The 143,525-nt window shown below is 38.3% G+C and overlaps 8 protein-coding genes and 1 pseudogene across 20 annotated transcripts in view; 4 read left to right on the top strand and 5 right to left on the bottom strand.

Annotated features, from left to right (window-relative positions):
* The window catches only part of RAD52-2 (cobalt ion-binding protein), a 21,512-nt gene extending 14,333 nt beyond the window's left edge, over positions 1–7,179 (bottom strand). The window contains exons 1-3 of one of the 2 annotated variants that reach the window (XM_089147815.1): positions 6,672–7,179; positions 6,174–6,211; positions 5,222–5,313 (exon numbers count right to left, since the gene is read on the bottom strand). In XM_089147815.1, coding sequence (XP_089003941.1) covers positions 5,222–5,313; positions 6,174–6,211; positions 6,672–7,030 — 489 coding nt within the window. In that variant the 5' untranslated portion in view covers positions 7,031–7,179. The remainder of the gene's footprint in view (positions 1–5,221; positions 5,314–6,173; positions 6,212–6,671) is intronic. The other variant, XM_089147816.1, reaches the window with a different exon arrangement.
* A 6,324-nt stretch (positions 7,180–13,503) lies between these two features.
* CXIP1 (CAX interacting protein 1) lies at positions 13,504–41,950 on the bottom strand. Its single transcript, XM_089147814.1, has 3 exons — positions 41,700–41,950; positions 32,483–32,752; positions 13,504–13,856 (listed from the first exon to the last, which is right to left on the bottom strand). Exons 1-3 carry the CDS (start codon positions 41,899–41,901, stop codon positions 13,801–13,803), a joined length of 528 nt encoding a protein of 175 aa, XP_089003940.1. The 5' UTR covers positions 41,902–41,950; the 3' UTR covers positions 13,504–13,800.
* A 4,474-nt stretch (positions 41,951–46,424) lies between these two features.
* Positions 46,425–57,532, bottom strand: LOC149019833 (uncharacterized). Of its 5 annotated transcripts, none has more exons than XM_089147812.1 (4): positions 57,290–57,532; positions 57,136–57,218; positions 52,430–52,520; positions 46,425–46,677 (listed from the first exon to the last, which is right to left on the bottom strand). In XM_089147812.1, exons 1-3 carry the CDS (start codon positions 57,404–57,406, stop codon positions 52,439–52,441), a joined length of 282 nt encoding a protein of 93 aa, XP_089003938.1. In that variant the 5' UTR covers positions 57,407–57,532; the 3' UTR covers positions 46,425–46,677; positions 52,430–52,438. The 5 variants fall into 5 exon arrangements, 3 of the variants coding, with proteins under 3 accessions (XP_089003938.1, XP_089003937.1, XP_089003936.1); XM_089147811.1 differs by lacking the exon at positions 46,425–46,677 and adding an exon at positions 50,381–51,770; XR_016172111.1 differs by lacking the exon at positions 46,425–46,677 and having other exon boundaries at positions 50,381–52,592.
* On the top strand, positions 48,442–49,643 carry LOC149019834 (uncharacterized). The gene is given in 3 exon segments (XM_089150970.1): positions 48,442–48,872; positions 48,916–49,140; positions 49,514–49,643. Coding segments are annotated over 3 exon segments (786 nt in total).
* Positions 57,533–61,344: 3,812 nt separating the features above from the next.
* On the top strand, positions 61,345–78,112 carry LOC149019832 (SNARE associated Golgi protein family). Its single transcript, XM_089147809.1, has 2 exons — positions 61,345–61,786; positions 76,913–78,112. Exons 1-2 carry the CDS (start codon positions 61,347–61,349, stop codon positions 77,403–77,405), a joined length of 933 nt encoding a protein of 310 aa, XP_089003935.1. The 5' UTR covers positions 61,345–61,346; the 3' UTR covers positions 77,406–78,112.
* Positions 78,113–79,163: 1,051 nt separating this feature from the next.
* Positions 79,164–96,191, top strand: LOC149019831 (uncharacterized). Of its 4 annotated transcripts, none has more exons than XM_089147806.1 (12): positions 79,164–79,396; positions 79,503–79,616; positions 79,912–80,029; positions 81,718–81,848; positions 81,953–82,097; positions 83,459–83,631; positions 87,886–88,126; positions 88,927–89,022; positions 90,902–91,047; positions 91,215–91,322; positions 93,970–94,058; positions 95,215–96,191. In XM_089147806.1, the coding sequence occupies exons 1-12, from the start codon at positions 79,328–79,330 to the stop codon at positions 95,717–95,719; spliced, it is 1,935 nt and encodes a 644-aa protein (XP_089003932.1). In that variant the 5' UTR covers positions 79,164–79,327; the 3' UTR covers positions 95,720–96,191. The 4 variants fall into 4 exon arrangements, with proteins under 4 accessions (XP_089003932.1, XP_089003931.1, XP_089003933.1 ...); XM_089147805.1 differs by having other exon boundaries at positions 79,491–79,616; XM_089147807.1 differs by lacking the exon at positions 88,927–89,022 and having other exon boundaries at positions 79,491–79,616; positions 95,215–96,190.
* A 702-nt stretch (positions 96,192–96,893) lies between these two features.
* LOC149019830 (respiratory burst oxidase homolog protein C-like) lies at positions 96,894–104,710 on the bottom strand (annotated as a pseudogene). Its single transcript, XR_016172512.1, has 13 exons — positions 104,694–104,710; positions 103,741–103,892; positions 103,556–103,683; positions 102,596–102,903; positions 101,834–101,996; positions 101,350–101,473; positions 100,338–101,175; positions 99,886–100,105; positions 99,398–99,500; positions 99,185–99,253; positions 98,206–98,341; positions 97,665–98,091; positions 96,894–97,382 (listed from the first exon to the last, which is right to left on the bottom strand). The product of XR_016172512.1 is annotated as a respiratory burst oxidase homolog protein C-like (transcript).
* Positions 104,711–110,661: 5,951 nt separating this feature from the next.
* On the top strand, positions 110,662–140,104 carry LOC149019829 (Cysteine proteinases superfamily protein). 3 transcript variants are annotated; one of them, XM_089147802.1, is made up of 10 exons: positions 110,662–110,806; positions 111,764–111,936; positions 117,925–117,998; positions 122,511–122,565; positions 122,658–122,732; positions 124,362–124,435; positions 124,579–124,627; positions 138,136–138,220; positions 139,415–139,471; positions 139,557–140,104. In XM_089147802.1, exons 1-10 carry the CDS (start codon positions 110,776–110,778, stop codon positions 139,601–139,603), a joined length of 720 nt encoding a protein of 239 aa, XP_089003928.1. In that variant the 5' UTR covers positions 110,662–110,775; the 3' UTR covers positions 139,604–140,104. The 3 variants fall into 3 exon arrangements, with proteins under 3 accessions (XP_089003928.1, XP_089003930.1, XP_089003929.1); XM_089147804.1 differs by lacking the exon at positions 110,662–110,806 and adding an exon at positions 110,823–111,160; XM_089147803.1 differs by lacking the exon at positions 110,662–110,806 and adding an exon at positions 110,823–111,356.
* On the bottom strand, positions 139,929–142,456 carry LOC149019828 (glyceraldehyde-3-phosphate dehydrogenase A, chloroplastic). 2 transcript variants are annotated; one of them, XM_089147799.1, is made up of 3 exons: positions 142,207–142,456; positions 141,796–141,912; positions 139,929–141,284 (listed from the first exon to the last, which is right to left on the bottom strand). In XM_089147799.1, exons 1-3 carry the CDS (start codon positions 142,249–142,251, stop codon positions 140,235–140,237), a joined length of 1,212 nt encoding a protein of 403 aa, XP_089003925.1. In that variant the 5' UTR covers positions 142,252–142,456; the 3' UTR covers positions 139,929–140,234. The 2 variants fall into 2 exon arrangements, with proteins under 2 accessions (XP_089003925.1, XP_089003927.1); XM_089147801.1 differs by having other exon boundaries at positions 142,210–142,455.
* Positions 142,457–143,525: the final 1,069 nt, after the last annotated feature.

Genomic DNA, 143,525 nt, shown 5'->3' with positions numbered 1-143,525 from the left:
TTCCATTTCAATTTCAGGTCTGCACTTCTCTCTTTTTTCGATTTGGAGGAGAACCCAAAAGATAGAATCCTAGGTTTACTTTCCACCAGAAAGCTGCTCAGCTTGGCTCAAAATTCAGGTTTTGTATTGGATGCATGAAGCGTTATTGGGTTTTACGATAAAGCTTCGTGTATTTGAGCTTTTATGAAGCTTTGATTTGTTCTCTTTCTTTTACCACAAACTTCTTTTATGCTGAAACAATTTTCCATCTCTTTTGCATCCAATTGTTTGTGCAGAAGGTATAGAGCGAGAGGTTTTATTCAGACTTTCGAATAAGAAGGGAGAATTGCAGATTCGGTGAAGGCAATGGCACTTGAAAGTGGGTTTTACTTTTGCAGTTTTTAGTTTTCTATTTTTTCTGTATCGATCAAGGACTATGTTGAGTAGAAATTGTTCAAGTTCAAGCTTCTTCTTCTCTCCATTCCAGCAGTCTACCAGCAATCATCAAGCAGCAAACAATCATTCACAGTTGCCTACAAGTAACACCCCCAGCCCCATTCCCCTCTTTCTCTCACTCACGCAAACCCTTATCCACCCTCCTCTACCTTGCATAGCCCCACCTCCCCACCCCCATCGCACCCTCTCTCTTTCCCTTCCCCTCTGTTCCAGCAAGCCCCCACCCATCCTCCTTGCATCCGTATGCCCCTCCCCTCCCCTTTCTTCCCTGTGATAGCAGCAGACCTCACCCCCTGTTAACCCCTCTTCCCCAACCCATTTAGCCCTCTTTTCCCTTCACCTAGGATCGCACCTAGCCCTAGGTTTTAGTTCCATTGTTATTTCCCCAATTCAGCCTAGTTTCCTTGGACTAGAGAAAATTATGCTTATCTTCTTCTTCTCTAGAAAAATTCTGGTCATATCCTATAGTCATGGTTTTCAAAGCATCCACCTAGGCGGTAAGGCGGTTTTTCAACCGTTTATTTTCCACCAGCCCACCGCTTTGTTGACATGCAATTTTTCAGCCGCTTTTTCACTTAATCACTACCACTTGGTCACCTTGTGCGTCTTATTGCCGCCTAGACGTAAAAATTGTCGCATTTTTTACATTTTGTACATAATAATATTTTTTCTTATTTTTTAAATCAAATTTTATTCTACAAAACCGTATACGAATTTAATAGTTAGTCATCTCGGAATCGAGAATCAATGGATCATAAGGCGACAGATCCGAGATTCAACCGGACGATCCGATTATACCCGTTGGTTGTAAAATCAGATTCAGACGAGATTCACCTAACACAAACGGACGAGATGGGTAAGGGGTGAATCCGAGTTTCAAAAAGCTTTCATTTCACATTTACAAACCGCGATCAAATAATTTTTATGTGAATTCGATTTCTTCCACACCAACCCAATTTTATAAATTATAACTCTAGATTTGAATCTATAGTTTCAAATCTTTAGATATTTGAAATCTCCAGACTCATGTAACCGCCCTAAATGGATAAGGCACTTACTTGGCATCACACTATCATAGAGGTAAGTAAAAATGTAAAAGTGTAAAACTACAACTTTCATTTTCATACTTATAATTTGATATAGTTCATAGTCATAGTTTATGATACTTGATGAGATGGACTTATGTTTGTGTTCTTTTTGGATAATCTTTCACAATTATAATTCTTGAATGCCCTTTTTTTTTTTTTTTGGGTGGGGCGAGATGAATGTGATTCTTAAATGTTTGTTTAGCTTAAATAGAAAATTATCAATTTAAAAGTAGTTTTATTGAGAAAATTTGACCCAACCGCTTTGGTAGCCTTATTGCCGCCTAGGCCCGCTTTGTCGCCTAATCGCCTAGGCAGGCCCCAACAGCTTTGGTTGCCTTGACAACCATGCATATAGTCCAGATCAATAACACCAATTCTGAAGTTGCAGATTAGCAAGAAAACCAGTTCTGAAACTGCAGAACAGCAAGACAGTTTCCCTTTCCTACCCTAGCTGAAATTCCCTCCAAACCCTAGTTTTAAATTTTAGTAAAGTTCAGATGCTGAATTTCTGTTACAGCAGGGTTTCTCAGAGCTTTAGAATACCCTAAACACCCTAAATCATCCCTCCTCTTTGCTAGAATTCCTAGGCAGCCATTAGGTTTATGGAAATACCCTTGGCACAAAATCTGAGTTTACATCAAGATATCACCAAGTTGTTATGTAGCAAGTATAAAAGGAGCCCTAACATTATTTTTGAGAACAAAATCCCTAAGAAAATGACAATCAACCTCAATGTGCTTAGTGCGCTCATGGAAGACAAGCTTACTAGCAATGTAGATCGCTGATTGATTATCACAAAACATCTTCATGGGTTCAGTAACTGGCAACCCAAACTCAAGAAGAAACGACTATACCGAAAAAAGTTCAATAGTAGTTTGAACCACAGCTTTTGCACTTGACAGGGGAACAGTTGACCACTAATTCCTTCACCAAGTGACGAGAATTCCATCTATAACGTGCAATATCCAGTAGTAGATTGTCGAAAAACCAATTTATCAACATTATGACGAGGACAATAGATAAGCCCCTTTCCTAAACCTCCTGGAAGGTATCATAAATACGAGATGCAGCTTCCCAATGTACTTTGTAGGGGAACACATAAACTGAATCGCAGGACCAACAGCCATGGTTCAACACTTGTGAGATCTCATAAGATATCTCAGTATTTTGAGCTCTCATGTAAAACCCATAGAATACTTTATCTTGGATGAGATCTTGGTACAACCGAGATTTTAGTCAACCCACAATTATAAATATACACTATCTCGGTCAAGATCGATGACTCATTCGACCTCGATAGATCTTGCAGTCTTCTTCTCCCATACTAATTTTGCTTATTTTGCCAGATTTTTACTCGAATCCTGGTTGGAAGACCGCCTAACCTGCATCAATGATGTGTTTAGAGCACCTAGCCACCTACACCAAATATTCAAGCGATCCTGAAACAAGGTGAGACTTCAGCCCAAACTTCTTCTTTTTCGTTTTAAACTATGTTCCATACTACTTGTTTGAACGTGGACTAAATATATGTTGAACAACTTAGTTTGATCTACACTTTCATGGAAACAAAAAAAAAATTCTTCTGAATTCAAACTATATTCTTTAATTAAAATTAAAATTAAAATCAAGGTTGTCAAAGCAACCAAAGCGATGGAGGGCTTAAAATCAAGGTTGTCAAAGCAACCAAAGCGATGGAGGGCTTCCCACTAAAGCGATAAAGCGCCAATAAAGTGACGACTATTGGGTCAAAGCATTCTATTGTTATTTTTTTATATTTGATCCGAATATCAAAAGTACATAAAATTCCTAGCATTTATGTATGAAACATTTTGCAAACTTAATGAAAAGTTCATTTGTATAATCAGTATATAAGATTGGAAAATGTAACATAGGCATTAACTTCAAATATAACAACATCAAAGTCACAAATCAAACTTCAAAGATTAACAACCAAATTATCAAAACAACTAAACAACCCTACTCGGAGACAAAAAGTAACTCAAACATCAGTTGAATAAATAACTTAGGCATTATGCATTCACTTCCAGTTGATAACCAGGAAAAGTAACAAAAAAAAAAAAAAAACCAATATCAAAATCTTTGAGAAGAAATGCTATTTTAGAATCACAGAGATGTGATATTGGGTGTATTGTTGGTAACCAAAGATGCGATATACTGATATTGGGTTTACCATAGAAGTATTATTTCAGAATCTCAAAAAAGAAAACAGGAAGGGAAAAAAAGGAAATAAAGCTAAAGCGGTGGCTGGGCAACCAAAGCGCCCACTCGAACGCTTAAGCGACCACTCTATTGACTTCAAAAAAAGCGACACTCGCCTTGACAACTATGATTAAAATATTTTTCAATATTAATGTTTTCAAAATGGTTGTAATAGATGTTGGACTCCATTTGAAGGACTACAACCTCATGGAGTCACATATTCCCCCATCAATGTTAGTATTTTTATTTAATTTTAATTTTAAATCTAATAAATTAATTTGATATGATTACGAAAAAAAATTAATCATAGAACTTATTAGTTTCTTTTAAATGATTATTATGTTATGTTTATTAAATATACAATCATGTTAAAATAAGCATGCTATGCTTGTGTTTATACAACAAAGTTTGTATGTTATATATCTAAGTATGGAGGTATTAGAATCACACGAAAAGAAGAGAAACTCTAAAGCTACTTTTGCTGCAAGTAGGTAGTCTTCGCATTTTGATAATACGAGGCAATACGAAGTTCTTGAACATGCAAGAGAAGCAAGTAGATCTTACTCAGCCGCATCTGCATTTGAGCAAGAGGTGCAAGGAGAAAGTGTAAACATGGGGAGGACCCAAGTCACCCAACACACACGAGAGTGCCATTCCCAGATCCTGTACTTCAACAAGACCCCACTACCTTCAAGGCTTCAAGCAACAAGACTACTACCAACAAACCATCCCTTAAATGTGGTATTAGACAAGATCAACCAAGGGATGCCATCAGCAAACTTTTGTTCTAAAACAAAATCCCCTTAGTGTATCGCAGAGGACATATACCAGATGATGCTTGATGCAGCTAGGAGGGCATGTCCAGGAAGGAAAGGATCCACACTGTGAAATTTGAGGAATGAGTACTTGAATTATTTTTATGAAATGGGCAATTGTCCTAAGGTCTGACGCAACAGTGCTTCATGCACATCTTCAAAATGTAAAATGCGTAAGTACATTTTTATGCAATTACAAGATGCCATGTGTTTAAGGCTAAGTGCAAGGTCTAAACTTCTTGTATTTTCTCCAACTTTACGCTCTTGAAGTATGTCCTCTTGTGTGAAAGCATCTTGAGTAAATTCTCTAGGCTTGATGTCTTCTTTTGGCCTTGAGTGTCATTGGGACAGGTTCAGTTTATTGTGTGCTTTTAGGATGGTTTCGCCTGTATATGGTTGAGTGTGTCAAAGGCTTCTTGTCTTTCATATGAGTAGATTGTTAGTGCATTTGTTTATGCGTTCAATCATCAAAATAAATGAGTGATAAAAGGGTCATTTTCCAACACTAGGGACACTAACTCATATCTTAAAAGTACTCATCTCTTGTTGTTATGAAATTGGCCTGAACAACACATTCAACAAATGTTTATCTCAAGCAGACAGGTCATTTCAATTCTAAATTCCTTGAGGGTGAGAATGTAAATGCACAAAAAGAAAGCTCACCTCTCCATCAGATCCATGAACAGTGACACGGTATACCACAGTCACACCTCCATTGTCTGCAAATATTACATCACGTATTTCTCCACACCAACCTAGAAAATTAAAAATCAACTAAGAATGATGCCAGCATGTTTCATCACTTACACCCCAAAAGGGGAAAAAAATTATAAGTTTCTTAAGTATGAAGACATCCTCCAAACCCAAAAATAATTAGTAATAAAATGAAAAATTGCTCAACCAAAGCTAATAATAATAAACCTAAGCTGATGGCTATTTAACTGTCCCATAAAGATCTAAGTAGCCAAACATACTAGAGAACATGGAAAGTCACATAAATGGTTCACATGCTTCTGTAGGTAAACCTCATTCCTTAAGACAGATGGTTACAATGCTGCACACATAGCAAATCTGCATTTCCTTGCACAAATGATAGGTAACTCCCAAAAGAATTCGGGGCATTGTATCCATTTGATTCATAGGAAAGGATAATGATCAAGTCACCCTCAAGCAAAAGGAAAATATCCATCTACCAGAACTTAAACTAGAACAGACTTACGAGGCACCAGATCAAGCAAAATCACATGCCTAAACCAGAGAGCCCTTAATCATATAATAAGTCTGGTTACTCCACATAAATGTGTCCCCCCAACCCCAAACTTCACCTTCCCCCCAACCCCCAGGAAAAAAATAATAAAGTAACCGCTCAAACACACACAACAGCAGCGGCAACAACAACAAGAACAAACACACACAACACAAAACAAGAGAACGCGAAGGTCCGATTTTGAAGAAAAAAAATGAAATCTCCCAAATAAAACCAGTAAACAGGTGTGACAACGACCAGGATTATTTGGTGGCAGGTAACCTCTCCTAATTAAATTCAAAGGTCGGAACATGATAGAATAAAACATGGAAAAAGAAAATGATCCCCCGAGAGCTAAAAAAGGTCCACCTGGAGCATAGAAGCTCAACATTCGGTTGGCATGGTACCTGTAGAAATATGCAAGTAACAGGAATTCAGTTAGATCACCCATATTCTATAACCAAACGAGAAGGAATGTGCTAGAGGAAGAAAAACATGATACAGGTAGTGTTGATCCAATATACAGTCATGATCAAATAGACTAGTAGATATGGAGAATCTAAAGACAAACTCACATTGAGATAAATATCCCGCAAATATCGATACCAGATCATTTCTTGTCCAACCTTACCAGCAAATCACAAAGCAATACTGATTTGAATAGAGATATACAGAAACCCCATGTAGTTGTTTGAACTTACGGTTACACTACCACTATGGTTGTTTTCATTTAAAGCGTCACACTAGTTTCCCCTTAGTTCCTTCTTTTCTGGTAACACTAGTTTCCCCTTAGTTCCTTCTTTTCTCGTAACCAAACCAAAAGGCAAAAACCCAAAGTTGCGGTAAGCTTGCCGACATTGTTCTTACCATGGGATATAGTTCGAATCGGGTTTGATAATCATATCGGGAACCCTTTTGTTGAGGTCTCTGAGGATCTCAGCAAGGGGGCGCATAATGCACGACGACTTGTCCAGAGGCACCACATAATTCGAATTGGGCACTGCTGACTTCTTGGCGGCGTTGCTGCTGCTCCCGCAGCCGCCACTGCTCTTCTCCAGAGCCCAAACGACGGGGGACCATGACGACCTTCTCCTACCTCTGCGTCCAGAGCTTAGAAATTCGTCGGAAGTACAGGAAAGACATAGTGGTGAAGAGATCGCCATAACATGACCCTCCGTCACCGGAAAGACAGGCTTACTGAGAAAGATCCCATTCTGTAAGGCCATCGGATAAGGAAAACCAAGACAAGATCGACGGGAAAAGAAAGACAGAACCCAGGGGTTGGATTCTTTATTTATTAATATCCAGACGGGAAGAGAAGGACCTTTTTCTTTTTCTTTTTCTTTTTCCCTTTTTTCCCTTTTTTCCCCCAGAAAAATGAGTTTATTCAGGACTGTACCTCCCACTCACATCACATGTCTGCGCGGAGGATTTTTGCAATTGTCAGGCTTTTCATCAGACTAGTTCAATTTGTAAAACTTAAACTCCCTTAAGTTTAAGTTTTACAAATTTTTATAACGGCCAATGTGGTAAAACTAACGCTGAGAATTTTTAAGAATTTTAAATTGTTTGGTATTTATTACCATTTTTATTTTTATTTTTATTTAACCTACAATCGCTTGCGGTAGAGTTCTAACCTGCAACTGAATCTCAAGGTGTACAAGAATGAAACCCTTGCCCTATAACAAAGCACAACTTGAAGTCCTCAGGTTTGTTTTTTTCTATCTTTTTGCCCGAAATCCCCCATATAGGGTTCTTGATTCATCGTCGTTTTCAGGTAAATTCAGAGTTTTCGTCTCTTTTTTTTTTTTTTAGGTAAATAAACTGTAAACGAGTGTGATTTTCATTCTGTTGTTTGAAAACTCTATAATCTTTGTGTCGTCTTTCATGTTGTTATTTGTCAACCCATTTGTTTTTCTAGTACTAGTGGGTCATTAATTTGCATGCAAATGTAAAGGAATTCATAGGTTTTGTGTGTCAAATTAGTTGTGTTTCACATGAGTGGTTCCTTTCTTTCCAGTTTCCAACTCACAATTAACAATTCACAAATCGAAAACCATATAGGATGGTTGCTGAACTCCCCCAAATTAGAGCATGTTTTTTCCTTCTTTCTTCTTAGTATTGAAACTGCCAAACACAATGACATCCCAGGGAGCAAGGAAAGAGACAAAGAAACAAAGCTTCTTTGATATTTGTGACTGGCTTCAAGTTTTCAATTCTTTATTGCTTAAAATAGCCAATCCCTCCACCTGATTCTGTTGGTATTCACAGAAAACGAGATTTCCAATTTTTCTCAATTCTTCACAATAAAAATCAGAAGCTGAAACTTATGTAGTAGAAATCAAATACCCTCTTTTTTATTTCCTTACTAGTTTCGGTATCATACCAGTGTTACTAACCAGTAATTTCTAACTCAATTAACAATGTTAGGTTTGTTTGAGAACTACCCACTTCCATGTCTAAGGCCATCAATCCAAATCAAAATAAAAAAAACAAGCCCCACAATAGGATAAATTTAATGGGATTTTAAAGAAGTCAGTAATTCACTTGGAAGGTTTGTGATTATATCAAAAAATCGGATTCTGAACTTTACAAAGCTTTCTTGCAACAAACAATCTTAAAGGAAACACCAAAATCCGAAGGAGGGTTTCCTAGTTAATGTGGAAAACTCTCATCCTCTGTAGTTCACTAGCCTACCTATTTGGTATTGGTGCTTATCAAATCCTCCTTGAAGAAACCAGCTGTGAGTGCTAGGTTGAACAAGTGAAGACACTTTTCTTTTTATTCACTTATTTCTTCTGTTTATTGGATGATTTTTTTTTAGCATAAATTTCTCTAACATTCAAAACAAGGGCCTTAATGCATTGATACCCCTTTCTATGTTTCATAAGCATAAACATCCTAAAGTTGGACTTACATTAGACACATTAGTGCGGATGATATCATTCATTGTTGTTATCCCATAAATGTCTGAACATATTAACTAATGATCACCAAACCATTTTTTCATTTGAAGAAGACAATCTTATTTTGTGGTTTTCAAATAAAATGTTAGATGTCCTTTACAGGCATGTTGCTATTTTGGCTTTGGGTGACGATTCACTAAATGTATTGGATCCATCGATTCTAAAAAGATATGTTGATCTATCTGAAGGGGTAGTGAGGTAGAAAACCCATCTGGTTATTGTTGCCCTTGTACCTTGGTCTTCCCTTTATCTTGAGATTTTGGCTAGTTGCATCATTATTGATTGTTTAAATCTTCATGATGTTGTCTGAAGTGTGAGATTCTTGCATGTATGTTAACGTTTTTGTATGCATATTATTGCTAATCCAAGCATTGGCATGAACTGTTTCAGAAATCCTATATTTTTTTAGTGATTGATTTTTCCATTTGGCCAACTTTATGAGTGTCTTACACTTGACACTAGATAGACAACCAACTAAGCTTAGTAAAACTACCAATATCTTTTGTCATATTCTTACCTCAACTAAGCATGAAGAAAGCAGAGTTGGGAGTTGTGGCTGGAATCTTCGGATTGATCTTGAGAGATATCATTGACTTATATGCTGCCAAGCTTGAGATCCTGATTTCATTTTTTGACTTGGTATTCTTTCCATGAATGACACCTTTGTGTTTGTGGTTTGGGTTTAATTTTTGGATGCTCTTTACTTTTGTTCTAGACATAATTTATACGTATGTCAATATATGTATTTAAAGCCATAATTAATCTAGAGTTGCATACAAAGTAAAGTTCAACTCAAGAATATCATTGGCTTGTTGCTCGTCTTCATTGTAAAGTGTTCACAACATTGTCTTCCTTTGTGAAAATGTGATTATTTTTATTTTCAAACCATTTTACACTTAATTATTTATATTTAAGTTATTTCATATCCATGCCCTTTGGTGGCAAAAAAAGACATTCTTGTAGTCTTATTATGTCTTACTTGATTACTTTAACTTAGGTTACCAAAAAAAAAAAAAGATTACTTTAACTTATTGATCTTTAGCTCAATTGGTAGAGCACTTGGAACATGAGCATGTTTCAAAAGGATGGTGGTTCAAATCCACCAAGATTCTTTTGTTTCAATTGCGAACATAGATTGTACATGACAAAGATTAGATTGTTTATTACAAATACATTTTATGTTTTTTAATATGAACCTAGGTATTTATTAAAAAAGGGGAAAAAACGTCTCTTTTTCATGCGAACCGTATAATTTTTCATATCTTTTTCCGTAACAGGAACATTCTTTTTTCCATGTAACCATACTTGATTTTAGCACTTAGGATAGGAAATTCTTACCTAGAAACAAGAAAACGAAAAGGAAACGTTACCGTCTAACCTCTTATTTTTCTTACAAATATTTGGTGTAATTTAATTTTAGAAGACACAACACTGGAGTTATAGTGAGTGTTTATGCTTTCCTACAAGGCTCATATTTTGTATGAAAACCATTCATCTGATATTTTGTGTGATGCAATCTTCTTAATTAATTAATTATTATATTTTGATTAATATGGCATCTTTTGTATCATTCTTCATTGTCATTTTCTATAAACAAATTTTCATTTTGACTTACCAAACTTATTTTTTATTCCATAATTTATTATCGACAAAAGTTACCAAACCATTTTACATTATTGACCAATAATGAATTATTGTACTCATTTATTTTAAACATGCATAATAGAGAATGGAAATTAATACCAAAAAGAACCTAAGAGGTTGTGAGTGCAACCCTTACTGATGACATATGTAATATTTCCATCCTCAATATATAAAAAACACATTTATACATAAATAAATAAATAAATAACCCATCTATCAAAAGAAAATGTTTTATAATTTAAAATTATACCTCCCTAATTCAAATTAAATTCAAAAGAAGACCGATAATAAATAAATAAAAAAAGATTTAGATCGAACTAAAACCCCAGTCTAACTATTGTTATCTTCCATTGCGAGTGTCCTAATCCATCTTCCATCAGGAGAACCGAGATATTGCTTTCCATTAGAACCTAGAACTTGCTTCCTAACAAGAAATTTTAACCCAAGGATCTTGTGACGGGTAATCATTTTTATTTTAACCCTTTAAATTATTATTTTTTTTGGGTAAAGGGAAAAATATTTGAAAAACAGTAATATTAGCCGAGGAAGAAATACGGGTAATCATTTTTATTTTTTTGGTAGTGAGAAATAAGGGTAATCATTTGAAGCGTGAAGAGGAAGGAATTGAGGTTCATCTAGGATTAGGTTTGATTTTTTCCTCCAAATCATGAAAGGGTTCTGTAATGTGAATTTAGATATATTAAAGAGTTCAACTTGTAAATGTGACAAAGTTATTGAAATAAGACATAAATTGACGATTTCACTCCACTTTCTAGCCGTTGTATTTTCCACCGCTAGGTGTCATCCATTCAAAGCCTACGGCGAGGAAAACCATGTAGGCACCAACGAAAATCCGCATTGAACATTCATCCGTTTGAAATTCTCAACAATTTTTAATTTTTTTTTGTACTGTTGCTTTTTTAATACTGGTTGAGAAGTATGGATCTTTACCACTCATAACTCAACCAACCCTGCATTGGCTATTCTTGACAAATTTATTGTATTTGGAAGATTTGAAATCAAATGTTAGCCTTGGATATTATGTGTGGCTGATCACCTGGATCACCTGGATTTTTATTTGCAGCAGCGGGCCAATGGCCAACATTTGACCAGATAAATCCGACGGCTGTAATAAAAAGAAAAAGATATATGTGTAAATATAAAAAAAATATTTTTATATCTAAAGGTTTGAAAGTATTCAAATTTACAAAAATCAATCCCTACTTATCCGATTCAACACAACCCAATCCACTTCAAATTTACAAAAATCAAGTATTTCGATAGACTGCAACAGCCATGGCTAGGATGTTGATGTTAATGTTGTTTGGTCTATGTGTCCTTCCTGCCATCGTTGTTGTGGGCAAATCTACTGTGATACCTGCCGCTGTGGTTTACTACTACGCTCATACTGCAAATCTAGAATTTATAAAGGAGATTTTGGAAATTGCAGATTGTGGGGGCAGCATGTGCAACAAGGTGTTCGAAACAAAGAGGCCAAACCTTTGCAAAAGGTCATGCGGGAGTTGCTGCGTCCGATGCCAATACGTTCCTCCAGGCACCTCTGGTCTCTCTCTCTTTTCCTCTACTAATACCCGTCGTCAAGTTAGGGTTTCCAAAATGCATTTTATTAGCTGTTTTTAGGGCTCAGATCTGAGTGAGTTGCCATTTTCATTCATAGATCTGGGCTCGTTTCCTTCTCTTTTTAAGAGGGTTTTTACTTCTTGGATAGCTTGGTTAAGTAATTTTTACTTCTTGAAGGGTTGGGTAGGTTGGGCTGGGTTGCGTTGGCTACTGCCGGTGGTGGTGGAACGATGAGGAGATGGAGGGTAGGAGCAGCAGAGGGTCTGGAAATTTGGGATCGGATAGTATCAGGACTTGGTGTAAATTTGAAACTTTTAAATCTTTAAATGTAACATAAAATTTATATATTCTCACATATTTCTTTGCCATTTTTATTGCAGCCGTCCGATTTATTTTGTATTGGTGCAAATAAAAACGTTGAGTTGGCGGCGGTGTCAACTTCTTAGCCCATTTGAACTCCTTGAACTCCTTGATTGCAGACTTTACCTATTGTTACCTTAATATAAAATGACCAAAGTACCCTTTGCCTTCATTTGCTTTAATTCATTATATTGACTTTTTTTTTTTTTTTTTTTCTTTTTCTTTTTCTAAATTTTTGTTTAAGAATGCATTTAAGGTAATTAGATGTATTTTTTATTAACATTTTTTCCTGTCATTCTATGGGATCGGCTCCCCTCTCCCTTAATTATTATACATTTATACCCTCTTTTTTTCAGGTAATCATTTCTCCCTCATTATACGAATCTATCAAATGTGATTAGATGCATTTAAAAGATATTTATTCCTATATCTTTTATCGTAATTCATTAAACATAATTAGATGCAACATTTTTATATTTCTCCATCTTCAATCCTTTGATTCATCATATCGAGCCCAATAATAAAACAAAATTATTTTTTAAAATGAAGGATTCTTTGGTCAGGCAGCGTGTTAGGAGCCAAAGCAACTCCCTTAAAAACTGAACCAGCTACGAACTGTGCAACGCAGCCCGGATCGGCCTTTATGGCAAAAAGTGTTGCCATTAACCAGCCTTTTCGTATGGCATGACCCTTTAAGGTTGTGTAGTGATTTTGGGCCTCATAACAAAATACTGCTTTTTACGCATCGGAAAAGAAACACTTTTAACATACAATGTCGAGTTGGTACCTGTCACTTTTACAATTGAAAGAAGGAAGTTGTTGGGCTAGTAAGACACCCTAAATTGAGGACCACCTACCTGAAGACACTATTGTCCAGCCTGCCATCCAGGTAAGCAGTCAGGAGTACAGGAACTTGAGAGCTTATTAAGCCGCTCTATTAGTGTGTCATTTACCCAAAAGAAAGAGAAGAACATAAGGTCACATGCATCAGATTACACGCAACCATTACATAAAAATATGCATATTCGCCATGTGTGATAATCACAATGATGATGAAAATGATAAGCAGATGCTAAGTTTTTGAGTGACGGTCATAGTTATGGGAGCACGTATGAATAGAAAAACACTAGTGGTCAACACAGTAAGAGTGAATGAAGAAAATTTAGATGATACTGATGTCATCAGATTTCCTCTATATATCTTATTGATGCTTGAATTATCAGTAGTTACATAAGCACCATTTCAATAGATTGCTATTTCACAATTTAGTATCATTGGCATGCAATTCAAATTTTAACAATGCAGAATGTAGGTCTTAAAAACCCAAATGAAGAGCGAACAATAACATACACAAAAGAACGGCCACATAAACATTTGATAACTCCTGGTAGTGCATTACTTCATAACATTGGAAAGATCAAGCCTTTTGGTTGCATTCATGTCAGTCAGGAGCATATTGCCCTCTCCAACAATTCCTGCAGCTGTCCACTCTTAAAAGCCTCTGTTGCAGAACAAAAGTCATAATTTAGACACAGTTGAAACATCTGTAAAAAATCACATACCACCAAGAATACATGCAGAATTGCCTCATGTTGATACTTCAAGGACACGATAAACTTAAGAAGCAAAAACTGGAGAGTTGCTGAAAAAGTCATGACACTGCTCCAACACAGCAATGAAGGTTAAGGAATGATATAAAAACACTGGTCATACAGGTCATGCATTTTTGTCACCAGGGGCAACAAGATCAAGTTGGTACGAATCACAATATCGCTACATTTTTATTACCCTCCCGTATAATCATCTATCTTAAAGAGTTCAAACCAAGCATGAACCTGTTGAGGATCATAGTTTCCTAGTTGAGGGGGCCATGGTTGAGTAAGGATTTTGTTCAAGATCAACAACCTTTCCATTGATTTGTGGCCTTTCTTCTTCATTCCACCAAGCTTCAAGAAATCCAGCAGCCTTCTTCAAGATCTTCAGCATTGACCAAGTACAGAAGTTCCCCACCCCATCCCCTGCCTCCTCTCTCCCAAGCAAGACCCCCTAGCCCTCCCCTGTTTCTGTGCAACCCAAAAGAAAAGAAAAAGGCAAAAAAAGAAGAAAGAAGAAAGAAAGGAAAGCAAAGAAAAGAAGAAGAAGAAGAGAAGAAAGAGCAAGAAAGATTCTTTTTCCTTTCAGGGTTCTTCCCGTATTGGCCATTCCCTACTTTTCACCCACCTCCATTGTTTCCCTAATTCAAGAATTAATTAGTTTCTTTTCAAAGGAACAATAATTTCCCTTCCTCTTGCTTTTGTTACATCCCATATTAATTTTGGATATCCCAATGCCATTCCCATCATCTCCTTAGGACCCATCTATTTCCCCCAAGTATTTCCATTCAACTCGCATCTATTTTAGGGCAACCCCTAGGCATCCCATTGATAAGCATGCATTTACCATTATTTATTTGATTTAATTCCCCATACTTATTTAATTGAAGAGAGCTAATTGAGTATTTTTGAGTATTTTTCAGGAATAAGGTGATTTTGGATATTAGAGATAATATGGAGTAAAGTTGACAAATATATTAGATATTGGTGGATTTTAAATCATGGCATTCAATCTTGCTGCTCAAGAAATCAAGAAAAGTGAGATCTTAGCCAAATTGGAAATAGGTGGAGGTCTAAGGAACAAAATTGGTAATAAATCTGAAAAACGGGTAAACATACCTACCTTCGGTATTTTGGGCATATCTCTCTCGTATGAGCTTGGATTTCGGTGATTTAAGATGCTATGGAACGATATCGAAAAGATCTACAACTTTCTCGTTTTGAGTTTTTCCAAAATTCGAACGAATAAAGGCCGAATCTACGGGTAAAGAGAGGGAATTCATTGTGTGCGGGAGACATAAAAGAGAAGCCAGCCACAGAGAAGGGAAGAGGATGGCGAACGCGGCTCTCATCTCTCTCATTGCTGAAGAAGAAGACCACATCTCTCTATCTCTCTCTCTCCCTATGTTTCATCTTTATTTTTCTTATGAACTTTGTGATAATGAGTAGCTAGTTCCTTTTCTTTGGGATGTAGATGAACCATGCTTATTTCATTAATTTGATTGTTCTATATCTTCTAGTTGATTGTGTTTGAGTTTGGCCAAAGATGTTTTATAGCTCAGCGAACTAAGCGTGCCAAGCTTCGGTGAAGGACAATAGTCTTGCGAAGATAGGGCATATCTAGGAAGACCATCCCTAATTTACTTTGAAGTGTAGAGTTATATCGGTTAGGGAAAAGCATTGGGGATTCGAAATCCCAAAGATCTTCACATATTCATAGTTAACGTTTTTGCATTAATTGGTAGATTTAGTTTAAACTTAGTTTTGTTGAATTCAATCTTAGTGACTTAGCCTTTTAGTTCCCCATAATTCGACCCCGTACTTTCTGCTTGCTAGATTAGTATAGGATTTATTTTTGATTGGTTAGCGACACAATTGATTTTAGTACTTTCTATTTTAGGGCAACCCCTAGGTATCCCATACAATTTTTAGATTATTTGCTAGAAGATTCAGGGCAATCCTAAATACTTGGGAATATTCCTAAGAAACCCTACCCCTAGAATTGGATTTTCATCACTTTCTTAGTCATTAATTTCACTCCTGTATTCTCAAGGTGTAACTTAAAAGTATATCAACATTGTAATGTGAATCTGTGAACAACTGAACATGTTTGATGTATAATTTGATTTAAAACCTTTATGTCTTTATTTATAACAAGTAATGGTTGTGTAAATCATGTTTTATAAGTCCGCATGTAACTCCTCCATTGTATTGATTTCAAAGTTAGGGTCCAGGAAGGACTCATATATACACTTGTTTTCTAGCATATGTAAGATCACCTCGGTGTTTAAAAGGTCTAAAATAGGCTAAATACCAACTTCCAGCCCAAACCTAAACCTAATACCCACCAAGTTGGGTCAAGTTGACCAGGCATTATTCTCACATCTAGGCCGAGATCTTGCAAGATCTCGATTTTTTAAGAGACCGATATCCCTGTCGAGACTGAGATCTCAAACCATGACACAAAAAAAAAACATAGGTTATAGTGGTTGGATGGGAATCGAACTTGGAGAGAACTTAAGCAATGACATATGGGATGATCCCTGAAGTGTAGGATGGTTCTATCAGTCAAATTGGTGTATATCTGAGTGATAAGCTCTCAACCCAGCACAACAGAATTCTTAGTGAAGGGGGGAAAAAATAAAAAATAAAGAACAGCAAGAAATTAACATGGATTACCAAGAGTCTAGTGCTACCCTGTCTTTGCTCTCCGTGCGTCCCCTCTTATTCTTCTTATTCTCTTTATTTTTTTATTATTTTTCTTATTCATTAACTACCCAGCAGGCCTAGCACCACAGGCATAGACTTGTTTACTAGTGGCCCATCAACACCTCTCGCCATGAATCTCACCTTGTCCTCAGGATGGAAGTCAGGAAATTGCTTGTTCATTTGGAAGTAGTCCTCCCAAGAATTTTCAGCGTGTAATGTTTCCATTTGATCAAAACCTGCAGCAATCCTTGGTCATTATCCTAGGGAAATGCTGAGTATGAGATTGGATGGAAGGGCGGAGGAATTTGAGAGGGATGTTTGGGAATTACAAGTGCCCAAGAGGGCCAAGACTTGCAAGTTAGTCGCAACGCTTTATTCCAAATTTTGTTCGCTTGTACAACAGATCGAGTTAGGAAGGCAATCATCTAAAATCCTTTATGGAGGAAATAAGGGCATACTTTAAGAAGGGACATTAGAGAGATCAATGGAAGGAGAGACTTGGTTTCTTGAGAGCATGATTGGTGAAGCATTGTGTGGTGAAAGAGAACAAGAACCAATATAGAAGATACTGACGGGGAATCGAAGGGAAACTTACCAGTGTTGATTGGAATTCCCTGTGTTCTCAAGTGAAGTTTTTATGGGCTAGGTGGCATGGGTAGGATGATATTTCTTCATCAATGGAATGAGGGAGGAAGGAGTGCTGGTGTCACTCTTTTGCTTTGAGGAGTTGTGTTTTTTTTTTTGGGTACACAAACGGGGTCAAAGACCCAAGCAGAAAAAAACGGAGTCAGAGTGACTCAAAAAGAAAAACTAACTCATAATAATGAGAGACTTATCCGCCTGAAGGATCCTCTTTAAGCCAGAAGGAGGATCCAGACAGGTCGGCGAGACATTTTCTCCCTGAGTGTGAACTCTCGCCATCCAGTCAGTGGCTGAATTTGCTTCTCTATATGTCAAAACTAAGCGAATATCATTTTTATCCTTCAAAAGTTTCTTTATCTCTTCTATGTAATCTGCAAACTTACCTTGAGGTTTCTTAGAAGAGTGCACCAAATGCATCACCTCCGATGAATCCGTTTCCATAATTACTGGAATTTTCTGCAACAATAGAGAGAACTGTAGACCGCATAAAAGGGCTTGTAGTTCAACCTCTAGAGCTAAGCATGGCTGTAAATGTTGTGCAAAACCAGCTATATACTTTCCAGTTGGGTCACGGATGACCCCACCAGCTTGGGCAAAACCCCCTTTCCTGTTAGTTGCTCCATCTATATTACATTTGTACCAGCCTACAGGAGGAGGAGACCATTTCACCAGCTTTCTGTTTTTAAAAAAACCACCTGTCTTCGATACACAAGGGAGCCAAGCTTCATTTACCTCCTTTAATAAAATTTTGCAATGTTTCCAACCCTTGGTAAGGTGATAATCTACTTCATGAGCTTCCTTATTTCTCCATCCCCATAATAGATAAAGTAAGCATGAGAAAATTACCGACCACCCATCTCTTCCTTTAGTACTATTGCCGCAAATGTTATCCAGAAGCCAGGCTTCCTGGTTGAGCTCAAAGAATTTATTTCGTAGAGCTATAGGAACCAAGCGATTCCATATTCCTTTTGCATATGTGCAATCCCTCATCACATGAAGAATATCTTCAAAAGGATTTAGGCAAAAATTACAAGTTGTATGATTCAGGAGCTGTAATTTCCCTAAATGAGAGTTTGTAAGGAGACGATTGTTACTAATCAGCCAAAGATGCGTAATTGCACGTTGAGGAACTTTAAGTTTCCATATACCTGACCAGTAAATCTTTCTAAATGTGCCCACTGAATTACTGATCTCCTTTTTTGCCAAAACTTCATAGCCAGATTTAACAGTGTAAATACCATTTCCTGTATGCTTCAAATGATACAATCTTTATTCCCATTTGAAATTGGTGGGGCTGATTGAATTATCTTGTTGCATATTTCTTTAGGAAGAAATTGCACCAAGCGTTGAACATCCCACTGTCCATTAATATCAATATATTTCCATATTACTTCTCTTTGTATTTTGTTGGAAATCGAGGCAATGGCCTAATCAAATAAAATTAAGCCTGAATCCAACCAGCACTCATGCCAAAACAGACTTGATCTTCCATCGCCAATATGAGTGACACAGTTTTCAATCATCACTTTAGCAACCTTACACGTAGCTTTCCGCAAAGGGGAATCCATAGTGGAAGCTACAAATCGGCTGGATCTTCTAGATGACCCATAATTCTGCTTCAAAATTTCAGCCCAAAAAGAATTGTTTTGCAGATAACCCCACACCATTTTCAATAAGAAGGCCTCATTCATCAATGATAGATTTCGGAATCCTAACCCTCCCTCATCAATTGGCTGACATAAAGTTTCCTAGCTCAGTAGATGCATCTTTTTGCAATTTTGTGTCTCTCCCCAAATGAAAGCTCTTGAAACTTTCTCAACCTCCTTTAAAATGCCTTTGGGAATAGGGTTTGATTGCATGGAGTAGTTAGGTATCGTCATGAGAATTGATTTCGCTAAAGTAATCCTCCCTGCAAGAGATAACGAGTTCACCTTCCAGGAAGCCAATCTTCCCTTTACCTGTGTTACTAAATAACTAAATTTTCTTTTAGTTATCCTCCCATTCCAAATTGGAACCCCCAAATATCTCCCAATATCATCAGTCTCAACAAAACCACTTCTCAGTCTGATAGACTTGACTTCTTGTTTAGGAACATTTCTAGAAAAAAGAATTCTAGTCTTTGAGATACTGACCTTGCTTCCAGACGCTTCACAAAATTTATTTAAGCACTCTTGAATGATATCCAACTGAGAGAATGACAGTATGACACTTCAGAAAATAGTACTACATCATCTGCAAACATCAAATGAGAAATACCTCGCTTGCTTCTTCCAAACATGAACGGTTTCCACTCTTTGTTTGCAACAGCATCCTGGATACAATGTGTTAGTCTTTCCATACACAAGACGAAAAGATAGGGGGATAGAGGGTCCCCTTGCCGAATGCCTTTTGAAGGAGAGAAACTTTCTGTTACTTCAACATTCCACAATATACTTAAGTTAGAAGTAGTAACACAAGCCATAATAATATCAATAAGCTTTTTAGGTACCCCAGCCAAGCTTAAAGAGTCTGCAATAAATTCCCATCTCAATCTATCATATGCTTTCTCTAAGTCAATTTTGATTGCCATTGACTTGATTATACTCGTCTTCCTTCTCATGGAATGAAAAATTTCCTGGGCAATGACGATTTTCTTGGATATGTCTTCCTGGGACAAAGCTAACTTGATTAGGGGCCACAAGACTAGGCATGTAGTCCTTAAGTTTGTTAGTAATGGTTTTTGTCAAAATCTTGAAACTAACATTGCATAAAGAAATAGGTCTGAAAAGTGAGATTTTATCTAGAATGTCCACCTTAGGAATGAGAGCAATGAGGGTTTCATTTAATTTGGTCTCCATGTCACCCTCAAAAGCGCCCTTCACCATATCAAAAACTGATTTACCTGTGATTCCCCATGTTTTCTGATAAAAACCTGCCTAAAAGCCATCAGGACCAGGCGCTTTCCAAGGGCTGAGTTGGTTCGCCCCTCAAAGTACTTCATCCATCGTGACAACATCCACCATACGCTCTCTCCAACCATCATTTAGGACCGGAAAGGCATGTGTCGTTTTCAAGTTTATAGGACAATGCAAATCTTCAAAGAAGAGGCCTTGAAAATAGTTTCTAACATGGTTTTTTAAATTTCCTTGATCTCCAATCCAATCACCATTCTCATCTTTAAGATCTTCAATTTTATTTCTTCGTCTTCTCGCTACAGTAAAGATGTGATAATACCTGGTGTTCCTGTCTCCATGTGCTAACCAAGTTTTTCTTGATTTCTGAGCCCACATTATTTCTTCTCTAGTGAGGACTTGTTCAAGCTCCACCCTTAGTTCCTTTTCTAAATTTTTTAGAAAGGGATTCGATCGACCCTCCATAATACGCCTCTGGATGCCACCCAATCTAGCATGGGTTGTCTTTTTGGACACATTTAATTTGCCAAAATTATTATGATTCCACTCCAATAAAACCCCTTTCATGTCTTCAAGTGCCTTAGGAAGACTGATTTCATTTTTCCATCCTTCTTTAATAAGTTGGGGAAATTTCTGGTGTGTTACCCATATAGCTTCAAATCTGAAGGGCCTCTTTCGAAAAAGACTTCTACTAGGAACTAAGTCCACCAGGAGAGGGTGATGATCTGACTTTAATCTAGGCACGACTCTTACTACTGGTCTACTGCCTCAAGGAAAACTAAACGCCAATCAGTTGTACACATGCCTCTGTCCAACCGCCTATAAATTCTGTTGTAGGTGCTCCACTTTGGACCCCTCTATGTATATTTTGGACCAACATATCCCATATCAAGAAGTCCACATTTGTTGATGTTATCTATAAATCGTATACATCTTCTAGCAGAGATAGGGGCGCCTCCCTTCGCCTCTCCGCTATCCCTCATGTCATTAAGATCACCCACCACCAACCAAGGACCCTTATGAATGTCCATAGCTGAATGAAGGGCGTCCTAGTAATCTTGTCTTTTGGATTCGTCTGGACTTGCATACGAAGCAGCTATCATCCATACACCTCTTTCTCTACTTGTTACCTCCAAAAGGACAAATTGTTTATGCAGGTGAAGAAGTCTAGTGTCAAAGTTATCATTAACCTGGATACACCAAATGCCGCCAACCATCCCTGTAGCATCACTACAATAGCTCTTAACTCCTTTCATCTTCTTAATCACTGCTTCTGCAGTAGATCCACTCACATTCGGTTCAACAATAATTAACAAATCAGGTTTGTATTCACTTCTATAATGCTTTACTGCCAGCCCCTCTACAATTCCAACATAAAATCTTCAAGAGATAATATTATTAGACAAGTGATCGACAACGTTACTCACCATATCATTATCTATTGGGATGATGGGAACTTCTTCATCCAATGACAAATCCGATATCTAAAATCTATCAACCTGCATCTGATTTGGAGGTTTACCTTGAAATCTCATCACAGCTAGTTGATCACTGTCTAGCACACGCGCTGAGACCGCAGCTTGATTTTCTACTGCCATAATATTTGGGTTTTGATTCTCATTGCTGAACATAGATTTAGTCCCCTCTTGAATGGTCTCCACGTTCAGCAACTTCTCTTTTGCTTTAGCCATTTCAATAGGAAGAATATATGATGCAAGTTGATTTACGTTTTTAGATCTTTGGATGGTCTCGGGAACCACAAAAGGTTCTTGTAAAGTTTGATAACTTTCACTAAGATTCCTTCCCACCTTCATTTGACCTCTCCTGGGATGTGCGCGGATGGGATGGCTGTGGATTTCTCTATTACCGCATTCATTGGCTTTTGGTAATTTGACGAAAAAATAGGACTTTGGATTGTTTCCCTTACCATCTCAACCTCCTCATCTAAGAGTCCCACTGCTGTAAGGGCATCAAAACGTGATCCAATACCAACCTTTTCGCAACCGTTTCTGATGATGTCCTTCCCGCAGTCCAACACCATCTCCCACTCCGGCACCAAAATTCCGGCAAGTATCTTTTCTAAATTTTGTTCGTTGTGCGATCATCCAAGGCCCATATGTGTCTTCAAGTATCTCATTCTGCACTTTTCTTGAGCCTTCCCTTCCTTCAACGCCAGGTTCATTTGGCTGTGTATCCTGTGCAACATTGTTAACATATTCTTGAAGCAATGGGCAAATTTCTTTCTGATGTCCATGTTTTCCACATCCAAAGCAAAGCAAAAGAGAGACTCATAGAGAATCTGATGAGTACGACCCTTCTAAACTTGGAAAGAAGAGGTTTAGTCAAATCTACTTCTACACAGACTCGGGCATATTTACCTCGGGTAGCCATGGTAGTTGTAGCATTCACCTTAATGACCTTTCCTACCCTACTGCCAAGATTTGTGAGAAAAAATTTATCAAAATATTCAATGGAGACACCTGAAAATGTAACCCATACTACTAATTTGTTTACCTCTGCTTCCAAGGGATTGAAGTCTGGTTCCCATCTACAAATTGAGAGGTAATGATCCGACACTAGCCAAGGGCCTTCGTTAAAATTCTTCTGTAATCCTCTTTCATATTAAAACGAGCAATGTAATAATCATTCCAATGTCTATTAGATCCATGTTTCCACTCGATTTCCAGATTTGGTTCAGTCTCTTCGACAGTTGAGTATACCCCATCGTTTTACCCATCAATTTGAAGATTAAAGACTGTTTACCAGGGTTTTCGCAATCTTTTCTTTTCTTCCTTTTCGTCAAGGTAATTTCCGGGCATAAACAATCTTCCATAGATGGATCAGCCTTTTCTTCTTCTTCATTGTCAGTATCCCACTCAGCATTATTAGGATTTGAGAAGAATCCTCAGTTTCCTCCATGACCAAATCCTTATTGCCCTGATTGCTCATACAGATTTCAAGGAACGAACGAGACTGAGATGGATCAATATAATCCTCCGCTTCCCTCACCTGGCGAACTCGTTTGTACTTCTTAGTACTTCGTTGCATCAAATCAAGATCCTCAGCAGAAATTTCCACCACCTTCGTCGAGTTCTCCATTAGGTTTTCTTTCTCCACTTCTGTCTTTCTTTCTCCACTTCCCCTATTAGGTATTCTGCCGTAAAATATTTAGAGGAGTTGTGCAACTTCTGGAACTTAGTGCACCCTTTCGAACTTGGACGGACATGAGAGAGGAAGTGTTGAAGAGATTTGGGTCTTTGCAATTGAAACTCCATGAGAACATCTGATTATGCTGCAACAGGCTGATTCAGTGGCTGAGTACTGGGAAAATTTTGTATTGTTGGTGGCAACAAAGGTGTGAGATCCAGAGTGGCTGAAAGGGTTGTTTCTTGCCGGCGTAGAAGACGCGATACAAGTGGAAATCAGGTTCTTCACTAATGGTATGTTGGGCTAGACAATGAACTTTGCCCATGCCATCGGAAATAAAAACAGACTTTAATTGGCCGGCCCAAGCCCATTTCACTTCAAACTGTGCAAACTAGAGACTCGTTGTTGGTGGGATAGCTCGAAGGCCTAATCTGGGATAAATCAAGGCTGGGGTTTGAGCAGCTCAAACCACAACTCATACCAAACCCATAGCCCGGCCAATTCGCAGAAAACCTCTTCATGTCGTTCTTAGGCAATGGGATCTGAGGGAGGAAGATGATCGACTTACAAATGGCTTTCTCTTGAAGACCAGCAACCCAAGTATGAGAGAGGCCTTTGTTTTAGGTGCAATGGGCCTTACAAGCAAATATTGGTGATGTTGCTGAACAACAATGACCCTAGGGATTCCTACGATGGTGAGGCAGAAAATGAGCATTAAGAGTCACCAGAGGAAGAAGTGTAGCTTTCCAATAGCTCTGGAAGCGGCTCTCCCTAAACCCTAAATCTTTGAGTGCTGGTTCATGGACACCCCCTTGTGACTCTGGTTGACTGTGGGGCAACACATCCTTTGTCATTTCAGGTTTGGCAGAGAAGTTGGGATTGGAATTGCAGGGGAAGAAATTCGAAGTTATGTTGGGGGATGGTCAACGTATTACAGGACAAGGGATTTGTCGAGAGGTCTGGTCATGCTTGATGGTAACTTTACTTTGGACCTGCTGCCTTTTAATTTGGGCAACATCAACATGATTTGGGCGTAGATTGGTTGGCCATGTTATCTGGTGTAACTGGAGGAAACAAACCATGAGCTTCCAATGGAATGGGCAACATGTCAAATTGCAAAGAGGCCTCTCTCTGCTACCAAAGAAAACCTCGGTTTGCTGGTTGTGGAGGTTGATGCAGTCTGAGGTGAAGGTTTTAGCTTCAACAACTGGCACTTGAGGAATTAGAAGAAACATTCCCAGTAGTTAATGAATGATTTTGAACAGCTCTTCGCCAAGCCAAGTGGTTTACCACCTAAGGGAAGCACTGACCATTGAATTAGACTCGTGTATGGCAGCAACCCTCCTAATATAGACCCATTTGCTATCTGCATGCATGGAAGAATGAAGTAGAAAGGTTAGTGAGCAAAATGTGGGCCATGGGGATAATCCTACCGAGTATCAGACCATTTTCAAGCCTGGTGCTGCTGGTTTGGAACAAAGATGGGGTCTGAGGTTTCTGTTGACTATCGAGCCTTGAACAAAATCACAATTCCAGTCAAATTTGCATTCCCTCAATTAATGAGCTTTTGAACAAGCTAGGTGGAGCCATGTGTTCAGTAAGCTTGACCTCAAGGTTGGATACCACCAAATTAGTGTGGATGAGGATGATATTGAGAAGACTGCCTTCAGAACACAAAATGACACTATGAGTTCCTCATTACACCATTTGGAAACACTCCCGCAACCTTACAGGCGCTGATGAATAGTTATTTAGGGAACACTTCTTGAAGTGTATATATTTTATGATATTTTTATGTGCATCAGGTCAATGGAGGAGCATTTCCATCACTTGCGAATTGCCTTCTCTCTACTAGCACAATGTCAGTTGGTAATCAACAGAAAAAAATGCTTGTTTGAGGTGTTTGAGCTGGCGTATTTGGGTTATGTAGTCTCTCCCAACTCCCAAGGGAGTGGCTGCCAATCCTCCAAAAATAAGAAGCATGCTCGACTAGCCAGTCCCTAGAAACTTGAAGGCTTTTACATGGCTTTTTGGGTATTACCAGAAGTTCGTCAAGGACTATGGAAAGATTGCTGCCCCGCTTACTCAATTGTTGAAGAAGGATGCCTTTTTTTGGGGAGAAGAAACCATGGAGGCTTTTCAGTCACTCAAGAAGGTGATGATGAAAGTGCCAGTACTTGCAATACCTGATTTTAACAAGGATTTTGTCGTAGAGACTGACGTTTTAGGACTCGGATTAGGGGTGTTCTTATGCAAGGACATCCCATAGCATATTAGAGTCCAGCCTTATCCCCTCGAGCTCAAGCTAAATTTGTATTAGAAGGAGCTGATGACGATAGTTCTTGTTGTAACAAAGTGGAGAAACTATTTACTTGGTCGACAATTTGAAGTCAAAATGAACCATTGTTTGAGGTACCTCATGGAGCAAAAAGTGGTGGCTACAGATAAGCAGAAATGGGTTATTAAGTTACTGGGCTACAACTTTGAGATTGGGAATAGAGAACAAGGCTGCCACGCCTTGTCATGCCAGTCCGAAGGGGAATCTTAATTTGGTGCACTCGCAATCAATGTTTGGTTAGAAGGTGTGCAGCTGATTGAGAAAGTTGGGAATCATCCTCGCTACCGGTCATTATACAAGATTTACATTAGGGTTTTCGCCTGATCACCCAAAGGCACCAGCTGAAGAACAAGTTTTGTATTACAAAGAAAGGTTGGGGGTAGTGGAAGACTCTCCCTTGATTTCCGAGTTAGTCATTGAGTTTCATTCCACCCTTGTGGAGGATGTTTTGGCTTTCTCAGGACCTACAAGCTCATTGTGGTTGTTGTGTACTAGGTTGGCGTGAAAAAAATCATTCCTGAATTTATGGGTACCCGTGACACTTGCCAAGAAAGGCAACATCAATCCATTAGTCCGGCAGGACTCATCCAGCCTTTACCAATTCCTGAGCGCGTATGGTGGAGGAAATGAGCATTGACTTGATTATTTGGGGGGGGGGGGGGGGGTACAATAATACTAGTTGTGGTAGACAGATTGACTAATTATGGGCACTTTGTGTTATTGTTCCGTCCCTACACAGTGCGTGATGTAGCAATACAGTTCAGTAGAGAAGTTGTCATGGTGCATGCTTTGCCTTGTTCTATTGTCTCCCATCAAGTTCGACTATTCCTAAGTAATTTCTTCTGTGAACTGTTTAAGATTACTGGTACTGACCTCTATAGCCTTAAAGTTAAGAGCGAGGTTGAAATGAGAAAGGCTTACAGTGGATACCTAGGCACCCAAAGACTAGGAAGGGCATAATAAGCAACGAAATTCTTCAAAGAGTTGAAAATAAGCATAGATCCGAAGATTCCCAAATTGGTCCCTTTTGAACTGCTGCTGAATCCATGGGCACAAGAGACAACCTAGCAAACTGAAACATCTTAGTATCTAGAGGAAAATAAAGCAAAAGTGGTTCCTATAGTAGCGGCGAGCGAAACAGGAGCAGCCTAAACCGTGAAAACAGGTTTTTGGGAGTGCAATACAAGCATCCTGCTGCTAGGTGAAGTGGTGGCGTACTGCAACCTAGATGGCGAAAGTCCAATAACTAATGCAACACATATCACCATCAAACGAAGGGCCAAACTAAGGTTGACGAGGATGACACTTGCCTCAAGGAGCGAGACCAAATTTGGATGAATTAAAAGCCAACCTACTGGGAGCACTGGAACAGATGCGATAATCCTCCATCTAGCATCAGCGAGAAGTTTCTTATAATGTGGGAGGTGCAGTTTTCCAGTACTTCCTTTTAATTTACAACTCTATCGCTTTAAGAAACTTGCTCACTGTCTCAATGAGAAGCTCAGTCATCGATTCTCTGACCCTATCCAATTATACAGAGGATAGGACCTGTAGCCTACAGGTTACAATTGCCAGACACCTCACAAAGTCACCCCAGCATGTATTCTAGCTGAAGAAAGTCCTTGGCCAAGGTATCAATCACAACCACTACAAGCCCGTTTGGCTGAAGACTGGGAGCTTACCCTCACACTTGAAGAGCTGCTAGCATTCTGTTACTTTGACCAAGGCTCTCAACCTAGCACAACAGAATTGATGGAAAAATAAGAAAATAAAGAACAGCAAGAAATTAACCTGGATTACCTAGAGTCCAATGCTTCCCAACAATGATCTGCCACCAAAAACACTCACAAGTTCTCTTCTGCTGCACATGAACCCCTCCCAGCCAAATTCAGCCATTCAATTTTCCATAACCGAATTGCACAACTGCCCGTCTTTACCCACCATGTGTCCCCTCTCCCTAGCCAAACCCTTTTCATGGATTTGACCTTATATGAAATACTCTATGCTAGGGTGTCTCTCGACAAAAGAAGCAACGCACTACACTATGGCCCGAGTGCAGTGAGAAGTGGGCAAGGTTAGTTAGGCACCCCTGCAGCAACGTGTCGCATCGGGGCTCAGATGCGGTGATAAGTAGGCAAGGGTTCCGGCGCCATGGACGAGTGCGGGTAAAGAAGCTAATCCAAAAACATAGGATTAAATTGGCATCTTGGAACATAGGATCTTTAACAGCTGCTTAGAATTGATAGATGTTATGAGAAAAATAAGGATTAATATAGATTGCATTCAAGAGACTAGATGGAAGGATAAAAAAGCTAAAGAGTTGGATGACTTTAAACTTCAGTATATTGGGGATAACTAAAACTAATAAAAATGAAGTAGGTATAATAGTGGATAAAAATTTTAAGAATGATGTGGTGGACGTTAATAAAGTAGGTGATAGGATTATTGCTATCAAGCTTGAAATGGAGAAAGAGATTATAAATATAATTTGTGTGTATGCACCTCAAGAAAGATTGGATGAAAGTCTGAAGTTAGAATTTTGAAAGAAAAAAAATGTATGGATTAATGCAAGGAATTCGTCGAGGAGAAAAGACTATCAAGCCTGTAAAAATGGAGTAGGTATAATAGTGGGTAAAGATTTTAAGAACGATGTGGTGGATATTAAAAAAGTAGGTGAAAGGATTCTTGCTATCAAGCTTGTAATGGAGAAAGAGATTATAAATATAATTTGTGCATAATGCACCTCAAGCAGGATTGGATGAAAGTCTGAAGTTAAAATTTTGGGGAAAATATGGATGGATTAATGCAAGGAACTTGTCAAGGAGAAAAGACCATCATAAGGGGTGATCTAAATGGACATATTGGAAAAGATCAAATAGGCTATGAGAGTGTTCAAGGAGGTTATGGTTTTGGTGAGAGGAATGAGGAAGGGCAAGATGGATCACAATTTTAGATTTTGTTGTTGCTTTTGATCTATCTATTATCAATACTTACTTAAAAAAGAGAGGAGCATTTAATTATCTTCAAAAGTGAACATCATCTTCCTAAGTAAAAGGACTGATAGATTGTTGTGCAAGGATTGTAAGGTGATACCAGGGAAAGCTTAACTACACAACATAGACTCGTGGTCTTGGATATGTGGTTAACCTCAAAAATTCATAGAAGGTACAAAGTTAATTATCCTAAGATAAGATGGTGGAACTTAAAGGAGAGCTTAAAATCCTTCGCTAATGAAATACTCAAACAAGGAAAGTGGGATTTTAAGGGAGACACTAATGCAACGTGGAATGAGATGGCTACATGTATCAAAAAGGTGGCTAAAGATGTCATATGTGAATCAAAAGGAAAGCTCCATTCTTATAGAGAGACCTGGTGGTGGGATAGTAAGGTTCAAGCTGCCATTAGGAATAAGAAAGCTATTAAGACATGGCAAAGGACAAAAGATGTTGAGGACCTTTAGAGGTATAGGTTGGCAAGAAATGAAGCTAAGAAAGTTGCAGGAAAAAGTAAAAGAGAAGAAGTATGAAGAGTTATTTAATAAGTTGGGCACTAAAGAAGGGGGAAAAAATCTATTTATAGAATAGCTAAAATAAGGGATAGGAAAAGTAGAAATCTTGACTATGTTAGATGTATTAAAAATGGAGATGGTAAAGTACTAGTTTGTGATGAGGATATTAAGAAGAGATGGAAAATTCATTTCAATAGCCTACTAAACAAGCACACTTCAAGCATCTATGAGTCAGATGATTACACCATCCACCAAATTTTGAACATATATACGGAGAATTTTTTTATGTCAAAAGTAGTAAAAAAAACACTAAAGAGGATGAAACTAGGCAACACACAAGGCCCTGATGAAATCCCAGTAAAAGTATGGAGGAGCATAAAAACCCACGGAATAGCTTGGTTGACTAAGTTATTTAATAAGATTATGAGCACAAGAAAAATGCCAGACGAATAAAAAAGTATTGTGGTTCCAATTTACAAAAATAAAGAAGATATTCAAAGCTATAATAATTATAGAGGAATTAAACTGATGAGTCATACTATGAAATTATGGGAGTAATTAAAACCCGTTTGAGACACTTAACCTCAATTACGAAAAACAAATTAAGGTTTATGTAGGGAAGATCAATGACGGGGGATATTTACCTAATCAGGAGACTTATGAAAAGGTATAAAGAGTGCAAGAAGGGCCTTCATGCAGTATTTATTGACATAGAAAAAGCTCATGATAGAGTTTCTAGAGCGTTAATTTGGGCAAGTACTAGAGAAATGAAGGGTCACAAGTAAATACGTGGATATAGTTAAGGATATGTATAATGGTTCAATGAAAAGTGAACAAAATAATGAATTCTCAATTACGGCTGAGCTACACCAAGGATCAACTTTAAGTCCATATCTATTTGCACTTATAACGGATGAATTAACTAAAGACATTCAAGACGAGATTCCTTGGAGTATGTTTTTTGCTAATGATATTGTGTTGATAGATGAGACTCAAGTAGGGACTAATACCAAGTTAGAATCATATAGAGTAACTTTGGAATCAAGATGATTTAAACTAAGTAGAACGAAAATAGAATATCTAGTTTGTAACTTTAGTCACGATCGGGCAGACAATGAGGTGGTGAAACTTTACGATAAGGAGATTTCTGAGAGTGATGGTTTTAGGTACCTTGGTTCAATCATAAATAAAAGAAGTGCTATGGAGGATAATGTTTTCCAAAGAATCAAAATAGGGTGGACGAAGTGAAGAGGTGCGTCCAGAGTCTTGTGTGATCGACGAATTCCATTGAAACGTAAAGGAAAATTCTATAGGACCGTCGTTTGACCAACTATGAGATACGGTGCAAAGTGTTGGATTGTTAAAAAGAATCATGTAGATAAACTTAATATAACATAAATGAGGATGCTAAGATGGATGAGTGGCAAAAACTATGAAGAATAAGGAAAAGAATGATCATCCAAATTGAAGAAACTAGGAGTGGACCGAGTGGTAGGGGCAGACCTAAGATAACCTTAAGAGAAGTGATGAGAAAGGATATGCATAGCTTAGGCCTTGTATCTAGCATGGTCTCAAACATAAGTGATTAAAGGGCAAGAATCCGTGCAACCGACCCCATTTAGTTGGGAAAAGGCTTATTGTTGTTGTTGTTGTTGTTGTATTATTTTTCTTATTCAATTGATGACTTAACTACCCAGCAGGCCTAGCACCACCACCATAGACTCATGTAACCAGTGGCCCATCACTGAATTTGAATTTTGGACTTTGTGGGAGTAAGAAAATAGAAAATAGGGACCCAAAAAAAGTGGGAAATAAGGTTTAGGAATCAGAAGATTAGAAGAAGAAGACTTCCAATTGGTGGGGATAATGCAACTTACTGTTGTCAAAGATGTCCTTGAACAACAGCTTGAATGACAAGATATTCTTGGGAGGAAGAGAAGTGAAGAAATCAAATTAAAAAGGAGGGGGGATGGTGAGGGAAGATAGTCATACAAACATGTTATGCCATTGAACCTCACTGATAGCAAAAAACAAAACCTATAATTTAATTCATCAATTCATGTCAACTAGGCTATTACATCTATATTTACAGCCAAATTGGCTTACATGGTTTCAAACTCAAAATTAGAAACTAGAAATTGACCCCAAAATGGCCTCGTACAAACGAAGGCCTAATCTTATTCTTAACCTCCTAGGTAACCTAAACTAACTAGCAAAATGAACTAATAAAGGCAATAGACTTAAAAAAGGAAGTTAACAAGAGTAATGAAATAAACCCCGTTTTCCTACTTTTTACGCATATTTAAGCTAATAATTAACTGATTACAGACTAAACCCACGGAATTAAAGGCCAAATACATATATGATCCAATCCTAGACTATTTCTAAGGAAAGAAGCTCAATCTGGTGATGAATCCACCTCAGCGGGGAGATCCAATCATCTAACAAACCTTAACGCTTCCAAAACCAACCTAGTGTCCAAAGTCAACCTACAACAAACTTCCCTTGTGATGAATACTACTAAAAGCCCTAAATATTACTACTTTCAAGTTTTCAGTGGAGAAGACCCTAATAGGCCAATACCCTAACTTGAACTGACTTTCAAATAACCAAGCATGGAGCTTATTTAGGCAAGAATTTCTTAGCCTACTTCCCCTAAGCTTTCTGGTGGATGTGGACCTGCATCAATAGTTCACTTACAATTAAACATGAGACTACCATCACAACATGATCAAATTTAACTGGAGACATATTTCATACAATCTAACCTAAAACATGTAAAAAAACTACTCGATTACATATTCTACATATTAAACCTTATATGACAACATAAGCTCCTAAGCATGAAGATTGAAATGACTGGGCTGCCAAGAGGACAAGAAACTCAAGTCTAGCTTACAACCAAACATGAGACTAACACCAAAACATGATCAATTTTAACTGGAGACATATTTCATCCAATCTAACCTAAAACATGTAAAAAACTACTTGACCACATATTCTACATATTAAACCTCACATGACAACATAAGCTCCAAGGGCTAAAGATTGAAATGACTGGGGCTGCCAAGAGGACAAGAAACTCAAATCTAGCCTGTTTCAAGTTAATTCATCACATCTTCATATTCTTGCTTTCCTCCAGTCTTGGTTCCCATGAATCAAGTTATGATCAATTCTTGCTTGTAACACCTTATATCCTAAAAAGCCCTAGGAATGTTCACGCACTGGAATGACTGCAACACTTGCATCAATTGTTGATAAATACTGTTAGCATAATTTGAACTGAAGTAAGAAACTTACCGACAGTAATGTCACAACCACCAAAGAACTCTCCATCAATGTAAAGTTGAGGAAAGGTAGGCCAGCTAGAGTATTCCTTCAACGCCTGACGAAGTATCTCATTCTCAAGGATATTCAGTGTTTCAAATGGCACATTTAGGGATTTCAGTATCTGTACTACCGTATTTGAGAATCCACATTGTGGGAAGTCCTTGGTTCCCTTCATAAAGAGAACTACTTTGTGTGATTTAACAACTTTATCCAAGGTGCACTTCAGCTCAGGAGTCAATGCTGGAAGAGACATGACAATAATTCAAAAAATGGCAGGCATAGCAGCAAACAAAAATAGAAAAAACTTTAAGTACCAAAAATGCATCTAAACTTATTGCAGAAATACAAGGTTTCAACACATAATAATTCCATTAATCTTCAGAGCTTGGAAATATTAGCAAAAACTTCAATACTATGATGTCAATCACGATACAATTGTTAGAAGAAATCAGATGTGGAAGAAACTGTCTACAATGAAAGCAACAATCGAACTAAAGGATGGTCCAATCAAAGTAGAGATTGAAGAATCAATTAGCCCACACCAAATGCACACAAGAGGCCAACAACAGACCTGGTTTGACAAACTCTTCATCCCCAAATTAAAACCCTTCCAATTTCACTTTCCCACTAGAATCCCCTCTGTATCCATTAAAGCCACCATAACCCCCCCCCCTTTCTTTTTTTTTCCTTCAATCAAAATTTTAGCTTTATCTGATCCTGGAAACCATTGAACAATAATCCCAAATTTCAGTCAACAACAGCAAGAAGCCTTATTTGCACCTCCAATTGAATGAGCGTCACTTCTTCCAAGATCTGAGTAATTGGGATGAAATGGTCTCAACGACGATTGGACATTAGTTCCAAAGAGATTTAAAATGGTGGGATGCATGGTGGGATGGGGCAAGGTCTTACGATATGGGACGAAAAAGTTATGGAAATGAGATGCTACTTGCAAAGGACGCAGATAGATGGGGATAAGAACCCCCCCCAACTTTCTTGGAAGTCCGAAACTTCAAGAAATATAAAAAAGTGTGATATGAGAAGGGGAATGGAGTGTAGGCTGCTAGATACTTGGATGCGGGAGCCTTGGATGAATGAAGATGGAGTTTGTAGTCTTTCAATTCAATTGTAGCAAGAATTCGAACTTCATTTCACCATAGACTTTAACTGTTCTTCAATCTTAGACCTTCCTAATGAACAAACACAGTTGTGGCAGTAACACAGAAAAGAATACTCAAAATGAGAAGCTCTATTAATCATCAAAGATGAGTCCATTCCCATTGAGTGGAGGGGTTTCTTAATACATAACTCAAAATAGAGAACTAATTAACTTAGATTATGACATTTAAAACTGAAATTAAAAAAAAAATAATAGGAAAAGCTAGTCTACCCTTGTAACTTAAATTGGATAGAATTTACATTATTAGATCAATTTACCTAATTACTTCATCTATTTTTGTAATTTGTCTACGTAATAAACTTTTGGGCCCATCGAATAGGCCTCATGATCATATAAACCTATTAAACAAAAGCCCAACACCCATATTTACCAACCCTAGGTTGATTTCAGAGGAAAATAGGCCAATTCGGTGCTGGAAATGTATCATTGCCTTCTAATCAGCTCTATGTAAGGCCATGGCAGAGGCAGATACAAGGCCTAGCCATGCATATCCTTTCCCATTACTTCTCCTGAAGTATTTTAGGACTGCCCTAACTGTTTTAGTTCCTTCAATACAGTATTATATCAGTGTTCCATACATACAAGGGCATTTTAAGGCCTCCTTGAACATAGCCATGCCAACTCAAACGACTTCCAACAACAAGAACTTGCCTTCCAATCAACTCTATCTGAGGCCATACTAGATACAAGGCCTAACCTAAGCATATCCTTTGATGTAACCTGGATTTTAGGGTTTGAGATGTGCAAGTATATCCCTAAAGTTATGGTTACTCTAGGATCCTCTCTTTTGTCAACCAACAAATAAAGAACCAAAACTGAGAATTCAGAGATTTTAACAAAGCCCATATTGGATGGGTATGATGGTGAAGTTTAGGGTTTTAGGGGAAAGATATGGGTTTCCTTTGTGATATCGCTGTGAAGGGATAATACCATAAGGAAAAGTCTAGGTTAATATTTCGTACGTATGTGAGATATGGGGTAAATTCATTGAGATGGGAAATCGGGGTCTATGGGTGTGTCCAAATAGGTTGACACTTGAAAGAATGTAAGTAATAATATACGGATATGATTCCTCTTTCGGTGGGTTTGGATGGCTAAATTGAAAGATATTGAAGTTCTTGTTTTTAAGGTTTTAGGAAGTACAAAAATTCAAGAAAATAGTTATATCTTAAAATGAGAAGGTCAGAATGGGGTCAAACTGAGATCTAAGGTCAATAGAGTTGGATGGATAAAGCTCCTAAAGTTTGGGACAAATCCAACACTTAGATTAGGGTAGATCTGACCTTGAAATTTGGCTGTAAAGAAAAATCCGAAAATACAAGAAAATAAAAAAGAAAGGGTGGGATGGATGGGGGAAAAAAAGGGAAGGCCAGGAACGGTGTTGGAGATGACGTTCACTTACTTGGAGATGGTTAAAAACTGCTGTTATGGTTGAATTGTTGCTGGAATTGAAGAACAATTGCTGAAATTTTAAGAACTCTTTACGAAATTGCAGAAGAAAATTCCCTAAATCCTCCGTGGCCCTCCCAAGAAGACCACAACCTTGTTTGCCGCCAAACCAGAATTGTATTAATCAATTTCAACTTGAAGATTACATGGTTGGAAGGCTTTATTTATAACCTCAAATAAAGAAATAGAAAATAGAAAGGGATTTTAAGTTGGAAAACCAACTAGAGCTCTAATTGGCTTATCCAAAACTAACTTAACTACTCTTGAGTCTTGACTAAAACTTTGACACAAACAAGAAAACTCAATAACTAACTCAAGAGGACTCTAATCCAAATTCTAAGAGTAGACATGGAATCTCAAAAATAAGGAAATTAAAGTGGACTCAAATTATGAGATCCCAACCTAACTAGGAATAGCACCTAGACAAGAACTCTAAAATAACTTACAAAACAATCAGAAAAATAAAATAAAAATATGTCAAAGGTCCAAACAACATCCTGGACTTGGTGGGACCCATATCTAATTGTCAAAACTTTTGAACAAAGTTACCAGAATACCCCTAGATCGAATTAGGTTTTTTTTTTTTTTTTTTTTTTTTGGGGGGGGGGGGGGGTTTGGTTAGCCTACTTACATCACTTCTCCCCCTCTTGGAAGCATTCATCTCTTGATGAATGTGCCTGTCATGTGAGTTTGGATCAATCATCTGGAAGTCTTCTATGCAAACTCGTCCTCACATCTTGCAGTGGAGGGGAGTAACATATGTGTTGTTGATAGCACCAATCCAGGATAAAACTCTAGTAAAGTGAGAATGTGAGGAATGTAGTCTTCGAGTCTTGGGAACCTCCTCTTTAAAGAAATAAGGGAGCATGATGAAGTCAACATACATAGGCCTACAATCAACCCCTAATTAACACTTGGACTCTAACTAGGGAATCCACTTAGGATCAGAATTCCGTTTACAACTCAATACAATCAAAAGGAATCTCCAAATAATCCTGCAAAAATATATAGGTAATTATCCAAAGAAATCTTTTATGAATTAGATTCCAACTGGGACTCTAGACTAGACTAGGATTTTGTCATGTTTCATACGATACTGATCCAAAAAAAATTTAAATAAATAAATAAAAGTAGATCCGTGACCCTTGAATCGAGAGGATTCCAACCAGACCCCTATTGAGCCCTAAAAGCACTAAAATTGACTAAAACACCCCCGGGATATTCAGCCAGCTTTAAAGTGGGCCTTTTGGGTCTGGTTTTTTTTTTAGGGCCCAACCCTAGTTACATCAAAATCTTAGTCGGATCCTGAGATCTGAGAGATCCCTACAGGAATACAGAATTTCAGATCAGAACACGGAGAATCCGATAACATATCAAGCAATGGTAAGGAAATTATTGGGAGGCCCAAACTTGTCTACATCAAAATCTCAGTTGGATCCTGAGTTCTGAGGGATCCCTACAGGAATACAAAGTTTCAGAATCAGAACACGAAGATCCTGATAACTTATCAAGCAAGGGCAAGAAAAATTGAAGGTCTTTATAACAATATGAATAAAAAGGGAAGGGTAAAACTAACTATAAGATAGCTAATGTGAGGGAAAGGAAGAATAGAGAACTCGACCGTGTTAGAGGTATTAAAGGTGAAGATGCTGAAGTAGTAATTAAGGATGAAAACGTTAAGGAGAGGTTTAAAGATTATTTCAAAAACCTACTACGTTTCAAGTACAGTATCTTGAAGGCTCAATTATCCATCAAGATACCACATGTTGTAAATATCAAAAAAAAATTAGGATGTCTAAAGTAATTTTGTAAAACAAGCTTTAAGAAGGATTAAAGTAGGCAAGGCACCAAGCCCTTGTGGTGTTCCAATAAAAGTGAAGAAGAGCTTAGGAATTTGGGATTTATCTTGGTTGAACTATCAGAGTTTATGTACAAGGGTAGTCAGTCACTAGCTTAGTATCTTGTCGTCTTATGTGGCAATTTCCTTTTTTCACCTTTTTACTCCCTAGGGAGGTGATTGCAATTCTCACTTCACTTCAGTAAATCACATAAAGCACATGTGTGCCATTAGTAATGATTCTACTACAATGCCACAAGTTCACAAGCTGATCCTAATTCCCAAGTAAATGTTGTTCTTCATTGGGTTTCCCAGATTTCTCTTTTTCCCCTCTTTTATCCTTGGTCTAGGGAATCAACTCCCTCAATATTCGGTTGCCATCTCCTCCACTCTACTTCTCTCTTCACCTTCTATGTTCTCTTCCTACAATGATTGAAAAAATCTTGCAAGGAGCATGAGTGAAAACCATGGAGACATCAAAAAGAGGATATTATTTGAATAAATGGGCACTCAGAGCTTAAACAAGTAAACCTAGCTAAGCACCAAGTCACCACCGGCTCTGGAATAATATTCTGGCTTCTCCTTCATTCAAATTCTGTTGGAACTGAAACCAGATTCTCAGAGTCAATCTGGAGTCTGCAAGCCTACATGGGTCAACCAGTGATATGTAGCCATTCTCTCTGTAACTCAAAACTAAACTGCATAAACAAGGGGGGAGAAAAAGGATATGCCAGCTGCGCCTTTCAGTTCCTCTACTTTTCTCATGTAGTATCCATTGTGGGAATCAAAGGGAAGGTTGGGGTTGCTATTATTGGTGTTCAGTCATGGGGAAAGAAAAAAAGAAGGAACAAGAATTGAAGGAGGGATAGTGAAAGGAAGATTGCAGGAAGGAGAAGAATAGCAGGGGAGAGAGAGATTCAAAACTAGAGAATCCGAAAGAGAGAAACTTATTCAGATTTAGGATCTGATACCACTCAATGGAGGACAAAAAAAGTTAAGAAGAAAGGGAAAAGTAGAAAAAAAGGGGAGGAGGGAAACTTATTGGGGGGGGGGGGGAATAGAGAAGAAGAAAACAAGCAAGAAACCTGAGAAAACTCAGAGTTGCAGCAGGGGAAGAGGAACAAGAACACTCATAAGAAGAAGAATAAGAGAGAAGGGGGCTGCAAACCTACAAAGCTCAAGCTTTAATTCATCTTTTCTATCCATCCTCAATAAGTTGATTACAAGTGTTTAAACAATAAAAGAGACATACTTCTACAAGAAAACAACTATAGTATGACTCACGGCAATTTAAAACTAACTAAAACTGATCCTAAGGACTTTTAGCAATTTGAAGCTAACTGAAACTGTCCCTAAATATCTGATTACATAATCATCCAATAAATTAATGACAAAATCCTACATTATCTTTGAAACTCCAACGCAAAACAACATTGCCTACTTTATCTCCTTGCAAGCTGGACTTGGGGCCCACCAAATAGAAAGAATAATTTCCTAGGGTACTGGTCATGTTACTAACTGGTTGTGCTTCATCAAAAACCCTGAATAGAAACAGAGTTGCAGGGGAGGAGAAAAGAAATCGCATAAGAAGAGTTTCTTTCCCTCTTTTTTTTTCCTGGAGAGGTGGGTAGGATGGGAAGAGTGCACACACGCATAAATTCAATTCATTTTTTTCTATTCCATTTTCATTAAGTTGATTGCAAGCATATGATAATAAAAGAAATAGACTTCCATAAGAAGATACTAGGACTCTTTAACAATTTATAACTACTTACATGTATCCTGCCCAAGTTAAAAATCTGAATACATAATTATCCAAATCAAACAAATAATAAACTCCCAAATATCTACTACTAAAATCCACATTGGACCCAATTCTCAATCTAGGTTCCAAACAGATTTAGGTCGGTTGAAAGCTGTTCCAAATCAAGTACAGACTACCAAGGGTTGTTTGTTCCTGATCCTAATTTCATTCGCAAATTGTTCCCATTTCCATCATTTTAGTCAATTACTTGTCTCCAATCACTATTTGCAAACCACTTAATGAGCCCTCATACAGACCTTTTAGAACCAAAGTTGTTGCCTATTTTAACACTACTTCTGTTTTGCATTTTTTGAGTCAATCCTTTTCTCTGATCACGCTCACATAACTCTTAATGAGCACTTAGAAAGCCCTTTTAGAACCAAAGTAGTTGCCTACTGTAACTCTGATTGAGGCATAAACATCTACAATTAATTGCCACAAAAAACTTGTAGCTAAGCCATTGATGTTTCCTTGATGTCTTAGAAGCATTTAAGTTTAAACTGCAGAATTAGGCCACATGTGTAGTTACTGTAGGGTTCTTCTCAGTTCTCACAGTTAAAAGTAATTGGAACCGGCATTGGAATTGACCCCAGCTGATCCCGTTCCTATTCAGATCCTATAACAGCTTGGGCGAATCAGCATGATCAGATGATCTAACCCAAGTTCTCCTCTAGCACTATCTCTAGTATGACTTTTGGATCGGTGGAGAGGGTTCACCTTCTCAAGGTGGAATTTCAGCCTTGACAGTGGTGGGGCTTTGGTAGATTTCCTAACTCGGTCCTTCAGATTCCTTTGGTGGAGTTAAGCTTGGTTGTTTTGTTGACTAGGTCCTTCAAATTATATAATCACCAAATGTTGCATTTTGTTACTGTGATCTTTCTAGGTTGAACTGTGGAGCTTTCTTTTCCTACCCTCTTCTCAAAGGTTCAAGGGGAGGAATACAATTTTCTTCCTTTACAGTCAAACTTACAAATATTATCCCTCCAAAAAATAGATACATGATACATCATTATCAAATAACCAAGGTCTACTCAAATTTACAAATTCACTCTCATAGGAACTACATACAACATACTTCTTCAGAATAGGAACAGATTAATAGGTACAAGACATCTGCATTTTACCTCAATTTTCATGGTTTAGAAGCCCCACTTAATATGGGTTGGGGTGTTCTTCAACTGGAAGCTTGGCTTTCTGGATGCAGATGCCAAAACACTAAATTAGAGCTACACCCACTATCAGTTATGGCTTTGGTTGTGGAATTACCTTCCCTTAGTCGTGTGTGGAACAAACTACTACTCCTCAAATCTTCCCCATCAGTCTGTCACCAAAATCTTGGAAAGAATGTTCATAGAAGGACCATTCTCAAAGTAACCTTCAATAGGGGAACTTTCGGTTGCCCATACATGGCTCTAGCTATAGTAGATTCATCTATCTTTGGCCGTTTGTTGGTTCCTCTAGCTATGGGTGTCGATAGTTCGCCTAGCTCTAATACCAAATTGATGTAATCTAGGTTTTGGGTTTTGAAATGTGTAAGTTTCTCCAGCTGGTGTTGTTTGATTTTCTCTCCCTAGAATTTGTAGCACCTTCAGTTGCTATGGTCTTTTCAGCAAGTGCTTGGACCGATTCGTTGTCCTCTATATTAACTTTGTTGTAGGCACTACATGCTGAACTCAATGGGACCAGACTTAAGACACTCAAAATTTGTCAATGACCAAAATGCCCTTGGGAAGGTTCGACCAGCCCTTTGGTGTGCCAATTGGGCTTGGTTCTTGGGCGGCTGGGCCCACTTTTGCTAATTCTTGGAGGTGGCTAGGCCTGGTTACATCAAGGAAGAAAACCCCATATCTTTAATTTACCCATCTAAATATAACCAAACTTGGAGGATTACATCTCTATATGCCCTCCAAGTTTCAGCTCATTTTGACACCTAAATGTATGGTTTCATCCCATATCACCTCACACCAAGAAACCTCCCGTTGTCCGTTATGATCAATCTTAGTCATCCCATTTGATCTCTTTACATCTTATACACATAAAAATATCACCCCATTCTATAAGAAACCTAATTAAGCCTTCCATACATGGACCATTAGAGATAATCCCCTAGGAGTCATCCCATACCACACAACCAAACCCACCTAAACATAACCTATTCTGTCCCTTAAGTTGGTTATGATCAAGATCTTGGAAGAACTAATCCCTAGTTGACCGTCCACAAGTCTAGAATTACGTCAACTCCACCTGTAAATAGGAATCAGCGAGGGTCTCGGAAGTCGGAAGATAACTCCGACAGTACAGAGACTACCCAAGCATAGAACTGTAAGTATTCTAGTAAAATTTCAGTAATAGAGAGACAGAAAGTATACGTACAGTAGAGGACGTAACTAGGTTTTTGAAATAGTTCATCTGTCTCGATAGTGAAATCATCTCGTTGTTTTCACCCACTGACGGAAGCTAAAAGCTAATGAACCTTATTTCAACTAATCGGGGCCAGCTAGATGGATAGAAGACATTCACGTTAATGAAAGCATGCAGAAACAATGGAAAGTCGAAATCGGAATAAAGCTGGAGCAGCCTTGAGCCTTTGAAACACAACACTAACTGCTCGTTATTTAAACCCCATATGATCTCACAGAAAACAATCACTGTATGTCTTCCACTCCGAAAATACCAAGTGCATATCCAAGATGAGGCGCCATCCAGCTAAAGAACCGTAGCCGTTGTACTGGTGACGGTGAAGACGGTATAAGAAAATTTAAGCGGAAATATTTATTATTGACCCGTTAAAACGAAAACCATAACAAGCGAAGGATTCCTACGCAATACCGAACGAAAATAAGAAACCGTAATCGAAACACGAAAAATATAGACATGAGAAAGGGACCAAAAATGAAAATAAGATGCAGATAGGCACCAGAGAAGCAGCGCACGGAGGCGGCGATTCGCTTGGAGCGGACTCCAATCTCGTAGTCTCTGTGGAGGGACGGGACGCGCGAATGGGAGTAGGGATTGTTGCTCCATGGCAAATGACGAGAGACACTTGCCGGTTTGCGAGTCTCAAAAACGAATGACGCTCCCAGTGGAGGAATCGCATGCCACAGCGCAGAACTCCACATCTTTTTTTCTTGGCCAAAGAACTCCACATCTCAACCACTCTTACCAGACCTTCAGTCGTGCCTTTATTATTACGGACCTATGATACCCTGGAGCATGCTTTACTTTTCTCTCTTTTTTATTTATTTTATTTTATTTTATTTTATTTTATTTTATTTTAACAGGAGTTTTCTATTGGAAATGTTTTTCTCTCCAGGGCAGGGCACTGGCTGCGATTAAAGGTTTAAAAAATTCAATACTCTTTTAATTCTCAAGTTTTCTCAATCACTTGTTTTTTTTTTTTGTAAACTCAACCACTTGTTGTTTAGGATAAAAATATATTGTTATGCATGAGAAGATGTTTTTACCCTTTCTATAGGGACTAACCCTCGATTGGCATGGTACCCAAAAGTTCTTTTTCTCAATTGTCTGCCATGTCTTTCCGCCCTTTTGTGTTTTTTTCATCCCAAATGATTGGCTCTAACGAGCAACACCTCTTAGAAGGTCAAAACTCTAGTGTCCTTTTTTATTTTTGTAGAGAAAAACAAAATCTCTCTTCAAAACTTGTTCTTTTTTTGAGGGGAGAGGGGTAGGAACCTAGGATCCAAACTTCTGAAGGTTATTTATACCCCCCAATCCTCAATTTTGAAGCTCTCTCTCTCTCTCTAAACTTCTGCGACTAGTGGTGAGTGGCGTCAAGTGTTTCATGATATTATTGTGTCTCTCTCGCATTTTTAATAGTTTACCTATTGTGATATTCCAACTTAAGAAAATCTCTTAGTGTAATCTTCTAGACATTTCTCTTATTGTAATTTTCTATTATACTATAATTCTTATTTACTATTATCTTCTATTTTAGGTAGGTTATTTTCCTTATAGATTAGTCTACCTTCTATTTATGTAACTATATATAATAGTTTCTCAATAACATACCAATATTCTATCAAATCTAAATTAAACAAAGATATTTCCTCAGCTGCCACTCTAGCAATTCCTAATCCATCTTCTCTTTACTCATAATCCAAAACCCTAATTGTAAACTTCATTCCTTCGTATAAATTAGTACACCTTAGCCAACTCCCCCCATTCTCTCCATGGCGTTAATGGAAACCAAAAACTATCTCTAAATGCTAAATCCAAACATTTTTTTTGTTGATAAAAGGCTAAAGCTAAATCATGAACACTAAATCTTAGATCTAAATTTCCACCAAAGCCTAAATCTAAAATCCTAAAGCCTAAATATCCTAAAAATAAATTCCAAATCCTAAAGCCTAAATCCTATACTTGAAATCCCGAATCTTCCTTCCCATACTCAAAATCCTAAACCCTAAACCAATTTATTTTATTCATGAGCATGTATGCAATGTTAATCTTCTTGTGAAACCATCTTGTTGCTTCAGCTTCTTATGTTATTTACCACATCCCTTATATGTGCAACATCCATCATCTTCGATCTAACAAAGATTGCCTTATTTGAGTTACTTCTAGTCGTGCATTATTCCATTGTCTTCAGTTCAAGCTAAGGATTCATGATCTTCATGCTCCACTTTCATATGGATTGTTAAAGAGGATGTCTAATCCTATAAATGTCTCCCAAATTGTATTCCAACCATGGAGAGACAAGGTTTACTGGCAAGTACTTCCTTTACAGTACTATCAATATTAGTGCCATGGCGTAATCCCAACGAGTCGTCGTTAGCAGTAACAAATAAAAATTAGGAGATCCTCTCCACCTACCCTGCCTCTACATCCACACTTCATACATGAGTGTGGGACATTGCCCTATCCTAAGAGCAAACCCTGTGAGTGTGGGTGTATAGAAATAGGGGCAGATTTGGATGGAGATAATTTGGACTTTGGGATGGAACACATAGCTGATCTAACTCATTTCATGCCCCATAACCAATCTCCATCAGCCATCAATGAAAGAGAAAGTATAAGAACAAGTCGTTTGTCTTTCTAATAACCCCTTTAGGAAAAAGAAAAAAAAGATGAAATATGTATATTTTTGTTAGGAATGTAGCTTGTAACTATGGGGTGGGAATTAAATTACCAATATATATATGCCGTTGTGTGGGTGCAAATCCCATGACCTCCATGTGAGAGGGCAAGTGTTTAACCACTTGACTAACCCATCATTAGCCATTAGAATTTGAAGTGGATTTGGCCTAAAATTAAAACCACCCCCCTCCACCCATTTCATTATAATGTATGATACATATTCACAAATCACATATAAGGATTGTAACTAAATTAAAATTAAAATTTTGTTATTTTGTAAACGTAACCTCATTTTTTGATGTGATGGAGAGACACATGCCAAACATCTATAATCATAAATGAACTATATAATATTCCCCTCCCCATGACCTGCTCTTCTTTTCTCCCCCAACATAGAAAGAGATTTTGAGGAATTGGAATATTTTTTGTTTTTTTGGTAGAGACACTTTCGAAATTTGAATACACTTTACTGCTACTTTATTCGGATGTTGTACTGTACCCGGCGTCCCTAGATCCACCTGCATCCCGACCCCTCGTGCAAGTGATGCAATCTCAATTTGTGTGTGGGATAAAGGCCAGACTCAGGAGGCGACAAAGTATTTGACTCTCGTTGTATAAAAAACAAAAACTCTCATTGTATCCAAGCAGAAGAGGACGGATGATCATATCGCGATTTACAATTTCAATTATAAATAATGAGGATTATGGAGAAGAACCGAATCATCGAAAACACAGTGGGACCCACCGGTTGTTTTTTTTTTCCTTCTTTTTTCCCAAAAATTGTTTTTTACCTTAGGCCCCACTATTTTTTGTGGTTTGAAAGCGTCGGGGTCGCTGATCCTGACTCGGATCCATCTATTTACTAGATGACCCACTAAGGGGCCATGCCCCCGATATTTTATTATTATTATTTTTTTTTGTATTTCCTTATTTTTTTCATTTTTTATATTAATTTCCTTCATTTTTTCAGTTTTTTTCTCTTCTCACATGTGAAATATCATTATTTGGCCCCCTTAAAATTTGAAAACAAATTTTAAATGTAAAATAATTGGTATAAATGTCATCCATATTTAAATATTCAAAATGTCATGTTAATGGAAACTAACTCCTCAATTCCTATTTATTCTCCTCTCTCTTCTCTTTCACATATTTTCTTCCTATATATTCTACTTCTATAAACATGGGTTAAGGGAAATATTTGAAAAAAAAAATTATTAATATTCAAAAAATTATTTATAATGAAAATTAACTTCTCAATCCATATTTATTATCTCATATCTCCTATTTTTCTCTTTCCTCCTTTCTTCCTATTTATTCTTTTTGGGTTTCTTTCTTTTTATTTAGGGTAAATATCACTTACCTCCCCTCTTACCTAGCAAATATATCAAACACATCACCTCTATTAATTTTCTCGGTGAAATTTAACTTTTACCTTTAAATATTTTTTTTAAAACCCAAACTACCATTGGCTAAAAATATTTTTTATTTTAAACCCTAAATTATCGTAATCACCAAAACAGTTAAAATACTAAATTACCCTCAATTAAAATGATTGTTAAAAAAACAAAACAACATAATTAAAATCCAAATTATGTTTAATTATTAAAAGCCCTAACATACCCTTTTTTTAATTATGGTGTTTTGGTTTTTAATAATCATTTTAATTGAGGTAATTTAGTATTTTAACTGTTAGGGTGATTACAATACTTTAGGGTTTAAAACGAAAAAAAATTTAACCAAGGGTAGTTTGGGGTTTTAGAAAAATATTTAACGGTAAAAATTAAATTTAACGGATAAAGTTAAAAGATGATGTGTTTGATATATTTGCTAGGTAAGATGGGAGGTAAGTGATATTATCCAATTAAGAGAGGGTGTAAGTGCTATTTGTCCAACTAAGAGGGGAGGTAAGTGATATTTACCCTTATTTATTCTACAATTGCGGAATAAGAAAAATTTGGGAAAAAATCTTCTGTACAATTAGGTTATCTTTCTCTTTTACTTATTTTTTTTATGTTATTATTTATTTGATTTTATATTATTTATTTTTGTATTTATTTTGCAATTTTTGTTATTTGATTTTATATTGTAAATAAAATGTCTATAATTACAAGGTAAATAACTATCATTGATTTGCGTCTCTTACCTATATTTTTTTTTTTTTTGCAACTTTTTTAGGGTTAAAGTCATGTGTTTTTTTTTTTTTTAACCGGTGACCTAATTTACCTATATCTTAATATAATAAAACAATTCATAGGTGGGGACTTTAATGGTTCTTATGAGGGACCACACAATATATGTGGCGAAAAAGCATCGATGCTTCCCCAATTTTATTATTCAGCCCTTGCTACTCTTTGAGTCCTTCCACCAAGAAGACCATGTGTGCGTGGTCTTTTTTGAGGGACGGACAACAGTTTTATTCATACACACCCAGTCAAACATCCCCTCTCGCAAAAAACAAAAACCCCCACCCAAAAGAAGAAAACCAATCAGGTTCATAATCTTCTCCTCGGAAGTTGGAACCTGGGGAAACCCCTTTTCAAGAGTTTTTTTTCTTTCCTTTTTTTTATTTGTTATTTTTATTTTTTCTAAACAAATTAAGGGAGAATGACAGCCCGAAAGGTTCAAACAGAAGTACAACTAAAGAACAAGAACAGAATTCAACCTATCCATATCCAGAGAATTAACAAATTATAGAATATTCCCAAAAAGGAAATTATAGAATTCTATGCTAGAACAGATCTCTAGGATTATGTCTAGAAGTCTCAAGTGGAACTCGCTGCTTTCCTTGTGAATGGTACCTGCAAAAAAACAAAGGGTTAGACCATTATCTTATAACAAACACAATAAAATAACGAATAAAAAAAAAACACAGAAATTTAACATAAGTTTACATTGTGTATGTTACTTCCACTAGCGAAGAATGACGTTATAAGAACTCTCACCTAAAACCCTAATTGAAAATCTCAAAATTTTCAATAATGTGGTACACGAACCGTACTACATCAGCCCTCCTCTGGACCTCTTCCACCATAAATCTTCCAAACCAAGAACAAGAATTTAGGTCAAAACAAAATACATTTGTGATTGAAAGGACGTCTCTAATGCATTTTGAGGAAGGGCTTTGATGGCAAAAACTCTTAGAAAGCCTAAATGCAAAGGGTGAATATTAAGGTTATATAGGTTTTGGGTGTTTACTAAACCTACTCGACTATGTCACGCAATGCTCAAACTAGGTCAGTCCTTTACATTCTAGATTCTTCTCCATCTATTTCGGAGTGTTTGGCGAGATTCTTACGCCCTAATCGAATCCCATCTCCTATACAAATAGAAGTAACCAAGTTCAACCACTCTCGAACAGTGGTCTATGTTTGGTCTGACCATACCAACAATTATAAATAAGATTATGTATAGAAGTCGCTCTCTAGAATCATTTTCTTTTCGAGAAACCTTTTAAGCATTTCATGCCTTTCACCCAATCAAACCGGCCTAGTTCTAAATCTTTTAATTACTAAGGCTGCGTTTGTCTGCAAAGGTGGGGTGTGTAAAAAAAAAATGTGGGTCTCATGTGTAGTGGTTTTAATAATTAAAGATAATTAAAGATAATTTAGGCTTTTAATAATTATCTTTAATTTGGATTTTAATTATTGTAGAAAAGTTATGGTGGTGGGTCCCACTTTTTACGTTTCTAAACTTTTCTCAACTTTTTCACAAAGTCCCACCAAATATGTGGAATTTTAAAATGCCTTGGGATGGGAAAGTTGGAGTGCCACATCAGCAGACAAGTTTATTTGATTCAAGAAAACTTAGTCTTTCACTTTCCCACCTCAAGCAACCAAACAATCTACAATTTTGGGATTTAAAGGAGAAGTAAGAAATCTACACTCTTTTCAAGAATTTTTCCACCCCTTTCACTTTCCCACTTCAAGCAACCAAACAATCTACCATTTTGGGATTTAAAGGAAAAATAAGAAATCTACACTCTTTTCAAGAATTTTTCCACCCCACCTTCATTTCAGCAAACAAATCGCAACCTAAATGTGGGGAAAGGATATGAGGTGAGTACAGTTTCAATGTAGACGATCCAACTTATAATTCTCAGATCATTTCCAGTTTCAACCCCAAAAAAATAATAAAGAAAAAAGACGGAATTGATTTCCAGTCATCCATATAGACCTCTGACCTTATTCCAAAAGGATAAAAGAACCACCAGCGGCCAGCGACTAGCGACGACTCCTTCCAATCAGGTTTTAGTCATCAAAATCTTAATTTTAACTCTCACGGAACCAATCAGGTTTTCTTCTTCTTTGGCGTTCTAATATGATTTATTCGTCTGGGTTCTGTGAATTTATTTCATTCTTCGGTCTCTTTCTCCAACCCGACTATCTCATCAGAATAAGGAGGAGGCAGGTTCGGCTGATTTTGGATATGAATTCATGAGTCATAGCAAGTGAGGGGCTATCCAAAATTCCATACCCTTTTAAACCCTACGTGCTTTTCTTCATCCTCAAGTCTACTACACAAACCTTTCTTCAATTAATTGCTACTTCTCCTTCTCATGTGAGATGGGGTTCAAGTTTTTGAGCCTTCAGATGATCCCCTGGTGGTTCCGCCTGCGAGTACTGGGGAGCAACATTCTCTCTTGTTTGTTGCAGCAGCAGCAGCAGCAACGGCAACTCCAAACTGATGTGAAACAGGAGTCATCCCCATCGTGGACGTCGCGTTCTATCATCAGGCTCATCGACTTGGACGGCCTTGTTAAGATTTACCGCCGGCCCGTCCACGTATCGGAACTGATGCTGGAGTTCCCGAAGCACCTTGTGTGTGATTCAGAATCGTTCTACATAGGGCAGAAGATTCTGGCTCTCTCCGAGAGCGACGAGCTCCAGCCAGGCAACAAGTACTTCCTGCTCCCTAAACATTTCTTCCAGTCCGTTTTATCATTCGTCACCATCGCGTCGTTTTCCTCTCCCATCACCAACAACTCCCACTCCAAATCACACAGTATCGAAGCAAGCACTTTTAAACAAGGCACGGACCTGTCAACCCTTCGATGTACGGAGGACTCCTACTGGGTCTCTTCAGATACGGGTTTCGGATGACTTCATATCGAAACTGATGGCCATGGAGGAGGGAAATGATGACAATGTAAACCCTATAAAAGGGAAAGCTGGAGTTTGCACGACTTCCTAGTTGCACAAGGATTATACGCAGCTAGTTGGGTGCAGTCGTCAATGGAAACCCAAGTTGGAAACCATAAGAGAGTTGGTCCCCCCCCCCCCAAAACCAAAAAAGGGGAAATTTTCGACCTGCGCCGCGGCCGCTCCCCCCCACCCCGAACACCCCCAGGATTGGAAAAGAAGATTCCATTTTTCAGAATTTTCCCCCCCACCTTATTCAAACAACGCGCCTAGAGAGTTGGAAAGGAGGAAATTTTCGACCTTTGCGATGAAGAGGAGGAGGAAGAAGAAGAAGGAGAAATTGCCTAGATCTCTGAATCGATCCGGATCAGCAGCAGCAGCAGCAGAAGAGCACCATCATCGGCTTCTTAATTGTAGTGGTGGTCTCATCCGAAATACTCCAAAAGGAAACGTTTATGGTCAGACTTAATTATCTGAGATTTAAAAAGAAAAAAAGGATCGTGAAGATCTTTCCATCTCAGATAAAAGATGATGATGCATTTGAAAAAGGGCAGTTGAAACTCCCAGATGTACTTGCAGTATATATTTTTCACGTTAACAGACTCTTTTACACGGAGGAAGATTAAAAGCACTTTGTCCCTCAAGTCATCCATTCAATCCTAGAGTGGTGCAAATTTATCGTCTTCTAATTCCTCCATTCAACCCATAGAGCAAAGTTTAAAGTATCCCAAGCTGTTATATTGGATGTCTTTTCATTGAATTATATTAAAATACATTGACCAGTACAGAATTGTATGTCTCCTAAAATTACCGGAATATGATATTCCATACCAATACTTTAAACCTTGTCATAAAGATGCCATACATGAATTAATTTGAAACAGGCTAGATTTGAGAAATAAAAGAGAAAGAAAAGCAGAAACCACGTTGAAGAGAAACATGTGAGCCAGGAGAAAATGATTTGGAATACCGAGATGAGAGATGACACAGTAACACCCGTCCATTAGTTTCACAGAAACCCTAAAAACCGCCTTCTTCTTTTTAATTACGGAGGTGAAGAGCAATTTCCAATCCACATGGATCCCTCCGAAAAATTTTCTTCTCAAGAATCTAAGTGGGCACGCTGAAATTAATGTTTTCAGTCGATACGCTTAAATGAAGTCGAGTTCAAAAGAACAATCATCATTTACCCAAAAAAAAAACAATTATCAGTGATGAATGCGATTCCCGAATTTCCCCTCTGCTAATAAGGTTATAGATGTGATGTTAGAGATCTAGAATTAATGCCGGTAAAGAGATCGGTAAAGGTAAACAAAAAAAAAGAAAAAAAAGAAATCGGTAAAGGAAGTCAGTGATAAAAACAAGACCTACGTATCCCAGCTTACGAATCTTTATGCGTGAAAAGATTACAATAAAGTAGAAAATTCATTTAACATCCATAAATCCCACCTAATTGCATCGTCTTTGCCATGATAATAAACGGGAGAAACCAACTTTCTCGGTCTTGAGCCAAGGCTAGTACATGGTACGTTTCTTGATTGAGTCTATCACTTTGTTTGATATCGTTATTATTGCTGTGAACTTGTCATAGATGAACCAGCGGATTCCATTGGGAAAAAAGGGTTTCAAGCATGGCTGGAGATCCCTTCCTATAGGAAAGACGCTTGGTTCCATACAACGGCTACACTTGCAGGTAAGGTTTAAAGTATTGATATCGAGTAACGTATCGGTCAAGTGATTTTAAGAGACGTATAGTCCTGTATTGAGTCTTAGATCACTCTAGCTGCTGTATTTCAGTATAAAATTCAATGGAGAGACATATCGAGATGTATTGTATCAGTTGGGTCAAATATGAATATATATCAACTAGTATCATATAGTTTTGTGGGATACTTTAAACCTTGCTTGCAAGCTTTAGAGCCCTCCCTAAGAGAAAGACAAAGAGAGAGGATTCCAGTGCTTCAATAGAATCGAACTAGGTTGTGAACGGAGTTCTTTGTTTCGTCTGACGAGGACATTGCAGAGTGTCTAAATCCATGTGAAGACAAGAAATCAAAAGACGGTACTCTTCGTTGGTACCATAGTAGTCGAAGAAACATCTAGCTGTGGTTATCCATTGGGTAGCCGCTCAGTTGTTGCTTCTGCCATGTCAGATCCGGCGAATCGAGGAAAATTCAGCGATGGTCACTCAGCCTGTTGCTTCCGCCATGTTGGATCCGACAGGTCATACCAATGTTGTGAACCCAATTTTTGGGAACCTAGAGCAGAGGAATTTTAGAGGGGTTGGGAGAAGAACTCCGAAGACTGGGGAATTGGGAAGGAGAAGAAGCACATAGAATAAAGAGAGACTCATAAGCTTGGGGAACAATATTCTTCATTACCTTCTCATGACATACCCTGATCCATTTATATGCTAGACTCTTACTATAATGACCATACTAACCTTTACTAACCATGGTCTATTTTCCAATAGAACATTCCAGCCCACACTTCCTTGCAATAAACCCTATTTGAGGCCCTACTCTTAACCAGGATCATAACAGGATTTGTGTAAGTTTACCTTCGTTGAAAGAAGAAGTAAGTGTAATAACTAGAACTTCCGCAGGCTTCCCATTCATTTTGAGAGCATCTTGCAAATTTTTTATCTATTTCTTTCTCCACAGGAAAAAAAAATTTATTGTTTTCTTGAATCAGTGGCGGTGCTGATGATCAAAAGTGAAGAAGTTTGCTCCACACAATCTGTTCCTTTGACCCTGCTTGAAGTTGGAGATACCAAGAGATAAGATTAAACCAAAACTGAGTTCCGCAGTTTTGAGAAAGATTTACAGCCCAATTAACTGAATCATGTGATGTAAACAACTTTGAGTTTTTATTATTATTTTCTTTTTTCCTGTTTGATTTAGTTACCACTTGAAGTACAACTAGCAGTAAAGAAAATAAATTAAATAAAACCATGACATATATAAACCTTTAGGAGCATATTAAAGGAGAGGATCAATATGTTTTCACAACAAAGATGCAGAAATTGTGTGACAATTTTGATAAAAATCAAATCCAGGAATGTTCATTGGGAATTAACCGATGATTTATCAGAAAGCAGCAGTCTGTAGATTGTTTCCCACTTACCTTCCCAAAAGCGGTAAAAAACAAGGAAGATGGTAAACTAATTTCCTACCCTGTAAATAGTATGAATTTTCACTCACGCTCAACACAACCCCAACAAAAAATTATGAAAGGTAATATATGTGTGTAAAAAGCATGACATACTATTGATTACAATCAGAAGCAAACAAAAGAGGGAGCAACATGCGAGATGGAATAATACAAAGGGCAGCACAAGTTGGCATATTAGGTTGTAGGAACTATTCAGGAAAAACGATCAAACACTCGTAAAGGTCCTGCAAATTCTTACCTGACAGTGTCATTCAGTTTCTTCAACTCTGTAAGTGCCCCTCAACTGTTCCTCCAGCAGCACAAGGGAGGAATCAAGCCTCAGTATTCTTCTAAATAAATAACCAACAAAAGCATATTAACCCATGAAGCTCCGGTCAAGAAAGCTGCAACGGGGGGAAATCCTGGCAGGTAAGTGCAAGTGCAACAATGTCAACAGGGCAAATGCATGCAAGAGCAACCACATACACTGCTGAATAATTTGCATTAAATTCAAAACTACTAACCATTGATGAAATAGCTCAAACCAGGCTTTTTGGATCTATTGAGGGAACACCTCCATGGCTCAGGTACAATGCCCGTAGTGAGCTATAAAATTATGGCAAACCCCTAACAAGCAAAAAACCAAGAAAATATTTCTTTGAAGGAAGACTGACTTGCTTTCTCGTATGTCTTTCCTGATCAAAGACAATCCTCATATCTCTCAGACTAATTTGATCAAATTTATGACGCCCCATCCATTTCATGACTCAATATGTCATTATTCCCTGCCCACTTCAGCTAAGGTGCCCACGTTTGGTACACATCTTGAATTTCTGCTTGGGATGTCAGAGGGAGACATATATCAGGGGAAAGGCTTGACAACTGCTTGACATGTCTGCAAACTATTCAGTTGATCCTTTCATTAGTCCAACCTCAAGAGGAGAATGAGGTAAAGAGAGGCCAGTGTGGCAATTTCCACCATACCATCATTCACTGGAGAGGACAAAAACCATCTGTTCCCGAATCATACAAGCTTTTCACAGGAAAATGCTTCCAAGAATTAGAGAAGCCAAACACAATCTACCAACGCCAAGCTGTACAAGTTGCACTTAAAATCAGCCTGGAGGACAGCTGAGAAACTGTCCTCAAGGAGCATCTTGACGAGGATGAAAGGCAGGAGAAAAGGAATCTACAATTTTCCAAAAGTCAAAGAAGACAGACACCATCTCCAAATTCCAAGCTGTGGAATTAGTACTTAACATCTACTGGGAGATGGGGTGAGAAACTGTTTGCTAGAGCATCTAAGATGACATTGCAAGCCAAGCAAAGAGGCAATCACACAAGTTGCCATGTCCATGCACAGGCAAAGGTTTATAAGATGCCAATCATCACCAAACTAGTGGAGCCCCAACATTCATTTATTAATGAGAAAATCACAAACCTCCGCTGGTGCAAATGATTAACTCTACCAACCTTAAAAATCTAGAAAATTCAGAAACATCCCTAAATGTGAATAAAATTACAATCACCCCCCTGCAGTTACTTTAAAGCACTCAAGTGACGTGATGTGAACCAGGAATCTAAGGTTTAATTTATTGATGCAAGACCTAGATCTAGGTTCACCCTCGGGATCCTCCCTCACAAGTGAATCAGCAGTAAACATGGGTTTGTATAGCCTGAGGTTAACAGATTAGTTCAATAGGGTGGTTCTAAGGTTGAGAATGGGCCTTTATGGTGTTAATGGAGGTTAGTGTTTATCCTGCAGCAGTAAGAATTGAACGGGTAATGGTAGCCTGGTTGGGCAATTTTATGATAGAATAATAGCTCAAACCTTGTCGAGAGATCTCAGATATGATGAATGCAATCAATAGATCAGTCGTGTATGTAATGGTGAATGAATCAAAGAGAGATTAAATGGATAGAGACAAGGAGGATAGAAGTTAGCTCCTTAACAAGGCAGCAGGCTTCATACGGAAGATGGAGGACTGATTCCACAGTCAACTGATGAATTTAGGACTCAACCACTTAAGCACCAAACGGGACTTTGAATCACCAAGAACAATGAAGCTGGATGACATCTTTTAAAGGTCTCCACGCATGAATACATCAAACAACGTTTGCAAAGCAATTCTGGAAATCATAAACTCTATGGTGCCTTTATTCTTGCCCTAAAGGGGGTTAAATAGAAAGCATACAATTCTGACTCAAAAAAGGACTATATATGTCTACCAGGAAGCGTGGTTTATGACAACTGGACTAGCAACAGCTACGATACACAAAGAATCATTACCATCATTTCTGACGTGTGTATTAGCCAAGAAAACTGATTTGGTTTTGCAGATTGCGCCATATGACTACTATGCTCCTACCGACAAGGCAATAACAAGCAGTGCCCCAGAACTTTCAGTGTCGACAAAACAAGTACCTTACATATCTTGCTGTCTGCTTGATCATCTATGCCAATTGAACATTCCGAGACATTTTAAAAGCATTATTCCCTACTTTCAACTCCACAGGTCATCAAACTTGCTGAGGGCAACCCAACAGGGGATTCTTCATGAACACTTTCTGAATATTTTAACCTCCCCTCAACGCTTGGATAAACAAGGCAAGCATCCGTGCACTCATGTGTACCATATTCATTCTTCTCAAACATGGCTGTGTACATGGTATGGCCATGCGGCTGCCAGTGACTGATGCTGACATTCATGGCATGTGCCCCTCCCATACTGCTGAGGCACATGGCTCTCTTGTATGGTTCAACAACTCACTAGATCTTGTAAGATATCTATCTTTTAAGGAAATACAATGAGATGCCATTCAAAACCGTAGACTACTCCAGCTCGACCAAGGACTTGGTTATCTTGGTCATATCTTGGTAATATCTCAATAACCTTGTTCATATACTACATATATTTCAGTTAGAACTTGGGAGAATCTCGATAATATCTTGGATATCTTGACGAAATCTTGGTAAACACTCAGAAATTCAATGGGAAATTTAAGCTTCACACTGAAATATGGCTTTGGTTTCAACCAAAAATATATATATATATAGGCAAGAAGTTGGATAATGAAATCAAGATCTTGATATATGCTCTCTTGGTCAGTGTGGTCTATGCATGTGGTTGGGTTGCTAATGTTGACTTGCTACCAATGCATTGTGAGTGATTGTGGCCCCTACTACAAGCCAATGCCTTGCCACCTAGCTGCATGACCCTTTCCATCTATTCATTTCAACTATTCTTCTTGCCATGCTACACCATGCATGTCATGCTAAATGCAGATCACATGCTATGGTACCATCTCATGCCCATGGACACTACATGATGCTACTTTATCATATGCAATTTAATCATTCATGCACTATACATCTCATATCACATCATTGGTTCACACGCATCCTCCATACCCTAGCCATTACCACAACAACCACATCATGCCATTCATTATCATATCCATGCATGCCAAGTTGCCAACATGAATCACATGAATCACACATGCATCAAAATACCAAACTTGGAACCCTTTCCAAACCACCAAACTTGAAATTTCCATCCAACAAAACTTTGGATTTTCTCTCAAGATAATCTCCTTCTGAAGAAAGTGGATCCCTAACTAAATGTCACTTCTCTCCAAAGGAAGACGCAACTAACCTAGCATATTGATGAATAATTAATCTTATGTAGGCATCAATCTTACATACACTAACTAAAGTACATTGTGTTGACCTGCAATGATTAACACCTCTCAGGTCTGTAAACCACGAAACTATCATCATAACCGTTTACAGTAAACATTAGGTAACAGCCAATGTCAGGCTCTTGAATGGTCAAGTTTGACTAAAGTTTACTGACATCCATATTTAGAATATCCATTTCCAAAAACAAACAATGATGCAACCATGCAAAAAAGGAACCAACTCCATCCCTGATGGAGAACACTTTGAGTCTCATATGCACATAGGAACCCATAATTGGTCATTCACTTTTAACAGGAACTACAGGTCTAGCTCTCCCCAATCCTCTCTTACCGTAACTTGAACCTCCAATATCCCTACATCATTGTAACTCTCCTCTTCACTCTTACGAGTCTTATCTCACTCAAGCTAATTAAGGCTATGACACAGGTATAGATACTTTCCACCATTGAGGGTACCAATCAAAATTGATACACTCTGAGAATGAACCTTCAGACACACGATCGCCTAATCTCTTGGAGCTTTTCGAGAGGGAATTCTGAGCCCCTTCTTGAACTGAAATGATATTTTTTCCATTTTACATTGGGGAAAAGCTGGCCCATCGGACCTACCATTTGCCCTTTGACTGCAAACTGATGGAATAAAATAATCATTTTTGGATTCGGTATATACATCAAAATACCCGATAACTAATTAAACTGCATTGATTTGATGGGCACGGTTACAGCATGAGAATCCGTTGTCCCAACATGGTTCCAACTTTCAAGAATCAGGATTGGATTGGATCCGAGAACGGCCAGTTCAGATCCTAATCTGCCATAACAGATCTCAATTTTGAGATATTTAACACGATCTATGCCTAATAACACCATATTGCAGTGATACCCTTAATTTGTATTCATTTATTTTTTATTTTTACCCTGATATCCATCTTAGGGTTCTTGGACCGGTTAAAATCCAGTTTAGATATAAGGATCCAACTCAGTCTTTTCATACCGGTCCACTAGCAACAGTGGTGCGAGGATCGACTGCTACGACCAGCTACAGAGGTTTGTCAACGAAGCATTCGGTGCGGAAAGAGAAAATACCTTTAACAAGTACTAAACAAAGGGCATCAACAGTGAAAATCATCAAAATCATATTGAACTTTTTATTAAGCTCATGGGAAACTTATTCGAGGGAACGAAGACACAGTCAGAAAAAAAGGTTTTCCCGTTTACTCTCCAGACCCGGGACCAATGTCATCGCCAAATTGCAATCCATACCTGTGTACGTAGACGAGTTTTTCCTCGCATAACGCATAAAAGTTGTTGAGAAAACGAGACGTATCCACTATGAAGATGTTGACCTGATGGAATAATTATATAAGACTTTGCCAATCGAAAGTGAAGCGGAGACAAGCACACGCAGAAAATTTACCAGATAGAGTGTTCTTTGATCGGAAACGGAAAGAGCAGCTTCCTCTTTTTGCTGATTTTGTTGTTGCTGTCCCGAGTTGCGAGACTCATCGATTGCAGTAAAAGGATGAGTGCCCATGGGAGCCGTTATGGATTTCGCGAGAAGAGCCTTCCTCTGGTCCTGCCCGGATCACGAGAGCTGGAACTCCTGGCCTGTGTCGATACAACAGGAGACTACGAGAGGCAGAAGGAATTAAAGGGCTGGTCATTTTTTTACTTTTTTCCCGTTATCTTTCCTTTTCCCCTCTTTAATCCAAATTCCAAACCTCGACGCTTCTTTTATTTTCTCTTCCTTCTTCTTTAATAATTATTATTTTCCCTCTTTTTTTCTTTTTTTTTTTTTTTTTTTTTTTACATTTTTTTTCTCCCTTTTTCATAGAAATACAATGTATTTATTTTTCTTCCTCCGTCTTTTATTATACTAGTGCTTTTTTTCATTTGGCCCACTTATATTGGGCCCAAAATTTTGTTCAACCACTTAAGGGCCTGTTTGGTAATATGAATTCAGATATTTGAAATCTTTGGATTCATGAATGGCAAGATTTATATCCGTTTGGTTATGAAAATCTCTAGATTCATGAAATCTAAAGATTCATCTTTTTATACTAAAAACGTGAATCTGTAAATTTATGGGGTATGGGGTGAAATCTAGAGATTTCATCCCTACTCTAAAAACGCTAAATATTTGCGCATTCACAAAAATCGCAATGAATTCACATATTTCATTCCACATATTCGGTTAACCAAACAATTAATTTTATAAATTATAACTCCATAAGTTTGAAATCTCTATATATTTGAAATCTCCATATTTATGTAATTAAACAGATCTTAAGGGCCTGTTTGGTTACATAAATCTAGAGATTTCAAATCTTTGGATTCATGAATCTGAGAATTATACCCGTTTGGTTGTAAAAATCTCTAGATTTATGAATTCTATAGATTCACCTTTTTACACTAAAAACGTGAATCTGTAGATTTATGGGTAATGGGTGAAATCCAAAGATTTCAAAAAAGCTATACATTTGCACATTCACAAAAACCAACGTCGATCAAATATTTTTTTAGGATGAATCCACTGATTTCATTCCACAACCAAACACTTAATTTTATAAATTATGACTCCATAGATTTGAAGTCTATAGATTTGAAATCTCTATATATTTGAATTCTTTAGACTCATGTAACCAAACAAGCCCTAAGTGAATTTTATTTCAGTTGGCCCAAAGTTATAGACTTCATAAATTACAAAAAACTCAAAGTTAACTTTATAACCCTTCCTGGTAAATTGAAATGTGACCTGACCTAAATTCCCTTATCCCACTCAAATTACTATATTATCCCTAGTTTGAAGTTTCCTCCCAACATCTCTCTTTAACCTAACCACCACCCCTTCCCTGCACCACTTCCCCACCTCCCCTCACTGTCCCTTTAACCCTTACTAGAAAAATGGTTTAATAGCAAATAATAGAAGAGAGTTAATTTTCTTACTTTCAAGATCCAAAATCCAATGAAGTCACGTGATTTTCTCTACAAAATATGTCTTCTCTTGCTTCCCACGTGCTCTCTAACCTTTTCCAATCCTCTATGCCATATGCTAATATAATAATAAAGAAAATCAAGAGTTTAAAATTTAAATAGGGGTTCTGGAGGTGAAAATCCTAAAACCATATATATAGTCCCAACTGACTAGCTAGGGTGGTTTGCCGCCCTAAATAGTCAAAAACACTTGTACATGCCTAGGGAGCATTAGAAAGGCTCTTAATTAGGTTAAGGCATTTCTCCACTCTGTCACTCGTGAGCTAGAAATCCATTTAGCTAAACCATATGGGTTATTGTTGGATTTTCTTTCAGTTTCCAACAAAATGGTAGTACCACCGTCTTCATCATCCAAATCCATGTGTTATAATGTCAAATCAATGGTTTCAAGTTTGATGGCCCACAATTTTTTCCCACTAGATGCTCCAATCTCAGGACCTGCAATTAAGATTTATGATTATGATTCTAGGGGCTGTCACAGTTTGATCTCACATAATATACATGTAGGTTGTTCAAATGTCCATTGAGACAATATGGTATTAGCTAGTGGACCCGTATTAAAGTGGTGGCAAAATACCAATTTAAACTCAAGGTGAATTGAATAGCTTCCAAAAAGAACTTCCACCATACTGAGTGTTCATTTTGAGAGGTTTGGGAATTCATTGTAGATAGGGTCTTCCCTACTAGTTTGGAAGAGAATCCCCCGTTAATTGATAGAAGAAAAACCTGTTTATTAGGGTATTACGAAAGATTTGTACTAGAAAGTCAAGAGTTCGGAATATTAGCAAATGAATGATAACTCCTTGACTCGTTGAGATATTCAACCACATATGCCACAATTGAATTTCGTGGCCACTGATAAGGATTTGGGGGCCCACCTTATGATTTGTGGCGTTTGGTATCCTTGGGTCTAGCTAAAAAAAGGCAGACCTCCCATTACCAATTTCTCATATAACCATTATTTCAATTAGGGGCAATCGAGGGGCAATATACAAACTCAACTGTTTCATGTCCAAATCATTTATTTTCTTAGACTTTTGGGTCAAGTGATAAGAATTTGGGAACTATTTGGCTTTCAAAGTTTTGACCCATATTAATTTAAGGCTGACTTAAATGTTTCTATCATTGCTTTAATAGGAGTCATTCATTGTGCACCTACATCCTCTTAAAGCCCAATCTTCCGAGGCATTTTGGTTTGCAACACTTGTCACATGAGATTAAGGTGATTTTTTTCCCCCATATTCCATTGCCAACAATTTCAGCATAATGAGTATAGATTCTTGCAAAATGTATTCATAAATTTAAAGCATTGCGTTTGGCACAGAGACATTGCATTAATATATCCCTCTATGCATATGATAGGATTGAAGTTTTCCAAATCTCATTTTGTTTAGTATGATTTGTAGGGTTTGTTCTCTTTTATTTTACATTGAAGAGATTAGTTCCTAAACATATTGCCTCTTTTTTCATCTTTATTGCCCCTAGGGTTTGTAGGAGTTGTGATTTGTCATTATTGCTTACATTTCTATTGAAGAACACTTGACTATTCTTCAAGTTGTTTTCCTGCCCTGTCAAAGACAAATTAAATCGTTGCTTTTAGAACTAGGAGATCCTCATTATTTGAACAATATTATTTGTTAGAATCGTTTTCCGGCTTTTATCAAATAACAGTGGTCTGGATACAAATTTTGACTATTTAGTAATCTCTATGCTCTTTTTCTTTTTAGCAGAGGTAGGAAGGAGTTGGAGGTCGCGTGTGAATGAAATTTGCATATAGTGTCAATTTTTGTTGTTGAATTATTAAGACATGCATTTCATTCTTAAGAATAATGAAAAAGTCGATATTATTTTGCAAAAAACATTCAGGTATGAAAAATTAGACTAGTTAATTCCTTAAGATATGTATAGAATGACCTTATGTTGCCAAATGTTTTTGAAAAAATTACATAATTATTGCTTTTAGTGTTCGTTTACAGAAGTAGTAACTCAATGTTTCAATTAACAAAATTAATTAAAATTGGGTTTGAGTTTAAAAAATGAATTAAAATAATGAATTTTCATTTTCTTTGACATTTTACTCTAAAACTAATCACAATGACGGTAAAAATCACTATTTTGTTTGAAGGGAATAAATCGTTATTTTTCATCATTTTTAAACATTTTCATTTACGTATCCGTATGATCAATTTCAAAAGTGAAGATGTTCAAAAGTATAAAAAATTACTATGTTTGTTGATTTTATGAACTCTTAAATTTAGTTTTAACTAGATTTCATTGGAAACCAAAAAGAAAGAAAGTTTTAACTAATTTTATTAACTAAAATATTGGATGACTAATTTTGGAATGAAAACCTAAAAGCAGCTGATCGCTTAAATTCTTCAATATATATATATATATATATATATATATATATATATATATATATATAAATTTTTTTTTTTTTTGGGCGTCGTTCACTCGTTTTGGAGAATGGAACGCCTATGAGCCTAATCCCTGTTCTATCTACAGTAGGTACAAATTGCGTTATCGCGTTGACAATACTACCCTCCTATGCACGTTGCAGGTGTTGGAACGGTAAAATCATAGGTGGACCGAAACCGAAAGGGAGGATGGGGAGAGTAGGGCGATTGTTGATCGTCGCTGTCATTGTCGCGTCGTTGGGGATTTTGAGATCGTTGAGCCAGCAGTATGGATGGGACAAGGACGCAGCTCTGCAATTCTTCCGTGATTTGTCGGTACGATTGGGATTTTGGGCTATTCCTCTTTATGTTCTTGCTCACACAGTTACACTTGCTCTCTGTTTGCCCTACGCTGTTTTCTTTGAAGCCGGTGCTTCTCTGCTTTTCGGTTTCTTTCCTGCTGTTATCTGCGTTTTCGCTGCTAAGGTCCTTGGAGCTTCTTTATCCTTCTGGATTGGCAGGTGACATCTCCGACTTCCATTTTGCATTCTGTTGTTCTTTCGAATTTGCAGTTGGTATTTTTAAACTCTAGATGCACCTTGTGTTCCTTGTGAAAGAAATCAATCCCTTCTGTTGTTTCCCCTTCGTGGATTGATAAATTGGGTGTGGGGTACCGGATGGCAAATTTTTTTTCTGGACGTGTTTCTGCTTCTTCTGGCTGTGGTTATGCTACAGTTCAAGACGATAGAGGGTTATGACCGTTAAGGATCCCTTCCGGTTGGGAGAAAACTGTTAAAGTTACTTGATTTTCTTTTCTTTTCCTCTTCTTCTTCTTCCTTATTTTATTTTATGTTATTATTATTTTTTTATTTTTTCAAAAAACAAGTCTGAGAAGTTGTATAGGTCCTGTGGTAGTTCCAACCTCAGTATTTACTAGTCCTTCTTCCTTCTATATATACCCGTATATATTTATAGTTGAATTATCACAGAATAATATTATATAACTGGTGTCTTCTACAACCTTTGATTTCGTTAACGGTATCAGAACCATCTTGAGCGCACTCGTTCTTTTTCCCTATGTGAGCCTTCTTAAGTGTCTCAAACTTTGTGACCCTTAGGCCTACTCTGGATAATTTTCCCTTGTTGGAGATGCATATCTCTTCTCTCATTGAAAGCCAGGATTTTGCTCTTTTATCACTGGCAAATGCTCTGCTCTGGGTTGTGTGATTCGCTGTGTTAGGCCCTCAAGAGTATTGCACTAAAATTGCCCAAGTTCTATGGTAACTCTATTAGGATTTGGGCTTTATTAGAAATGACGTAGTTCACGTAATGGGATTCAGCTTTATTTCAAGTGTCTATGGGCTTAAGTATCAATCGGGGTTTTGAGCTTTGGGAATTGAACATCCGTGTAGGGTTTAATCAATATAAACCTTAGGGATTGGAGCACATTTTGTTCATCAAAGAGTTGGTCCTAGCTAGTAGTTACTCTGAAAAGAGTTCTGGTAAATATAGAACCCCTAAATTAGCGAGTTCAGCTATTCGGAAGTCTACTTATTGCATTACATTCTTTTTCTTCGAAACAATAATAACTTTTTGAAAAAAGGATTTATGGAATATAAAAAACTTGCATTGGAAGTTTTAGCCTTTGCAAGTTTCCCTAGGTTTTGTTTTGGTCAATATTCCTTCTTGGCAATTCTTAAGATCCCCCCAGCTGCTATTATGTTCTATCTTTTCTCGTTTTCATTCTTATTCAATGTTGCTATTTATACATGCTATTAGGGACTTCATTATTCTTGAAGGGTATAATGCCGTAATTTTTTCTCAAAATTGTGACATAGTCTGAATCTTCTGTTACCGTGTTCATCAATATCATCGTGTGGTTGGGATTTCTATGTAAATGTTTACATTTGGTAGCAACTAACTCTAGATATCTAGGTTTTGAAGTTCCAGGGCTGAACTGCACATAAAACATTGTAGGATAACTGTCTAACAGACTAGGATTTACAGGGGTACGAGAAAATAAAGCAGGCTCGATGTGCTGTGGATCTGTTAGAAACAGAAGAACCCTACTTGGTATTTTGCCAGAATATACAAAAATCTGAAAGAAACTAAACCCTTTATACATAGTACCGGCCGGAATATACAGAAATCATTGAGAAACTAAACCCTAACTGATATTATACTTACATAGTTCAAAACATAAAGCAGAAAAGACCAAAACACTGTTCGCGTTAACAGTGTCATGGCCCTATCTGATGAGTTACTAGGCCTGATGTAACTTGGGCTGGACCCCCAAAAATTGGCCCAAAAGTCTAGACCCAAGAAGCTGCCGAACTACCCCAGGGGTATTAATCCCCATAATCCCAGAGCCAGGGACTCACTTTTATTTTTTATTTTATTTTGGTCAATCTATTGTGAGTTATTTAAGAGTTTTAGATGAAGTCAGTCAGTCGGTTGGTTGGTTATGATAAGGTTATTAGTTGGTTGGGATAAGGGTCCTAATCTTAAGGGGCTTTATCTCTTAGAGTTAGTTTTATTCTGAAATTAGTAATTGAGTCCTTATTTAGTAGTATTTGTTAACTTAAAGTCCAAGTTATGAGGTAGTTGGATCCTTATTAGTTAGGGAATCCTTAGTTGAGTCAATTTGAGTTTTGAAGACTATAAATAGCCTAGTCAATAATTGTAATTTTTAGATTGATTTGATGAATAAAGTTATGATTTGAAGAATGGACTTGAGAGAAGTCATGGGATCCCGAGATGGGTGACCTGCGGCTGGGTTTGAGATAGTTTTCTGCAATTTAAGCTTTCTTCTTCTTCTCCTTCAAGCATTCAAGCACGTCCAGCAAGCTGTTACAGTTTACAAGTAGGTATAGAAGTGTTTCTACCCCTTATCCACCTTCCCTAAGTCATCGCACTCCTGCCCCAGCCCCCTGTGCATTACAGTAGCACCATCCCCTACCCTGCAAGCCCTAGTAACCCCTCCTTTTGCTATTTCAGACCTGTAGGAACCCGTCCCACCCCATTTGGTTCTCAGTTTTGGCAGTAAATAGGGAACTAGAACATAAATCAGAAGTTCCTGCACTTAGTTGAAAGGCTCCAGATCCTGAAACCCCAAAATTCTACCACCATTCAGGCTCTAATTAGTGTTGGTTCATACCTAAGAAGATCCTGGAAATCTAACCTAGATCCTTGGTTACATTATTGGTGTCAGAGCTGCATGAACCAGCAGTAGTCAGAACTATGGGCGATTCAATGTATTGCTGCAAGGAAGAAAATAAATTCGAAGACCCCTATGGCGGCCCCTCCATCAGTGTCAACTTAAAGGTCTTTTCAGCAGAGCAAGAAGAAGAAGACTGGAGGAGTAGTCGCCCCTTCGACACTAAGTCCAATCATGTGAGCACAAAGCTTTGGTACTAGCTTCAATGTGGTGTTTGAAGATTTTGTGAAGAGGGCTGATTTTTAAAGAGGCACCCCCAAACTCATAGAGTCTCCCTTGTAAACAGTGAAGAATTAGAAGCCACTCATAGGTGCCTAGTTCCCATTAGGCTCCATTTTTACTTAGAGGAGATATGGTGTGTAGTACCCATGGGAGTGTCGGACATTATTTTAGGGGGACCTTGGTTGTATGATAAGAATGTAACTATCATGGGGAGAGAAAACAAGTGTAAGTTCACGGAAAAAGGCTTGAGAATTGTACTCTTACCCTTGGACCTACTAGTAGAGATTAGGAAGAAGCAAACCAGCTCAGAAGGACTCCAATACCCAAACATAACACTTAGTGGATCCCGAGTCGGAAGGATCCAGTCAAAAGTAGGGTGCATGTTTGGCCTTGGCGGCCTTGACCCACCCCTGAGCTCGAATACGGGTTGGGCTAAAGATTTTGGCCCTAAGGGTAGTTAAGGGCCAAAATATTCTAGTTAAGGGCCAAAATATTCTGGCCCTGAACTAGGGCCAAGGGCGGGCCTAGGATTACTCTTTGGCCTGCTCGGCCAGTCCTGACCCGTCCTTGATTTTTGGCCTTGACCTAGACCCTGATTTTGGTCCTGATTTTGGCCTTGATCATGGCCTTGATTTGAGTTTGGATCCTCCACCCACATGGAGAGGAATTAATTCCAATCCACATGTGTGGATGCTTGACACGTGTCAACTTAAAAAAATATGATCCTTAGGAATCACTTTTTTCACTTACCATTAGAAGTTGTTGACCAAAAATCTTGATTAATTGGTGTTCTATGATTGGAGATAGTCCATCTTCTTGTCATTCTTTTTGTGGTAAATCATCCTCCATCATTCATGCCAAAGCCCTTGTGTATTCTTTTATGGTCATCTAACCGTTTGAGATTCTATGTGCCTGTTGAACAAAGAAATATCATGCATTTGTTTTCTGTTGAAATATGATGGAGGCATGTCAAGGGCCATATGCATCAGTAGGAGGACCATCGTTGTTGGGATTTTTGGGTGAGGTGATTGTTGTTGTGACTCTCAAAATCCTAAAAACTATTGGTTATGCCTTTCAGATGGGTAGTTACAAGTTTGAATTGAAGCATGATATTGCATGGTTTCCTATTTTTCATTTGAAGGTAAGGACTATAGTAAGGATGCAATAAAACTTTTCTTCATTTTAGTGGTGACACCAACACCTTTTGGTGATTTCTTTTAATTTATTGTTGATTGAAAATTTAAAACTTTGTGTAGGGTTTTCAATTTCCATCACCAAAGCAATGGGAGACTTTTAGAGCCCAATATTGAATTATGGAGTGTGAATTTATTTATGTTTAAAGCAACAATATTAATTTATTGACTATTTTATCATTTTGTAGGAGCTTGAATCATCAATTCCTTTATGTATTTTATTTTTGTATGAATTTATTTTTGATATTTTAGGACCAAGGATAGGGCCAATCAGGGCTAGGGACAGGGCCAACCAGGATCAACCCATCCAGACCAAGGTTATTAAAGCGGCAAAGCGACCAAAGCGATTGGGGCTCCGTCTTGGCGGTTAGGCGATTAAGCGGCGCTTAGGCGGCAATAAAGCGACCAAAGCGGTTTAGTCAATATTTTTAATATAACTACTTTTTAATACAAATACTTTTTATAATAAACTAAAGTACTAAACAAACATTCAACAATCACATTCATAAAAATAAAATAAAAAAAAACATTCAAGAATCACAATTATGAAAAATTATCCAAAAAAAGATTAAAAACATAACTTCATCTCATCAAGCATCATAAGATTCATAACAATAATTATATAGTATGTACTACATCAGTAATCAATGTGAAAAATGAAAATGAAAGTAGTAATTTTACATTCTTACTTACCTCTATGATAGTGTGAGGCCAAATAAGTGTCTTGTACTCTTGTGCATAGATCAGTAATCATAATTAATGGATCCATTTTTCCTTTTTTTTAACCAAACAGTGCCGACATGATAAATTAATAGATATCATTATTCCGATTTTCAAGTCATTGTTTATTTAATGATTCATTGATTATCAATGTTGAATATGGCTCATGCCTCACATTTTGTTGCCGATAGGCACTTTGGGCCTCGGAGTTCATTTGCAAATTGGGCTTCGATTCCGAAATGGCTCACATATTTAAATTTATATACGGCATTTTAGAATAAATTATGATTAAAAAAAGAAAAAATAGTATGCACAAATTATAAAATGTCAAAAAAATGGTTACTTTAGCATCTAGGTGGCAATATGGCACAAAAGACGGCAAAACAGTAGTGCCTAAGCAAAAAAGCGGCAAGAAATCAGCCCGTTAGTTAAGCGGCAACAATTTAAGCGGTTCAAAAACCGCTTTGCCACCTAGGCGGCCGGTTAGGCGCGCTTAGGCGGACACTTTGATAACCATGATTCCCGACCCGGCCCAATTAGGGCCAATCAGGGTGGGAATGGGCTTGGCTTGGCCTTGTAGGGCTTAGGGCTAGGGACACTAATCCTTGGCCTTGAATTAGGGTTAGGGTGGGAATGAGCTCAGATTAGAATACATAAGGCTGGGTTTGGGATTGCAAAAGCCCAGCCAAGCCCAGCCCAACCCGGCTGAGTTGTAGCCCTAGTCAAAAGAACAACCAAGACACCACCACAGCTCCAATGCCAAGGCTCCACAAATAGATGGTGAACCCTCTCCACCAATCTAGAAGCTTCCTCCCGCGAAGGTGCTAGAAGAGATTGGCAAGACTACCATAGGAGTGGAATATCCCATCGATGAGGTACCCACTACACCAGTGGTTCCCTATGCCCTTAGCATCAAGGGTAGAGTACTACCGCCCAGAGACGTCTGGACCGTACCAGGACCAATCCCATGCAAAATTGGCCTCAAATTCTTTTTGGGAGAAGATACTATAAACATTCTACGGAAGAAAGCTCCAATCATGATAAAGGTGGTGACATAGGAAGACCCCAAAAGGCATGGTGATGTGAACACAAAGGCCCCTTGGTCGAATGCACAAGCGGGCCCCCCAAGATGGCTCCAAGAAACCTCCACGAGGTGGCCAAACCCTTAATGAAGGGTATTTTGAGCATTTTAGCCCATAATTTACCTTTGAAATTCATTTAGGAATTTTACAGAATTTCGTTGCGTCAATTTGAGTCAGATTTGAATTTGTTTGGAGTATTCTACTTTGAGTTAAAGTTGTTTTTGAAGGAGTCTTATTTATTAGTTTAGAAATCTTATCTTTTATGTTAGTAATTTTGGATAAGAGTCCAATCCAATATGTAATGGGATCCTATCAGTAAGGATATCTCAATTGGAGTCAGATTATGTTATTTTAGGCTAGAAATAGCCTCTTCATGCATTGTTATTTTCAGTTTTGATGATTAATTGAATTGACTGAGTTGAGGGCCAGGGTCTCCTTATTGGGTAGGCCTTGGTTGAGTGCTTTTGTTTAAGATTTCTCATCTTCTTCAACAATTCAGCAACTTCAAGCCTTCGTCAAAGCCTTCAAGACATCTTCAAGCCTTCAAGTAAGATAAGCACTCCCACCCTATTCCCAGCCCTCTCTCTTGTCCACAGCCTCTCTCACCCCTGCCCCTTTTTGTGCATCGTAGATACCCTTCCCCCCTTGCTGCTGTGTCTTCACAACACATTCCCCAACCTTCACGACTATCATAGACCTTCCCCTGTCCCCCACGACTTCCCTTCCCCTATCTCCCCGTAACACCTGCAAGTTCCCCTGCGGCTGTCCTAGAAGACCTCCACCTGCAGAATCTAAACCCCAGCCCCATTAAACCCTCTTTCCCTTCCCTTTTAGTCACCCTTAGTACTAGGTTGCATTCTTGTCATTAGTTTCCCCAAAGCAGCCCAATTTTTTTATTTAAAAAATTCTTGCACTTCCATCTTCTTCAAGTGAATTTGCAGAATTTTGCAAAATTTCAGAAAACCCTAAAACACCTATAACTCAGTCCCTCCTTCTCTGAAACAGCTTTTGAATTGCAGATCAGTAGCATTCTCAAGTCTGAACTGCAAGACAGCAAGCCTAACCCCTCTCCCAACCGTAACTGAAACCCTAATTTGCCCTAGAATTTCAAATTTCAAATCTGAATTTCGAAATCCAATAGAATTTAGATCCGACTTTCATATTCAGCAGGCTTAGGTTGCTGTTGGCAACCCTAAAAACCTTTTGTCTTTGATGGAATTTCCTGGGCAAACCCTAAAAGTCTAGGGATTTCCATCACATGGTTATCAACTCCATCCTTCCTCCTAGGGCTTCTAACACTCTGGCCCCTGAATTGAGGATTATATTGCTGCCAGTCCAATTTAACCAAGGTTTTGTCAAGAAAAGGTGCAAGCGGCCACACATCTACTACTTCCTCCCCACTACAAGATGAGAGGACAAGTCCACATGCAAGCCCTCCAGAGGGTTGACCCTGAAGCACATGAGAAGCACATTTGTCAGGAGATGAATGTTTTCAAGAAGGGAAGAACTGATGTAACCTGGGTTGAAAATTGGGCAAAAAATCCAGACCCAAGAAGCTGCCTATAGCTGGCCAAACTACCCCAGGGGGTATTTTGGTCATTTCTAGCTCCCTTTTAGGGCTGAATATGGGTCTCGTTTTAATCTGCAGAGATCCTTATTTATTTCTTGGTTAGTCAATTGTGAGTTATTTAAGAACTTTAGATGAAGTCACTCAATTAGTTGGTTGGTTATGATATGGTTATTAGTTGGGTTGGGATAAGGGTCCTTATCTTAAGGGTGCTTTATCTCTTAGAGTTAGTTTAATTCTAAAATTATTAATGGATTCCTTATTTAGTAAGTATTTATTAACTTAAAGTCCAAGTTATGAGGTAGTCGGATCCCTATTAGTTAGGGAATCCTTAATTGAGTCAGTTTGGGTTTTGAAGGCTAAAAATAGCCTAGATGAGGGTTGTAATTTTCAAATTGATTTGATGAATAAAGTCATGATTTGTAGAATGGACTTGAGAGGAAGTCGTGGGATCTTGAGATGGGTGACCTGCAACTTGGTTTGAGATAGTTTTTTGCAATTTAAGCTTTCTTTTTCTTCTTCTTCTTCAAGCATTCAAGCACAATCCAACAAGTTGTTACAATTCACTAGTAGGTGCAGACATAGAAAAAAAATTCGTGGGAAACTCAAGTTTCAACTAGGTGAAAATGAGAAACCTAGGTGGGAAATTGGGAAATTTTGAGGGAACTTAGGACTTTTTTGTGCAAGTTTCGACAGGTTTTAGGGAGTATTTTAGGGTGAGATTATGCATTTAAGCTAATTAGAGTATAAAGAACATATTGGCTGTATTTTGCTAAAAAAATCAATATAGATGTCATTTAATGTACATAACATCAATGTAGAGTTGTCCGAGAAGTACACTATAAACTTAACTACTTAAGTACATAACATTCAATATATAAATTTTAACTTTAAAACATCAAATACAAAATAACTGATAATAAAAGGAAGGTACAACTCAGTGCCAAGAGGAGTGCCTTGGTAGATCCATCCTATGCGCGGAGTAGTACTATGCATGTAACATCCTCTCCTCCAACCAATGAACATAGACATTCCATGACATTTTATGCCTATGGTTGTCAAGGTAATTGATAACTATAATTTTATAAGTCTGGTCATCAACATGCCTAAGATAACTAGTTTGAGGGAATACACAATTTGGATAGGGAAGCCCTAATGGAGGGGGTATTTGGGAAAAAAATGAAAGAAACAAAAAAATTGAAAATATGGGAAAGCTACAAAATTTGCAGGAAAAAGTCCTAGGTTTCCATGAAATTTCCCAGGTTTCCACGAAGTTTTCCAAGTTTCCACAAAATTATCCATGTTTCCCACGAAATTTGGGAATTTTCCCCTCATGAACCAGCTGGTCTAGCTCGGTTGAACCAGTTTTCGAGGTTTCGATCGAAACTTGGGATTTTTTTTGGTCCCCTAGTTTTTCGTTTTGAGGTTCCCAAAATGAAATTTCGGTGGAAATTTTGCAAGTTTCGATGGAATTTTGTTCTATGGGTGTAGAAGTGTTTCCACCTAGGGGTGCAAGTCTCGCCCTTATGGCCCTGACCCACCCTATCCTACCCTGAGCTTGAGTAGGGCCTGGGCTCAAGATTTTGGTCTTGATGGGCAGATCAGTACTAAAATGTTGACCTTGAATTACGACCAAGGGCGGGATTGGGATTACTGTTTGTCCGGCTTGGCTCGGCCTTGATTTTGGCCCCAATCATGACCTTAATTTTGGCCTTCATTTTTGTGGTCTAGGCAACAATATGATTATAAATTGTTTTATGGAGAAGAAAAAAAATATGGAGTTTGAGTTGTATTATATTTGCATTTTATTCTTAGTTTATGGGAGATATTCTTCTTTATTTATTTATTTTAAAATTTTAATTTTTTTAAAAATTATATTAGATTAGATAGATAACTCTCAAATTTAACCGCATGTTAAATTAAAAGATTTTTTGAACAATGCGGTTAAATTAGAAGAATTTTTGTTTTGATTGTTCATATAATTAAAATAGTGTTTACATCAAATTTATCAAGGATATAGAAAAGCTTGAAGTTATGTTGTTTCTTTCTTTTTTTCTTTTCTATTTTTCTATTGTACATCTAATAAAATTACTATAATTTTAAATATAATAATAACAATTTGGAAGTTTTTTTTCCTTTGATTTTTATTTTAAAGTTAATAAGAGTATGGATTTTGGAAGTGTCATTGTTTGATTTGGCATCTCATTTTTGAGTTAGTGAAGATAATTCTTATATTAGAGTGCTAGTTTGGGGTGAAGATCAGGGCCAATCAAGTATAGCGATGCGGCCAATCAAGGATGTGGATAGGGCAAACCCGTTTTGTCCTGGCCCAATCAGGGACAATCAGCGCGGGATAGGGATGGGTTTGACTCGTTAGAGCTTAGGGTCAGGGACAAGGATTTTAGGCCCTAAATTACGGTTAAAGCGGGAGTGGGCTTACCTATAAGCATTTAGGGTGGTATTGGGTTTGAAAAAGGCCGGCTCAGCCTGTCCTTGTTGCAGCCCTAATTCCACTCCTTTTCCACCTCCCCTAAGTCATTTTGCACCTACTTCAGCCCCTCCCCAGCTTCTGTGCATTACAGTAGCCCCATCCCCTCACCCCTCAAGCCCTCGTAATCCCTCTCCTTGCTGTTTCAGACCTGTAGGAACCCCTCCCACCCCATTTGGTTCTTAGTTTTGGCTGTAAATGGGGAACCAACAGAAATCGGAAGTTCCTGCACTTAGTTGAAAGATTCCAGATCCTGAAACCCCTAATTCTACTACCATTCAGGCTCTAATTAGGCTGGTTCCTACCTAAGAAGATCCTGGAAATCTAACCCAGACCCTGGGTTACATTAGTGCCAGCATTGGATCAGGTCTAGTCATGGAGCCAGCCCAACTTGCCTTCTAGAAGACACAAGTGGCAGCTCCATGATTCTGACAAGGATGCTGGTATTTGACCCGTCAATTCATGGTGGTCACTTAGTAACAAAAGTTTTTAGTTTCTATTTTTCTTCTTCATGCATATGGTTGAATATGAAGTCTTAGTAGTGTCTAATTCTAGACTTCTAGTTAGTTTTTTATTTTCAATATGTTGCTGCTGGCACTAGTTTTCAGTTCTTAATAGTTACCATCTCCCACTTTCTATTTCTGTAACCTAGCAGAAGTCATTAAATATGCAGCACTTTGATAAGAAATTGACAAGAATTGGTGGACAAAATTGAGAGGCATGTTGCTAACTTGATGTACTCGATTTTGGGAGAAAGTTTCCTGTTCAGAAGCTTAGATAACTGTGGGTGAGAGACCTAGCGCCAAGAGCATGGTTCAAGGTTTCATGAGTGCTCGAGTTGAGATGTGGTGCGATCTTGATCGAGATCTTGCTTCGACTGAGATTTCAGTCTAACCACCTCTTTTAAATATTGAATCTTGTTCTCTCAACTCGACTCAATTGTCTCGACCTCCCCTTAACTTGACTTCTACTGCCTTGCGGTTTTTCATTTTTTGGCCTGATCTTTTGCCGGACAAGTGCTTGGATCTCCCCGAAGCTGTATCAACACTCCATTTAGCTTATTTGCAACTTTTAATCAATAAGGATCTAGTAATTTTGAAGCCATTCTTCAAGCAAGGTGAGTGTTCTTCCCAAATTTAATTTTCTTTTTCACAAATTATGTACATAGGTTAGGTGTTTCGACGTGGATTAAATGTATGCTTAACATCTTTGCCTAATTTACACTTTTATGGAAACAATTTTTTTTTTTGTTATTCATTTATTTTTTAATTAAAATATATAGTTTGTATGAAATAAAACTGATTTAATCAAAATATATTGTTTGTAAGAAATAAAACTAGTTGTGTATTTTATGTTTTATAAGTTTGCAGGTTTCCTTTCCTTAAGCATTTCGGTTTTAAAGATGGGTTGAGTTGGAACTCATATATACACTTGTTCACTCACAAATCTAAGGCCACCACTGTGTTTATAAGATGCAGCTCCTTAAATTCTAATACCGTTTTTAGTGCTCTCACCTCAGCTATTGTTATTGTTCATAAACCATTATAATGGGAAAAGGCTGCCATAGCCTTGCTTTCATGCTTTCTGAAAACACCATCACCTCCCCCTTATTTTAGTAGGCACCAGGATTACCCAAGAATCAACTCCATGAGTGCGCTAGCTGCTCAATATATAGCTTTGCACCCTGCGCCACTTATTAGTAAATGGAGGTGGAATATAGAACTCTTCCATTTTCTTCGCTTGAGCGACTAGCGCGAAAGCCGCTGATCGTAAACCACCCTTTGTTTGCACTGTTTGTGATCGTAGATCACCCTCCATGTGCCCTTTATTAGGTTGGGGCAAGCACTTGGGCTCCGTGCCGTAGAGTCTTGTTATTCTTGCTATTTGAGTAAGGCGCGCGCACCTCATCTATTTTCATGAATGTCGTAAGTGAAAGGTGTTATTAACATGAAGTTGTTGGATTTGCCAGCCTTGGCCTAGAGCAATGGAGAGGACTTTTTGTATAGTATTTGACAACCGGCTCATAAACATGTCATTAAACGCTAAGAAAACAGCCTTCTCGTGAAAGTCCCTCAGTGGATTAATTGTTTGTGATCTTTCCGATGATGGGAAGGATTTCAGTTCTCTTGTCAAGGAAAGAAAGACTAAGTAAAGGCAGACAACGAGGCGAAGGTAGCAGACTTGCCTCAAGACAGGAACATAGCATAGGGATAGGATTGTACTTTTACCTGTTATGGGAAGCGGCGTCCATTGATGAATGGTTATATAGTGGTGGTCCTTTTGAACTATTTTTTCTACACTTCTTACTTGGTGTAGCTTGTTACATGGGTCTTGGTTATACCCCCCGAAACCATGAGCAGAACACCTGGTAGAGAGACCCTATCTTGAGTGAAATAAATACCGTGACATCATCAGCCTAAAATAGGGCTAAATTTTAAATGCCAACCTATCCTGAGCCCTAAAGCCCATTGAAATGGGTCCTTGAGTACACTCAAAGTGAGCTTGGAAAAATTACTAGATCTTGGCCAAGATCTCACGAGATCTCAGTTTTTTTGGCTGGCTGAGATTTGGGTCGAGATCGAGATCTGAAACCATGTATTATTTTCACTTAAGTATATTTTTTAGGGGTCCAGTTTTGACACTGGCATTAGTAGTGAGTCATCTAGGGTTCTTTTGGGATTTCAAATGTAGGGTTTGAGTCATCTTTTTCCCCCCCTTAGAAAGGTTTTGTACGTTCACTTTGGAATTAATGAAAATTATTGATTATTGAATGAATGAAAAGAACTTACCATGAGAAGAGAACAAAGTGTGCTGGGAGAGAGAGAATCAGATATATATATATATATATATTTCTTCTTGAGATAAACATTTTCCATATAATATCAATAACAGATGACTAGGTAAGGTTTGAGAAAGAATCCCTTTTTTCTTTTGGGGGGTGTGGGAATGAAGAGAGGTAAGGTTTGCTAATGGTGTTATCAATAACAGTATAATGAATAGGTGAAGAATAGAATGAAAGACAAGATGGGGAGGAAGATCATAGAAAGAAGAAATAGCAGGGAAGACAGATCACAGAAAGAAGAAGAATTAGCAGGATAGGTTGGTTATATAAAGAAGAAGAATTACGAAGGAAGACAGATTGAGAGCAGGTGAGAAAGTGAAGAATTCCATTGATAGAGAGAGTTACCTAGGTTTGGCCTCTGCTACCAATTAATGGGATTATAATAGAGAAGAAAGAAGGATAAAGAAGATATGGGGAATAAGGGGAAACTTCAAAAGAATCAGACTTGAAGTAGTAGGGGAAGAGGGAGAGTCAAAAGAACAAGAAAAAGAGAAAAGAAAAAAGGGGGGGGGGGGGCAACACGTGCACACAAAAAGCTTGAATTCATCTTTTCCTTCCTCCCCCCCCCCTTCTCTTCCCCAACAGGCTGATAACAAGTGTTTAAATAACCAAGTTGACATACTTCAATAGTTCAATAAGAAAACAACTATACTAGGACTCTTAACAATTTAAAACAAACCAAATGTCTAAATCTAATCCTCAGTATCGTAGCCGAATTAAAAAAGCTGTTTACGTAATTATCCCATGAATTAACTGAGAGAATCCCCAATTATCTGTTAAAAATCACTTGAAACACTGTTCACATTCTGTAGCGTGAATAGTAACCAGACTCCTTTTTTCACTAAACAGCTTCAATCTTGATCACAAATTTAGCTGCATCGGGATGCCTAAACAATTACGCAGAAGAGGTAGGTGTGGAGGTTCATTTGTATTTGTTTACTCTTGAGGGTTCATGATGTTTGTTCATTCCTCTGTACATCGCACTGCTAGAGATGCACTGAGCTAGTAATCCAAAGGAGCATCATAAATTCAAGCTTTTTGGCACTCACTGCTGTTGCTTTGGATTGGAATCCTGGGAAAACATTGGTGATGGTTGAAGACTCAGCAGTAGCAAGGATAGGAATCTTCAAAAGGTGGGGCAGAGACAGCTCTTTTGTGGGTGAGGGAGGAGCTAGTGGTTTGCTTTGATCATCAGATCTGTTACAATTTGGGGGTTGTATCATAGTTGCAGAACCTGATTTCGTTTCACACATGATTTTCCATCTCTACAACAATCCTACAGATGCATAGTGTGTACTTGGCTTTCAGAATCTTGTTTCAATGGCCTATGTTTCCAGTTGGACAGACATATTATAACCCTCCATTATCCCAGCTTTCGCCCAACCTCCAAGTTTTAAATCCCTATACTTTTTTAGATCCTGCCTTTATTTGGTCTTAGAGCCCTTGTTATGCAGCAGTGGTTTCACTTCTTTAGTTGTGATGGTAATTGTTAAATTAAAAACCAGCCATCCTACAATATATATATATATATATATATATATATATATATATATATATATATATATATATATATATATATATATATATATATATATATATATATATATATATATATATATATGAAGATGATATGAGTATAGCATAGCTTTTGGAGTGAAAATTACGTGGGCTGCTGCTGGAGCAGCCAGCTATTTAGGAGGCATTGCAGATTCTTTATTGAGGTTTGATTGGTTGGATGTGGTCTGTGATTCTTTTACTCTTTGCTTTGGACTCCTTTGTACTTAGGAAGTCCTTGTGGGATCCTGGACCTTAATGCTTGAGTTCGGCAGTGAATTGACAGTTTCTCTTAAAATTCAATGGTTTTCTGGGGTGTCTGTCTCTCTCTTTCTTCTTATTCTTCTTCTTTCTTTCGTTTTTTGGGTGTTTCTGTGGAGTTCTCATCTGATGCTTTCACCATGTGTTTCTGTTGAGAAAACACTAGTTTTATGTGACTTTTGCTTAGATTTGGTTCCTGGTGGGGAAGTGTCTTCTCTAGAGTCCCAGTAGCAGCCCCCCAAAGGAGTGTTTCCTCAGAGGTCCTTCAAGCCCATTCTTGATGCTGTGCTATGAAATCAATTGTGTTCAATTTGCTGCCTAATATCTATTGCAGGAGTTTCTTCTATTTTCTACCTATATTCTACGGGAAGCAGTGATGCTGTCTTTCATATGCATTGGTTTTTATGTTTTTGTAGTCTTAGGCTTCTCGTTGATACCTGTGAAAACCAGAATATTTATTTTCTTTTTTTGACTCAAGTTTTCTGCATGTATCTTCTTAAGACTTGTTTTCAGGCATTCAAGTTCAGCAATGGACTCGGTGCAGCGAAGCAAATATTTTCAGCTTGTATCTAGGGGTGTTGAACAAGATGGATGGAAATTTGTCCTCCTTGCTCGCTTCTCACCCATTCCATCCTATGTCATAAATTACGCATTGGCTGCTACAAGGGTTGGATTTCTCATTGATTTCCTCCTCCCAACAGTTGTTGGCTCCCTGCCTATGATTTTACAGAATACATCCATTGGCAGCCTTGCTGGTGCTGCTGTAGCTTCTGCAACCAGCTCGCAGAAATCTCAGTTCTTGTCATACCTCTTTCCTGTACTCGGGATTTTATCAAGCATTCTCATATCCTTGAGGATAAAAAAGTACTGGACAGGGATTTCTGTTGGTGAACCCTCCTCTCACAGAGCTGTTGATGATTGTGTTAGGGTTGTGGACCCGTCTCAAACTTCAAACAGCAAAAAAGTTGGGGTTGAGAGGTTGAAGAAAAGATAAGTTGATGATATATAGCTTGAGGATCCACACCTGTTGCTATGCAATTTTCCTTCTTGTGAAGATGAATTGATGTTTTCTAACGAGTCTTCCGTTGCACGACTCTTCACAGCCCTCATTTTTTCCCCTGGGGGTTGTTAATTGGATTGTTGCATGCCTAATGAGGCTGCTGTAGTATATACACTATGGAAAAATACTTTATATAACCTTATTTAGTGGCACAATGAGAAGCTCTACTAGTTCCCCCGTCTCCTACCAAAAAAATAAAAAATAAAGTTACTAGTTTTTCTGTGAGGAGTGAAGACGTGGTAGTAGTCATGTATCAGGTTCATTTGTAAGAAATGGACCATTCATTTCCTTGTAAATGTGTGATATGTGCTCCAACATCACATTAAATGGTGAAAATCTATTTATAGATCATATCAATCAGTTTTTTGATGTGACTTATAAATGAATTTTTACTATTTGATGTGATGTTGGGGACTCATATCACACATCTATAAGGAAATGGATGATCTATTTTTTACAAGCAATTGGACCTGATAAATTTCGTCATCTTTTACTTGGTACCGACATTCTGGGATGCAATTACTCTTTTTAAACTTCCAACGATTGTCTTTGTGTTATGAACGTTGATTATGACAAATTAAATGTGATGCCCCTCTCTTCGAGTTAAAATCCTCGGCGGTGCTCATCCAAGCGGCCAACCAGCGGAGTAGGTAGTATGTTAACCAATTATGTTTAGGAACAAGTGTCACATTGTTTATTCTTTTTTAAAAAAGATAATATTTTCTAGACGACTTTTTGGTCAAGATGACAGAAAGTCTTGAATTAATGAGCCTTTAGAAAAGAAGTCTCTGAGTATAATTTTAATCCTCCAAAAGAGTTTCCGTTTCCTTTTAAAGTCCAAAGGAGTTTGGAAAAGAAGAAGATGATGAGAGGACTTGTGCTGCCTTTTGAGTAGAAAATAGACCAGGAGGAGTTTATATTGTATCTCCAGATGTTCCTTTCCTTTTTGCATCTTACTTTAGTGATATTAAACAAAGAGACACTGCACAGTCTGCACTAGATAATTTTTGGACATTCAAATTGTAGTTCTTAAAAATAGAATTACTCAAAATATGTTGAAAGAAATAAGAATGTGAAATCTATTTATGGTCGAGCTCCCCTTGAATGCATAAACTCATCTTCGAAGGACTTCTCAAGGTGCACGAAAGCATACCTAAACATCTTGGTTAAAAGATGAAAATTGAAAATTTGATGTCGACAAGTTACCATTGTTACGAATTAAGGAATACAGCCTTCCCCAATACTCTACTCTAATTATAGATTTATTTGCTCAATTTTTTTTGTCGTTACGTATGTTTTATTTTGAAAAAGGTCCGATGAAGACTGGACCTTCGGTAATACTGCAACAAACTCTGAGACACTTGCAAGTTGCAACCATAAGAAAGGGCTAATCATACTCAATGAAGAAAATTCAGAATAAAGAAAAAGGAAAATATGTCATTCTTATGGCTCTTTCTTTCTCTTAAACAAAAAAGAGAAAAGAAAAAAGAAAAATTGGCCAAACAGGCTGGATGCTAACGGCACGGGGTGCAATTGATTATACACTGTAGAGGGCTGGGAGTGTAATAACCAAAACCTGAGGGATAAAATTATAATTAGGGAAAAGTTCAGGGAGGGGAAGTGATTTTCCAAAAAAATAACGATATTTAATTTTGCCGCCAGCGACTCTCCGCGCAACCGGGCGCTGTTTGATTTTGGGCAGCACGGAGAGTCGGCAAGTAGCAAATCCCAATTCCGAAACCAGAGTCGAATTTAATTCGGGTTGCCCGCCGCGATCAGCGAATGGCTGCTCTCGTGAGATCTTAGTTCCGAGTTGATCTCGTCGTTCACTCTTGACGCAAGAGGAAACAGAAGTGATGGGTCTCCTCTTTTTCATACTGGATCTTCGAAGCTTATCGCCCTCACTCCTCAGAGATTTAAAACAGGTTGCAATTCTACCCTGTAATATAACGTCGGATTTGAACAATGATGCGATTGCTCACTTGTTTCTTTTCTCAAGCTTTCTTTTATCTCTACCAGTGGCTCCTGCAGCTTGCGAATCTCTATGCCGTTTCCCCAGTGAGAGGGGAGAGAGACTCGAAACTCCTCAGAGATAGAATCGGATTGTGCTACGTCCGAAAATGCAGGATCTCTGGTTCCGATGAGGTATTGTGCATTTGATATCGGTTCCTTTTCTTTGGTTCGGAGTTCGGACTGGAATTTTCATATCTATCCTAGATCTCTGGTTCCGATGAGGTATTGTGCATTTGATATCTGTTCCTTTTCTTTGGTTCGGAGTTCGGACTGGAATTTTCAGATCTATCTTCATTATTAATTCTTAGTTTACTTACATCAACGGTCATTGATCATCATCTCTTTTGTTGCCTTTTATTACTGCATCAACGTTATTATGGTTATCTTTGTCATCCTTGCTAATCAGAGTTTCTAACGACAATTGCAGCTAAAGATCGCATACGCTCCGAGAGGAAATTTCAGCCTACGCGATTTCCATCATGCTGTTGTTAACTTACCTAGTGACGCCTTTTTGCCTGACATGAATGGGTTGGGGTCAATTTGTGGTTGTCCTCTCTCTCTTCTCCCCCCTCCAAAATCTATCTATTTATCTATATATATATATACATATACACATAGAGAGAGAATAGTAAAATTGCACGGTGCACGTTAATCTATGATCAAGTCAAATGTTATACCATCGGATTTGGGTTGTTGGTTCTAGGATCAAAGAAGTGGGAAAGTAAACGTTTGCAACAAATGTTATTATTGCACTGGCACCCCATTTTATGTTTAAAAAGCACAGAGACCCCAAAATTGGATTTTTGTTGGATATATTTGTCAAATTTATCGCTGAAAATAGTTAAATCACTGTTTATTTTCAAATATATCTTTATAATAAACTGTGTCTAAAAGGTTTTCAGTGACAAATTGGACAAATATATCTAATGAAAATCTAATTTTGGGGTCTCTATACTTTTTAAACATAAAGTGGGGTGTCAATGCTTTAAGGCCTCCATTTTGGGGTGCCAGTGCAATTTGCTCTTTAATTTAATAAAGGAAATGCAAAGGACTTTGAGTTGGATGCCCTTTTGTATTCTATTTGAAAATGCATGCACATCTTCAAAGAAATACTGAATGCAAAGGAGTATGAGTTGGTTGCAGTTTTGGATGCCTTTTAAAATTCTATTAGATAGTAGATTTATTAATCATATCCAATGTTAATATCAAATGTTCTATGTTATATTACAATATAGGCATATTAATCGTATCCAATTAGTTAATGAGATTGAGGGTATTTTTGGAAAGAAAATGTAGCCATTTTTCTCTAGTTTGTGCTTTTATTTATAAAATAAAATAGTAGTATGATAGTATGATAGTATGATAGTATGATATATAAATATATATCCTTTACTGTCTTAAATCTTCCACTGTAATGTTGATGAAATCACATGGTTTCCCTGAAATGATGATAACGTCTTTTCACCATATGATGAGATATCATAATACACACACACATACAAATAGAAAGTGAACAGTTGGGCATCAAATGATCAGCACCTCACCAACCTTTTCAAGTTATAAGTAAAAGATCCAAAAATTTCCCTTGCCAGAAAATATATCTTGTCTAGTTGACTGCATTACGAGAAATTAAATGCAGAATCAGCAATCCAATGGATCGATGTGGTCTCCATCCAACCTGATGCAGATTCAGACCTGATGGAACTAGTTAGAAATGCCAAAAATGGGATTGGAGGATCGAAGACGTGACCTCATAACTGTGAGATGTTCATCCTTGCCAACTAATCTCTCGCCTTGGGGTTTACCAAGAGGTGTTCTCCTTTGCCTTTTCTATTTTGGGGACCATAGGAGGAGACAACGGCCAAGACCATGATTGCATCCACCATTTTGAAAATCGATGCAATTGGGATTGGTGGCCATCAATTCCGGTTCAAGTCATCCAACAATCTATCTCTGATTTCTGAAAACTAGCTGCATTGTAATTTTTGCATGAATTAAATAATATCATTCAGTAAATTGTTGACTTTAGCATCTAGGAGGGTAGTTATCATTTCTTGACCACTATCTCAGCATGTACATCTGTGTCATGATGAGTCGATGACTGGTCCTTGTTCAACCCTAGATGCATAATCTACTTTATATTTCTTCTGTTATTCAATCTATTATTTCTAAGTTGTCTTGTTTTAGATGAATAATTTCTAATTTGTCTTTATACTATATTGATTACTAGCAGATGTTGAATGTGCACGATTGTTAAGTCATGAAGTTTTATACACATGGGGAAAGAAAGACATAGTAAGGAAAGTGATTTTCATTTCTAGCTTGATAGGAAGCATAAACCCTATTACACGTAAGACTCTCGTGGTAAGTTTTAAATTTTGTTGATCTTTCTAGTTAAATTTTGTGCACTTGGATTCTCATATTGTTGTGATTCTAGAGAAGCTATGGTATTGAAGCTGTTATGGCAGGAGGCAGCTGATAAATGCGTTTCGGTGGATTTTTTATTGTTGGAGCAAGAACTGAACCAGCAAAATGACTTCTCCGAGAAGATTAAGGATTTCATCGATGGTATCTCTGATCTAGAGAACTGCTCAATTCAAACCTGTCTTCCAGGTAAAGAATTGAAGATAATAAATGATTTGGCTAATAAATGGTGGTTTTTTTTTAAAAAGAAAAGAAAAGACCTATTTCAATATAAATATTGCAGCCATCCTAAGGTTGAAAATGCTTCAAATTTGGGCCCATGTAACAGTCATTGATGTCAGTAAGATCAAATTCTGTACTAGTCAATGATATGAACTGTCTTTTTCCATATGCTTATTTGCAATGTTTGGTTATCATCCAAGACTGATTGATCCATAAGCAGATTGAAGAGAGCTCTAGCAAGCTTTGAAGGGCCAAACCCATGTATGTGGAAAAAAGTATGGGGATGACTTGTGGCATGGGTGACTGGCCAACCATCTCTAATTATGGTTATCGTTAGTTGTGGATCTAGATTTTAACTTGTTAGAAAATAAACTTTAATCAACCAAAGCAGTGCAATAACAAGAAGAAACTGAGAAGAAGAAAAAAGAAGAAGAGAGGAGAAGAGAAGAAGAAAGAAGAAGAATTGATAGGAATCACACAAGCCTGTGATTCTAGCTTAGAACTCCTAGAATTGCAGCCTCTTATTTATAGATATCAGTAGTCTAGATTACAACTTAAGAAGCAAGCCATCTTGCCCTCTGTAAAAGGAAATAAAGATTACAACTTATGGACATAATTTTCTATTCTTCTAAGTCCTAAAATCTGTCAAAATTAGAAAGTACTGAAAAAGGAAAGTTCTGAAATTAGTAACTAACAGAAAATAGAAACTCCCAAAACTTGTGTAGCAAGATTCCTACATTAGAAATAGAAAGTAGAGTAGCATATCAAAAAAGGAAACAAGCATCATTGGCATTATACTGTTCACTTGAACAGTAAAACAGCCCGTGGTCCCTGCGTATACTTCAACATAAGTATATAAATGAATCCTTGAAGGATAAAATTGTCAAAATGCCTTGGTGTTGTGTGGGATTTAGATTTGTTAAAAATTATGAACTGGAACAATTCAAGCCTTTTGATTCCAGGTTCTAATATCAGAGATGGTAATTTTCTAACGCACTATAGTAGAAAATTGGGTGATCAGAGGAGTTGGCCTGCCACCTCCCTCCTCTCCTCCCCCTCTTCATCCAAAAAACATGGAAATAGAAGAGGAGGCCATGTTTCTGCAAGTATTTTTAACTTTTTGTTTGGTTATGTGTAGGCAACTCCTTTTGAGGATCAGATATGCATATATATATATATATATATATATATAGATAGATAGATAATTGATTGGTCAATATCATATTGTCAACTGTTGAAAATTTAAAGAGAGCCATTTTCCAGCTTCCGAGCACCATAAATAGGAGGTAGTCTAATTTAAAGACTGAGGAATTTGAATAAGTGTGCAGATACATGGTTCTTCTCCAGCTTGGTAAAACAGTGGCTCGTGGAGCTGAAACTAGAGGAACCTCTACAGGCTGTTTTTCTCTTCAAGAATGAACTTGTAGGCTCTGCCAACCAGATCTTCTGCAATTTGTTTGCATCTATAAACCAGGTCATTGATGGGGTCAACCCTTGCCAGGTACGATTATCACTGTATACATCCTTAAAAATAGCTGCTGATGCCATATCTGTACTGTAGAGGTTGCATACAAGTTGTAAGATTGTATCATCCTTTCAGAGGTGGCAAGTATCCTACGAAAAAAAATTGTAAATTTGTGTAAAAATAAAAATTTTGACCACCATCCAGTCCCCCTTCCTAGTGTTTTCTGTATGTATGGCCTGATATGGCGGCATGTTGATGCAATAGTTTGATGATGCCTAAGAATTAACACAAATAAGATGTGCATTATCCTGATTAGGTTGGGCTTGGAACTCAACGACTTGGTCGATGGTTGATTCTAGTCCAGCCCATTTAGATTTTGATAGCTCAAGTTGACTTGCTTTAGTTCAGTAACTATAGTGACCATAATGGCTTGATCCAGGCCCATGTATCAAAGCCTACAGCCCAGATTTTATTAGGAATCTGCAGTTGTTTATAACTAATTTTTTGACAATGTTATAAAAAAGAATATGGATGTATTAGCATAATGAGCCAAGACCACCAGAGCTTAGTGGCAGGCCACAGAATGAGGCTTAGGCTTTATTCAAATAAGTTGTGTCCCATGTAAGTCCTAGTTTTTGTCTCAAGATCGCATTGATGTCAGTCTGTTATGTGGCTTAGCTATTCCTGTTCTTTGATCTTCTATGTCGTCCATATATTCCAATATCAATTATAGTGTCATCTCAATATTCATTGAAGATTACCTTTAATGATCAACAAGCATCTATTGAACATTCATGTCATAATCCAAGAGTACCACACAGATACATAATAATTATAGCTCAAGAGGGTTGCTGGTCTCTTGTTTCATGGTGTTTGTATTTGTTGATTTTTTCTGGAAGAACCAGGCATAACTTATATTAGATGTTGGCTGTCTTTAGTTAAAAATAGGTCTTCATGTTGTATGGAGTGTTTTTTATTTTCATGTCCTAACTCACAATTGCTTGCTAGTGAAGTGAAGTGAAGTGAACAACATCCATTTAGTTTGAAATATTATCCAAAAGGTTTCCTTAATTTTCCCATGCACCAAAGGTTAAGTCAACTTTATGCCAAAAACTCGATGAACCAAGCCTTTGCTCTCTCTTTTTGTTTTCTTCCCTTTTTTCCTTAATGGTTGTTTTGTGTGTGTGTGGGGGGGGGGGATTGGGGGAGGGCAAGAAGAGAAATTCATTAGGTCTTCTCCAATTGTATATAAGTGTTCACTTGCTGAAAGCTTGGTCATAGGTTCAAGTCCTGGAAACAAGGGTAAGGTTGTGTACATTTGACCCTTCCCAAGCTTTGCTAAAATAGGAGCCTCATGCACTAGATACAACCTTTTTATCTCAAGTGAAGGGTGGTGGGGGGGGGGGGGGGGGGATACCCATCCAAACATAACAAAATGAATTTACACATCTTTATTTATTTATTTCTTTTGGATAAATAAAGAAGTCATTACCAAAGGTAAGAAAAGGGGAGGGAAGAGTACAATGAAGGCCCTAACGAAGCCAACAAGGCCTAAGCAAAGCCAAACAAAAGAAATATGTCAAATGTCAGCCCCAAAAGCCAAACAAACTCAAATAGGACAAGACAAAATGCTAACTAAACTCGGAGGAAAAAGTTAGTGCTTACCCATATGTCGTAGAACAATAAATTCCATGGAAAGGAAACTCTTACGGTCACGACCCACCTTACAATATCAGACCAACCTGACCGCCCGCAGTGTGATCCATAGTCACAAGATCACTGGTCATGAATCCACAATCAAAACAATCAATACAATACCGTAATCATGAGCAACAAAATAAAGGTAATGTATGTCAATAAGTTGAACTGTCACAAGAAGGAAAGGAATGCGTGTCAAATGTTTATTATATCCTTTAATTAAATTTAAATAATATACTCCCATCCCAAAAATGTTATCACAAGTCCCAAAAGAAAGCAAAGTTCCATGGAATGTCTCAAAGCTCTATAGCGCAGTCCATGCATGCAACCTCCATCATGTGGTTGATCTTAGGACTTAGCCGCTCCTACATCTTATGCCTTTGTCTACAAAACTATCTCTTGCTCTGCGGATCCGTCGTAACTTGTATAGTCATCAGAAGAGAGGCCCCCAAGTCTAATCCATAGCACTCACGAGGAAACAACATGTAACAAGTATTTCAGCAAGTACTTGTTAATTCAAGGGTCAAGTTTAGTATCCCTATTAGTTAGGGAGTCCTTATTGAAGTCAATTTGGGGTTTCAAGGCTATAAATAGCCTAGTCGTTTGATGTAGTGGGGCAGTTTGGATTATTGAATAAAGATTGATTTGAGAATTGGCTTTGAGAAAGTCATCGGATCCTTAGGGTGACCTGCGGCTGGGTTTTGTATTCTTGTTTCCTCAATTCGAGATCTTCATCTTCTTCTTCAATCATTCATCTACGAGTTCCAGCAAGTGTTGTGAGTTACAAGTAAGTAAAGAAGTCACTTAACCCCTCCCCGTCTCCCTCAACCATCGCAAACACCCTTCCAGCCAAACCCTAACCACCTAGCCCTCCCCCTTCTCTTCTTCTTCCTTGCATTAAGCATAACCCTTTTCCTGTTTTACCTTAATTCCCAGCCCCTTAGACCCCCCTTCACCCTCCCTCCCCTAGAGTCGCCCTAAGCCCTAGAACCCATTCCTATAAGTAATTGCCCAATCAGACCGTTACACTAATCTGGAAATTTTCTGCAACTCATCTTCTTCATTAGAATATTCTGCAGAATTTTTTCAAAACCCTGGATTAACCAATTTCAGACCAAACCCCTAGTCCAGCCATCATTTAAGCCTTAGAACTACCCCAAAACCCTTCGGCACAGCCAGTCCCCTTTGCTGGACTTTCCTGGGCTAACCGTAAGTCTAGGGAATTTACCTAATTGCCCCTAACCTTGAATTTCCTGTACTGTCCTGACCAACCGGGTACCCTGGGCTCAGGTTAGCAACCAACTGCCCCCAACCACTGCCCCTGTTACTGCCAAGCAACAAAATAGTCAGTTGGTCTAGGGTGGTTCTAAACATGAGTGCAAGCTTATGTAAAGTTCCAAGACTCATAGCTGGACTTGGGTATTATCTTACTTCATCTTTTGAAAACTGGCAATCCACCTTCCAAATCCATCTGGGTTTGAGTCCCTCCTTCTATCACTTTCCGACACAGCAAGAGAACTTGATCTCCACCATCCAATCCCACGGATTTAGATGTTAATTCAGTGGTCTCAAGCTGGATGGTCCACAACTTCCTAGCATTGGATCTACGGGTCCTTGGGCCTGTAAGTAGGGTTTCGGGTTAGGATTCTAGGGGATTTCACACTTACTATAATCCTTGTATGTAAATGGTAATAAAACTTGAGACAGTAATTTTAACATCACTAGCTTTCTGCTCTTACTACATGCACAGGACCAGCATGATCTGTTGGCAATTTATAAGGAACTTGATCGACCCATTATTGGGTTTTCTTAAATATTGATGGTTATAGGAAATCATTTGAATGAAGGGCCTCATTTTGCAATAAAATAAATTATCTATTACTTTTCAAGAAAGTTTCCCTATCTTACCCTAGGCCTCTAAGCATGCCCTTGAACTTATATTAATTGAGATCCAGAACTGTGCCCTAAGAATTGGGTTAGGCTTGAGTACAAACCCTATGCAAGATAGGAGTAAGACACCCGCTTCCAAAACCTGGAGAATTTCTGAAAAAGGATTTAGGTAGTTTCATGAGAGAGTTGAGAAAAGAGGCTCTAGATACAAAATATTATCTGATGGATAGATGCTTTGCAGCCAGATTGTCTGCCACATGATTATTCTTTCTGGGAGTGTGATTTTGAAAAAAAGAATCACCAAGCATCCATCAAACAGATTAGCAGTTGGAAAAAAATTTGTGCTGTAAAGTGAAAATTTGTGACTCCTTGCAAGGCTATAATCAATGCAAAGGGCAATGATCTCTACTAAGTTGTCAGAACAGATTCCATAGTAGAAAGAGAACATAAAAGCACTGCTACAGTCACTTATCCTGGATTAGTCTGGATTAACCATCAGCATTGAGCTTCACAATGCTGAGCCCATGCTTCAATTATCTTAACAATACCCATTTCATTTTTACTTTTGCACTAGCCATTCTGATGGATTTGGCACACTTAGTCCACTATGTTCTATGGGTAAGGCATATCTGTATGGAATCTGAAACAATCTTTTTGAGAATATTTTTCATGGATCTTTATTTATTGGTGGTTTTTAAATAGACATGTAGGTGTCATGGCTTTCCCTTAGATATTGCTGCTGGAAATAGGATCAGTAAGACTTCTTGTCCAGTCACATGTCAGGATCTCGGGGTGAACGATTTGGTTGAAAATGCAGTCAAGGTTGGAGAACACACAATCCTGTATCTACCCTCTTTCTGTAGCTGTCCAAAGCTGCAGCCAGTTTCCACTCCTGTAGCTTTCGATGTCATTGAGCGCACCAATTTGGATGCCCTTAATGAAGGTAGAATCTCATTGTAAACTTTTGGTTGCTTTTGTACTCCTGCTTCTCTTTGTGGGGTGGGTGGACAGAGATTTCATGGGTGGTGCTACTACCGATTCACTTGGAGTGTCTGTATCTTGCTATACTAATAGCTTATGTCTTAGCTAATGAGATAACTTCTTAGCACCCCAAGTTCTGATTATCCTCAGTACTTCTATTAATTATTTTGATTAACGACAAAATGAAAAAGAGAAAAGGGCACTTTCAGTGGTTCAATGGAGAATTTGTTCATTAGTTTCCACTTCTTCTGATCATTTCTATTTGTCTGGGGTCTTTGGACAGAGGTTTCATGGTTGGTGCTTCTACTTCATTTGGAATCTCTATATCTTGATATTCTTAATTACTTATATTTACAAAGGCATATAGTAGTAGTTTCCTGGATAAGCTACAACAAAATTGAAAAAAGGAGAAAAGGGCCCTTTCAATGGAAAATGTGTTTATTTGAAATGTGTATGTATATATTGAACACGGGATTGTGTACAGACAAAAGCTGCTAACTAAAAGCCCCACTGAATATTCTGCACCCCTGGCTAGTGATTAAGCTGAGAGTGGCATGTGTAGCCTGATTGGTTGTCAGAACGCAGTTCAGACACCGCATTCTTTAGGTCAAAAGCTACTGACCAAGCGTAGTTCATCTGCAAATTCAACCACATGCTTTAGCCATGCACTGGTCTGCTCTTTTTGGGTCTCTTCCTGGTAATGGCATGATTCTTCTAAATAATCCTATTAATACCTTTTCCCTCTCTGGTGAATCTAAACAGGTGTTCTAATTGGAAGTTCCTATGTTGTCATTCCAGCAAATCATGAGATGGAAACTACTTCTGATGAATATGACAAGCCGGAATTGAACACTCAACGTGTGTGGTTGTCTAATTGTATTATTATGGTTTGGATACGAATATTTCTTCCAATATTTTCTTGACATGATTATGTGATAGGTCTGGACTTCAGGTCACTTCTGTATGCCTTGACTTCATTTCAATTCCTAATTTGGACTGTTAATATTTCTTCATAACATTTCATTACTCTAATTTCCTGATTCAAATTACTTTTAGTTTTCAATTTTCAGTTAGGTCTTCTTATGGAAACACCCACATTAGTGATAGTCCTTGACTGAAATTATCCAACTAGGAGCCAATAACCAGGATTTATCTTGGAAAGGGAGTTTGGCTAAGTCGAATAGGTGAATATTGCCAATTTAGGGTTTGAGGGTAGGGATAGGGTAAGTTGATGTAGGGGAATCTTGAGTCTTTGAGTTAAGATTACATTAACAATTAAGGAGTTTAAGGGTGCAGAACAGAATCAGCAGCACAAGGGAATTGAAATTTAAATTGGGGTTAGGGTTTAAAAATAGAAAAGGGATTTCTAAGGGTTTGGCTGATCAGAAGGAGCTGCACTCAGATTGAGTTCTCTAAGGGAGATACGGGACTGTGGAGAATTCAATCCATACATGGAACTTTAACTGTTGCTGCATTGGGGTGGGGTGATTTTAGAGTTCGGCGAAAACAAGGAGGAGAAATTTAGGGTTTGGGATGATCCGAACTTCCTATTGTTAGGAAAGGACCTTGGACAGCAGCTTGCTTGAATGAAATCTGTGTTCTCTAAGGGGAGCAATGGAGAATTAAGTCCCTGTGTTGGGTGGGTGATTTTATGGTTAGGCAAAGTTAAGAATTAGAAGGGAAATTTATGGTTTGGGGTGATTCAAGCTTACCATTGTTAGAAGACGATCTTGGACAGCAGCTTGTTTGGATGGAGGTCCTTCAAAGAAAAACCAAAACTTGAGAGTAGGTATGCTTGAGTTGATTTCTCTCTCTACCCTATATTAAAATGAACAGCTCCCAGGCTTTCCACTGGAAGGAGTCTATCAGGTCAAACACTGATTCATTCAAACAGTACACCTGGGCTTCCCACTGCGAGGTTGCAACCAGATCAAACATTGATTCCTTCTGCCTGGATCTAACAGAACACAATCTTGATGTGGAAGAAAAGAAAAGCAGAAAAAAGCTTTTCATTAATATCAAAATTCATGTTGTGATACTTGACCCCCTGTACAATTTACAACCTCACATAAAAGAGTCAACAATAGACTCCTACACTAAAAAGGAAAATCCTAACCTAATCCATAATCTATTAGACAACCTAAATTGGCTAGGAAACTAAAAAAAAAAAAAGGACTCAAAACGAGTCCTTATCCATTCCAACTGAACACTTAAAAGAAAAACTTCTAAAATTTTCTTAGGAACAAAAACTCCAAAAGTCTAATCCCATTTGCAACCCTGTTACCCGTATTTTAGGTCCATAAAAGTTACCTGTTACATTAAAAACCCATGGGACCAAATGCCCAACATGTATAGAACCCAACCCTAGAATAATTCCCAAGCAAAGAACCTCAATTTGGTAATGAATTTTGCATCAGCAAGTGATCTATGAATTGTATCCAACATCAATCGTCTGCCTCATGGTAGCTCTAAGGGGGCTCAAATTTTGTCAATAGGTTGACCTTGGGGGTCCTTGTTTGCATGTCAAGTAGTAGCTCCAATTAAAGTTTGCCAGGTGGTAGAAATTAACCATGATATGGGGGGGTTTATAGCAATACCTAGGGGTGTGAAGTCGGATGCTTGAATTTGAGGCTAAAATTTGACATGTGGCCTATCTGGACTTTAACCTGGATGATCCATGACTTCTGCATTTTGGTTTATCTGTATCTAATTGTTTAGTTTCATCATTTCTTAGCAGTTTTCCAAGGGCTTTGTCGTGCACTATATTCATTGGATCAGGGTTTGGTCTGTTCTTCAAATTGTAATATTGAAACAATGACAGAGGCAACCTTCCATTGCTTCTATATCCTTCAACCATCAGACAAGGGGCCGATGTTGCTCAGGGTAATACTCTTATACAGTTACACTCCCTTGTTGTACTGCCCCGCAGAAAGTCTATTCTCAACCTCTCAATCCTTTACATTTGGTGCAGCATACTGGTCAGTGACTGACAGTTTTTGTCTGTCTGCCCCTCCTTTGTATTTTTTAACATTTTCTTTTCGAACTTCCAGAGGCTTGCAGGGTCAGAGGAGATCTTGTCTGTTCATGAAACAATTCAATCAATAGATGCTCCGGTTCTAGAGGAGATTGAGTTTTGCATTCAGACCTCTTTGTCAAAGGTAGGATTTTGCTTTTAATATATTCAATCCCTCCATGATTCATGGTAAAACTTCTTACTTGCAAATACAGGAGAGTGTCGCTGTATACATTTACATTACCCTTCCCTTACAGTTCGAGCTTTTAGGTGAAATGGAAACAAATAGATCCATCATTTTGGGTCAAGGACATTACTCTGACCAAAAGGCATCCTTCTTCAGAGCAGATGTTAGGAAGACCATCTCTAGCCTCAGCATTTTGTTTTTTAATTTTATCTGAATAGTTCCTTTTCAAGCATCCATTATGGAGTAAAAATCATCTGGATCTGGTGTCTCCCAAGTATCCCGGGTCATCAGATTTATTTTCTTTTTGTGCATAACTGTCAAAACAAAAAGAAAGAAACTAACCAGCTAGAGAAAATGTTTTTTGGGTGGGATGACCTGCTTTTGTTGAGCTTTACTTTTTGTTGCATCATAATGAGTGAAAGTTTTAATCACTACACCCAGTTCCTGGGATTTTTATCCTCTACAATTCACTCTCCTGTAATTCCCCGCAATCAGCTGCTAGGATTGTGACACTTGGCAATTTATAATCCAATGATCAGTAATAAACTCCATTAGGAAATAACTCCTACAATTTCTCCCCAGTTTTCCCTCCTCTTTCTTCACAGGAGGTACTGTCAGGTAATCACACTGTGAGGAAGCCGATGCACCGTCACACACTTCCTCTCTCTCTCTCTCTCTCCACTTCTCAAAAGTTTGAATTGCTTTCCTTCCTGCCAGACATTGGCAGGACATCATTGACAGTCATAAACATTATTAGGAAGACCCAGTGTCAAATCCAAGGAATTATCCTCTAACCAATTATGAAGGAGGGCACACCAGAGTTTGATGATCAGCAGGTTGTGGTCCTGCAATTCAAATTTTGAAGTCCTAAACTGAACAATGCTTCTCTCCCAGAAAGAAAATGAATTAGGAAAAGAGCAAAGCCACTGACCTTTTATTATGCATTTTCAATGGATTCACCTACAAAATCCACATGTTCACATGCCTTCAAGTGAGAACAATTCAAAAGCAAGACAGCTTTTGGTTTCTGAGTTTTTATTATCTTTTGTTAATCATCAAAACATATACACAGCTTCGGCTTCTGAGCTTTCTTATCCGCTTGGTTTCACTACTTAAAGACCTTGCAGGTTTCTGTGTTCATGAAGCTGAGAGCTTCTGCAATTCAATAATCAAACTTGGCTTCTTCTTTTCAACTCATCTTGTTTTGGTCTTCCTTATGGTGGATCGGTGTCTAATGGCCTGTGAGGAAAGAGAAGGAAGGGGAGAAATTTTAGGAGTTATTACCTAACAGGGTTTAATACTGACTGTCAGATATTAAATTGCCAAGTGTCACAATCCTAGCAGCTAATTGCAGGGAATTACAGGAAAGTGAATTGTAGAGGATGATAATCCCAGTTCCTGCTGATTGGTCTAGGATATCAGCTTCAATCCCCCTAACCCCCTGACTCCCTGAGCACTATTGACTGTCCTGTCATATTGACCAGCAAATGGAACCCAGAACTTGGGATATGATTGTAGTGCCAAAGAATCTGTCCAAAGGATAAGGAGAATCAGATGGTTAGACAGCTTATTGAGAATGATTGTGTAATATTGTACTAAGTTCTCCGTCAACATAAAAGGGTATGTTTGAAGACAAAACAGAGGTGTGCTGAGGTATTTGAATAAGACATCAATAATAGATCCCCTATCAGCCCCATGCTAGCTGCATCTCTTAGATGTAATCCTCATTTAAACTGTCTATGACAGCCAGAGCATCTTCTGCGTGCCCCCAGAGAATGTGTTGAGCTAGAATATGATGTTGGATTGATTTAATTAGGTGCCTAAAGAACCATGTGTTCTGTTCAATATTGCCTTGTGTGGTGATATCCACTAAAAACCTTCTCAAAGAGTAGTTGCTCGAAGATGCATGCTCTTGACCAGCTTACCAACATATGTAGCAACATGTGGCAAAGCTAGAATCAAAATGCTTAGAGTCTCCATAAAAGAAATTATCAGAACTCTTTTCTCACATGAGTGACAGGTTTCTTTTTCCCATTGGCTAGCTTGCTTAACCAGAATTATGTTTTGTCTTCAAATATGCGGTAAGCAATCATAGTTTAAATTAAAGCTAATCTTTAAGCCACCTGAGATAAGAATCTTATTTGAAAGTTGGCAAGTGTCCCAGAGATTGCTTTCTTCCGTGGTTTTTAGATTTTCAAGCACTTTTATCCCTTGAGAAAATCAGAAAGACTTCAGGTCATTGAGAAAATAAAGAATCTACCAAGTCCTTTCCTTGACAGATCTGTTTTTCTCTTCGTCAACAAACCAAAGGACCTCAATATGCAATATGATCTATTTGCCTAAGCCCTTGACTGGGGTAGATTCGTTTGATCAATTCTCAACTAAGGAGAATCAAGCAGGCTTTTCCACTGAATGGTGATGCTGGACTTATTTTCATGAAATACACGTTTCATGACCTTACCATGAAATTTTATCATATTGAAGGTTGAATGCAAGACGAGATCTTTTTCTGTTCATACCGTCTGAATCATCTAATTCTGTTGTAATTTTTTTTCCCATTTTAACTGGAGCATTATTCATAAATTTTACATTTTTTGCTTTCCAGATGGAATTGAGAGACTACAACCCTCTAGAGCACGAGAGGGGCTTTCATCCAAAGATAAACTTGCTAGTAAAAGAGAGCTTACAATCTGGGTAGCTTCCATTTTCCACCCTCCTTGAGTTTCATCGCAGACATAGTGAAGGGCAAAAAAGTATTTTGGTAGATTTCCATGGTGTTTTAATCTTGAAATTGTCTTTGTTGCATTTAAGTTGGGAGGATCTCTAGACTATCTTTGGAATTTATCCTAGCAAAACTCTACCGTCTCTACGAGGGGTTCGCATCTTCTACGAGGACCCAACTTTAACTCATATCATTGATGAGAAACCTTAGGTCCCACTTACTAAGAAAATAGCTGGGGATTTTATTTATTTATTTTATTTTTTGGTGTTGGGTCAACGGGGATGGTCGTCGAGAGATCCCTCACTACCCCAGGAAAAGTTTCACCTTTCAGCATTACCTCCTACTAGATGATGACTCAAGTCACTCAACACTCGTTAGAGCAATGATCCATATTTTGGTTGTCGTCAGTGGAAAAGTTTCACTCTGGAAAAGGGCTTACGCTGCTTGCCAAGTTCTAGTTCTAATTGAAACTGGAAGCATTATGGGTCCTACGTAGCAAGGCAAAGGAGAAGTTTTTATTTATTTATTTTTCTTTGACTTAGATCTTCATGGAATCAATTTTGTCCTTTCTGGATTCTCCATTTCATTTGTTGGTTTTTCAGTCGTGCTTTTTACTCAAATGGGTAAGAGATCTTATCCCCCTTGCAGAGAGAACTGGCAAAATTTTGATTCAGTTTATAACCTTGATGACTTAGGGATCAACAGCCCAAGTGTGGAAAATGCCAAGTATTATAATATAATATATATATATATATATATATATATATATATATATGTTTTACATGGGGCTGAAGACTTCCCGAGGGATTCTGCATTTTCCCTAACCTGTGCCCTGTTGCATGATTCCTCTTAAAACCTGATAGTTTGGTTGACAATTCCAACGGTAGTGTGCATTCTGAATCATTGCTTATCTGAGCCAACTTGTGCCCCCAATTGAAACCCGACGCCTGTCATTTTGTAACTGATACGTGATACCAACTCTAAACTTGTCAGGTTTATTTTATCAATTTGGCCAGAATTAGTGACGTTCGCAATGTCCTTAGTTGCCTGCAGTTTGCATGTATTTACTTACGTATCTTTTGCGTTTATTTCTATACGTATTTTACTTTCTTGGCTTGAATTTTCCAGGTCAATGCCACCAAAACGGAAGGACATAATGTCTGAACTTGACTTATCTGAGCTAGAGCCTTCAGAGATCATGTCATTGACATCATCAACTAAGGAAGATGACGAAGTTGAAGAGGGACCATGGAAACTAACCCAGGCCACTGAAGGAGATAATACTGCTGCTTGTATGACGGTGGAATGGGAGCAGCTCGTCGTCAATAAAGTCCCCACAGTATGTTCCCCTCCTTGTATGTCCAAGACTAGGATGGAAAATTTGGTTATCACGCCACCTGATGGTAATAAACCCTTGGATGAGAAAACCTCGAAGATCTTGGAAAGGCTGGAGGCTCCCCGGCAGCTGAAAACAAAGCTATCTCCCTCTCTTGTCATAAGCACTGTGAAGACAGATGCATGCGTGCCCATGAAGAAGCCTCTACTTCCATTTCAGCCCAATGTTGTGACTTACGACAGTTCAACTCGGCCGATGAAACCTAATTTCCATAGGTTGAAGAGGAAGCACAAATAACCGGTAAATTTGTTTCTCATGATGGTAACGATAATGATCCAAAAAAGTGAAGGAAAAGGAATCTGTCACAGAACAGAAGTATGGGGAGGATTTTCTATTAGCCAGGGGTGCATCTGATTTTGTCACTTGGAACATTCTCAGAGATCTGTTTAGGTGATCTTGATTTTTTTTTTTTTTTTGGGTGGGAGAGGCGTGCACAGCAATGCACGTTGTCAAATAACTGGTTTGGATCACTCAATGGGCCTAATCCATTTTTTGTTATAATGAATTGGTTAGATTTTATTTTTTTTGGGTCAAAGAATTGGCTGGACATGTTTACCCTTGATATGGATGGGTTGCATCTTGTAGCAAGTGCATTTCCTGTGATCGCATATCTTATCCAACACCATGGGTATGTTGCAGAGCGGCTTTCTGCGGCATTCTGCTTCTATTCTTGAGTTTCCTATGTCAGCAATCTGTGTGGTATGTACATGTACCCCATGGACCCCAATCCAATTACCTGTCTACCGTCTGAGTTTTTGTTTGTTTTATGAAGATCAGAACCATAGGAGCGCGCAATGTCGCAGGTAAAAGTTTGCCCTTTTTTTTTTTTTCGGGCGGGGGGGGGGGGGGGGGGGGGGGGGGGGGGGTTTTCTCTTCTTTTCTCCTCTCTTTTTTTTTTTTTTTTTTTTTTTTTTTTGCAATGAATTGATCTAGTTGCCAAGTTGGCCCAGGATAGAACAGGGCTGAGTGGCTGCACGACATTTCTAGATGCATGTTTTCATAGTTACTTCTCATAAGAAGCATAAGAATGTTGAAGGCCTTGTCTCAGGATAGACCTAACGGGCCCTTTTCCATTGCATTCCCTCTTTCATAGAATGTCTGAGTATAACAGCTAGGTGGGCACTTGGAAATAATTGGAGTACTGTACGGCGTCTGCACGCCTTTGTATGGTAATAATTTGTCTTTATTTACAATCTAGCCCAAAACAACCCCCCCCCCCCCCCCCCCCCCCCCCCCCCCCCCCCCCCCCCCCCCCCCCCCCCCCCCCCCCCCCCCCCCCCCCCCCCCCCCCCCCCCCCCCCCCCCTAATATTAATTTAATAGCCTGCTGGGGGATTCAGACATAAATGGACCCTTGTATGAAATATGATCTTCCTTCGATCGATGGAAAAGGACTAAGGAGCGGCTTATATTTACATCAGTCCTCACGCCAGCCAACAAACCCTATCTCATAGCTTTAGCAGCTAGCTAAGCGTGTTTTAGAACTTTATATTATTACAATGTGGGATCCAGATCGATCTTCTTGTGTTTAGGTTTTGGGTCAGGGGTAAAAATAAAATGCAGATTAGACGTCTAGCCTACGTTTGATCAATTTTATTTGGTGACTTCGTCATACTATTAAGGAACGATCAATATATATAGCTTAATAAAAATCTGGTTCCAGGACCCAAATTAAAGAAGAGAGAACGGTTCTATAAGACCGTGTAGACTGTATCAGTGTATCTATCGGCCTTGCTTTCAGTCCTGCGATTACTCGTCTTCTCGTGCTATTAGTTAGCTAGGAGGCCGATTTCAGAAGTTCTCTTTGTGGAAATCAAATTTGGTGGAGGTTTTGTGAGAGAAATCCTGTGCAAGCTGGCGCAGCTCCTTCGTTAAAGCCGGGGATCCACAGTAGAAAACTCCTGCTCATCAGCAAGGAAGGAGGCAAGCCGAAGTTAGTGAGGATTATTAATGCAGTCAAATCCCTGCAGGGGTGCCTAGTGAAAAGAAAGACTTAAAAAATTAAATAGGACAGCAACGACAGGAAACGCCTTGAAGTTTGACTTTGGGGGAAAAGGTTGAAAAGTGCGTGTCCGATCATCCATCTCCATCCAGAGTACTACAGACTGTTTCGTGTGTGTGTGTGAGTGAGTGCATGTGCTAATTGTTGTTATTAGTGGAAATTAAGAAACAAAAACACTAACCGACACGGGTGTGAGAGTGACTGAGGGCGATGCGCTTGTAGACGCTACGCCAGTTGGGCTTGGTGAAGTGGGACTTGACGCGAGTGCCGGAGACGACGTCGACACCGTGTTTGGCGTGGTTGAGGGACTGAAGCATGGCGATGAGTGCGGACCTGGCGTCTCCTTCCTCGTACACGCTGGTGAAGTAGCAGTTGTGGAGCTCTATGACCCCGTCCTTGTTCTGGTCCATCTCTGCCACCTCGTTCATCACCCCTTTGAACCATTCGAAAGACCCTTGCTCCCTTGTCACCCAGTAGAAGTACCGAGTACGTACGCTCTCCTCGTCCTGAAGAACCCTTTGATCTTCTTGTACGTAGTACTACTGTTACTGCTGCTATTATTTACATGATGCGAGGAAGTAGTACTCGAAGATGGTTCCCGGTCGTCCCTGCCGTCTTGGGGTTGTTGATTAATATCATCATCATCATCATCATCATCATCATGATGTATTCATGTTGTTGTGGTTCTTCGTCTTCTGCTGAACCTGAACCCAAGGACGTACTTGATGTTGTTGACGATGTCCTTGACAATGCTGATCATTGGGGCCGGTGGCTCCGATCCCCAATCCCACCAGCAGCAGTACCACCTCATATTTCTTATAATCTTGCATGCGCTGGTGCTCCATATGGCCCGTCTATCTATCAACACCTTGGGGAAACTGTACAATGCACGTACCACATCAGATACATATACATATTAGCTAGTGTTCATCATTTTCATTTCTAGCCAATTCAAATCTCTCATAATAATCATGCAACCAGTCGAAACAAACAACAGTCTTTAAGTAATGCGCACTCCTGTCAATCGCAGCAAAGAAATAGTGGATCCCTTAATTGCTTCTACTTTTGGATATAGTTGCTGTGTAATTAGCAAAATGTAAATAAAAAATAATAAACTAAATCCTATAGCTTTTAATTTGTGTGGTAATCAATTAAGTTATAACCTAAATGAGTGCTGGGATGATTTGTTAGGTGTCACCAGTTACTTTCGAAATTGATATACCCTTAAATCCTTAATACAGATAATAAATGGATGTGGACAGTCACGGCTGGTGGAAACTGTGGAATACGTAGAGGAATCCATCGTGGAGGGAGCTTAGCGCATATATATAATATAACTAATTGCCCCCTCAGGGCTCAGACCAATGGGACCGGAGTCGCGCGAGAGTGCAAGTGGAAATTCAACTACTCCTGCACTCCAGCACTCCTCTCATATCTTGTATTAATAAAACTTGAAATGAATGATCAGGATAAAACAAACGCACGCACGCACTAGGATCAGTTAGTTATATGTTTATCGTTTCTTCCAAGCTTTATCACCGCCATTCACCAACCCCCTCATAGCCTAGTAGTGTTATTTACTGGCTGGCTGGCAGAGTGGCAGGCAATGGAAAGGAAATTAAATTGTTTAATTAGGTGTTGTGCATTAATAATGGTTTGAAAGTCTTCCAAGTTCCAACAACAAATTCCATCATATCATCATATCCTTAGGGAGTTGTTGTAATCGGCTCTGAGTAGCCCACTTTTTCCACCTGTTGGAGGCTGGCAAACCTGCACGCACCAAAATCCGATCCAAATCAGATAAACCACACCACTGACTTTCAAAAGTTATCTTTTTGCCTTTTTTGGGACTTGGGACAGTTGGGAGTTCAAAACCCTCAGAATTTTAATAATGAGACTTCACAATGTTCAGACCTCGGAGAATACGGTTTTTAGTTGTCGTGTCCAGTCACCCAGAGTTCTTATGTGCACGCTCAGGTAGTCGTCGCCAGGTGCCGAGGTAATGGAGAAAGGATGGCTGTCCATGAGATTAGCCCCTAGTCAGTCAAATTCACTAACTCTCTCTCTCTCTTTCTTTCTTTCTTTCTTTCTTTCTTTCTTTCTATCTTTCTATATGACGAGAGAGAGAGAGAGAGAGAGGAGAGGGAAAAGAAAACGGGGGTGGGTGTGCCGTGTGCGTGTCCGTGTGCGTGTGCTTATGAAGTGTGAGAAAAGGAAAGTGCGTTAGGGGCCGGAGATCAAATTCAAAAGTCCATGGGTTTGGGGACCACACGGATCCAAAATTTAATGGGTTGGGTAACTACCCACTACACCCATTACCCACCTTCTCCACCAGGTGGAGAGAAAGAGAGAGATAATCAGATAAGTAAAAGATGGGTGATGATGGAGCCTGGAGGGATTACCATTCGAAGGCCGAAACGGCGGCACAGTTGACAAACATGTACTGCCCACTCTTGTAATTGAAGCCCTGGGGTTTGGTCATATGCAACGCCAACACGTTTCCTTCCTGGATACACCGCTACCTTGAGTATGATTACGGCCTTCACGCTAGCTTGACCTCAGTGCCCTTATCATCCCTTCGCAACCATACAGCCGCACTGGAATCGCCAAGTACATCCATGTCTGCCCTCCATCAATCCATGCATCACAATCATCAGCCTCCAACTATATATGTATATCATTCATTATTTTAAAGTGCTACATTAAATTCCAATTTATAATAGCATATGATCGAATGAAAAAAGTAGAATGAGCAAGGAGATGAGCAAGCGAGGCGATTTTCCTGCTCTGCAGTCTGCATGCATGGTTCTTTTCGTGAATGGAATGGAATAGGCACAGGCACCAAGGCACGTACCGTTTTCTTGTACCATTCTTTTGTTAGGTAAAGCTTGACGCCATGGACGATGACGAAGAGGTGGTGAGAGTAACAGAAGGCGGGCGTTAAAGCCGGTGAGCTTTGGAGGGGCCAGCTGGAAAACTTTAGTTTGTTCCTCCTAAACCATGGGGTTGCGAGTGAGAAGGCAATTCCCATGAGTAGTAACTAGTAACACCATGGCGATCCCCGTTATCCCTTCCACACCCTTCAAGAACCACCAGTAGCTGGATGGCTGCTCCTCCCCGAAGTAGGGCTCCAACGCCTCATACTCCACGTCGCTGGCCGACAATAGCTTTGGGAAGTCGCATGCCAAATGCGCACCGGCGTGTAGACTCACCCCGACGGCCACCCCGAGGGCGATCAGCTTGTGAAAGTTGAGGTTGTCGTCGAAAGGGACCATCATCAATCCCAGCTTGATCTTGTTGCGGAGCCAGGTGATGGTGTCCCGGCAGACTGGCAGCAGTATAAGGGCCATGTTCAACTTGAGGGTCTCCGCCGGCACCTTTGGCGATGCACACGCAATACCCCATCACCTTAAACGCCTCCGCCCTGTTCCGGTACTCCACCAACTTGTACGCAAACAGCCCAGACACCGCACCCATCCACACCGCCATAACCCATACTCTCTGCCAGTCGTCCATCACAAAGTACTTGCTCTTCTTCCACCACCTCCTTCCAGACCGGGTTCTTCTCCACCGTCGGCTTTAGCTTCTGGCTCAACATTTGGCTCAGGTTTCTACTTTCGCCTCTCACCGACGACGACGACGACGACTGACTTGGAGCTTTGTACTAACAGCAATGTCTCCAGATTGTGAATCTGCCAGTAAATAAAATAATATTATCTATACGCCCATCCTACACCCACATGTCAAAATTACTTACTAGTTACTACCAACAGGAAAAAGCAAAAACAAATTAAAATCAGACTGAGTTGAGACTGGTATTGTAGTAGCTGGTAGGTAGTCTCAGAAAGAAAGTTAGCTAATCTTACCTTTATGTAACCGGCGTTGTCAGGGTCCAACTCTTCCATAATCAGGGCCGCATATGCGCAGCATGCAAGTCACACTAGATCTGGAAACCCAACCGTGATCCTCCCGTCGGCATCTTTGTTCACCCAGCAATTTTTTTTTTGGGGGTTGGGGGATTCACATCCTCTTTAATTCCTTTCTATGCAATTCCTTATAATTTCCTCGTAGGATTGTGCCATGTGGCATTTAAATGATCCAACGGTTACCTAATTTAAACTAAATTTGAATTTTATTTAAACCCACCCATAAATTTGAATTTTATTTAAACTCTAGTTTGTTGGGTAACCGTTGGATTACTTAAATGCGACGTGGCACAATCCTATGAGGGAATTGTATGGAATTGCATGGAAAGGAATTACAGAAGATGTGGATCCGGATGGGGATGGGGGTACGTTAACGTTCACAATAATACTAATTTTAATCATTAATTATTAACTAACTACATACATGTCGAAGAAAGTTTGAAGCCTGGAGTCGAAACTTTGGTCAGAGATTTGATCCCAGAACTCCCTTAGCTCAGCCTTGTTGATCGAGTCTCCCGTAATATTCCTCTTTCGAGCCAGCGCATCAAATAACTCGCCAGCGAACTCCTTAGATTCCTTGTTCATTCCTGTATTCGATGGTACAATTAAGAAATTAATTAAAAAGAAAATTAGTTATCTATTTAATTTAATCATATCAGGCCTCAGCGGCCGGATGGTGGATATGTGCATGCACCGCATGCACGAGTAGGAGTGAGGTCGGTACCGATGAATCCGGATCAGCGACCCGTACAAGAAGCACAAAGTGCTCTCCCCACGCTTTCTGACCACAAACATCAGTGGTGTCCACGGTGAAAAACAATTTTTGGAAAAAATAAAAAAAAAAGTTTTTTTTTCCACCAGTGGGACCCACTGATGTTAGTGGTCAGGAAGCCATGGGGAGCACAGAGTGCTCCCCCGACGGGGAGAAGATCCGGATTTCTGACCACAAACATCGGTGGGGCCCACGGTGAAAAACACTTTTTGAAAAAAATAAAAAAAAAGGTTTTTTTCCCACCAGTGGGACCCACTGATGTTTGTGGTCAGGAAGCCATGGGGGAGCACAGAGTGCTCCCCCGACGGGGAGAAGATCCGGATTCTGTACCGATTGTGTACGTTGTTAGAGAGAAGAAGGGAATTAAAAAAACCTCTAGGCTCTAGGCTCTAGGCCTCTAGCTAGCTAACTCACCGATACATTCGGCGAAGAGGGAACGGGGAAGAAGTAAGAACGCCGTTAGTAGAAGCAGTGAGGTCATGGAAGCACTTCTCGACGGCAAGCCAACCAGAGGCGCCGTCAGTCTTGGTGATGAACTTGAGTCCCTTCAAGGCGTGAGCGGCGGCAGACTTGGTCCTATCAAAGCGTCTAGTGGAAGTGGAGGGTCGCCTGGTGAGGGTAGTAAGTCTTTTCAGTTCCTGGGACACCTGCCTGATTCTCCAGGAGGCGCTGCGCATGACTGACGACAACTACGACGACGACGATGACCTCTTCTCAAGTGTCTTGGCTGCAGAAGACAAGACCTTATCCACGGAACCGGATGATTAAACAAATCACCAAAATGAACAAAATAAACCAAGGATCTTGTGCAAATAAGTTGAAAGACAATCACAAAACAAATAAACAACAAACCACCACAAGAATGAAAAGAGAAATGCAAACAACACACAAGAATTTTACGTGGTTCACTAACCCGAAATAATCGAGATTAGCTACATCCACGGGGAGCGATTTCACTATTTTAATCTTCAAAATAGTACAAGATTTGAGTGTGATACAATATTACCTCAACCGGTCACATAACCTCTCAAAGCTCCTTAGAATACCCTTCTACCTTAAGCTCTTGAAGAAAACCCTTCAATCCAAGCCCAAGCTTCAATGGAGTTGCAATGGAGAAGAACACAAGAGAGAAGAAACCATTTTCTTGCAAAACCACAAGAAGCTAGAAGAAGACCTCCCTAAAGCTAATCCCGTTTTTGGACAAAACCCATTTTAGAAGTCACTAGAAACTCACTTTTTTTCTCTCCATTTACCTCTCCCAAGGCCCTCATAATGATACCAAACACCTACCCATGTTAAAGACTAAGTGGGGCCCATCAAATTCAAAATTTGAATTTAAACAAAGATAAAGTGATTTTCATCACTAAACTCAACATTGGCCAACAGCGTTAACTAAGGATCTTCATTATCCACCCCTCCTCCGGCTGCCTTCACGCTATATATGTACCGCCACCGAGACGTCGAGTCGTCACGTAGGTCCAGCGTGATCTCCACGTATGCTTCTGATGATTCTTCATCCTGACTATGAGAATTCATATTCATGATGCTGCTACCGGCACTGCCACCAAATGACGAATCCGAATTAAGGTTGAATCTGGCGCTTTTTCTGCCTGCTGTTTTGTTGAGATGTCCGCTGATCAGATGCCCACTGTAGCTTGATCTATCACTTCCCACGCTCCCTGTGTCCGACTGATGATCCCCGCACCCACACCTATACTAGTTGTTCCCATCCTCGGCCTTCCTGAATATTATTCTACCACAACCCGCGCGCTATTTATTTCACAGAGACGAAGAGGATAAATGAGAGGTACGTACTAATCGTGATACAGATATGATGAGATGAATCGATGATGATGAAGAGGATGTTTTCAGGCAGCTAGTGGCATATATATATATATATATATATAATGGAGAATTGGTCGAAACATATATAGCCAGCTAGCTGTATGCCTGTATCCACCATTCTGTAATCCTCCGACATTGATGGTTAAAGTCTTTGGATTTTATGGCAAAGTCTTTGGATTTTTGCCATAAACATATATTAAAAATTTACGATTACCATACTTTGGTCAGTGGTCAACCTTTTCCTATATTACTAGGTGTGCGTGTGGGCGCTGAACTTGAATTCTCACCATTAAATGTGCAGCACAATCGAGATCGAAATTCCTTTCTTGATTTCAATCTCGACACAAGAATAGCATAGAGATATACGCATTTAAAGTGAAGCATTGAAGAACAAAATATTGAATCAACGATCTTCTAAGACTTTATACTTCTAACTAGAGTAATCATAATCAATAATCAACATGTCATGTGCAAACAAGCGGATAATTATAACCTTATTATTTGACACAAATATAATAATAAAGTCATTTATTATAATTATTAGTTTGAAACCCAAAACTCTTTACTTATTTTGTTAAAGTTTAATAATATATTTAAATATTTATTTAATATCATAAAATACTAAATTAATTTATAGTTCTTATGTTTTAAACATTTCATGACATACCTTTTAAGTTTGTTCATGTAGGTTTTATAATTAATATACTATTTGTCCATATCATTTACTCTATCAAAATTCAAAAAAATTTAACAAATATGAATCACTTGATATGAAACAAGAACTTAAAGACATGTCTTTTTTATGAATTTCAACAGTGATAAAGCAATTACTTTGTTCACTTTAATTGAATCATTTTATTTTGTATACTAACAATAGAAACGTATAATAAATAGCAACCCTAACAAGATAGGTCTCCTATTTCGAATTTCATGGTTTTAGTATTTTATTGGGTATTTTATATAAGTGTTTCCCATATAATACACCATACATATAAAACAGAAGATGCTTTTGTATAGCCAAAATAATGGGGAAAAATCGTCTGATGTGATGTGCACAGCAGTGCGGCACCGCAAGTCGACACGTGGCTTATTCCTATTAAACGGTTCAGATTAGAAGGAGGAATTTAAGTGAAATTGACCCACCTTCTTACCCATTTTAACAGAATCCGTTTTGTGACCATATGCATAAATATGGACACACTGATTTCTTTCCGTTTTAGTAATTTCTATTTTCTTAATTTCATTTCTCGAAAATAATGATTTTTTTTTTTTGAAATTTGATTTGCTTCAATCCTAGCATAAGTTTTTGTAAGAATTGTTAAGAAGAAGACGTAAGGAATAAAAGAAAATCTTTCGCAACTAAAACTACTGACGTTTTACACATAAGTACCGTCTCATCAGAGAACTCGTAAAGAGAACACGGAAAAGTAAACACTAAACACCATCAAACCTAAACGGACATTCATTGCAAAAATGCAAAAATCTGAATATCTTTAAAGAGTTAATGCAATTGTCACGTCTCTGACCAACATATAGAATTAATCGAAACATAACCGAAATTCCATAAACTACTGTATTTTTAATCATCGAATCTCACGAGAGAAATCCGAAAAGGTAATTATGATGTACGGGCAGAAAGAAAAAAGAATTATGCAATGCAATTGTCAAATCTTACTTTTCCATGTCAGAATAAAATAAATAAAAAATTCTTACTAAGACATATTGCTTTGATTTTGAAACCCCTGCTGAGTCCCTGACCCCTCAAGGCCTCAACCTTCTGAAGTTCTGAGTTCTGATAATAAAAAAAGTAAGAAACCAAGACCAACTTAAAGTAATCGACCTCCTTTTTCAAAGTAATTAATAACCTCTGGATCCGTGTCGAATTGGAATTTTTGGAGTGGTACGGACTACGGAGTACGGACCAATCTAGTCAACCACCGAAGCTGATGATAAATCGGACTGAATCCTGCTACAATAAAAACCTGAGTGAGTTACGGTTCTATTTTGGATGGCTTTACCGGTTTATATTCCAAATGTAATTTTCTCCGCCTACGATTTCTTTTCATTATTTCTTCCTAACCAAACGTTTTATTCGAATTTTGGTTTCCCAATTTATAAGTCCTCTTATCCAGTCCATATGTATAATACATGTTATACTAAGTACATTAAAAGCTAGCATTACATAGTATCATCATCATCATCATCATCATCTTCTGGAATTAAATTAAAAGCATGGCAAATTATGGATGTCTTTTTCAATTTTCATGTCGGTTTGTTTGAAAGTGCACTACCTTACTTTGGGATGGATAATGGATTGCCATATAGATTGGGCGACAAAGGGACGAGGACGCGGGAAGGCAGGCGGTACTTTCAAACCAATGCAGGAGGGCACATCATCATTCAGAATAAGCAGCACCATCCCATGGAAAGTATATTTCACACGGTTATATACGGAGAGAGATTAGTCTATATAGACGATAGACCTAGTCCTCCCTAAAAGACTTCGCTAGAATATTGCATCCCTCCTAGCTCGTGCATTGAAATTGCATCCGATAATCTTGACAAATGGGATAACCATGGGATGTGAAGACAAGTAGACAATCAACTAATTTATTATTGTTTATTTACTCTCGTCATAAAATTAAGAGATAATTACTGATGCCCCCTTGTACTTTTATTTTACTACTACTTTATCCTCTATATTTTTTAAATTTACTATTCCAACCTTTAATTTTGTCTACAATTACTAATGCCCCCTACCGTTAAGCTCTGTCAGTCTACTGATGATGTGGCATTTATACATTTTTTCAAAATCCCCAAAATAACCCTGCAATTATCTTTTTACTTATTTGCTCTTTTTTAAGTTATAATACTACCCTTAATAGGAAAAAATGAACTTTAATTTTACTTTTCTTTTTTAAAAAGAAACCACAAAATAAATGAAAGATTTGAATTTTTTTTCTCTAAAAAATAAATCACCAAATAAAGGAAATATGTAATTAAATAGAAACTAAAATATTAAGAAATATCAAATTTAAATCAAAGCTGAAAGTTGAAAATCACCTAACATATGTTGACCATTATATATGTTACTAAATTTTCTATCAATTAGATCTTATATGCTAATTTATTTGTAAAACTTCCATCATGGTGATTATGAAAAATTTAAGTGGAATGTGAAAGTTTCAACAATCATAAGTATGTGGTCCCACCAAATTCAAAACTAATTCTAAAATATAAGATTTTAAGGATATAATTGACATGCAATATAGTTTCTATAAATGAAGGTAATGCCATATTTTTACTTCTTAATTCTAAAGGCAAAATAGACATTTCAAATTTAATGTTAACAACCACTTTAACACCATTAGAAGTTAGGGGGGCAATAGTAATTTCACAAAGAATGGGGTTTGATTAGTAATAAAATCAAAGTATAAGGGGGCAATAGTAATTATCCCTAAAATAAAATAAAATAAAATAAAATAAAAATAAAAAGGAGAGAGAGATAAAGAGAATATGAATTATTCATTAATTAATTACTCAAACAAAGCAACTATAAATTTCCAAATTTCTTCCCTATATCCCTTAACCAATCAACACTCAAACATATTTACATTATTATATTTTGACCAAAATAAATAATAAAGTAATGTAGTTTCTTCATCCAATTTCTTTTGTAGAGTACTGTACTATTATTGTCAGGGTTTTATTGGGTCTTAGGGGCACAACTGATTTTTCAAAGCAGCCGGCCGGATAATTTTGTAAATAGATTATACTTTTAGCTAAGGGTATGTTTTTGTATAAATTCTCATTATCTATTATGCCTATTTAAAATAAGTACAAGAATTCGTTATTGGTCAATAATGAAAAATGGTTTGGTGAATTTTCTAGAAAATAAAATATCAAATAAAAAATAAGTACGTGTCAAAATAAATAAATAAAATTCATAGTAAGCAAGTGAGAAAAGAGGAAAACAATATGGTTTTTATAAAAGAATGTGTATTGACTATTTTACCATCATATTAACTATAAAATTTTAAGTAAATTTGCACATAAATAAATAATTCATTCTCACCATAGTTCATAATAGACAAAAATTCTATTATGGATTTTGGAGGTTTTTCTATTATTTAAAATAAATAAATAAATAAATGATAATAGATGCTAAACAATTTAAAATGATAAAAATTTATCATAATTGATACCAAAAATAGCCTAAGTAAATTTCTAAAATTCCTGATGTTTAATTATCACTATTTTATAGTACTGCAAACCATTTGTTAAAGAATTACCATAGTATACTTGGTTCCGAATTTTTTGCCATCAGAGATTTGTCTCTCTACCATCCACAATTAGATGGCAATCTTAGATTTCTCTCTTGATCTAACTATTGTCAAATTTGATGGTCTATATCATTGTTAGATCTTCTATGTATTAGATTCATTTATCACAAAATTTGCATACATTCACCATAGCAAACCCTCAATTGTCAAATGTGTACCTTCTATATTATGAGGATCAAAAAACAAGATTGCAAGGCATTTAACAAAATGTAAACCTTTAATATGAAGAATCCTCTATAACATGCAATTGTACATTGTGAAATAAATATTCTTTTCAACTCCTCGGAGTACTATTGTGAATAAAAGTGGTTCTAATTAGATGCTGCTACACAATAACTTTATGGCTTCATTGAAAAATATGGTTTCCCTAAGCTTTTAACATGTCCTAGAATATTTGTATATATGTATTTAAGTATTTTATGAAGGAGCAAGCCTTTATTTTAACTTGATAATTTGCATCTATACATACACACATATGATGTCTTAAGGCCTACCTTTAAAAAAAAAATTATCGGCAAAACGAACATGATGCATGGATGTACTAAACAAGTTGAACACTGATGTAAGTTTTTAGTAGTCATTCTTTGCATGCTTATGAAAATAGCCTAATTAAATTTAAAATTTGTTGTTTAATTATACTATTTTATCACCAAACCATGTTGTTGACTTGTTGTAATTACTTAATACGTACTACTTGGTTAAATTTTATTGCCTTTGTCAGAGCTGAGTCTACCATCCACGTGAATCGAGATGGCAATCTTAGAATCTCTCTAGTGGTTCATCTTTGAAACTTGAAGCCCATTAAATTCAAAGAAGTAATAAAGAATTTCAAATTGAACCCGATCTCTCGCAACTATTAACCTAAATGCTTAAACGATATGAAAAATGAAAATAAAATTGCTCAAATGTGCACCTTGGATCTATATTTTGATGGATCAAAGTTTAAACAAGAAATTTAAAATAAGTCAACAAAATCTAAACTTTAATATGAAGAATCCTCTATAACATGCAAGGTTGTACATTGTTTTAGAATAGGGTAAATATTCTTTTCAACTCCGGAGTACTATTGTGAATAAAAGTGGTTCTAATTAGATGCTGCTACACAATAACTATTAAACGCCTCCCCTCTGAAAAATATGGTTTCCCTAAATTTAATTTGTCCTAGAATATTTGTATATATGTACCCTTAACTACTTTATGGGAAAAATATAGCTTTTATTTTAAACTTGTAATTTGCATCTATACATCACCCACGTATGAAATACTAAATTACATTCAATAAAAAAAATTTTTAAAAACCAAGTTACAATCCAAATTATCTTTAATTATTAAAAGTTCAATATACTTTTTTTTTGTAAAATTAGCAAACAATCTTAAAAAAAACGCTTATGTTAATAGCTTTTTTTATTAACATACCCCCGTCTTTTTTTATTAGCATTTTTGATTTTAATTGACTTGTAGTACGTTTTTTTTAAATTGTTTGATAAACTTCTAAAAAAAAAAGGATGTTATTGCCTTTTAATAATTAAAGATAATTTACGGTTCGTAGCTATGGTGTTACGGTCTCTTTAATAATTATTTTAAACTTGAGGATAATTTAGTAGTTTAATTGTTAGGGTGAATACGGTAATTTAGGGTTTAAAATGACAAAAATATTTTTAGCCAAGGAGTAGCCTGGGGTTTTAGAAAAATATTTAAAAATGAAAATTAAATTCTCAATTGAGAAACTTATCGGACTTTATTGTGTTTGATATGTTTTTTGTAAAAGGTTAAGCAAGAAATTTAAAATAAGTCAATAGATCTTGAGTTTTATAACCCTGTACCGTTAGACACGAAGGTTTCTTATTGTTTTATAATATTATTGATGATTTTATTTAATTTATTTTTTATGTTATTTACGCATTCTATTATTCTGTTAAACTCATTGAATTTATCTGTGATTCGTTAAAATTCCATGTCACATAATATTTAGAGGATTTACAGTTCAATCATATCATTTTTTTTAAATTAGGCATAGATTTCAGTTTAAATTAGTTAAAAAATGAGACACTTATGAGTCATGTAAATTAAAATTCTTCTTCAGTTTAATAGAGATCTAGACTCATACTGTATTATCTAATGTAAAATTGGGTTGGGTTGAACTTCTAACGGCAGGGCTGAAAATTTAACCTCGAACTGTCCCATCCGTCGCTTCAAACTTCTCAACCACCGCCCTCTTTCGTGAAGGATGGAATTTGGAACATATTTAGGACCAAAAAAGAAAAGGAAAAAGGAAAAGGAAAAAGGGAACATATAAATATGAATATATGATATGAAAAACATATCTCGACCAACGCCGTTGGTGACGAGTCTCTGACCTCACCTTCATCTCTGCGGATTTGCAAGGATCTTCATGATGATGTCCCCATGCCTTTGTCTGCCCTCTTCTTTCTTTACGGTATCGTATATAAATATATTTACATATTTTCAGTTTGTATTTGTAATTCCTTCTTCAGTTCTCCCTGTGTGTACGATTGATATTTTATTTCCAGGCTTTCGCTCTATTTGTATTTGTAATTCCTTCTTTACTTCTCCCTGTGGACGATTGATCTTTTCTTTCCAGGCTTTCGCTCTATTTGTATTTGTAATTCTTTCTTCAGTTCTCCGTGTTGACGATTGATCTTTTCTCTCAGTTCTCCCTGTGGACGATTGATCTTCCAGGCTTTCGCTCTATTTGTATTTGTATTTGTAATTCTTTCTTCAGTTCTCCCTGTGGACGATTGATCTTTTCTTTCCATCGAAGGTATCGAAGGTATCATACGCTTCTCAATTGTCTGTCTCTCCTTCTCACCTACTGTGTTTAGTTTCGTGTCAGTCGCTTGTCATTTCCCCCTAACCGATCGATTTATCCTCCTTCCCTTAATCCACGTTCTTGTGTGGCTGGATGCTAATAATCGGCTTATCGCATCTTCATTTCTGCTTTCTTATGTAATATTACTTCTTTAGAGGTTAGAAGCATAGAGCTTTAACAATTTATTTTGTTTTATTTTTCTTCGTGCACATGAATTTTAGTCTAGGATTTTATTTCTTTAGCCTCTATCCACATGCGTTAAATGATATGCGACGGACACATCCTGTTATTCATCAGAAACAAGAAATTGTTCCAGAACTAGGTCTTCAATATGTTTCAACGAGTCAAACTGTTCTCAATAACCACTAGCATTGTTCTATTGACTCCCGTACTTGCAAGCGTGAATATCTTTTAAAATTGTTACTGAAATTGGATATTCAAAACAGATGATTGTCTTTTACAAGCAATCCAGTAGTATAATTGCTTGTCATGGTTTTGATTTTTGGTGAAAGTGAATATCGATAAAACTTGCCATCACATAATAAATTGGATTGCTTCTTTCAGGCAAAATGATGACAAGTGTGACACAGAATGTTGGTGAATGTTCTAGTTATGCATCTAGGAACTTCCAGCAAAATGTTGAGGATGACAGAATGATTGCTGCTGTACTTTCAGAGGAGTATGCCAAGTTAGATGGGGCAATTGCTAGACGCCTTACTAACCTTGCACCCATTCCTGTGAGTTATAGCTGCTAATTCTTGACTTGTCGAGTTCCAGATCTTCAAATTTGGATTTTCATATTTTATTTTAGTTTTTTATTTTTTGGTGAAAGTACTTTCTATTCTGATCGTTGTGAAACTAGCAGTATCACTGTCTGATGCAGTGCTGTTTATGCTCAAATGTGTTTGAAGTAAAGCTTGTCAGCTCACATCCAAATCTGAAGTTTAGAGGCACTTTTGATTTCCTCTTATCTGCTATTTATTTTGAATGTCTTGTGGATGCATATAGTCTATTTTGTACCATTAGCAGTATTTACTCCATCCTGATCTTGTGTGCGTTCAAAAAAATTTAAATCCATCAATATTATTATTCATTTAAAAGCAGATACTTGTCAATCTACTTGTTTGACCAATCACCCAACAGAAAAAGCAACTGCCTAAGCTTGCTGATGATGGTATTTGGGACGGAACTGAGTGTTGTGAAACCCAATTTTAGGGTTAGGTTTTCTTTAATTGATTCCCCAAAATGAAGGGTTGCCCAGAATCTTCCAACAATTTAATGACTAATATGGTTAAATTTTGGGTGGGAGAGTTTTGTTACCACAGAAAGATGGAAAGGTTAGGGTTTTAACAAAACCTAAGATGGGATGGTTTATTTGGTAGTAGGGTATCACTATGGGATGTAACAAAATAATGGGGGATGGATAATGTTGTTAAATAAAGATGGTGATTTAAATGTGAAGGTTATGGCCTATGGGTAAGGTATGGGTTTAACAAAATTATATGGGATGGTAGGGGATTTGGTTTGAGTCTTAACAAAGAAATATGGGATGTACCAATTCTTCCTAGAAACCTTGAAATTGGGTGTAGGGAGGTTTTAGGGTTTTAACAAACCCAAATTGGATGATGATGTAATGGTTACGGGTTGGATCTTTGAAAGGGAATGATCTCTTCTATCTCTTCCTTGCTTTCTTTTTCTTTTATTTCTTTCTTCTTTCTTCTTTCCTTCTTTTCTTTTTCTGGTTCTGCCGCAAGGAAGAAAAGAGGGGAGGGGAGGGTGCCATGAAGAGAGTAGAGGGAAAGAAGGGGCAGCAGGGTAGAGGAGGGGAGGGGGAGTGATCAGGAAGGATACTGGGGACTGAGGGAGGGAATTGTGGGCTGTCTGGGTTTGGGGAAGCTTCTGCCAGGGGTGTGGCAGTTAGGGTCTTGCGCAGGCAGGGTAGGGGATGGGGAAGGGGTGCGATGGTTGTTGGTGAGGGAAGGGGATGGGGGTCTGCTGTAGTTTGTTGAAGATGTTGATGGAAGCTGGAAGAATGGTGCTCAAAAGAAGATGGTTGCTGATCTTTGAAGAAGAAGCTTTGCTGGAAATCTGCTGTGGCCCCCTCGAATAGGAACCATGGTCCTCAATATTCTTAATCAAATAATCAGACTTAACTTTTAAAAAGAAAGAATAGGCTACTTATGGCCTGCTAACCTAAGTGAGATTCCTTTAGATTAGGATCCCATAACAATTAATCTCAATGGCCTGCTAACCTAAGTGAGATTCCTTTAGATTAGGATCCCATAACAATTAATCTCAACCGTTCAAATAAATAATAAAACTTCTAATGGAATCTTCTTGAACATAGATTTCCATAAGACTTTAAATACTAAGGAACTCATCTTTAAAGAAGAATCCCAAGACTGAAGAACTCATCTTCAACTCAAACTGAACATTCTAATTGAACAAGACTCCTCAGATACATAAGAAGAAATTCTGAAAAATGAACCAGCAACTAAATTAGGGCTAGATTGACCGAAATGCCCCTCCAAGAGGTTTCGGCTAGCCCTTGGTGCCCCACTTTGGGGTGGCCCAGGGTTTCGGCCAGGGGCTGAAATCTGGTTCACATCACTGAGTTGGGTTCTTCAAAATGAATGAAAGGTCATGTATTTCTAAACCTGTGAAATTCACATGCTAATTCAATGCCAAAGTGCCAACTTTTTCAACTACAGTCTTTTGTAACTTCAAGTTCGCTCAGAATATGGCTCATTTGTGGCCGATGGTGGAGTAATGCTCTCTATAATATCATTTTCATTTTCTATTTTTACCAACTTTTTCCAAAATCAATAGTAAAAATCATACTTTGTCAAGGCATTAAAATCGTTTCATAATCAGTGTACGTGATACAACATAGAATGAGAATTCATTTGATAGTTACCTAAGTATAAATGATTTTTATAATTTTTTGAGGTAACAGTTCCCCCTTCACCCATCTTCCATATTGATTCATTTGCAAAACCACTACAGAGAAATTTGTTCTAGTGGCTCATTTTGCTTTTCATGTGTTGGAATAAAAAAGGATGTAAAAGAGAAAGGAAAAACAAACCATCCAAGAAACAATTTTGAGGAGTCATTTTGGTGAATCTTGTGAATTGGGTTTCCATAACTTACTCAAAAAGAAAAAGAAAATGAAGTTGTTGCAGTCCAAGTAGAAACTGTTAATTATATTGGAGCATTAGCCATTATCCTCTGGATTTAAAATGGCAAATACTTTAAAATTCTTGCATATGAAAGAACTCCCATCATATCTTGAAATAATTCAACATATTCAACATATTGACATGCCACCAATCAATGTCCTATAGCATCATTTAAAATAATAGCAACTTTATATCATCACAATTCACAAGTATAGCAACAAAATTGAAGGGGGGGGGGGGGGTTGAAAGAAAACGATCTGAAAACCAATAAGCAATTGAAGATGATGATTTAATTTGGGAATTTTTTTCCCCACAGAAATGTATCGGTTAAGATTGAATTAAAGAGGGAAAGAAGGCAAATAAAGAGAAAAAAATGAACTTAAGCACACGAATTAAACTAGAAGATTAACGAGACCGAATACAATGGATGGATCAATATCGGTTAAATATTATTGAATTGGTTGATGAACTGGGTTGGGATACCAAGGGGCTTGTGCAGGAGGTGAAGGGGCCAAATAAGGAGCTGGTTCAAGTGAGCTGCAGGGTTTTGTCAACTTCTTGCTGTGAGCCTTGTCTTGGCTGAGTCTAATGAGAAGATGATAAGGAGTAAGAGACGAGGGCGAATGAGGAGGGTGTAAAAGAGTAAACTTGTAAAAGAGTGGGGATATATCCATTGACACCATGCCGGTTTTAGAAAATGACAACAGCAAGCCTTCTCCCAACTAAATGGGGTCAGCTGCATGGATTCTTGCCTTCCAATCACCTCTGTTTAAGGTCATGCTAGACATAGGCCTAAGCTATGCATATGCTTTCTCACCACTTCTCTTAATGTTATCTTAAGTTTGCCCCTAGTTCTTCTAATTCTTTCAATCTGGATTATATCACTTCTCCATGGAGGGGCACTTATATCCTTAAATGACTTTCTTGTAGCTTATCACTTAGAACTATGTCGGTTTTAAATTGACCACAAAAGAACTTAAAGTAGTTGTCAACAAAAAGTCAAAAATAGCTTGAGACCTATTTTTGAAACACTGTAGTTGAAAACATAGGTTGTCAACAAAAAGTCAAAAATATCTTGAGACCTATTTTTGAAACACTGTAGTTGAAAACACAGGTTGTGACCCGTTGCAGTTTCCCGAGTCAAATAAAAATTCTAAAAACTTGACCATGTCCTAAATAATCTGAGTCTTTTTTGACTGGTTCTTTTAACACGAGTAGTGATAAACTCAAAGGGTGTATTTGTGTTTTAGAATAGTATGAGACCAAATTACATAGAAATTGAGATTAATAAAATAATAGCTCCATATTATAAAACAAAAACTCCTTGATTCCCTTCTGTTGTTCAATTTGGAAAAATTCAAAATATGTGATTTTTTTTTTCAAACTTCTAAAGAAGACGTGACTTGGTTTGACCACTTTTGACCAGGCCAAGTCAACCAAGTCAAGTAAAAAGAAACCTGATTCCAACAATGCAAAAGACAGCCAAATATGTGCATTTGGATAATGTACCGGAAATTGCCTAAGACATTGATTTGGTAATTTTTTTTATGTTTTTCATCCTTGATTTTCCGGGTCTAGTGTGGTGTTAAGTGATATACCTTATAAAACAAAAACCCCTTGATTCCCTTCTGTTGTTCAATTTGGATAAGTTCAAAATATGTGATTTTTTTTTTCAAACTTCTGAAGAAGACGTGACTTGGTTTGACCACTTTTGACCAGGCCAAGTCAACCAAGTCAAGTAAAAAAGAAACCTGATTCCAACAATGCAAAAGACAGCCAAATATGTGCATTTGGATAATATACCAGAAACTGCCTAAGACATTGATTTGGTAATTTTTTTATGTTTTTTGTCCTTGATTTTCCTGGTCTAGTGTGGTGTTAAGTGATATACCTTACTCCCTTTTTTTTTAATGACATTTCAGTTAAATTTAATAAATCAAATGGGAGCTGCTGAATTTAAATCTTATTCCTAAAAAAAGCAAGGGGGGGTTGGTTTTCCTAGCACATGCACAAAAGAAAGTACTAAAAGAAGCAACAAAATATCTGGTGAGATGAGCCCAAGACTAAACTGAGACTTCATACTTCTTAAAAGAATTCCATGCCTGGTACATCCAGCCAAGTGGCGTATTGTTACAATCAAACAAGAGGTTGGCTCTGTCTAATTAAATGAGAAATGCTTTATGGCTTCCTTGGCCTAAAACTAAGAAAATCCAAACTATTGCTGATTCACCTTCCTTTATGAACCCTATAGTGCTAAGAGAGGAATATAGTACCATTAAGGTCAATATCAACCTTCGAATGTTGAATATACCACTTGACCTGACTCGTGATATATTCTTAAGAAATGGGATGCCCAATCATTGTACTACAACAACAAGAAGAAGCATTGTCCTAACTAAATGGGGTCAACTACATGGATTCCTGCCTTCCAATTAGATACGCTTGAGGTCATACTAGATACAAGGTCTAAGCTATGAATATCCTTTCTCACCACTTATCTTAAGGTTATCTTAGGTCTGCCCCTGGCTCTTCAAATTCCTTCAATTTGGATTAAATCACTTCTCTGTATAGGGGCATTTATAGGCCTCCATTGAACGTGGCGGTGCCACCTCAAACGACTTTCTCGTAGCTTATCACTTGTCGGAGCTACTCTAAAACCAATTCTAATATAATCATTCCTTTTGTAATCGTCCTAGTGTTACCACTCATCTATCTTAGTGATCCTCATTTCTGCTACATTGAATTTATCTATATGATGTTTTTAATAGCCCAACACTCTACCTCATACATTATAGTTGGTTGAACAACTGTCCTATAGAATTTTCCTTTGAGTTGGATCACACAAGACCCCTGATGTACCTCTCCACTTCATCCACCCTATTTTAATTCTTTGGGAAACATCATTCTCTATATCACCTTTTTATTTATGATTACACCAAGATACCTAAAATAATTGCTTTGAGGAATCTCCTTCTCATCAAGTTTCACCACCTCATCGTCCGCCTAATCATGACCAAAGTGACAAACTGGATATTTTGTCTTTATTCTTAGTTTAAAGCCTTTTGATTCCAAAGTTGCTCTCCATGGTTCTAACTTGGTATTAATCCTTACATGTATCTCATTTATCAACACAATACCATCAGCAAAAAACATACACCAAAGAGCCTCATGTTGAATGTCTTTGGTTAATTCATCAATTATAAGTGCAAATAAATATGAGCTTAAAGCTTTTTCTAATCATTGTACTAGCAAACATTAAATTATTTAAATTGGAAATATGCAATGGAAATAAAATAATGAAGTTATCACTTGTATCTGTTGTATTCGTCATGTGGTGCAGTTGATGTTCTACACAGCACCTACAGGATCTTACTTTTGAGCACAGGCTCCTGCCTTCAATATTTTTCTTCCTTTCGTGTTTGGTATTTGCCATGAAAATTCGCAGAACTGTGAATTTATTGTTGTATTCGCTGATTTAGATTCTATCTCCAACCAAGAAACCAAGTTCCTAGAATCTTTTCTAGAATCTAACTTTCAGAATTCCAGCATGTTCCACGGATAAATTCCTACATTCCAAATGTAAGTGAGGCCAGCTTGGATCACCAAAGGCTGCTTCAGAGGTATGTTTGCTTAATTTAGTGGTCTACTTTTCTGTAAAGTTTCTGATCAGAATTTTACTTTTAGGAACTTGCAGTACTTCTTTTTTCTTTTTCTTTTTTTCCTGCCTATTAAATCTTGAAGGGTCAAGGAAAAGATAAAACAAAAGGAAACTACTACACTAATAAAAAGAAAAAAAGAAAAAAACCAGGGAAGTAAAAGTGCGACCCACACCAAATTGGCAAACACCAATGAACAGAGCTCTAAACTAAACCCCAAAAGACGAGCGAACAACCAAGGCGGGCAAGCTCCAAACGAGTGCCAGGGGAGTGCTGGAGAGGGTGTCAGCCCATGTGGAGGAGAAGACCAAGGAGAGGCGGGGGGGCCCCATCCCCGACACCCCCCTCTTCCATCCCCGGGTGATATGAACCAGATTTAGGGCTAGTTGGAATATTGCTTAGTACAAGCTCGCCCAGGATCGTATTCACAGAATCAGCAGTCTTCTGGGACTGAAATTACATTTTGGTGGAGGGGTTTTGGATAAATTTAGGGTTTACAAGTGTTTTTTTTGGATGATTAAATAATTCAATTAAAAACTAAAAATAGAGAAATTACAAAAGGAGGAAACAGGGGGGAGACCAACCCGCGGGAGGCAAGAGAAGAAGAGATCCCGGAACAACAAAAGCCGCCGGGGATCGACGCAGGGTGGGGAATAGAAAGAAGCCTAGAAGAACCATCAACATGGATGGCATTCCAAATCAAGCCGAGAGCGGGATGGATTCCATCTCCGAGATGCGCCCCACCAAAGGTGATGGACAATGGCACTAAAGACTAGCTTCCCAATCCGATCGCAAATAGTGGAACTTGAGAAATTTCCCAAAACCCAAGACCAATCTAGAGCAAACCCAAAGAGCGCCGAACGGAGCCAATGACGAAGGGCCCCCAAAGGGAACGGAGAGGGGGCAAGAAAGAAAAGATGGTCGAGGTCCTCTGAACCATTCCAACAAAAGATATAGTTAGACCGGGATGTGGTGGCTAATGAGAAAGGATTGGTGGGGAGGGCAAGGTTAAGGGCTCTCCAAAGGGTGAGAGAATGACGGAGGATGTGGCCTTTGAACCAAACTAGGGAGGGCCAAGGGATAAGGGGGGAGCGAAGCAAGTTCCAAGTTGAAGAAGAGGAGAAACATTTAGAAGGAGAGGGGAGCCAAAAGGAGGCATGGGGGGGGTGGAGGGAGGGAGGAACCAAACGAGGAGATAGGGTGGGGGAGAGGAACCCAGGAACATAACAAGAAAGAGGAAATGGGGGCAGCTGGAAGACGGGGGCGAGGAGAGGAAGAAGCCCACGAGCCACAGAGCCGGAAGGAAGAGAGGGACAGAGGAGAAGAGGGAGATGGCAAGGAGGGCAGCGGCCAAAGGAGAAGCCAGACCCAAGAAAGATGTAGGGAGGGAAGGAGCGGCGAAGGAGCGAAAGGAGGTAGGAGAAACCCAAGACCCGGGAAGGAGAGGAGCTGCCCCAAGTTGGAGCATAGATGAGGCAAGCAGGGGAGGGGGGGGAGCCCGGGGAGAGCGGGAGACCAAGCAAAGACGGGGAGGGGGCGAAACGAGAGCGAGAAGGGTGGGCACACAAACCAAACCAGAGGAAGAGAGGGACCGCAGGAACCCGGAGGCGAAGGGACAAAGGGGAGGGAAGAAAGGAAGAAGAAGGAAGGGGACGCGAGAAAGACAAGACAACAGGGGAAAAAGCAAAACTTCAAGGAAATGATGGTAGAACATCAATTGAGGACCGGACCAAACCAAACGATAGTTAGGTCAATAACACCGCCCAATACCAGCATGTAAATAGAGATAATCTAAAAGATTTACTCAAATAGTTTAAGAGTAATTAAATTTAAAATCTCTATCAGCAATAGTTGTGTATTTCTCTCTAACACCAACGTTTGCTAAACCCAGGCGTAGGCCACAATTAAGGTTCTAATATGTGTTTGCTTGAGTGCAGCCGCTGCACCTGCAGCCAACGGCTGTATGGGCAGCTGTACTCTCACCTTAATCCAAGCCGTTTAATTCAACGGCTCAGATGTTTGATGGGTGTAGGGCTGCCCATCCAGCCGTTGGCTGCAGGTGCAGCCACTGCACCCAAGCAAAGCCCCTAATTTTGGCGTTGATGGCAGATCCAAATTGATGTCATATCAGACCAATTTAATCAATTCCACTGCAACCCAAAAGAACTGGTCCAATAAAGTTTGGTCCAACAAGAGTCGGATTTAAATAAGTATTTTAGTTTGGTTTTAATTTTACGGGTATTTGTTTTAGTACTTCGACGTCAGAGGTTTTTGATTTGGTTTTGGAATCTATTTGGATTTAGAATTCAATTAAGATTTCAGCTGAGCTTCTCTCTTAGATATCAAAATATGAGCTATAAAAATATGATGGATGATTGTGGATATCCATAGAATTTATGGGAAGCCCTTAGGGACAAGTTAGGATTGATATGAGTTATTGACAAATCAACCAAAGGATCGTTGGAGATATCCAAATTTATATGGGATGGTTTACTTGGTAGTAGGGTAGCAAATGTGAGATGTAACAAAATAATGGGGAATGGGTAATATTGTTGAATAAGGATGGAACTCAAATGTGAAGGTTATGGGTAAGGTAATAAAATTATATGTGATAGAAGGGAATTAGTTTTGGGGATTAAACAAAGGGATATGGATTGATCTTTGAAAAGAAAACAAGAACTTTTCTATCTTTTCCTTGCTCTTTCCTTTTCTTTCCTTTCTCTTCTGTTTTCTGTTTTTCTGCTTTTTCTGTGCTGCCGCAAGAAAGAAGGGATAGAGAGAGAGAGGGCCGAGAGGTTTAGAAGGGGAAGGGGGTACCACAGGGTAGGGGAGGGGATTGGGAGTGTCGCGGGATCCTAGGGGTGTTGCTGCCAAGGTCCGGCAGCAGGGGAAGGGGGTGGGGATAACTGCGCAGAACAGGGGAGGGTGAGGGAGGGGTTGCAGGGGCTAGGGAAGGTGAGGGAGTGGCTGGGGAAGGCTGCAAGTGAAGCGGAACTGGTGGGGGAACCTTGCAATGGTAGGGGAGAGGGAGGAAGGGCTGGGGGTTGCTGTACTTGGATTTGTCTTGAAAGCTTGCTGGAATTTCTGAAGAAGAGTGCTAGACAAAGTTGCTGATCATTGAGGAAGAAAGCTTTACTCAAAATCCGCCGTTACCCCCCTCAAACAAGAATCACAGTCCTCAAACTCAATGTTGTTATTCAATAATCATACTTAAGAAACTCACAAAGAAAGAATAGGTTATTCATAGCCTATTAAAAGACTCCAAACTAATTGGGTTTCCTTTATGGATTAAGATCCCCTTACACTTAATCACAGCCGACCAAACAAATAATATAAGATCTAATGGACTCTAATTGACACATGCTGAAATAAAATCCTAATTACTAAAGATGACACATGCTGGAATTAAAAGAACTGAAGACTTAAAAACTCTTATTTAACTCAACTGGACTCCAAACTGACTGAACTCTTAGAAAAGTAAAAAAAAGAAAATTCTGATGATAAAAACCAGCAATTTGTTAGGGCTGGTTTTGACCAAAATACCCTCTTTAGGGTTTGGCCAGCCCTAGATGGGCCCACTTTAGGGTTTCAGCCAGGGGGGGGTCAACCCTGTTCACATCAGTGACCTTGGATAGAGCTCTCTAGAGAGCAAGGATCCATGTAGTAGCTGATATTTTCTTGATTTTCAATTTAGCTTTCTCAGTGACTAGGTCTGAAATAGAGGAAGCAATTGTGATGTTGATGGAAGAAATCAGATAAATGAAATAGGAGGAGGAACCAAAAAAAAATATGCGGAAGAAAGGAGAAGAGTCGAAATCAGGTCAGGTAATACCAATATTGTATGCTTGCGCATAGCACCAAAACTTATGTTCTTACTCAAATCATCTCAAACTGGTTGGGGTTGGTGTTACATATATAAAGACCTTTCAAAATTCCTAATATGACTAAAAAGTTGACTCTGAGTCACACTCAGTGAAGTAAATGAACTCAAGGCAAAACTTTGTCCAGCTTTTTAGCAATCTAATTTAATCTACTGTCTAACTTCTAATCCCATATACCAACTTTATTCCCACTTGGACATAAAAATAAAGCTCACCAAAATGAAACCCCAAAAAGTGAATGGCCCAAACTACACTTTAACGAACCAAAGGTCAATACATATCTTATGAGCCCTCCAAGCTTGTGCAGAGTCATCTATATGTGGATTGAATATGATGGTGTCATGGCAAATAAGTAGGGTCCGAAGACTTGAAACTAATGCTTTGCATGGAACATGGTGCTTTCTTGTGCCTATAATGCATTGTAAATTTGTAACCACACCACAAGTAAGAGTGATGCACCTCTTCTTTTGGTGTTGTGATTGTGGTAAGCCTTATCATTTGTGGAAGGTTCAGTTTGCCTTTTTCTCCGTTGATTCTATGCAATTGATGTCATGCTATTATGATAAGTGCTATTTTCTCTTTAAATTTCTGCTAGGTTAAATGCTTATGGCTTGTACGAAGTGAAGGTCTCTGGAGATGGAAATTGTCAGGTCAGAATGCTGACAACTAACTGACAACATTGTATGCATGGATTATGTGTCTTGATTCTGGGAGCTGTTTTGTTGTCTTCCTTATTTTGCAGTTCCGTGCACTTTCAGATCAAATATTCAAGTCTCCTGAGCATCACAAGTATGTTCGGAAAGAGATTGTGAAGCAGGTGCTTTTCCCCCGTTCTACTGACTGATGCCATATCCCCTGTGAATTTTAAGGGGATGTATGTGTATATATTCTCTTTTTCCTTTTCTATTAGGTGAAATGAGAATTAAGGTCAGTGTGTCATACTGTAAATAGCTAAAGCAGATGGATGTTCCTGGAAAAGTTGAGATTGTCGACTTTATCCCTAATAAAGGCAGTGAAAAATTGAATCAAACAGAAGAATTGAAATTTTGTCTCAGATTCTCTCTTTTTTGGATGAATCTTGTCTGAGATTTTATTTAAGCAATGTGTAAATTGCGTTTGTAAAAACATAAAAACCTTGCAAAATGTAAGGAAAGTATTAATTGAAGAAAATCATTTCCTGAGGAAGCTTTTCAATTAGGTGAGTCTTTATTGTATTTACCATTGACATGGGTGACTTTCCCTTCTCTAGTTTTGCATGGACTTAGGAAATTAAGTCATGAAATTAGAGTATTTGTGGGTTGAGGATGCCGAACTCAGTTTATGTGAAGACTATGATGTGATAGGATTAGAAGTGAATGGTATTGGAATGAACTTGGGATTGAGTTGCCAAAATGACTTGCATTAAAGTGTTGGGAAAAGATATTGGTGCTCATATATATGAGACATGTCTTATAGAGTGAAATGCTAGAAAGGATTTTGACAGTTGACCACATAGCTGGAGAAGGCTTTAGACTACTTCTAAAAGTTGCTCCTCTTTTGGAATTTCGTTTTGAAGAGGAGTGGGGGGTTGATCCTAATTCCATCTTTAAGAACCAGAAAAAAGGAAAAAAAAAATCAAGAATATAGAATTTTGATAAAACAGAACTTAAAAAGCCAGAGATAGCATGGAGAATAAGGAGATGGGAGAGGCTGCAAAAGAAACACAGCTGGATATTGAGCCTCACCTACTCAGGATATTATTAATTAAAAAGGAGAATCTGCTGTCATTAGTACTTTCTATAAAACTAGAAACACATATAAGGAAGTTAAAAATACAATGAAACTATAAGCCTACACTAGTAATGTTCAGCAAACTTAAACTAAAACAGAAAATACCTGGGTACGTGACATGTAACCCTAGGTACCCTCTTGCTACCGAAAGTGGCAGGTGATATATTGGTTTACAGAGTTTTGGAGAAATGTTTTTCAATGTATTACAACAATATCATAATAAATTGGATAAAACAATATAAAATGATGATAATTGTTAAAAGTAAATAAGAATAATGAACAGTGATGGTTTATAGGGAGACAGTCACATGGATTGGCACCTTGGTGTTATTTTGTTTCCGAGGTGTTTAATTTTGTTAAATCATGTATTACATAGGAAATTTCATGTTCTCCAACATTTTTATGAGCCTAATGTTTAATATGTCCTATGTTTCTAGTAAAATAGTCGTATGTTTTCATTTTGGAGGATGAAATTAGTCAATTACAAACAAAATATAGTTTTTGAAACCCTATGTTGGTCCCTAATCCTGTAATCCTGTTGCCAGTAAGTTTTTCCCTCAACATTCAAATGAAGTGTAATATTTATTGTGCTACCCCCTTTAAATCAATTTAGATTTCCAGTAAAAGTTATTAAAATTACAATTTTTACTTCTTAATTTATTTTCCCTCTTTCCAGCTTAAACACAACCGGTCTTTGTATGAAGGCTATGTCCCTATGAAGTATAAGTGCTATCATAAGAAAATGGCCAAGTAAGATTTGATTGTTTTGATTGATTTTGCTCAAGAAGGCTGCATCCTTGGTTGCACTTATTAAATTATTCAAAAATTGCAATGTCATATTGTGATGATGAACTAGATTTCCGTTTTCAAGAATAATTGCCTGTATTGTGCAGATCTGGTGAATGGGGTGACCATCTTACTTTACAAGCGGCTGCTGATAGGGTATGGTTAACAGTTTCAAATGACTTAACAGCCATATTTCTAATGTTAAAAGTTGCATTTTGGGAGAATATGGGGCATTTATATGATATGATTTTTCAGTCATTGAATGCACTATTTTCCTAGTAAAACATGGATTTTGTGCCAGCAATCATTGGGCACCTCTTAGGGCCTCACATGGGAAGCTGCTTTATTTCTTGAACTAGTTCAGTCAATAGGTTATATATCATGCTGAGGACTATAAACTTGGAAATAGAATTGACTAATTAAAATTGAATTATGTAACTACAGAATAGGTCAACCTGAAATTATCGTGGAATTTTGAAGATTTGAATTAGAAGAATTTAAGATGATTCAGAGGGTAGAAGAATCCCGGCCACTAGGTTTTGGGTCACAAATTCTGACTTTTCTTACTGGTTCTCAAACATATAGCTGTTAACAATAACATCATGGCTTCGTCCAAACCAAATGAGGCTTGTCTACATGGATCCTTCATCTCCAGTGAGTTCTATTTAAAGTCATAAGTAAATACATGGCCTAGGCTCTGCATGTCTTTCCTCACTTCTTCTTTGGTTAATTTAGGCTGCCCCTAGCTCTTTCAGTAACTTCCATCTGAGCCAAATCATTCCTCCATACTGGACTGTCAACTCTCATGTAGCTTATCATGTATTGGAGCCATGGTGGGAGATCTCTTTCTCGAGCGAGATCTCGCCACTCAGAATACCGAGATCTCGACCGAGATGGCGAGATCTCGGTCGAGATATGCCCAAAAATTGGCGGTAGTCTCGGTGGCCCATCTAGGTGGGTTTTAGGGCTCTGGTTGGGCTGAAACTTGGTATTTAGCCTATTTAAGGCATTTTGAACACATTGATGGCCTTAAATTTGTGAGAAAATAGCCCTAACTATGTCTCCTAAGTCGACCCTATGTGTAAAACTGAAATTCTGTGAAATGCAAGGTTAGAGTCTTAGAGAATAGAGATTATAGATATAGAGTTAGAGTCTTAGAGAGTCAGAGACAACATGTAATATAATTATGTAAAGATATCAAGTAATTTAAGACTTCAAGTTAATGAGTTATCATTTATCAACTATCAAGTATCAAATACAAATATACAAATACAATAACATTACACATCAAGTATTCAAGTGAATCAAGTCAACAAGTGATCAAAGTTCAAACTTCAAACTATCAAAGATTCAAAGTAATAAATTGTTAAATGTCTTCAAAATTTTACAACCATAAGAATTAAGAAGATTACAACTTACAAGACTAAGAGTATCACTCAACATTCCGCATTAATTGATTCTGAACGGTGGCCACATATGACTCCCAAGTCAATTGATCACTGAAGTATGTCACATATTGGTTTATATGATCATTATATGTCTGCATGTCAGAATACTGGAGGAATAGCAGTCTGGGATAACCGTCAATCGTGGGTGGGTGAAAGAGCCATTGTTGTTGTTGTTCATATAGTTGTTGAGTATTTGGGTACGGGTTTCTAAACCACTCATTTAACAACCCACCTTCACTCCCATATGCGTACTCTCCAGGTGAAGGGTCTTGAGGAATAGTATGACCTCCATAAGAAGAATACCCACTGTAATCTGACCCGGTGTTGTGATCCCCGTATTGGTACCCCGATGACAGGCTCTGCTGTTGTGAATCACTCTGATCTAGGCTCATGCTTCCTATGTTCAATTCAAGATCATGCATGCTCGCATCATCATTCGGTTGCCCCTGCCCCTGGTTTGATCTGCTCTTCCTACTCCTACTATAAGTCCGAGAGATAGGGGAACTGTGGCTCACATGTGTCGGATGAGGCGGACCTGGTGGAGGTGAGTCAGGTGACTCCCTTTGTTGACACTGACTTCCACCAGAAACACGACTAGCCTGACTGCCTCCATGACTCGAACTCGATGGCTGACTTGGGCCACTTGGCCGTCTGGTATCATCGGCATCATCTGAATCCCCACTACTAGTTGTCACCTCAGTTGTTTCAAGTCGATCAGGTGGCTCCACAAATGGTACAGCTGATCCTTCTGATGCCGCTACAGCAGCCTGACCCTCATCAGAAGATAGGTGCTCAGCCACAAGATCTGGGCCCATAGCAGCAGCAATGGTAGGATCAGGCTACCCTTTGGCCCATCCAGCACTGGACCACCTCGATCCCTAACCCACTGATATATGACATCATCTTCCTCATCTTCTGCGAGGGGCTCGTGAAATATATCAGTCAACTCAATCGGTTCACGATTGTCGTCATCTATATTATCTTGTATGTGCCCTACTCTCAATCTCATGTTGTAATGCACATACACCAAGTCCTCGAGCCTCTTACTCCCCAATTTGTTCCGTACCTTACTATGGATAAGCGAGAAGGTGCTCCAGTTCCTCTCGCAACCAGAGGATGAGCAAGTCTGTGAGAGTACTTTAATTGCTATGTCCCTGAGATTTGGCGCACTAGTTCCATATAGAAACCACCAGTCAGCTGCATAACCAAAAATAAGAATGCATTAGGCAAGTAAATCTTTATATTCTATATAACTTATCAGTTATCATTTATAGAATTATAGTCTATAGACTTATAGACTTAATGACTTATAGAGTAGTGAACTATTTATCAGGATCAATTTTTTTCCTAGTTGCAACTGCAGAAGGCTTTCCAAAACTCCTAGAGGCATCCCTGAACTCCCTGATCTGTACACCAATTCTTCAATTATTGTATTATGTATATGCTTAATGCACTAATGCAAGAAGTTGAAGAAACAATTGAATAAGTTCTCACCTCTCCATTAATTGTCCCTTGCATGATGGGATTTGACACAAGCTTCTCCACCACCTCTTGCACCGCAGTCATCAACTTTACATCAAGCCTCAGATCATTCTTGTAATGGTACTTTGGGTTGAGGTAGTAAGCTTGCATTGTGGAAATAAAAAATTTGGTTAGTGACTTAGTGATTTGGTTGTTTATAAATTATAAGTTATAAGTTATAACAAATAAAGAATTTAAATTAAAGTATACAACAAAAACTTAAAGACTTGAAAGTGACTCATCAGCCAAGTGCAAAGGATGCATCAAGTGCATCTCCCATCTATTATCGATGATCCTCTCGTAGGATTTGAAGGTGCTAAGGGCAGCAGCTCTAACCAACTCTTTCATTTGCTGGAGGGCAGCATATATGTGGGGCATTGTGGGCTTCTTCTCCGAATCCACCATCCTTAAAACAAACACAATAGGCTCTATAATGCCCAGTGTCCTATTCAGCTGCCTCCAATTAGAATCATCAGCAATGGTTTGTTGGGCTAGTACTGCATCAGGATGGCTAGATCCACGCCAACCAAACCACTCCTCACTTGCAAACATGTGCCGAAGACCCACCACTTTCTATTGGAAGCTTTTCAGAGCTACATAGTTGGTGGCGAATCTAGTCAATCCAGGTCTGACTAGATCACCCTTACAATGGTTCCTCATCATCTTCAGCACATAACCATGGTTATAAATAAAATTACTTACCCTTCTAGCCCTCTCAACCACAGTATTGATTGACTTTCTTTTCCCCAAGTCCTTCAACATAAGATCAATCGAATGAGCAGCACATGGTGTCCAAAAGAGGTGGATCCTTCTGCTCTTCTTCCTCATCAACATTTCACCAGCTTTTTTGAAGTTTGCATCATTATCTGTGACAATTTGGACAACATTCTTTGGCCCTACTTCGAGGACCACCTCCCTAAGAAGCTTGTAAAGGTAGTCAGCATCTTTGATCTTATCTGAGGCATCCACTGACTTGCGGAAGGATGTCTTTCCATTACAGATTACCATGAAATTAATGATGGACTGTCTAGTAGGACCAGTCCATCCATCAGCCATCACAGTAACACCATATGTACTCCATTTTACTTTTAATGAACCAATGTATTCATCCACCTCCTGCTTTACCTTGGGTAAATATTTATTCATTACTTCCCAAGCTGTTGGGCCTTTAACCCCTACACCTGCCCTAGCAACTGCATTGATCATCCCCTGATAGTATGGTGTTTTGGCTACATTGGGTGCAATGTTGTTATAGAGCATGAATTTGCTGATTGATAACCTAGCTTCCTCCTCCCTACTGCCTTCTCTACCTCCAGCAAACATATAGGGAATGCTTCTTTGATAGATGTCTTGTTGGTTGAAGAGGGAGGGGTCTTGGTCAAATGTGGAATCATAATGTGTAGTCTTCCTCCTCCTTTCGGTCCTCTCAGTCTCAGTTCCCTGAAAACTATGTCTAGGTGGCATGGATGCCCCTGACCCCGAACCACCTGCTCCCCTTGTTTGTTCATATTGCCTCACACTCTCAGCATGTAAGGACTGTCTGCTAGCTTCCATTGCAGCCTTCATCTGTCTCCATTCGGCTCGTGACTCAACACCCATAACCCTCCTCCTCTCTTCATCATCGCTTGACTCCTCATCAACATCAAGAGTAGGTCTAGATAGCGCTGCATCCTCAAATTCCCTTTGCTTTTGTGCCATCTCTTCCTTTTTTTGTTTCCCTCCCCTTAAAGTTGCTGCAATTGCTTTTTGCACTTCATAAGGAACCCTGGGACATTTGGCAACATCTTTATAACCACCAGCCAAATGTTGCTTTAATCTGGTTGAACCACCAGAATTCAAAGTCTTGAGGCAATACTTGCATCGGGATTTCTTCTTGTCAGCAGTCAGTGGATCCTCATGTTGCCAAGCAATGTCCTGAGTCCCACTACCAGTGCCGCCACTCCCACTAGTTGCCATTTAAGATTCAAATGTACAGCACTGAAAGTCTGAAATACATACATGAATCATGAATATTCCCAAATAATCATTAGAATAATTTTTAGATACATAAAAACATGTAAAAACAATTTATAAAACATCAAAACACACACTTTGTTCTAAGATAACATATATACACTGCTCAAACAAACATGTTAGTATTTTTAAAATAAACTACATAATATGGGCATCATTTAAAAAAAAAAACAGATAAAATAATTATATAAAATAATATGTTATTAAAAATTTATGTAAAAATAATTTACAACAAAACACACACTTTGTTCTAAGATAACATATATACAATGCTCAATAAGACATGTTTGTATTTTTAAAATAAACTACATAATATAAGCATCATTTAAAAAAAAAAAAAAAAAGACAAATTTTTAATAAAATATTATTTTTCATAATTATTTTATTTAATTATTTAAATAAAAAAATAAAAATAAATACAGCAAGCATGATAATCAAAATATTAATATATGAGATTGTAGCCCTCTAAATGTAGTTTAACATAAATAATAATCACATTCATATCATAAGTATTTATGTATAATCTTTAATTTTAATTTTTTAGATAATATATTTTTTAAATACAAAAATTCAAAAAAAAATTTAATAACAGAAAATTAAAATTTTTTTCCATGAAAGTGTAGATCAAAGCTTGAACATCAACATATATTTATATCACACTCATACAATCATTGTAGAACCTTGTATTTGTAAAAAAATCAAATTTGGGGGAAAATCTTACATTTCTTGAAGATCCCTTGAAATAGGCTTGAATCACTACCAATATGCTTCAATTTGTTGTTGTAGATGAGTTGATGATGTTGCTATGTTGAATCCCCAACAAATTCCGGCCAAAAATGGAGTTTTCTAGCCAATTTTGGTGATCCAGCGAGATAGAGGAGAGAGAGAGGCGAGATATGCCTCTCTCGAGGGAGACAAGGCCTTCAAAAAGCCTCTAAAGCAGAAAAAATCCCACCGTTAGCAAGATCTCGCCGAGATCTCGCGAGATGGGCGAGATCTCGAGCGAGATCTGCAATCTCGTAGATCTCGCCAGAGATCTCATCTCGCCTCTCTAAAAAGGCGAGATATCTAGCGAGATCTCCCACCATATTTGGAGCTACACCTAACTAAGCTCTACTATGGATCATTCCTTTATCCTTCCCATGGTTCCAGAACTCGCTCTCAACACTGATCTCTCCCCCTAAAAAAAGAGAGGTCTCACAAACTTGAGCGAGATCCTGCATTTTTTTGATGGGCTAACTCAATAAAACTCAAGGGGCCATCTTGGGGAGTTTTAAGGCCCAGAGTGGGCTCAAACTTAGTAGTTTGCCTAATTTTGGCTTTCTGAACACATTGGTGACCCTAGATTTGTGAGAAAACGATCCTAAGTATGAGTTCCAACTCAACCTTGAATTTGAAACTGAAATGCTGTAGGAATGAACGTGCAAGGTTATCAAACACGAGTTATAGAAAATTTAAAACATATAAATGAAAAGCAAGTGTACCAAATACATCAAATAACTTAAATAGCAACTGAATTCTATCCATAGGAGTACAATACATCACATTTTCGATTGTTGAGAGTACATAATACAACCATCATAAGTTCAATATAAATCATATGTTCATAACAAAAATGTTGGGTATGGCTCATGCTTCACATTTCGTAGAGGACTCATGATTTTGGGCCTCAGTAATTCCTTTGCAGGTTGGGCTTGGGCCCATGAATAGTTGTTGTGTCCTTGGTTGAAGAACTCCTTCAAATGGCATTGTTTGATCTTTCTTTCTTGATGTAGATGTGCTAAACCTTGCTTCAGGTCAAGGTTCAGCATCAATCCGACAAAAAATAAGGCAAAAACGGAGGTTTAGAAGGTCTCAGCAAGTTGAGAGGCAAAAGAGAGCGAGACAAGTCAAGATCTCCACCTGTCTTGCTCGAGAGATGGCATTTAAAGTGGCTGACTGGACCGAAACTGAGAACTCGCATGAGATCTCGACTTGCTATCTCAAAATGGTGAGATCTCAAACGATGATCCTTCCTAGTCTTGCCAGACATCCATCTCTACATCTTCATGTCTGCTACACTTCATTTATCTATCTGACACTTCTATTACTTTAGGGTGAATAAATAATCCAATAATAAAGGGAGAAAGGGGGTGAGAGGTGGGGGGAGGCACCAGAAGGCCTAAGAAGAGAACAAAATTGATAGACTCAAACCCCATATGCCTGTTCTAGAGGAATATGACAGTTGTTAACTGCTCTACATTTTGGGACAGACATTATTGCCATTCGAATGACAATCATATAAATTTTTCCTTAAGCTAGAGATAAACCAGCCACTCAGCACTTTGAATGCACCTTTCCACTTCATCAGTCTTTTTTTAATATTTTGGGCAACATCATCTTTTATGTCACACTTCTGTGATTGCCTACTTAATTCAGCCTTATTCCCATTAATTGGATAAGCACAGGACCTCATCAATCGGTCCAAGCCAGATCCTTTTCATTCCAACCAGCAGCCACCCCCCCCCCTCGGTTCAGGAGTTTGGAATCAGGATCATCCCTCAGTACAGGAGCACTCGAGGGCCATCATTGAATATGTCCACACAGTCTTAAACAACTTCCTTGCACTTTTTTGTATTTTTCTAATTTTACCACATATCCATCTCAACATCCTCATTTTCAACTACTCTAATTTGTTCATATTGTTGTTTCGTCACTACACAACATTCAGCTTCATACATTACTGCTGGACATAAAATGTCCTTTAAAATTGTCCTGACTCTTAATGAAATACATATTTTGAATTTCAACCTATGAATGCATTATCAAATACATGGAAGGGTTACCAAATCCTCCACATATTTTCAAGACTTGGCATTGGAATTTGTTTTAAATTTATATTTCCGAAGTATATTGGTCGATCGCATAATAGTTATTATTCAATAAGGCTGACTTTGAACAAATAGTTAAAAGTAGTTCAATGTAATCAAATGTGTGTGTATTTTCCATGAATATGCTACAAGAGGAACAAGAAGGAACAGGCAATGGCTTAATTAGATGAATGTGTGGATAAAAGGCTTGACAAATGAAAATCAACATTAGATGCAGCCTGGTTGGTAGGAGCCCAACATTGGCTCTATCCATTCATATAAAAACCAAATAGGAAATATTAATAATTGTTATTAGAGTTTTTTACGTGCACACCCCCGACTCTACCATGAAACTCGTGACACCCCCCAAGTCGTCCAAAGATTACAGATAGGTCCACCATGTTAGTCACCGTTTTGGACCATTACCAATTAAGGATTGAATTTCAAATAAATTTTCAAATATGACCAGAATGGCCCTTATGTGTTAAAATGACTCAGATGTCCCTTAAACACTATTTTCAAAGTTGAACCTTAACACAGAGATGGGTGAACGGGGGAATCCCTTCTCCCATCTTCTTCATTGGTTGAGTCGAGCAACCGGACCCTATTCATACAGGTGAGTGAAGGGGACCTGCTGAAAATCGTTTTTTTCAGAAATGTCCTTGCAGAATTGTTCTTCCTTGCTTTCTTCCATCACCAGTCTTCCTGAACTCTCCTGCATTGGCTGAAAAAAAAGTTGTTGCCTTTGTTAGTCCTATTAATTTGAACTCACCCAAAAGGATTCATTTAAAATAGGCATTAGGGTTTCTATTTCTCTGCTTTATGTCTTGCTAAGCGAACAGGGATTTGGTCATCTAAATACTTGTGACATTTGGGTTAATATACTACTATTGCATTTTGTGATTGATAAAGCTTCTGAGGTGAATGGATTCTGTAATCAACTTCAGTTGGTTTATATGATCTTTGATTCTTAATCATACTGTTCTAGGCGAAGACTTGGTGCTTTGCTTTGGCGGGCAGAGATCCCTTCTGCTGTGATAGATTGGAGAGGAGTGCAATGTAAGGTGGCTCGAATAATGATGATTAGGAGGCAATGAAACCAACCCCTGTTTCTCTACCTACCCGAATAGTATTTGACAGGGCAGTGGATCATTTGCCTTTATTAGCTTCAAAATTTTCACATATACCTGGCTATCTCTTCTTATCTTTTGAGCACCTTCAGTCTGAAAAGCAGTGTATCTCCACCTCCACCTCCTGGAACATTGCACCTCCTCAAACGGAGCTTACCTTTCAAAAATCCTAGAATCATCTCAGTTGGTTACCTGGGAAATCTGGTGGTGGAAGAAAGCAAAGAAGAAGATTCTCCCTTCACCCACTTATATGGTTTAGTGTAGGTTATGGGTAAGGGTAGAATTGTGATTTCACTATTTTCTTATTTTAATGGAGGGTATAATGGTCATTTTGCCTCAATCATTGACAGCCAAGTGACAGTGTTAACTTTCTTGGTCTTTTCTGTAGTTGTGGAACACTAGGGGGGGTGTCACGAGTTTCATGGCAGAATCAAGGGGGAGTGCATGTAAAAAACTCTTGCTATTATTATTATTTTTTTCTTTTTTTTCCGGAGGGGTGGGGTGGGGGAGGGCGGGGGCTGTATCACAGGATAAACTTGGACCTTTTGACAAAAGCACATAGATAAATCTCTCTTAAATATCAAGATAGGCCTCGTGATCGTGCTACCAAAAGCTTTATAGTAAATATAGATGACACAGCATATAAATGCTATATTAAGTCTATCCCCATCATAGGCCCTTGTATAGACCATGAATTGAACTTTTGAACAGTGTTTGGACTTTGAGCAGGTATAGAGTGGGCACCCACCTAGCTTTTCACCCATGTGGCATTATCCTATTCATGATTCTTTTTTTCTTTTTTTGGGGGGTAACAACCTATTCATGATTCTACAGTGACATTCTCTGTAGTAGAAATCAAGGTGATGCACTCCCAGCAGCAGCACCAAAGCATATTTTCAGCTCCACAGGTATTCTGGTAATCTTCAGGCAGACCTACTTGAGGCAGTTAGGCCTAATTATAATCGGTGATTTTCTAGGAGTCCAGATCTACATTTATTTTGTTAATTGAGTCCGTCTATGTTAAGTAGCAGTCCTATTATAAATAGAAGTTATAAAAAGTCCTAGTAGGAATCTTTCAATAAAGGCTATAACCACAGCCTGCTGCTTGTAACAAAACAGTTTTTGATGAATAAAATATTGCAGAGAGAGTTACAGCAGAGTTTGAGGTTTGATTAGGGTTTCTGGAATTCCCCGGCACAGGAAGGTCCTGTGGCAACTTGGTTTGGTGTTCTCTTTCGGCAATTACTCGTCCCTACCCAACCCCACGTCCTACCTTTGTCACACCCTAGCCTTTCTCCCTCTGATGTAAACTTGAATCTAGGGTTAGGGGTAGTTTGGTAATTTCCGTAGATTCTTAGGGTGGACTTCCAGCAAAGGGGAGGATGTTTCAGGGGTTGCAGGGTCTTCTAGGCTTGCTGTAACTGAGAATGAGGTATAAACTTACTGTAACTTGAAATTTCAGATTTGAAATTCAAATTGAAACTCAAATTAGGGTTGGGGTAGGTTTCATGCATGGTGGGTTTGGGGTCTGGATGGCTGATTCTAGGGGTGTCAATTTATAGCCCGAACCGTTAAAACTGAACTGCACCGGCCCGTTATAGCCCGAATCGGCCCAAACCGAACCTTAATGGGCCGTAATTGGGCTGAGGGTTGTGGAGCCCCCACCAACCTGAAACCAAACCGCAACCCGTTATAACCCATTTTACAACCCGTTTTGTAATTTTACATTAAATAGTATTTGAATCATTATATTACCATTAGGTAGTTGGTATAGAAAATTAAAAAAATTAAGCATGAATTCAAAGATCAAGTAGTCATTTTACTACTTAATATTTAGGTTCTTGATTTCTATAGCATGGGTGGGTTTTTTTTTAATGGAAATTGACCAATAGCAACTTTGCTTTCTATATAATTTTCGCTTTTGGTGTAGGATGCTCAATTCTTTCTTCTTGTTCTTTTTCTTACACATCATAAACCGTTAGTCAATCCGAATCTAAACCGTTAGTTAGCCCGAACCCAAACCGCACCAAACCGAAACCGGCCCGAAACCGTTATTTTGCTAATGGGTCGTGTTTGGGCTAGGTGTTGAAACCGCCCGAAACCGCACCGTTGACACCCCTAGCTGATTCTATAAATTCAGAATTGGTTTCAAGGGTTTAGAGGGTTTAAGGGAGGTCTGGTCACCTCATTTAGGGTTTTCGGAAGCTTCAAAAATTCTGCAGAACTCTTCCAAGGTAGAAGACGGAAGTGCAGAAATTTTCTGGGTTTGGGAATTGGGCTGATTGGGAAAAATAGGTTAAGGAGTATGTCCTATGGCCTAGTGCGATCCTAGGGTTGGTGGAAAAGGTTCAAAGGGGGCTGGGGAGGTGGGCCTAAGAGAGGGGGAGGGGAATCCTGCTATTGCAGGAGGAAGGAAAGGGGGAAGGGAAAGGCTATGGTGGTTAGGTAAGGGGGTAAGGTTTTGCTGAAACTGGAGGGGAAGGGGCTATGCTTACTTGGAGATACAGTCACAAGTCCAGCCGCAGGTCACCCACTTGGGTTCCCATGACTTTCTCCCAAAGCCAATTCTTCAACTCAAATTTTATTCGTCAAACAAGCTGCCAACTACATCGACTCTTAGGCTATTTATAGCCTTCAAAACAGAACTAGACTTGACTTGGGATTCCTTAAAGGATCCAACTACTTAAGACTTGGACTCTAGTAATTAAAGACAGTTCAAAACAACTACTAGAAGATAAGGAATCTTATCTCATCCACAACTAACTAATTTCTACTCAACATAAAATTCTCAAATAACTTTCAAACTAGGACTTTAATTATCAAAAGAAAAATATACAAGGACTCTAAAAAAATTACTGGATTTATTCCAGCTCATTAGGACTCGATCCAAGGGCGGAAAATGGCCAAATTGCCCATGTTGGTTTGCGGCCCCCAGGCTTGCTTCAAAATTTGACTGAGCTTGGGCCCTCCTTCAGCCCTTCAGCCCTTCTTAGGCTGTCCTTGGCTGGTTACATCATCTTCTACAATCACAATCCCTTCTCCCCATCTAGCTCTTGACCCTGACCATAGCCCTAATTACCATCTAAAACCCTAGTTTTCCCAAGACCCTAATCCTAAGAACTTGAATTTGAATCTGAACTTAGGGAACAATTAAATAACAAGTTTTTTCTTTCTTTCTTTCTTTCTTTTTATTGACAAGCATGACATGAAGGAACAATTGAAGTCTGACCATAAAAATGAATTGTGCAAGAATCTGTAGCACTTTTTCCTTTTTCAACTTCCCCATTCTTTATTCTTTCAAGCAAATAAAAAAATTTCTTCCTTGGAAGAACATAAATCTCTTGCTGAACCGCGAGTGGTATCCCATGAAAAAAAGGTATGTTGAAAAAGCACCTAATTGTTGGAATCCTTGTTGCGGACTATAAATTATATGTCCTCTGGTTGAATCACTGTCTTACTTGTAGCGATATATTTTAATGCATAAAATATTATTTTTAAAATTTTAAAATTTAAAAAATTTCAATTCTAGTTATTTATTATATATTATATTTAATATTTCTATTTGATTATTGTTTAATATTTCAGTTTAATTATTTTATTTTATTTTATTTTATTTATTAGTTACGGTCAGATTCCTATTTCAATCACCCCGACCCCTAACCGTACCTCGTTTACCCACCCTACAAACCCTAGATCCCCCAAAATGGTGGAAAACCCTAGCTGCAGGGTTTTGTGACCTCGATTTGGCCCTCATCCTATTGAGGTCTACATCACAAGGTTCAAGGTTTTGGTGTCCAACAAGTTTATGAAATTTGGTTCTAGTTTCAATGGTTTTGAGGCCGAATGACCAGATTAATTCCTGAAACTTCTATGACATATTTGAGGCCCTTTAAGCATAGAGAAATCCTTAAATTGTGAAAAGCATACTCAAAATGATAGTTTGGCTTCTGGCTCTAGTAGTTTGTCTTCAGGCCCTAGGTTGGCAGGTGCACTTTGTATGTTGTAAGATGGTGTACGCACAAAATTTAGCAGTAGTACACACAATTCAATTTAAAAATTAACATATGCTTTAGGAATGGATTAACTTAAAATTAGAGACCATCCTATCATTATCGAAAGGTACAAATGTTTCATTAGAATAATATGGAAGTTGTGTTGGCAAAGATTACATAAACTGAGCTTTTCTAGGAAGTTTCTTTGACATCGAAACTAGCGAAATGATACCAAATCCAAAACATGGTTGAAATTTAGTCCGAACTGCAAAATTGACTGGAACATGGTAAGGTGAGGTATTACATCTGATTTCTTTTTTAGCATTGTTGAAACCAGATCTTTCGTGAAATTGTGATATTTGTAGGAAGCGTTGAGTGCTGCAGATACAAGTTCTGTTCAATTTGGCAGAAACAACATGCTATCATTTTTAGGTTCTTGAATTGAATGTTCATAGAAATAGATGTGTCAATCATTTCCTTGGTGAATTATTCCTTACTGTTCTACTGTAGATATATTATCCAGATGTTCTGTGACATGATGACATGATTTGCTTTTCAGTCTTAATTTCTCATGCTTCATTTTGACATGGAGTAGAATTGTGTTTTCTTAATTGTGGTGATGGTTCCACAGCTAAGTCATGTCATGATGTCAATGTGACTTGTATTTTATGTAACATCCGCATGTGTTTTGACCACTATGTTTGCTTGAAGTTTGCAGCAAAGATATGTCTTCTAACTTCATTTAGAGACACCTGCTTTATTGAAATTATGCCTCTGCACCAGGCTCCTCAGCAAGGTTAGACTGAATAAATGTTTTTCAACTTCTAAAATAAAATAGCCTTGTTGGATTTTGGATTATTACCCAATCCCATTTCTACTTATGCATGCTTTCTTTTTCCTTATTCCTTTTTTTTTTTTTTTTTTTTTTTGGTGGGGGGGGGATTTGCCGTGTTTCCTCTAGTTGGTCTTGGAGGATGTTATTCCTTCTATGAAGATTTTTATGATCTAACAATTACTTGCTGCATGTACCCCCTGTAGTGCCCTGTTGTTGGATGGATGTTTTACTGATTTCCTTTTCAAGGTTGGGTCTTATTACTCTTAGGTTAGCTTTGCAAGCTGGGGTGCCCCAGCATACTTCTGGATCTTCTCATTGGGTTATCTATGGGTCTTATAACTAAATAATTATGTCTAACGTTTTTCTATATTGGATTAGTTGAGCACAGTACAGCCTTATCTAGTCATGTGTATATTATATCATGTAGACAATCTGGTGGCTAGTGTTGTTATTCCACTTAAGATCTGTACCCTTAACTAAAGCAAACGGTCTGTGAAACTTGGGCATGCGTAAAGTCAGATTTGAGCTTATGTGCTGTTTCCGGGGGAATTGGGCCTACTGATACGCAGCTTACATGGAATTGGTATATTTTGTCAACCTTGGCATGGCATGGCATGGCATGCTGTTCAGGTCTTCTATGGCCATATGGAGTTTTTAAGGCATCCTGTTCACAGCAGCGTTCATGTGGCAACTCAACCAATCATTTATTTGGTTATCATGCATATTCTAAGATGCTTATGTTGCTGCTTTTTTGCTTTTGATCTTAACCACGCACTATTATGTTGTTCGCCAAAGCACACCAGCCCGCTTCCCAAAAATCCTTTTTTCCCTTCCAAGTGACGGCGGTTTCTGCTTTCGTAATTTACTTGAGGTCCGACATTTGTTCAAACTCAGGATTAGCAAAGCTTGCCGTCTTGAAAGTTGAGCTCCTTTTCCCCACCTCCACTCCTACCTGTAGCCTAAAACCGGTTCTGTTCAAACATTTTTCTGTGTGAATGTTTGGATAGGTAATGGGTGGTGGACTGTAGCACGTCCAAGTACCATCTGCCCTTAGCTTAGGCTATAAACTCCGTCTTATTTGACATTTGCTTGTAATATTTATATTTACATACTGATTTAACCCTGAATAATGTGGATTTCTTGTTACTGGTGCAGAGCTTTGGTTAAGTTTCTGGTCTGAGATACATTATAATTCACTGTATGAATTTCGAGGTCAGTTTTGAACTGGATCCCGAAATCTCGTGTAAGGAATGAGTTGTTGCACCTACAGGGTCTGACAAAAAATTCTGTTCTCCAGGTGCTCCCACCCAGCGTAAGCCAAGGAAGAAACACTGGTTGTTCTAGCCTCTAGGGGCTAGGATTAATGATTTTTTTCTCTCTTTCTTTTGGGGGTTGCAATGGAGGTTCGGCATACACCGTATAGTGCCCCTTTTCTGTGTTCCATTGATTCAATTTGTCCTGTAATATTTTCATTAAAAAAAAAAAAGGGTTCTGGAATGTGACCGCATTTGTTTATTTATTTTCTTGTTGTAGACAGGGTTATGGTAGTGGTGGTTGAAAATAATAGAAAGTTGTATAGATCTTATAGTAGTGTGATTTAGATAAAAGAATGGACGTTGTTGATAGAAGAAAATATGGAAAAGCAAAGAAATTAAATATTTTCAGTATATTTTGGACAAAAATAAATATATTGTTCTAGCTCCAGGCTTAAAATCCAGTAAATTACAAGGGAAAAGGAAAGAAACACAAGACTACAAGAGAAACGCTACGTACAGAGGGGAAATATATGGAAAGGAACCTCATCTTCACCATCAGCCTCATCCTCCTCGTCCTCTTCCATTTTGGCCTTTGGGTTGAAAGAAAGAGACTACTCCGTAAATTAAAGAGAGTGAGCGAATATTTCAAAAGAGCGAGCGGCGCGTCCGTGCAGACACAATAAATCTTCACTCTTTAAAGTCTCTAACTAAGATCTAATTTACTTCCAGTTGTTGGCGACAATGTCCGCCAAATCGACGACCCTCTGGGAGTAACCCCATTCGTTGTCGTACCAAGCAATGACCTTCACCATGTCGTCGCCCATCACCATGGTGAGTGAGGAGTCCACGGTGGAGGACACATCCGAGCACCTGAAATCAACGGAGACGAGGGGCTCGTCGCACACGGACAGGATGCCCTTGAGCTCCTTCTCGGCGCTGTCCCGGAACGCGGCGTTCACCTCCTCTGCGAAGGTCTTCTTTGTCACCTGAACCACCAGGTCCACCACCGACACGTTGGGAGTTGGCACACGCAGCGCGATTCCGTTGAGCTTGCCCTTGAGAGTTGGGAGCACCAGGGCGACGGCCTTGGCTGCCCCAGTGGAGGTGGGAACGATGTTGAGGGCGGCAGCTCGCGCACGGCGCAGGTCACGGTGGCTGGCATCGAGGAGCCGCTGGTCGCCCGTGTAGGAATGGGTGGTGGTCATGGTGCCCTTGATGATGCCGAACTTCTGGTCCAGCACCTTGACGAAGGGTGCCAGGCAGTTTGTGGTGCAGGAGGCGTTGCTAATGATGGGCTCCGACGGGTTGTAGGCATCGGCGTTGACCCCGACCACGTAGGTGGGGATGTCACCCTTGCCGGGGGCCGTGATGAGCACCTTCTTGGCACCTGCCTCAATGTGCTTTCCGGCGCCTTCCCGGTCCACAAAAACCCCAGTCCCTTCTATAACGAGGTCGATCCCAAGTTCCTTCCAGGGCAGCTTCACCGGGTTCCTGTCAGAAACCACCTTGATGATCTTGCCGTCGACGGAGATGCCTTCGTCGCCTGCGGGCTTCACGTCGGCTTCGAAGATGCCAAGTGTGGAGTCGTACTTGAGGAGGTGGGACGCTTGCTTTATGCCGCCGGTGTCGTTGATGGCGATCACGTCCAGAGGGGAATCCTTCCTCCCGTGCCAACACCTCAGGAAGTTCCTCCCTATTCTCCCGAACCCATTGATTGCTACCTTCAGCTTCGCCTCCACCACTCCTCTCCTTGAACCATTTCCACCGACCTACCCACCCACGCCCAGCGCATGCATGCATGCCATCAACAGCCAAAGTTAGTTAATACATATCTAGATTCTGGGGGCCAATCAGAAAATTTTTAATGAGAATATTATTTCACTCTTGATACCAATGGGACCAAGCAGGGGCCTAGATCCTTGGCCCTTTTCCGGTCTTTTCACGGCAGACATGAGACATTACATTCTCCCATGGGAGATCAGATGGGACACAGTTCATATGCTATTTTATATATACGACAGGTTCAACTACTAACAAATTCTTTTACTCCATGCATGGGGTTCGTAGGGGCTAGGTCATATCGAATGATCTGGACACACAGACAGCCACACCATCGCGTACATGGACCAGCTGACAGAGTTCTCTTGATCAATTTCATGTTATCTTTTGATTTTCTTTCTAACATTACAAGAAATTTCAGGCGAACCCAAAGCTCTCCCTTGCTCAATTTTAAGAATGCGATCATGATTGAAGATGGGAAAGAAAGAAAAGAATTCTCACCACAGAGGTCTGGAAGGCGATGACGGACAGCAGGTCATCGTTGGTCTTTCTGGCAAAGGGAAGACAGGCAGAGGAGCCGCGGAGCCCAGAGAATTCGGAGAATCCCTTACTACTCCCCTGCAGATATCACAAGTGATCACCAGTCAGTACGTACCCGCCTCCTGGATTATATTATATATCGTTCATCACAAGCATCTCTGTCGATTCGTGATTCAACCAATGTTTCAGGAAACTTCTCATGTTACGACTGACTGATAAGCTTAATTCTCTAAGAATCAGTGACAGGACTGACTACCTAGCTACTAGTACATTAATGAATTAAAGCAAAAAACATTAGACACTAGCTATTGCACTGTAAGTAAAGCAAAAACAATAATAGAAAAAAGGAGGAAAATTTAAAAAATATAAGACGACCTGGAGAGAAGGATTGGCTACCGAGAGAGTAGCCGAAGCCATACTGTGGGGGGTGCGTCTGATAGCAGGTGAAGATTCCAATGGTTTTGGGGTGCGGTGGTATGAAGAGAGCTACTTCTCAGCTTTGCTGCAAGCTAAGGAAATGGAGAACGCCAGTGCAAAATGCAAGCAAAGCAAGTGTGGGAACGGAATGAGAGGATAAAAGTAGAAGACAATCGAGATTACGGATTGGCTTCTGAATGAGCCAACAGGAAATGAAAGGATAAAATTAGGGGATGAGAAGATTATGGATCAGTTCTGGATGACGAGCGAATGGCTGGCTGTGGTTCAGCTTGCCCATGTCACATCTCACATGTGGTGTGCCCACCCCGGGCCCCAACTGACTCATCTCACAAATTATTTTTTTTTTAATTATTTATAACCATATAATTAACCGGTTATCTCCTTTTAAAACTATATATTAACATAATATATTAGATAAAAAATTTGGTCTCGTCACATTTAAAATTTGAATATGCTTAACGGAGCTAACGGTACGTGTTAGTCTACTTTAGAACCACACGTAAAATATTGCATTAAGGACACCTAACATTAATTTATTGTCCACTAAAGGGAGCCGGACGTGAAAAACTTTAAATCTTTTAGCTTAGTATCAAGGTTGGGCAAGAGGTTTTTCTTTTCTAATAATAAATTATAATAATATAGAAGTAAAATTGGTATTTCTCTTTTTTACTACTATTATTTTTTAATGAATGTATATCATTTTTTAGCTTTTTAATTATAGCAAAGTGCAAAATGGACATTAGTTACCTGACATTAACAGTCTTATAACAATATTAGAATTGAGGTGGTAATAGTAATTTTATAAAGAGCATGATTCGATTAGTAACGTAGCTATAATACAGGATGCTATAGTAATTATCGTACAATAAGAAACTTGAGGGTTATTATGAGGTTAAGTTAGATTAATAATTCCAAATATATATAGGGATAACCGGATAAGTAGTAGTTTTTTTTTGGTTATGCCCTTTAAATTGTGATTGCACCTCAATTACCTTTTTATCCTTGTTTACCCATTGGTTTAACTTTGGTAAACTTAAATGCACTCTGTTAGATTAGATCGCTCAGGGTGCTTTTGATAACGTTCTTGAAAAACGTTTTTGGCGTTCTTCTGTTCTTTGGGAATTGAATAACAGGTTAGAGGCGTTTGATAAAACGGTTCGTTCTTTTGTTCTTTAAGAACGGACCAGTCATAAAAGGGTTCTAAAGAACGCTTTTTGCAGAACATCAAAAAGATGTTTTTACCAAAGAACATA

This window comes from Hakea prostrata, chromosome 3 (assembly GCF_041222555.1).
Source record: "Hakea prostrata isolate BN-2017 chromosome 3, UWA_Hpros_2, whole genome shotgun sequence".
NCBI lineage: Eukaryota > Viridiplantae > Streptophyta > Magnoliopsida > Proteales > Proteaceae > Hakea > Hakea prostrata.
The sequence above is the reverse complement of the archived record's forward strand: the minus strand, read 5'-3'. Positions and strand labels throughout refer to the sequence as shown.

What these genes read in the sequence shown, in the direction of transcription:
- LOC149019828 (XM_089147799.1), bottom strand. Translation starts at nt 142,251, where the DNA reads ATGGCTTCGGCTACTCTCTCGGTAGCCAATCCTTCTCTCCAGGTC. An exon ending in CCAATCCTTCTCTCCAGGTC is followed by an intron (nt 141,913 to 142,206) that starts GTCTTATATTTT and finishes TGATATCTGCAG; the next exon opens with GGGAGTAGTAAGGGATTCTC. An exon ending in TCGCCTTCCAGACCTCTGTG is followed by an intron (nt 141,285 to 141,795) that starts GTGAGAATTCTT and finishes GTGGGTGGGTAG; the next exon opens with GTCGGTGGAAATGGTTCAAG.
- LOC149019831 (XM_089147805.1), top strand. Translation starts at nt 79,328, where the DNA reads ATGGGTCTCCTCTTTTTCATACTGGATCTTCGAAGCTTATCGCCCTCA. An exon ending in AATTCAAACCTGTCTTCCAG is followed by an intron (nt 82,098 to 83,458) that starts GTAAAGAATTGA and finishes ATAAGTGTGCAG; the next exon opens with ATACATGGTTCTTCTCCAGC. An exon ending in TTTGGATGCCCTTAATGAAG is followed by an intron (nt 88,127 to 88,926) that starts GTAGAATCTCAT and finishes GAATCTAAACAG; the next exon opens with GTGTTCTAATTGGAAGTTCC.
- LOC149019829 (XM_089147802.1), top strand. Translation starts at nt 110,776, where the DNA reads ATGCCTTTGTCTGCCCTCTTCTTTCTTTACG. An exon ending in CTAACCTTGCACCCATTCCT is followed by an intron (nt 111,937 to 117,924) that starts GTGAGTTATAGC and finishes TCAGAATTCCAG; the next exon opens with CATGTTCCACGGATAAATTC. An exon ending in TACAAGCGGCTGCTGATAGG is followed by an intron (nt 124,628 to 138,135) that starts GTATGGTTAACA and finishes GTTTGCTTGAAG; the next exon opens with TTTGCAGCAAAGATATGTCT.
- LOC149019832 (XM_089147809.1), top strand. Translation starts at nt 61,347, where the DNA reads ATGAGCCTAATCCCTGTTCTATCTACAGTAGGTACAAATTGCGTTATC. An exon ending in TTATCCTTCTGGATTGGCAG is followed by an intron (nt 61,787 to 76,912) that starts GTGACATCTCCG and finishes TATCTTCTTAAG; the next exon opens with ACTTGTTTTCAGGCATTCAA.
- CXIP1 (XM_089147814.1), bottom strand. Translation starts at nt 41,901, where the DNA reads ATGTGGAGTTCTGCGCTGTGGCATGCGATTCCTCCACTGGGAGCGTCA. An exon ending in CTCCGTGCGCTGCTTCTCTG is followed by an intron (nt 32,753 to 41,699) that starts GTGCCTATCTGC and finishes TGTCTCTTCCAG; the next exon opens with CATTGACTCCTGAGCTGAAG. An exon ending in TGGTTGTGACATTACTGTCG is followed by an intron (nt 13,857 to 32,482) that starts GTAAGTTTCTTA and finishes GTTCTGCAACAG; the next exon opens with AGGCTTTTAAGAGTGGACAG.
- LOC149019833 (XM_089147812.1), bottom strand. Translation starts at nt 57,406, where the DNA reads ATGGGCACTCATCCTTTTACTGCAATCGATGAGTCTCGCAACTCGGGA. An exon ending in ATCAAAGAACACTCTATCTG is followed by an intron (nt 57,219 to 57,289) that starts GTAAATTTTCTG and finishes TTATTCCATCAG; the next exon opens with GTCAACATCTTCATAGTGGA. An exon ending in AAACTCGTCTACGTACACAG is followed by an intron (nt 52,521 to 57,135) that starts GTATGGATTGCA and finishes TTATTTATTTAG; the next exon opens with AAGAATACTGAGGCTTGATT.